At 35.4% G+C, this 117,751-nt stretch overlaps 11 protein-coding genes and 3 non-coding genes across 20 annotated transcripts; 11 read left to right on the plus strand and 3 right to left on the minus strand.

Moving 5' to 3' along the window:
• The first annotated feature begins 3,652 nt into the window (after nt 1-3,652).
• LOC147402340 (endo-1,3;1,4-beta-D-glucanase-like) lies at nt 3,653-8,242 on the plus strand. 2 transcript variants are annotated; one of them, XM_086443952.1, is made up of 7 exons: nt 3,653-3,931; nt 5,594-5,615; nt 6,582-6,705; nt 6,793-6,883; nt 6,992-7,081; nt 7,424-7,524; nt 7,628-8,242. In XM_086443952.1, exons 1-7 carry the CDS (start codon nt 3,784-3,786, stop codon nt 7,766-7,768), a joined length of 717 nt encoding a protein of 238 aa, XP_086300078.1. In that variant the 5' UTR covers nt 3,653-3,783; the 3' UTR covers nt 7,769-8,242. The 2 variants fall into 2 exon arrangements, with proteins under 2 accessions (XP_086300078.1, XP_086300079.1); XM_086443953.1 differs by lacking the exon at nt 6,992-7,081.
• A 1,581-nt stretch (nt 8,243-9,823) lies between these two features.
• Nucleotides 9,824-13,590, plus strand: LOC147402341 (endo-1,3;1,4-beta-D-glucanase-like). 3 transcript variants are annotated; one of them, XM_086443956.1, is made up of 8 exons: nt 9,824-9,976; nt 10,097-10,253; nt 10,974-10,995; nt 12,001-12,127; nt 12,215-12,305; nt 12,385-12,477; nt 13,036-13,136; nt 13,294-13,590. In XM_086443956.1, the coding sequence occupies exons 2-8, from the start codon at nt 10,106-10,108 to the stop codon at nt 13,432-13,434; spliced, it is 723 nt and encodes a 240-aa protein (XP_086300082.1). In that variant the 5' UTR covers nt 9,824-9,976; nt 10,097-10,105; the 3' UTR covers nt 13,435-13,590. The 3 variants fall into 3 exon arrangements, with proteins under 3 accessions (XP_086300082.1, XP_086300084.1, XP_086300083.1); XM_086443958.1 differs by lacking the exon at nt 12,385-12,477; XM_086443957.1 differs by lacking the exon at nt 9,824-9,976 and having other exon boundaries at nt 10,039-10,253.
• A 3,030-nt stretch (nt 13,591-16,620) lies between these two features.
• On the plus strand, nt 16,621-22,918 carry LOC147402342 (endo-1,3;1,4-beta-D-glucanase-like). 2 transcript variants are annotated; one of them, XM_086443954.1, is made up of 8 exons: nt 16,621-16,830; nt 18,033-18,054; nt 19,577-19,700; nt 19,791-19,881; nt 20,025-20,114; nt 21,027-21,127; nt 21,951-22,087; nt 22,489-22,918. In XM_086443954.1, exons 1-8 carry the CDS (start codon nt 16,683-16,685, stop codon nt 22,562-22,564), a joined length of 789 nt encoding a protein of 262 aa, XP_086300080.1. In that variant the 5' UTR covers nt 16,621-16,682; the 3' UTR covers nt 22,565-22,918. The 2 variants fall into 2 exon arrangements, with proteins under 2 accessions (XP_086300080.1, XP_086300081.1); XM_086443955.1 differs by lacking the exon at nt 22,489-22,918 and having other exon boundaries at nt 16,623-16,830; nt 21,951-22,297.
• Nucleotides 22,919-25,020: 2,102 nt separating this feature from the next.
• LOC147402343 (endo-1,3;1,4-beta-D-glucanase-like) lies at nt 25,021-31,547 on the plus strand. The gene is made up of 7 exons (XM_086443959.1): nt 25,021-25,203; nt 26,255-26,276; nt 27,263-27,389; nt 27,497-27,587; nt 27,753-27,842; nt 28,670-28,770; nt 31,245-31,547. Exons 1-7 carry the CDS (start codon nt 25,074-25,076, stop codon nt 31,383-31,385), a joined length of 702 nt encoding a protein of 233 aa, XP_086300085.1. The 5' UTR covers nt 25,021-25,073; the 3' UTR covers nt 31,386-31,547.
• Nucleotides 31,548-34,741: 3,194 nt separating this feature from the next.
• LOC147402344 (endo-1,3;1,4-beta-D-glucanase-like) lies at nt 34,742-39,536 on the plus strand. The gene is made up of 7 exons (XM_086443960.1): nt 34,742-34,952; nt 35,999-36,020; nt 37,016-37,142; nt 37,250-37,340; nt 37,504-37,593; nt 38,405-38,505; nt 39,234-39,536. Exons 1-7 carry the CDS (start codon nt 34,805-34,807, stop codon nt 39,372-39,374), a joined length of 720 nt encoding a protein of 239 aa, XP_086300086.1. The 5' UTR covers nt 34,742-34,804; the 3' UTR covers nt 39,375-39,536.
• A 2,760-nt stretch (nt 39,537-42,296) lies between these two features.
• On the minus strand, nt 42,297-49,357 carry LOC147402345 (elongation factor Tu, mitochondrial-like). Its single transcript, XM_086443961.1, has 12 exons — nt 49,017-49,357; nt 48,049-48,124; nt 47,749-47,841; nt 47,530-47,604; nt 45,745-45,849; nt 45,522-45,612; nt 45,217-45,422; nt 44,705-44,788; nt 44,372-44,437; nt 44,219-44,281; nt 43,718-43,958; nt 42,297-42,783 (listed from the first exon to the last, which is right to left on the minus strand). Exons 1-12 carry the CDS (start codon nt 49,193-49,195, stop codon nt 42,713-42,715), a joined length of 1,350 nt encoding a protein of 449 aa, XP_086300087.1. The 5' UTR covers nt 49,196-49,357; the 3' UTR covers nt 42,297-42,712.
• Nucleotides 49,358-54,433: 5,076 nt separating this feature from the next.
• GS2 (glutamine synthetase 2) lies at nt 54,434-59,691 on the plus strand. Its single transcript, XM_086443965.1, has 14 exons — nt 54,434-54,596; nt 55,766-56,034; nt 56,870-56,909; nt 57,012-57,115; nt 57,212-57,260; nt 57,366-57,472; nt 57,920-58,007; nt 58,137-58,265; nt 58,374-58,448; nt 58,524-58,577; nt 58,663-58,700; nt 58,857-59,016; nt 59,129-59,189; nt 59,283-59,691. Exons 2-14 carry the CDS (start codon nt 55,781-55,783, stop codon nt 59,420-59,422), a joined length of 1,299 nt encoding a protein of 432 aa, XP_086300091.1. The 5' UTR covers nt 54,434-54,596; nt 55,766-55,780; the 3' UTR covers nt 59,423-59,691.
• A 440-nt stretch (nt 59,692-60,131) lies between these two features.
• On the minus strand, nt 60,132-72,153 carry LOC147402347 (branched-chain-amino-acid aminotransferase-like protein 1). 2 transcript variants are annotated; one of them, XM_086443963.1, is made up of 19 exons: nt 71,994-72,153; nt 71,036-71,134; nt 70,204-70,275; nt 68,669-68,761; nt 68,213-68,350; nt 67,120-67,178; nt 66,728-66,830; nt 66,101-66,289; nt 65,844-65,944; nt 65,584-65,638; nt 65,293-65,379; nt 64,586-64,637; nt 63,822-63,907; nt 63,449-63,502; nt 62,883-62,966; nt 61,977-62,048; nt 61,579-61,659; nt 60,984-61,019; nt 60,132-60,403 (listed from the first exon to the last, which is right to left on the minus strand). In XM_086443963.1, the coding sequence occupies exons 1-19, from the start codon at nt 72,078-72,080 to the stop codon at nt 60,275-60,277; spliced, it is 1,677 nt and encodes a 558-aa protein (XP_086300089.1). In that variant the 5' UTR covers nt 72,081-72,153; the 3' UTR covers nt 60,132-60,274. The 2 variants fall into 2 exon arrangements, with proteins under 2 accessions (XP_086300089.1, XP_086300090.1); XM_086443964.1 differs by lacking the exon at nt 70,204-70,275.
• Nucleotides 72,154-74,552: 2,399 nt separating this feature from the next.
• Nucleotides 74,553-78,423, minus strand: HSBP (heat shock factor binding protein). Its single transcript, XM_086443969.1, has 5 exons — nt 78,286-78,423; nt 75,986-76,039; nt 75,416-75,439; nt 75,271-75,313; nt 74,553-74,980 (listed from the first exon to the last, which is right to left on the minus strand). Exons 1-5 carry the CDS (start codon nt 78,286-78,288, stop codon nt 74,835-74,837), a joined length of 270 nt encoding a protein of 89 aa, XP_086300095.1. The 5' UTR covers nt 78,289-78,423; the 3' UTR covers nt 74,553-74,834.
• Nucleotides 78,424-78,529: 106 nt separating this feature from the next.
• Nucleotides 78,530-82,597, plus strand: LOC147402349 (S-adenosyl-L-methionine-dependent methyltransferases superfamily protein). The gene is made up of 10 exons (XM_086443966.1): nt 78,530-78,662; nt 78,777-78,846; nt 79,061-79,198; nt 79,388-79,451; nt 79,571-79,658; nt 79,920-80,004; nt 80,321-80,377; nt 80,859-80,975; nt 81,270-81,340; nt 82,051-82,597. Exons 1-10 carry the CDS (start codon nt 78,559-78,561, stop codon nt 82,394-82,396), a joined length of 1,140 nt encoding a protein of 379 aa, XP_086300092.1. The 5' UTR covers nt 78,530-78,558; the 3' UTR covers nt 82,397-82,597.
• A 1,233-nt stretch (nt 82,598-83,830) lies between these two features.
• Nucleotides 83,831-89,335, plus strand: LOC147402350 (vacuolar protein sorting-associated protein 25). Of its 2 annotated transcripts, none has more exons than XM_086443968.1 (7): nt 83,831-83,881; nt 86,580-86,661; nt 87,986-88,125; nt 88,222-88,275; nt 88,379-88,467; nt 88,549-88,624; nt 89,005-89,335. In XM_086443968.1, the coding sequence occupies exons 2-7, from the start codon at nt 86,603-86,605 to the stop codon at nt 89,124-89,126; spliced, it is 540 nt and encodes a 179-aa protein (XP_086300094.1). In that variant the 5' UTR covers nt 83,831-83,881; nt 86,580-86,602; the 3' UTR covers nt 89,127-89,335. The 2 variants fall into 2 exon arrangements, with proteins under 2 accessions (XP_086300094.1, XP_086300093.1); XM_086443967.1 differs by lacking the exon at nt 83,831-83,881 and adding an exon at nt 84,839-85,109.
• Nucleotides 89,336-90,036: 701 nt separating this feature from the next.
• LOC147402351 (signal recognition particle RNA) lies at nt 90,037-90,344 on the plus strand. Its single transcript, XR_015178969.1, has one exon.
• A 15,328-nt stretch (nt 90,345-105,672) lies between these two features.
• Nucleotides 105,673-105,979, plus strand: LOC147402352 (signal recognition particle RNA). The gene has a single exon (XR_015178967.1).
• A 2,505-nt stretch (nt 105,980-108,484) lies between these two features.
• Nucleotides 108,485-108,791, plus strand: LOC147402353 (signal recognition particle RNA). The gene has a single exon (XR_015178968.1).
• The last annotated feature ends 8,960 nt before the right edge of the window (nt 108,792-117,751 follow it).

Genomic DNA, 117,751 nt, shown 5'->3' on the forward strand with positions numbered 1-117,751 from the left:
GCACGATTTGGTTAAGAGTCCTAGGTGTTTCAAACTCCAACAATAACACGCCATGTAGATACCTCACCTTTATTATAGGATGGGACACCATATTGGATCAAGAGTCTTTATTTAATAGGAAAATCTATGAAAGTTTAAATTGATGAGTGGGGATCTAGTTAGGTGTCATGTTCCTAACCAAGGTCAGGTAGCATCCTATTTTTATGTCACATGGCATTTTTGGGACCCACTGATCATATAGATATGTGGTCCATCCCTTGGTGAACCTAAGTACAAAAAATCATAGTAATTGATTACTTGTATCCACTAGAACTCATCTCTTGAAATTAAATCCAATGATTAGAAATCATTCTTAAGACAACACTATTATCAATAGATGCAGATCACCAATCAAACAAATCTTTTATATGTAGATTTTATAGGGGATGGACCACATATTCATTTGGTTAGTAGGTCATCAAAAATGCCATGTGGCATAAAATGGGGTGCCATCTAACATTGTTTAGGAACGGGACACTTGACTGGATCCCGACTCTAAATTGATCCATAACAAACATTAAATATATATGATGATTCATGACTTTTTTTTTACAAGGGATTAAGTTTTCTAAGTCTTAGCCCCTTTATTTCGTTAAATAAAAAAAAAAGCCGTAGGTTTGACGATTTGCCCCTATTGCACTATTAGATGTTAGTTTATTATTATTTTGTTTTATTATTATATAATGAGGGAAGAGGGTAAAAGTAATTGGACACCAAAATTTGAATTTCAAAAATGTCCTTAACTTGAGATTTAAACTTAATATAATGAGTATCATTTTGATAAAAAATAAGAAAATCACCACCTTAAGTCTTAAGAATCAGATTATTAGTTTTCAAAATTACAAAAAATTCTGTTTTTCTATCAAAACCTTTTAATCCATGTTTTAATTACAGATAAACCCGTTTGATACATGTGTGTTTGTACATGCCACCTTTTAGCTTCTTTTTAATAAAAAATGGGGTTAAGTTTTTTAAATCATACAAAATAATACATTATAATGTCTGATGGAGGATTCTTATAATCCTTTTCAAAAACTTTAAGGAAATTATTAGCCTCAACTCATCGTAGAGGCACACCATCGTTCAGGCACAATGGATTCCATAAAATGCAAATTGTACTAATTCCTAGTAGGCCTATTTTGATTTCTAAGAAATCCATGTTTTTTCTATCATGTTAAGAGTCGTGGTCTAGAATGGTGTCCCTTTCCTATAGCAACATATGATGTCTGTGCGTCATGTATTGGTTGGAGATTGACTATATTAGGCTGCATGTAATGTATAAAACGGCTTAGTTAGGAGTCCGATGTGTTTTAAATGGCTTGATTTTGAAAGTGTCCGGTCAATTGAAGAGTCTCAACCTTGTTTGATGGAAGAAAAATCCAATTTTTTAAAATTTAAATCAAATTAACCTATAAATAATACAAATAGTGATGATTTAGATGTGTCAAGTGTAAGGTGGAGGTTGAATGTGTTAGTTAGCTTAGGAAGCTAGTCCTTTTTTGGCCTCTTTAATCACATGATGGGCTAAAACGGATGGTTATAAATTAGGCAGATTTATCAAAACATGCACAACTTTTCGTTTATTTATCAAAACGGTACACTATTCAAAATATTTTCGAAAATGGTAATTTTACCATTTTTGGAATTATTTTTTTTTACCAAAACAGTAAAAACAGTCAAATGTATTTTTTTTATACCAAAAATACCCTTTTTATTTTTTGACTAAAATTACGAAAATAAAAATGATTTCGGTAAAAAAAAATTGTAAATACATATGATTGTTGGATTACCGAAAGAGAGTGAATTTTTTTAATTGGATTTTCATTTTTTTAAGGTTAAAATTATAAATACATATGTAAAACAAAAAAAAGGGTATTTTCGGTATAAAAAATATATATTTTACTGTTTTTACCGTTTTGATAAAAAAAATTAATTTCGAAAATGGTAAAATTACCGTTTTCGAAAATATTTTGAATAGTGTACCATTTTGGTAAATAATTTCAAAAATTCTACCGTTTTGGTAAATTATTCTATAAATTATCTATGAAACTCACTTTGTTAAGACGTCAGTTAAAAACAGAGCTGCTGTTGCCACACCAGCTTTTACTAATGCCACACCAATTCCTACGTAAATCCCACAAAATTGCAGACAGTTAGTGTGGTGATAAGGTCCCAATAACTTGACTTTGGGACCGTAATTTATCGGATTCTATCACATTATAAATGCTAGTTCCTTTAAATAATTATAAAATTAAATTATTTATCCAAATTAATAGAGCTAATGAGATTTTATTGTTAATTGTAGATAAATAAAGCGTACGTGGAAGTTATCAAATCGCGAAACAATTACGGTTACAATACGCGGGCCGAAAGGAAGTTTCCAGAAAAATCTCGATCGATTTGGGCGTCACGTCACCGCGCCGCGGCTAGCCAAGACCGCGCCGCAGTCATTTCGAGGAATTTGTCTTCGAGATTTTTACAGAAGCTTCGGTGGTTGTAACTAATTGGGTCATTCGAATTGAATTATCCGTCAAATCACCCCGATTACCCGAATAAGAACATTATAAATTTGAGGGTTGATTTCAAAGAAGGGGTCCCCTCTTGGGTCCCTCTTAGGCTCTTCTCTTCTATAATTTTCTTTAGTTTCTTCTTTTAATTCTCTGTAATTTTTTCTTTGGGTGAGATCTTGAGTGTAGTGAGAACATCAAGATGAACCATTCATTGTTTGTGTAATTGTTGGGAGAGCTATAAAAGAAGAATTTCGGATCGATCATCATCTTCATCTTCTTCACCTATTCTCTCTTTTCTCTTTTATTATTTTTCTGCAATTACAATGCTTGCAATGATTGGCTAAATTCTCATTAGAGAAGTTAAGGAAGCCATAGCAAATTAATCCCTCTAGCGTAGATTTAAATTCTTGCTTTGCTTACATGTTTTAATTCTGAAAATTCTATTCTGATTAAGGTAATCCAACTTATAATTCTGATCAAACTTAGATAGCCATTACTTAGATAAGTTCAAGAATGGCTATGCTATGTGAAAAAATCAGAAGATAAGTTGGGCAATCTCAATCATACTAGTGTTTTCATGAATATCCTTTGATTACTCTTAAGAATTTAATTGTTCCACCGTCCGATCCATGAGCAATGACTTGCTCCATGGATTGAGTTATATTCCGAATTTATCTACATTATGGATTAATTGCAAAGGTTTGATTAACTTCTCTAATCTCTCTCTCTTAGATTTTCAATCTTTCTTTTCTGTTTTTAATTTCAATTGCAAGTAATTTTCATTTCATTTGTGCAACAAATCAATTTTGTTTTTAAGAAAAATCTGTTGTTAATTCTGTTTTGGCCTTTTTATCCGAATGAGATTTTGAATCCAAACTGTCCCTGTAGAACGAATTCGACTTACCAAAGTCCATCTCTTAAATCTCTATCTTTGCATCTTTATAGCAAGCTTTACAATCGATCATGTGGGCGTTAGTAAAAGTTAATGTGGCAATAGTAACTCTCTTGAAAAAAAGATGAGCAGACGTTCATGAATTTGGGAGGCCACCAATCTCCACGTGGCAAGTTAAGTACAGCTAATAGATGGTATGTTTTGTCTCCGCTGGAAGCCCAAACTCCATATTTTCCAGAGTCTTTGGAACCCTCCCTGAGCACAAACATCTTGGATTTCTCAAATCTATTTTTCTTGTGTCATCGAAGTGTTCTCTTACTGTTTGATTGGAAGAGAGAAGAGATGTCAGGCCCCCAGTGCTGTGAGAACCCACCAACGCTTAGCTCAAGCTCTGGAGGTGGTTCTATTGAGGAGATTGGAGGTCTCAAGTCCTATGTTACTGGATCCACTGATTCTAAGCTTGGAATTATTCTCGTTTCTGACGTTTTTGGTGACTACCCACTTAAATTTTCTTCTTTTAATCTATGATATTTTGGTTTTAATCTCAACTTTTCCATGTTTTGTAAAGTGGGTCTTGCTTGTTTTGTAATCTGTAATGTTGGGTTTTGAGAAATATTGATTGGGTTCTTTTAAATTTTAATAAATATGTGTTCCCACATTTTGATTGTAATTGAATTTGTCTCCCAAGGAAGGTTTTATGATAATAATGTACTCATCAATCATCATCAGCACTATTAATTACCACCATAACCTTAGATGTATTTTCTCGTATCTAGGGGAAAAGCATCCATGGTTCTGTGGACACCTCCACATGAGCACAGTGTCAAACGCAATGTCGTGGGAAGTATCTTTAGCACTATTCAAAAAATATATTTATTCTAGAATGGGTACAGTTGAGATGAGGATGTTGTTGGGTCTCCTCATCATGCACACCTTTAGTAAATAATATCTTTAGTAAGGCATGTTCCTTTATATATTTTCTGACTACTTCAATCCATGTCATTTTCAGCGCTCTTCCTCTTATTGTTTTAGAACTCTCGACTTCCACCAAACCACTCCTCACTAGTGTTGTTATTGGTCTTCTTTGCATATGTCCGCACCATCTCAACAGACTTTATCTTATTGCATTTATTATATTGGAGCTACAACTAGAATTTTCGAATATACTCATTTATTATTTTATAATCCCCATTTCACCACTCTTACCAAAGCCATCTATCTCTCTACGTACAAACACATGCTAAAAAAAGAATACGGGTAATTTTATTGTTATTTTGAGGCATTTTATAATTTGATAATATTTGGTTCTAATGTTTTCGGGAAATCTAATGACTAAGATTTACTTAGGATTTAGGGGCTTAGCATGTAAACCTTTCATAGCAAAAGGATTACGTTTTCTTTTGGGGAATGGTGGTGGTCTCTAAGCATTGTGTATCTCCATTATGCAACAATCTCAAGTCAGTGACATTGGTCCTCGATTGAGTTGTCTCACAACATCACCACCACCATCTATTTCTATACAAACCACATTTTTATCCATCGTCGCCCTTACTTTCTGTCTTTTTAACTTCCATGGTGAAACAAAGACCAAAAAAGGCACCTTGAAACAAAGTGCTTTGGCACAATCTAAAAATTTTAAAGAAAGGCAGACATTAATGTGGATACGAAAAGATAGAAAGATCATGCCATAACAGAAGATATGGTGAAATAAGATTCATCATGCCGACCCCAATATTTGGGATGAGGTGTAGATGATGATGATGATATTTAACTTGTTTCATTTCTCATATTTTGCGAGGTTTTAATGTATTTATGTGCCTTTTTTATGAGTATTGGTTATGTTTGGGTTGTCTGTGCTTAATATGACATATTGGGTTGTCAAAACTGTAATATAGTTCATTTGTAATTTTGTGAATTTTTATTCTGTAAAAATTATATTCACTTTTTAAAGATGAATATTTGTTTTGATAGAAAATTGGATTGGAAATTGATTTTGATTCAGGGAAAAAATTGTTTTAGGAAACACATTATTATCAATGTTGGCTTTTGGGATACAAGCGTGGGTTATATACACATACATTAGTTAGTAACTTTGTTTTATTATTTTCGTCGCTCTGATCTTGATCCTACACAAATAACCTATCTTTTGTAGGATATGAAGCACCAAATTTGAGGTATGTCAAATTCTCAACTCTGCTCTTAGAACTAATTGGTAGTATTTTCATGGTCAGTAACATGACCATACTACTTGGATTTCTCATACCGTTCCTTTTTTTGTTTGTTGGTTGGTTGGTTGCACTTCAGTCCATTATTAGCAGTCTTTTGTTCACACATCTTCATTGTGAATCTATGTAGAAGGTTCTTAATTTTGAATTTAACGGTGTGAGCATACACAGAATAGCTCATAATGATTGTCGGAAGTTTACTTCCACAATGTGAAAAAAGCCCAAATTTGACGGACCAAGAGGTCCAATTGGCGTCAATTTTTTTTTCTCAACAGGCCGAAACTGTCAAATTAATGAAGGATGAGAGAAATTCGAAAGCTCTAAGTCGTCAAATCTGGGAACATCAAGAATTTCGACGGTCCTAGACCATCAAAATTCAGTTTCTAAAATTCATGGGCCTTGTTCTGTCAAATTTTTATGTCGAATTTTCCAGTTTTCACGTGGTGTTCATTCTTATCTAAGTGTAGATATTTCTCCAAGTTGGTGGTTTAATGCCTAAAAAACATGAACTTGTCCTTTATATTCTTGGCTTTGTGTTTCAATAACTGAAAGTTTTGGGAAGAGGGGGAAAAACTGAAATTGATGATAAGAATTGAATTGAGATCCCTTCTTTATCCAATAGAGTCCCTGCCCTGATTTCTAAAACTTCACACAAATTCAAAAATCCGGTTTAGAAGAATCTATATGTATGTTGGAGGTCTCCTTGTCGTCCTTTTTTGATACATAAATTGTCCTTTTTCAACCGAAAAGGTATTTATCATTCAATCAGGAAACAATGAACTTTACCCAAAGCACAAGTCCCCGCAGAGACACATGAGGAGACATGTGACATTTCCATAAAATGAGGAGTCACCAAAAGAAGTAAATTTGTTATATTGTTGTAAACTAATACCTACCACATTGTTTCTTAAAAAGGAAGTTGGCAGACAAATTTGCTGCTGCTGGATTCTACGTGGTGGTCCCCGACTTTCTTTACGGGGATCCATATGCGTATGAAAATGCCGATATGCTTGGAGTATGGATAAAATCTCATGGACCGGTTGGTTTCTGACCGAAATGATGAACACTAGATTGGATTTATTGTGAGAATTTTATACAATCTGAAGTCTTGGAATTACTCTTGTAGGACAACGCTGCTGAAGATGGCAAACCACTTATTGCTGCTATAAACCGTAAAGGCATAATTGCAATTGGTGCTGCGGGCTTTTGCTGGGGTGGTAAGATTTCTCTCTCTTTGATTTCATCCGGAATAGCTCCATAGTTTGGAATATTTACCGCTCTACTACTAGACCTGACTAAGATATGACATTTTCAATTGTTCCCAGCCAAGGTAGTCGCACAACTAGCCAAGTCCAATGACATCAAGGCTGCGGTGATGCTACATCCTACATATGTCACTGTTGATGATATCAAGGGTATGGATATTTCTCTCTGGATTCCAGCCAATATATAGCTGAATAAACTCCTTCAAGGAGTACCAAGAATTCGGCTTCATTATTAGAAACCATCCCCAAAAATTTTAATGAAGCTTTTACCATTTTTTCCATTTAAATCTCTAGCAATACATCCACAACAGCCAGCACCTGGAATTCCAATGCTTGCACCATCAAAGTTTAGCTTCACATTTACCCTTTTGTCTGTTTTGTTGGCGGCTACAAAGATCTTATTATGTTCTTGCCTTGTTATATTCATTGCTGAGTCGGTTATGAGTTAATGGTTAAGATCTATTGAAAAATGATTAGGCACATATTTTGCAGAGGTCAAGGTCCACCTTGCTATATTGGGCGCTGAGTTCGACAAATATGGTCCACCAGAACTCGTGAAACAGTTTGGAGAAATTTTATCCGCCAAACCCGAGGTGAGAGACTTAAAATTTTGGTGGTTAGTCTTTGTATGTACCCTTGTTACTTGATTAATATTGGTGTATACCTATCATTTAAGGGGGTGCTGGTATCCTACAGGTTGATAGCTATGTGAAGATATTTTCCGGGGTTGCACATGGATGGACTGTGCGATACAATCTTGACGATGAAGCAGCTGTGAAGTCTGCTGAAGAGTCCCATCAGAACATGCTTGATTGGTTCATCAAGTATGTCAAGTAATTGAACATCTCCAAAAAAGTATGCCGAGTCTAATAGTAATTCAGTATAAATTGTACTAGCTTGACATATTATTATTATCATATTAGTGAGCACAATGGGGGGCTGTGGTAATTGATCTTATAATATTTAGAATGGTTTGAAGAAGTTTGGGGTTTTCATGCTTTTCAAGCACTTTACATTTAGGGGAAAAGGAGGAAAGTTTGTGTGAAAAATAAGTGACAAGTAACATGTGGTGTGACACACTTCCATGGGAGTATTTTGTTTCCTTCAAAAATCGTTCTGAATCGATGAATTTGGCAATCTAATAGTGTCGATTGGCAAACATTCGTATTTCTAAAAGGGGTGATTTGATATCTCATGGTTGTCATCAAAAGCTTATCCTAAAGATTTTGGGTGACTAAACGATTCCTATTTGTTCATTCAATTCTATTCGAAGTCGTGTGTTTTGTTATTGAAGTGTTCGTATTTATTTTCGATCCAGGTTCCTTTGTCACTTTGATCACTTATTGCCGCTCTAAAATGTAAAGGCATACTTGCATAATCCGCATATGCTCCACATTTTTTAAAAGAATTGTGCTGGAGTGATATTAAAATTGACATCGTTTCACACATTGTTGACATGGAGGTGCGCACAAAACCATATATGCTTTTCACTCATATCTCGGTTAAAACATATATGGTACCTTACACACATCCATGACAGTAATGTGTGAAATGATGTCAATTTCAATGTCACTGAAAATTTTGGCTTTGAGATCATCCCAAATAATGGATGTATCGTGTCTGCTAATTAAGTCCTCTGAAATATTTACAAACTTTACTACTAGACCTGATTTAGATTTGATACTTTTCTATTCTTGCCAGCCAAGATAGTCGCACAACGAGCAAAGTCCGATGATCGATCAATTTCACCTCATTATTGGAAATCGTCCCCAAAATTTTTACCCAAGCTTGTACCATTTTTTCTATTTGAATCTCTAGTAATATTAAAAAAAAAAAAAAAAGTCTATTTGATTAGGGGTTGCTATTTGTACAAATTAATATAAAAAAATTAAATAGTTCATGAGAGCTTCTATTGGCACTCCAACTTTTATTTATTATACCCCAATTCAAAATAAATGAAATAACTTTATGATTGAGAATAAGTAAAAGTTAAGGTGCAAATAATATCTCTCTTTTTTTCTTATTGATTTTTTTTTTAGGTTTAGGATTTTATATGAACCTAATCCTAATTGTAAATAATTATTGAAATTGTTTGAATAAGTATTATAATGTTGATTAATAACTCGAGCCAAATCTTTTTAATGTTAAGAAATGGTTTAAGAAATTGGAGTGTAATAAGTAAAAGTTGGGTGCCAATAGCAGATCTCTAGTTTATTAATGTGTTTGGTGTAATCTCTTTCGTTTTCGTCCATGGGTTGACGGCTCAAATGTTTAATCCATCGTATTTTGACTTTGACTAAAATATGCTAAAATATTACAGTTTCAGACCATCCCCAAGTAATTGCGTTAGTAGTGATGTAATCGTTATTAAAAAAATAAAAAAAGAGAGAGAGAAATATTTTTCTTACTAACATAGTAAGATTTTAATCCTTACTAACAGTTGCTTTGCTTAAATAGATTACCACAATAGCAATCCAACACCACAAACCCCTAGATTTCACGGAAAATCTCAGATCCCAAAAATAAAAATCTATTTTTTAGGACTTGATCGAAGGTTTTGAAAATTGACAGCTATTGAACTTCCACGTAACTCTTAAATTTAAAATTAAAATACAACGGTGAAAAATAGGTTTTTTCAAAAATATTTTCTTTCAAATTTCATAAAACTTTGTCCTCTACGACGTTAAAGCATTGGATCGCGTTTTTGGATGCCACAAAGTGAGCCGAAGGACCCTTAGTAAGGGTGAAATCCTTACTAACTTTGTAAGTCTAGTTGGACTAAAGAAAATTAATAACGTCATACGTGACATCATTATTTGAGAGGAAAACTTATCTGTTTGTTGTTCATGAATACCTCTCTAGAGTGTTTGTGTTTGATTTGTGCCAGTCTGCCTGATGCACACTTTTGGCCTCTTTATCTCGTTATGGCTTGGAACTTGGAAGTGGTAGGTTAAAGTATACAGAGAAGAACAGTCATCATCAGATATTAGTGGGCCCAATAATGCTCCACGTGGCAATATAAGGGTAACCAACACCCAAGAACAGGTATGTGTGAGTTTTGATAGAAGACACTTGTTTGATATCTTCTCTACCATAAATTAAAATCCTACACTTTCACGTGTTCGTGTGATCAAAGTGTTCTGTTGTTAACTGTTTGATTGGTAGAGAGAAGAGATGTCAGGCCCTCAGTGCTGTGAGAATCCACCAACGCTTAGTTCAAGCTATGGAGGTGGTTGTGTTCAGGAGTTTGGAGGCCTCAAGACCTATATAACTGGCTACCCTGACTCCAAACTTGGAATTCTTCTCGTTTCGGACATTTTTGGTAACTACCCACCACTTTGATTTTCTTCTTTTAATTTCTCTCATAATTTTGTTACAATCTCACCAACATAAATCCTATTTTGCCATTTATTAGGGTGAACAATATCTTTAATTAGTACTTAATGTTACTTTGTAAGTGAGTCGTGATCCAAATAACAACATAGGATGTCAACTTAGACAATAACCACACCATTAAAGAAAGTGCTTTGGTGCAAGTTTAAGGATCTAAAAATATCATCGAAAGACACGAGAAGTGATGGGTATAAAACAAAGATATACAGACCATGCCATAAGTGAAGATATGGTGAGATAAGATAGATTCATCACACCGACCATAACATGGGACAAGGCATAGATGATGATGCTTAGGTTCTCATTTCTCTTATTTTGTGACATTCTAATGTTTTCACGTGCGTTCCTCGAGCAAGAGTTCATCACAATTTTTTATCTTGGGTTGTCAAAACCATAATGTACCTTCATTTGTGATTTTATAAACTTTACGCTGTAAAAATTATATTCACTTTTAAAAGATGAATACTTGTTTATGAGAAAAAAAAATCAAAGTTTGAGGATACGCATTAATATCAATACTAGCTTTTGGGATAAGTGATATAAGCACAGGGGATGTATACATGTATTTGTTAATTATTAGCTTTGTTTTTGTCGTCATTATTTCCGTAACTCTAATCTTGATCTTATACGAAGGACCTATCTTTTGCAGGATATGAAGCACCAAATTTGAGGTATATTGAATTCTCGACTCTGCTCTTAATACTAATTGATTATCATTTATCTATAAAAAACGTACGTATTAGTCTTCAATCAGGGAATAATGAACTTCACCAAGAGCAAAGCATAAGTCCATATACTGACATTCCAACCTCTGTTCCCTTTGATTTGTGTAGGCCATCTGCAAAGAATTTCGATTTATGTGGCGGGTCCTATTATTTAATGTCAATCATATGTAGGATGACTTGTATTTTATTGCACTGAGACATCAGTGAAGGGAAGTTGAGTCAAAATTTCCATTTTCTAGTATGTAATGTTTTCGTAGAATGAGGAGTCACAAAAACAAGTAAATTTCAAGATGTCTTTTTGCTTGCTAGCTTTGCTAATGAAACATCTGTATTCCTAAATTTTTTCCCATATGATGCGATTCTTCTGTTTTTTTTTTACATGAAAAGTGCCCATTGACTAGTGGGCGGGCCAGGACAAAGATCTTCTAAACCTTTGTTATTGGTTCAAATCTTATTGAAAAATGATTTGTTTCAATCCTTTATGAATGATTCAAATACAAGATATTTATAGTTAAGCCTTGTGACCCTCTTATATTCATGGTTCTCCTCTTGATCTCCAACAGATTGGTCTTTGGGAGTAGTTGGTTAACATGGTATGAGAGCGCTAGGTTTGTATAAGTCATGGGTTCGATTCTTTCCACCTTTATGGGGTGAGGAGGACTGTTGAGTGTATATTTTTCTTCACTCTTGGGTGTGTCATACTCCGAGTTAAGCCCCACGATTCTCTTATATTCATAGTTCTTCCCATCTCCAACAAATCGGTCTTTAGGAGTAGTTAGTTGGCTAACGATATCATGTTGTGAGGTGCTTCTCTTGATGTAATCTTAGTTGTGCCATCTAGAGTAGTGTAGGAGCGAAGAAGCGGTTGTTGCAAAGCAGTTTATGGATGGCTTTATATGCATTAAAGTGTATACTTTTGGAAACTAATATTTGCCACATTGTTTCTTAAAGGAAGCTTGCAGACAAAATTGCAGCTGCTGGATTCTACGTGGTAGTCCCTGACTTTCTTTACGGGGATCCATTTTTATATGAAAATGTTGATAGGCCTTTAGCAGTATGGATAAGATCTCATGTCCCGGTTGGTTTCTGACCTAAATGACATACATAGGATTGGATTTATTTGGGGAATTTTATACAATCTGAAGCCTTGGAATCATTCTTGTAGGAAAAAGTCGCCGAAGATGCCAAATCGGTTATTGATGCTCTAAAAAATAATGGCACATGTGCAATTGGTGCCGCTGGCTTTTGTTGGGGTGGTAAGATTTCTTTCTCCTTAATTTCGTCCGGAGAAACTCCACGATTTTTGAAAGATTTGACATGTTTGATTCTTCTCAGCCAAGGTAATCACACAGCTAGCAAAATCCGATGAGTACATCAAGGCTGCAGTGATGCTACATCCTTCATTTGTCACCGTTGATGATATCAAGGGTATATATGAATATTTTTCTAATGTTTTTGCCTCATTTGGTGATGTTAAGGATTTACTAGGCTGAAAATTTATCGGCTCAATCCATTATGGTGTCAATATCAATGTTTGGCAGCAACAAGACTAATATTTCAAGAGAAATTAATGCAAGCAAGGCCCAATAAGATATTGCACCTTTCTCCCCACTGAAAGACAACAAAAATGGCAATCTTTATTTCTTTTTATGTTTTTTTCGCTCTCGTTTTTCTCTCTTATCCGAATTTTTCTTTTTCTATCTATACCAAGAATTGATAAGGTGAGTGGGTCATGGAAGGGAGTAGAGGTGGTGATGAAAAACTTGAAGTTTGAGTGGTAATTGAGGTGAATTTAGAAGATCTATCATCTCAATTTTGCTAATAAACATACTTCCAAGTCCAACAACATAACATTTACTCTTTGGCTGTTTTGTTGGTCACAAAGATTTTTATTATGTTCTTTGCTTCTTAGCACCTGTTGAGTTGGTTATGAGTCAAGAGTTAAAGATCTATTGAAAAATGATTAATTGGGCATACATTTTGCAGAGGTTCAGGTCCACCTTGCTGTATTAAGTGCTGAGATCGATAAGTATTCTCCACCAGAACTTGTGAAACAGTTTGAGGAGATTTTATCTGCCAAACCAGAGGTGAGAGACTCAGAATTTTGATGGTTTTTCTTGGTATCTACTCTCGTAATTTGATTATTGGTGCATACTTAACATCCTTTCTAGGCATTGACATTAGTTCGTATTTAATGTGTTATAATAATTTCATCAATTGTAACATAAGCTCTAAATTTTGTAGGTTGATAGCTATGTGAAGATATTTCCTGGGGTCACACATGGATGGACTGTGCGATACAATCTTGACGATGAAGCAGCTGTGAAGTCTGCTGAAGAGTCCCATGGGAACATGCTGGATTGGTTCACTAAGTATGTCAAGTAATCGAATATCTCCGAAAAAGTATGCCGAGTCTAGTAGTAATTCAATATAAATTGTATTAGCTTGACATAGTATTAATATCATATTAGTGAGCACAATGGGACCTTTAATAATTGATCTTACAATCTTTAAAATGGTTCTAAGATGTTTGGGTTTTCATGCCTTCCAAGCACTTACTGCATTTAGGGGAAAAGGAAGAATGTTTACGTGACTCATATGTGGTGTGGCGCACTTACATGGGAGAATTTTTCTTCCCTCTGAAAATCGGTAGATGAATTTGGCAATCTAATAGAGCTGAATGGTGAAATAATATTCATTGCTCTAAGATGCTAATAGTGTTTAAAGGAAAAATATATATCATCGTCGTGATCATCAAAGTCTTATCTTTCATTTATTCTATTCGGAGTCACGTGTTTTATTATTGAGATTGATAAATTTGGGGGTCCAACTCAGAACCAATTGGCAATGAGTGGAGAGGCCCAGGAGCTTATAAGAAGAGAGACAAGGCAATTTGTGTCCGATGTGGGACTAAACTTAACGAAAATCTTTTGTAGTGAATTTACTTTTATTTCCCTTTGGTTTTGCAATATTTGGTTATGTAATTTAAAAAAAAAAAAAAAAAACCTAAAGGCCATTCCTTCAAATTGTTTTTGTAATCAAACTTTGTTGAACATGCGTAAATGATCTCAATCGTCTTTCTCTAGTTGATAACCTATTGAAGTTACATTGCAATTGCTCGACTCCGTTTAATTCATTATTGGCAAAAATTAGAGAGTTGCTATTGACACCCCCAACTTTTACTTATTACACCTCGATTAAAAATAAAGAAAATAAGTGAATGGTGTGTAATAAGTAAAAGTTGGGTGTCAATAGAAACTTGCTTTTTTCTTTTTTTCTTTTGTTTTGGTTTAAAATTTTATGAGCCTAAACATAATTGCATACAACTATTGAAATTGTTTCAAGGATTGTGTTTTGTTATGAAGAGTGTATTAGCGGCTCTAAAATATTAACTCAATCATTCAAATAATGTTGACAACTTAATTATTAAGTTCAGGAAGAACTGATCTCTTAGAGTTGTGCTGAGTGGAACCTCATATCACACTTCTTAACGCGGAAATGGATAGGAATCATAAATACTTTTGCACTCGTATCTTGATGAAAAACATTTATGATTCCCATACACTTTCATGTCAAAAATGCAATATGAGGTCACTTTAGTATTATTCCTTCTTTTGTCCAAGCACTTTCACGTCAAGAACTATGATATCAGGTCACTTCAGCATTATTCCATCTTTTGTCTAAGCAGGGATTTCAACATCCCCATCATGTATGTTCTGTGCTCAAACACTACATGTTCAAGAAGTGTTGGAGATTGTACCTATGGGTACATACAACATTATGGCCTAAATGCCCTTATCTTTAATCTCCAGTTAAAATCCATGATTTTTGCCTTAAAAAATGGGTCATAGTCGACCTCTTAAGCTAAGTATGTGTCTTCAATCTAAAGATTCTTGCTCTTTTACCTTCTAAACTTAAGAATAAGAATGTATTGACTTGAACAATATATAGTAAAGAGTTGTGATCGAGAACGATGTCCTGTTCTTATAGGAAAATATGGTGTTTACGTGACATGTTTTAATTGGAGATTAAACACATCGGACTACGTACCAAATAGACACCGCTCCTATCTATAGGAGAGGGACATCATACATAATTCTATAAATAATTTGATTTTAAGATAATTGTAATAATCTGACACTCTTTGTATGCTTCTTTCACAGAATTATAGGTCTTTTGCTTCGGGATACACATGGACAAAGATTTATGGTTATGAGAATAGATAGGTCAGAGAACGTATAAAAAAGAGTGTCAGATTATCACGATTCTTTAAAATATTGTGGGAGTAGTGTAACACTTTTTTTTTTCACCCCTCTAGCTATTTTGAACAATTGAGAAAGTTACGAATAGTAAATTCACACCTTTAAATTTTGGAGTTCAATCACTAATTACTTTTGAGAGTCATGTTGGATTGACCTCAAAAATGTATCTCCCATCTCAACTTTCTTGTGGAAGTAGGCATGTACATTCGGGTAGAACTAAACCAAATTGAAAATTTCGGGTATTTTTCAATTTCCATTCGGTTCAGATAAAACCAAAATCCACTTAAATATTTTTAAAACAAAAGTGTTTTGAAGTGGGTTCTAAGACATTTGAACTTGCGATAGGGTAAGCCAACACATCTTACCAACCCGCCAAGTTCGTATTTATGCTAAATCTAATAAAAATATACATATTATTACTTATTTAGTTTTCAAGTCCTTTTTCGATTATGATTCGATCCGATTTTCGGGGGTAGAAATCGGATACCAAAAATTTTCATTTTGGTCCAATTCGATTTCGATCTAGGTTCGGTTCTAGGTTGGGTAATAGGTAATTTGTACATTCCTACGTGGAAGTGTGTTTGCAACCATAGATACTTTTCATCGAGATATGACTGAAAAAACATTTATGGTTCCTGTACAAGTGAGATATGAGGATTATTCTATTTTTAAATATGATTTTTTTTTCGCTTAGATTTAAAAAAAAAAAATCAGATCTATGTAATTCAGAAATTAAATTAGGGTAAATTACAATTTGACCCTTGTAGTTTGGTATATTTCATTTTAACCCTGTAGTATTTTGATAATTGTATTTACCATCCTTATAGTTAACTAAGGGGTTTTCTTATCCCTTGGTCAAATTCTTCTCTACCTAACTGTCAGGTTTTTGTTATAAAGACCATTTTGCTCTTTCTATTCATTTTTAAAATTAAAATTTTCATTTTAATTTTTATTTCAAAACTTATTTTTAATATAAAATAAGAGGGTAAAACAGTAAAATAACATATGAATTTTAATCCATCAGTGAATCTGTGAAAGGGAGGTATTAGGAGGTAAAAATGAAATTATGCCAAACAACAGAGGGTCAAAGTGTAATTTATCCATTAAGTAATGACGTTAGTAGTGACGCCATTACTTTTAGAGTGTTTCATTTGTTCAAGAAAGAATCTTGTCGGGATAAGTGCCTAAGTGGGTCCAAGAACGCTCCACGTGGCAATCAAAGGGAAACCAACACCCAGAGACAGGTATCTGTCAGTTCTAATAAATACACCTATGTACCTTTTTTTCTCTTATAAAACTACACACTCCACCTAAACTCCCGAAACATCTAGCATTTTTCCTCTGTTACTGTTTGATTGGAAGAGAAAAGAGATGTCAGGCCCTCAGTGCTGCGAGAACCCACCTACACTTAGTTCAAGCCCTGGAGGTGGTAATGTTGAGGAGATTGGAGGACTCAAGACCTATGTTGCTGGATCTCCTGATTCCAAGCATGGAGTTCTTCTCATTTCTGACGTTTTTGGTAACTACCCCCTTCGATTTTCTTCTTTTAATCTCTGATATTTTGGTTTCAATCTCAATTTTTCCTTGTTTTATCAAGTGGGTCTTGTTTGTTTTGTAGTCTGTAATGTTGGGTTTTGAGAAATATTGATTGGGTTCTTTTTATAATACTTGCCACATAGAGATTTCTTTCTTATAGATCGGATCTGAATTTGAAAGTTTTATGATAATTATGTACCAATTTCTATTGTAATTGGTCTCCTCATAATACTGATTAGTTCTAGTTCCAGAATGAGCACAATTGAGATGGAATCATCTTGTACACCTTATCCCAATTTCTGGGGTTGGAAACATGAATCCCATTTCACCATTAACTTATTGTGTACAATGTCTTCAGTCAACGCTTGTTCTCTCTCTTTTGGATTGGTGGTTGCCTCGAGCATTGTGTATCTCCATTGGGGGAGAATTAGAAGTTTCCCTTGTAAGGGTTTAAAGGATATTCATCTCAAGCCCATGGCCTTGTTTGAGGTGTCTCGCTACTTGCCACCATCATCCATTTCAAATTTTATACATCTTCTCCCTTATTTTCTATCTTATTTGAACTTCCATGTTAAAATAAAAACCAACAATGGGACCGTGAAACAACATGCTATAGTGCATGTCAAAGGCTCCAAAAATTTCAAAAGGAAGGCAAAGTGTGATGTGGATATGAAAATATATAAAGACTACGTCATAACTGAATATACGATGAAATAAGATTCATCATGACAACCTAGTATTTGAGATAAGCGTAGATGATACTGATTCTTAGGTTGTTCTCATTTCCCATAATTTGCGAGATTCTAATGTTTTCATGTGCTTCTTGATTATACTTGCGGTCTCGACGCTTAATATGACAATTCTTTTATCTTGAGTTATCAAAACTGTAATGTTGTTCATTTTTATTATTTTATGAATTTTATGCCATAAACATTATATTCACCTTTTAAAGATGAATATTTGTTTTAACTTTTTAGTAAAAATTGGATTGGAAATAGAATTTGATTTGGCAAAAAGAAATTGAGGTTTTAGGATAACACATTAATATTAGTGTTGTGCTGGCTTTTGGCATAAATGATATAAGAATGGGTTATGTAGTAATGTATTAGTTATTAGCTTTATCTATGTCATCATCATTTTTGTTGCTCTAATCTTTATCTTACACAAATGACCTGTCTTTTACAGGATATGAAGCACCAAATTTGAGGTATGTCAAATTCTCATCTCTGCTCTTAGAACTAATTGATAGTAGTTTCATGGTCTATATGAAATCTTGACATAGTTATTTTGGGTTTCTCCAATTGATTCTGTTTTTTGTTTGTTGGTTGCAATTCACTCAATGATAGACTATTAGCAGGTTTTTTGTTCTCACATCTTCATTTTGAATCTATATGTCACCACCTAATGTAAAAGGTTTCTAATTTGAATATGATGGTGCAAACATATTCATAGTAGCTCATATTTATTGTCGGGAGTTCACCTCATTTTTATCCAGATGTAAATACTTGTCCGAATTGTATGTTTAGTACCCAAAAAATAAAATGTCTTCTGTGTTCTTAGCTTTGTGTTTTGATAACTGACAATTTTAGGAAAGTTGGAGGGGGGGGGGGGGGATTGAAATTGATCATAAGAATTTCATTGAAATGCCTTCTTTAACTAATGGAGTGTCTGTTCTTACTTTTCTTAAAGTGTGGTGAACTTAATATCTAAACCTTCACATGAGTTTATACATCCGGTTTATGGGAATCTATATATTTTTCAATCAGGAAACCATGAATGTTACCAAGAACAAAGCACAAGTCCTTGCAGAGACTAACATGAGGAGTCCTATAGAATTTCAATCTGTGTTGCATGTTCTATTTTTAAATGCCAGTGATATTTAAAATGACTTGTATTTTAATGCACCAGGACATCATTGAAGGGAAATTTGTTCAAAATTTTCATTTACTTGTCTGTAATACTTCCATAAAACAAGAAGTCACTGAAATAGTTAAATTTGTCAAATAGAAGAAGAGCTCCCTTTGAGGAGGGTGGAAAGATATGGGTAAGACTTCTTTGTTCTGTTTGCAAAGGGGTGGAAATGAGCAACCACAAATAGTAGAGTACAAGTTGTTTCGCACTGACATTTTTTGACATCTTGCAAGGGAGACATCGTACAAGTATATATATATATATTATTAACATTTCCTTACAAAAATTAAGTCTCAAGCTTCTTTCCTTTGATAACGAAGCATCTTTTCTTCCCTTTTTTTTTTTTCAGATCAGTTTACCAAAGCATCTTTATTTCCTAAATTCTTTCACTTACGATCCAATCCAATTCTTTTTTTCCCCCTGAAAAATGAAGAGGAACGAAAATCGTTCATTGTCTAATGGGTGGGATAAAGATCTTCTATCTTTTGGTATAGGTTCAATCCTATTGAAAATAATTTATTTTCGTCAATTTTTTGAATATATCTATAGCAAAACTATGTTTTGAATGAATTGATTAAAATATGTTTATCAATGATAAACTAAATAATTAGAGTGACCAATTTCTTAATGTTTGTTAGCTTCCTCCAAAAGTGCTTCTGCTTCCCTGGTGAATGTCTTGGTAGATATTGAACTAGAAATCATGAAATTTTTTATCTATGATTTTCTTCCTGGTAGCATGAGATATATTTATGAAGTGCTTTATAAGCATTAAAGTGTATACTTTCGAAAACTTATATCTGCCACATTGTTTCTTAAAGGAAGCTTGCTGACAAAATTGCAGCGGCTGGATTCTATGTGGTGGTCCCTGACTTTTTTTACGGGGATCCGTATGTACCCGATGCTGATAAGCCTATAATGGCATGGTTAGAATCTCATGGAGCGGTTAGTTTCTAACCTAAATGATATATGTTGGAGCAGATTTATTATGCTAAATATTGAGCATCTGAAGCCTTGTTGTAACCATTCGTGTAGGACAAAGCTGCTGAAGATGCCAAACCAGTTCTTGCTGCTCTAAAATGTAAAGGCATATCTGCCGTTGGTGCTGCTGGCTTTTGCTGGGGTGGTGAGATTTCTTTCTCCATAATTTCGTCCTTAAAAGCTCAACAGTTTGGAAAATTTTGGCTTTGAGATCTCAAATAATAGATATAAAGTGTTTGCTAAGCCTGCTGAACCTGACTAAGATTTGACATTTTCAATTCTTCTCAGCCAAGGTAGTCGCACAAATAGCAAAGTCCGATGACATCAAGGCTGCGGTAATGCTGCATCCTTCACTCGTCACTGTTGATGATATCAAGGGTATGGATGTTTTTCTCTGGACTCCAATATTTTGGTGTCATTTAGCGATGTTTAAGGGTTTTGAGGATGAAAAATTGTTGGCCTTGATCAATTATGGCATCAATATCCATGTTTGGCAACAAGAAGAATAATATTTCATGAGAAATGCTAGCAACGAAAGCCCAAGTGGTTGTTGCACCTTTATACCCCACTAAAAGACAACAAAATTGACATGCTTTCTTTTTTCTTGTATTTATATATTTTTCTTTCCATTTTCTTCCAGTTATCTCAATCTTTCTTTTTCTATCTATGACCATAAGTGGTGGAAAGGTGAAGTGAAAGTGGTGTTGGGTTGAGAGATTTTTTTTTTTTTTTTTTTTCATTTTACGTTGTGCGTGTGTATGTGAGCGAGTGGTGGGAGGGGGGCAAAAAGGTGGGGTCGCGATGGTGGTGTTGAGGGGGAGATTGCTATTTGCTAGCATTTCTCTTATTTCGTTTATGTTCTCTTCAAATCTGTAAAGTAAAAGAGGCATTTTTCGCTACTCAGTCAATTGGCTGAATTAGCGAAATCCATAATATTTTTTAAATCCCCATTTTGACTTTGGCCTATTTTGTTCACTGGAGACCTTGGGCCCCAGCCCACCCCTAAAGGTGTTAAGCGGCCATAAAACTAGAAGTTTGAGTGGTAAGTGTGGTGAATTTGGAGGATCCATGTTCTTAATTTTGCTAACAAACCTACAATGTGAGGCAGGAAGGAGTGCTTAATGGATATTTTGGTCATTTCAACTTACACCTAACTACTTAAGATTTACTCTTTTGGCTGTTTTGTTGGTCACGGAGATTTTATGTTCTTCGCTTCTTATGGTCACTGCTGAGTCGGATATGAATTAAGAGTTAGACCTATTGAAAACTGATTGGGCACACGTTTTGCAGAGGTCAAGGCCCCCCTTGCTATATTGGGTGCTGAGATCGACAAAATTTCTCCACCAGAGCTCTTGAAACAGTTTGAGGAGATTTTATCCACCAAACCGGAGGTGAGAAACACAGATTTTTTATGGTTAGTCTAGGTATCTACTACTCTTTTAACTTGATTATTGGTGTATACTTATCATCTCTGCTTGATAGAAAAATAAGAAAGTTGGGAATGTGATTCTCTTAATAAATATGTTGGGTGTGTAAGATGCATGGTTTCATAACCCATCCGAGACGTATCGCCCGAGTCGTCTTGGTATCGTCCAGCAACAAGACGATGGACAAGTCAATGTATTGGATGAGATTTAATACCCAAGTTCATTTTTCTCATCGTAGAACAAGACGGCTCAAACGTATCGGAAAACTCGTCTGAGATGACTTGGTCTCGTTCACAGACGAGACGAGACGTCAAGACAAGTTTTAAAACCATACTAAGATGAGTATTAATAAACTGGGCATGCAATATCCTTCCCATTATTATCTCCAGAACTTCACTAAATGGCAATAAAAACTTGCAAATATTTACCTTTAGTCCTATTTGCACAACCAAAGATAGAAACCTGGCTAAGATCCTCTCTCATAATGTATATTATAATATACATTTTGGAGTTTAGAGAATGTTACACGTATTATGTTGGACAATAGTTAATTTGATCTGTAACTTAGAGACAACGATACTCCACACACCTTCCCAACTTAGCTAAGTTGGCACCTACTTGAACAGTGGGTGATTGAATTAGCTTTTCTTTTCGTGTGTCTATGTCATTTTTTCGAGTGTTATATATAATTACATCAATTTCTTTGATAAGAAAATAATTGCAATATAAGCTCTGCTCTAAATTTTTTATATGGATCAACGATTTTAGAACTGTTGGCATTCTACAGGTTGATAGCTATGTGAAGATATTTCCTGGGGTAGCACACGGATGGACTGTAAGATACAGTCCCGACGATGAAGCAGCTGTGAAGTGTGCTGAAGAGGCCCATCAGAACCTATTGGATTGGTTCACCAAGTATGTCAAGTAAGAAAATATATCCAAACAAGTATGACGAGTGTGGTAGGAATTCAGTATAAACTGTATTTGCTTGACATATAATTATTATTATCGTATTAGTGAGCACAATGGGGACTGTAATAATTGACCTTATGTGAAAAATGTGACTGATATGCGGCGTGGAGGTTCTTTATGTGATCAGACTTTATTTGATCAGATTCCTCTTTGGTTCTCAAAGTGGTGATCATAATTTTGCACGATTTTTTTTTTATTATAAATTTTTTTGCCATAGTTTAGTACTGCTGAGATGGGATGGAGGAGTGGTTTGAAATATTCGATCAAAAGCTCGTTTTCTCATTTATGCAAACATCATATCATGATTATGTTGATTGGATGAATTTTGAATTTTTATTTTTTATGTGGATCAGTCTCGTTGGAACAGTAAAAACTCAACTCTTACAAAGTAAGGCAAAAAAGCCAGCTCACTTGCTTAGCCGAGTTTAGAAGTGAAGGAGCAAAGCTAGCTGAATGAACAAGCAACGGAAGAAATGATTTGTTTCACGAGCTGACACTCGCTTGTCGTGGGGTGCATTGTTGCTAGCTTGTTTGAAAATCAATTGGCTTTGTTAGGAACCCTTTATCCAATTCGAGGATCAAAGTCTCCTTGAGTTCTTACTTTTGAATGGCCTTGGGTATCGATCATAGCCACTTAGATCACCGACTAATCCTGCAGGACACAAATGTCACCACTTCTACACGTATTAGGTGTATTAGAATAAATCCCAGGCGTGGTCACTTATTTTGTTATTGAAAGAGTATATTAATTCTCACCATATCAATCTGGGTTCGTTTGGGCCACTTTACTCTTTATTTATTTCCCATTCCATAGACCATGGTTTTGTCAAAGGACTAGTCCTGTGGCAAGTGCAACACATGCACATCACACACACCAGATAAGTGAGGATGCACCCTCACGGGTGGCATCAAATAAAACCTTACTAATACATAAATATATTTATTGCTTTTGTTCAAGAATCGCGTCACCTCAACAATCATAATTTTTATAAATAAAAACATAATAATCTCAATTATTTTATCATAACCTAAAACCTTACTGATCAAGAGTTGCCTAACCAATCATAATTTTATAATTGAATTTTTATAATAATGAAGATTAAAATCCATACGGTTTTATAGACTTCAACAATCATAATTTTATAAAATAAAAGTATGATAATTTAATTTAATTGATAATAATGTTTTTAATATATTTGGTGTAACCATGGTTTTCATCTCGTACATGATTCCAATCACTTTGAGACATCTCAGTTATATTGGATAAGATAAGAGTTATTTGCCAAACTTCTAAATAAAAAGAAGAATAAAAGAGAGGAATAAAGAGGGGATCTGGGCTAGGGCCATGGTGTTTAGACTTGCTTATTATATCAAGAGGACTCGCAGATGACTGGCGAGTTCTCTCGATATGATATGATTTTTAATTGATGGTGCATGCGCATGCACCAGAGTTCTCTCAATTTTGGATAATTTTTAATTGATTGTGTGCACATCACCACCATGCATCGTGTAATTTTTTGAATAAATCCTTAAGTGTTCCCTTAGGGGTATTCAAATTAAAAACCTCTGCTTCATGAGGCATGATCTTAGCCCACCATATCACCATCATTATTATTATTATTATTATTATTATTATTATTGTTATTGTTATTGTTATTGAAGTAAAACACTTTCCTTACTAAGTACAATTTTAAGTATTTTGCTAAAATGGATTGTCACTATGACTTCATGGCGTGAAAGTGGATAAGTCATAAATATGTTTTATCGAGGTGCGAGTGAAAAAGCATCTATGATTTCTATCTACTTTCACATTAAGAAGTATGATATGAGATTCCAACTTGAAGTCACTCCAGCATGACTCTTATCACTTTAGCAATCCAACATCACTACCATCTAGATTTCATGAAAAAATTCATATAAAAAAAATGGACTTCACCTAAGGCTTTAAAACTGGATCGCTACCAAACTTTCGTTGAACTCCTAAATTTAAAATTAAAATTTAATATAAAAAATAATTTTTTTTTGAAAGTCAGTAGAATTTTGTCATCTACAATCCTAAAGCATCGGATCATGTCCTTTTTGATGCCACAAGGTGAGCCCAATGACCCTTAGTAACGGTGGAATCCTTATAACATAGTAAGGCTAGCGGGACTATTTCCGAAAATATACCGTGTGAAGTAAATATTTAAAAAAATAATGATGTTGAAAAGAAAAGCTAGGTATTGATCACAAATACCTCTCTAGCGTATTAGCTAGTGCCAAATGATGTCATCCATTAAAATATTCTTACATCAGGTCGTTAGAAATTACCTATCAAGCACATTTGTTACAGGTGTACATCAAACAGGTATGTTTGACTTACAATGAAGTTATCTATCTATTTTTTTTTTTAGCTTTGAAGTGGCCGCTTCAAAATTTTGGAGGAATCCTTCTCTTTTCCTGACATGTATTTGAGATACTCTTAGGTTTTCAAATTGGTGACAAGCCCTTGACCACAGTCTTCTCTTATAGACTAAAGAAAATGACTTAAAAGCTTGAATTTTTTAATTTTTTAATAATTTCATGATGATGGTCATAATATGATGATGATAGGATGATGACAACAATGATGATGACATTGGGATCATTTTTGCATGTGCAAACGCACACGTATCAAAGGATTTATATATAATTGAAAATATTATTTAAAAGGTTTCTGAAGATTACCTATTACAAATCAAGAGGACTTATCATGGGCTGAAGGAGGTATCTCAAATATTCACATAAACTAAAGGGGCATATCATCGGTTTAGAAAAAAATGAAGGGGGCACACAAGGGTTCTACCAAAATTTTGAAGTTTCAAAGTCACGTTTATTTTCTTCTATAAAGTCCACGCTACGATGACCTCCTTACCATTTCTCGTTCGTGTCTGTTTGATTGGGAGAGAGAAGAGAAGAGATGTCGGGCCCGCAGACACTTAGCTCAAACTCTGGAGGTGGTTATGTTGAGGAGGTGGGAGGCCTCAAGACCTATATTACTGGCTCCCCTGATTCCAAACTTGGAATTCTTCTCGTTTCTGATATTTTTGGTAACTACCCACTTTGTTTTTCTTCTTGTAATCTATGATATTTTTGTTTTAATCTCACGTTTTCCTTGTTTTCTCAAGTGGGTCATGTTTGTTTTGCAGTTTGTAATGCTGAATAGTAATTGGGTACTTTTAAATTTCAATAATGTTTGCACATAGAGATTTCTTATTTGATTTGTTCCCACATATATCAATTATTGGAACTGAATTTGAGTTTCAAGGAATTTTTTATGATAATAAGGTACCGTTTGCTATCATGAGCATCACTATTATTTGTTATTTATTTATTTGTTGGGGAGAGGGGGTGGAGGATTGGTGCCATGGTGGTTGACTTTGAGCATTTTGTATCTCTACTGGGGAAGACTAGAAGTTCCCCTTGTAGGGGTTTAAGGGATTTTTCCATCATCAAGTATTTTGGCAACAATCTCAAGTTATACATTAGTCTTCGATTGAGGTATCTGCAATGTCACCACCACCATCCATTTCGATTCAAGCCACAATTTGGTGTAAGTCAATGGCTTTAAGAATGTCCAAGAAAGGAAAAAAAAGTGATGTGGATAAGAAAAGGTATGCAGACCATGTCATAACTGAAGATATGGTGAAATAAGATTCGCTTAGCTGACCTTAATATTTGGGATAGGGCATATATGATGATGATGCTTACTCTCATTTTTTGAGAGATTCTATTGTTTCCATGTGCTTTCTTGAATGAATATTGCTTGTTTGCATTCTCCATGCTTAATATAACAACTTTTTATCTTTTGTCAAAACCGTAACATAGTTCATTTATGATTTTATAAACCTGTATCTGTATGCATGTCATAAAAATTATATTCACCTTTTAAAGATGATTTTTTTTAAAGACAAAATTGGATTGGAAATTGAATTTGATTGAGCGGAAAAAAAAAAAAAACGGTTTTAGTATCATATTAATATCAGGGATAAGTGATATCAGCATGGGTTATGTATCCATGTATTAGTTATTAGCTTTGTCTTTGTCATCCTCATTTTCATCGCTAATCTTGATCTTACTCAAATGACCTATCCTTGGCAGGATATGAAGCACCAAATTTCAGGTATGTTAAATTCTCAACTCTGCTCTTAGAACTAATCGATAATATTTCCATGGACATGGAATCTTAACACAGTTACCTTGAGTTTCTCCTAGTATTCCTTTTTTGTTTGTTAGTTGCAGTTCACTCCATGTTAGATTATTTGCAGTTTTTTGTTCTCGCATCTTCATTGTGAACTCTATAAGTTACCACCTAATATAAAAGGTTTTTAATTTGACTTTAATGGTGTGAACATATGCAGAATAGCTCATATTGATTGCTGTGAATTCACCTCATTTTTATCTCTAGTACCAAAAAAATAAAATTTTACTTTTTATTCTTAGCTTTTTGTTTTGATAACTGACAGTTTTAGGGGAAAAGGGTGTGGGGACTGAAATTTATCATAAGAGTTGCGTTGAGATACCTTCTTTAAGTGTGATCAATTTCTTTATGTTTGTTCCTGAATTAGAAAGTGTAAATATGTAGTTAATAGCTTCCACCAAAAGAGCTTCTGCTTCCTTGGTGAATGCCTTGGCAGATGATATTCTTTCTTGGACCTGATATTTATTTGTTTTTAGGTAGGTATGTTATTGAACAAGATATTTTTTGACCTGTAAAATTCCAACGGAATCGGGATACCCATTTGTTCTGGTATAAGTAGTCACTATCTGTTTGTCCACCGTGAGATTGGGGTTTCAAAAAACCAGGAGGAGAAGTGTCTCTCAATTTGGGATAGACCAAAACTTACTGAACTTTCCACATGTTTCATGGAGCCATTGTGTATGGAAGTTTAAAAACCTGCTAAACAAGTATTGGTTTATCAAATCAAGCCATTATATTTATACCAACAAAATAAATGGTAATTTAGACAAACTAATAAGAATAAATTAATGTTAGATATCATTCTATAACTTCACATGTTAATATGATTGTGTTGTTTTCATCTATAAATTTTCTTCTTGGTAGCATGTAATTTTGAAAACTAATGTATGGCACATTGTTTCTTAAAGGAAGCTGGCAGACAAAATTGCAACGGCTGGATTCTATGTACTGGTCCCTGACTTTCTTTACGGGGACCCATATGGACCTGATCATGCCAATAAGCCTTTTGCAATATGGCTAAAATCCCATGATGCGGTTGGTTTCTGACATATATGATGTACATTGGATCAGATTTATCAATAGCATTTAATACAATTATGCTAAATATTTATCATCAATAAATCCTTGGACCATTCTTGTAGGACAAAGCTGCTGAAGATGCCAAACCAGTTATTGCTGCTCTAAAAAGTAAAGGCATATCTGCAATCGGTATTGGGGGTTTTAGCTGGGGTGGTGAGTTTTTTGTCCTTATTTTCATTTGGAGAAGCTCCACAGTTTGGAAAAGTTTTTTCTTTGAGATCTTAAATGATGGATATAAAGTGTCTGATAAGCCCCCTGGAGTATTTATTACTTTACTACTCGACCTGACTAAGATTTGACATTTTCGATTCTTCTCAGCCAAGGTACTTGTAAAACTAGCAAAGTCCGATGACATCAAGGCTGCAGTGATGCTACATCCTTCATTTGTCACTGTTGACGATATTAAGGGTATGAATATTTTTCTCTGGACTCCAACATTTTGGTTTTATTCAAGGATGTTTATGGATTCTGATATGTGTGTATATATATATATATATATATATATATAGAATATGGTGTCAATAACCAAGTTTGGCTACAAGAAGAAAATATTTCCTGAGAAATGCTAACAAGCAATGCCCAGTGAGGTGTTGCACCTTTCTCCCCAGACCACAAAAATTTAATTCTTTATTATTTACTTTTATTCTATTTTTGGCTCTTCCTTTTCTTCCTGTTATCTCAGTTTTTTTTTTTCTCTACAACAACTGGTGGAAAGGCAAAGCAAAAGTGGTGTTGGGTTGAGAGAATTTTTGTATGTCGTGTGTGCAAATGAGTGGTGGGAGGGGTCAGAGGTAGTGGCAACGGTGGCGTTAAGAGAAGGGGAGTTGCTAGCATTTCTCTTATTTCATAATCATAAGTTGCTCTCTCTTTAAATATGTAGACTGAAAGATGGATTTTTTTTTTTTTTTTTTTGCTTCTTGGTCAATTGGCTGAACTAACAAAACCCCAAACATTTTCAATGTGCCGTTTTGAATTTGGTCAGTGTTGTTGAATTTAGAAGATCTACTTCTCAATTTTGCCAACAAACTTACCATGTGATGCAAGAAGAATAAGGGGTGTTTAATGGACATTTTGGTCATTTGACCAAATGTCTGACCACTTCACATTCACTCATTTGGTCGTTTTGTTGGTCATGAAGATTTTATTATGCTCTTCATTACTTATCATCACTGCTGAGTCGGTGTTTTAGTAAGAGTTAAGACCTATTGATAAATGATTGGGCATACATTTTGCAGAGGTCAAGGCCCACCTTGCCATATTGGGTTCTGAGATCGACTTAATGTCTCCACCAGCTCTCTTGAAAGAGTTTAAGGAGATTTTATCTGCCAAACCAGAGGTGAACAGTTTTTCTTTTATAGGAAAGCAAAGGAAATCTTGTGATTCTCTTAGTAAATATGTTGGGTGTGTAAGATGTGTATTTGTAAAAGCTAGGCATGCTATATTCTTCCCATTAGTATTTCAAAAAGTTTTTAATATGGATGTTAACAACTTGCAAATACTTTCCTGAAACCTGACTAAGATCCTTCTTATAATATACATTAGGTCCTTACAGGTGATGCATTTTCGAGTCTAGAGAACGTTACGAGTATCGTGTTGGACAATAGTTCGAACTAAAACTGAGATACGTTAATGTCGACTACTAACATTATCCTTTTGGCTGGATAATTGGTTTTTTGATTATTGGGTGATTGATACCAATGTTACGTACCTACTTAGATCGGATCACAAAAAGAATAAAAAGATTGAGATTGAGATTGATCTCGTTCGAGGGAGATCAGACCTCCTAAGCCACCAATTCGAGATGGTGAATCTCCAAATCCCAAAGGATTTTTAATAATAATAATTCTCTACCTATTTTCATTAATCTCACAATGAATTTAAATACAAGAGAAACACTACCCTAACTACCCACTATCCTATTCATTCAGGGAACAATCCCCATAAACATAACTCCTACACAATTTATAACTACCCTTACCTATTACCTAAAACTCCTTAACTAATTGAAACTCTAAAACAATTAAAATAAAATACATCAAAATGCATCAAATCTTTGTACAAAAGAATAATTTCTAGACACATAACATTATGTTACGTACCTACTTAGATCGGATCATAAAAAGAATAAAAAGATTGAGATTAATCTCGTTCGAAGGAGATCGGACCTCCCAAGCCGCCAATTCGAGATGGTGAATCTCCAAATCCCAAAGGATTTTTAATAATAATAATTCTCTACATATTTTCATTAATCTCACAATGAATTTAAATACAAGAGAAATACTACCCTAACTACCCACTATCCTATTCATTAAGGGAACTATCCCATAAACATAACTCCTACACAATTTGTAACTACCCTTACCCATTATCTAAAACTCCTTAACTAATTGAAACTCTAAAACAATTAAAATAAAATACATCAAGATGCATCAAATCTTGGTACAAGAGAATAATTTCTAGACACATAACATTCCATCCTCCTTGAAAACGATCTTGTCCTCAAGGTCGAAACCTCCCGGATCCCAATTGATATTGGAATCAATTACATTCATCTTAACATATAACTCCCAAACTATTTGTCTCTTGGAATCGATGATGTCCTTGCGATAATCGTTTTGGATGTCGTTGCCTTGACATTGCTTGAAAATAATTAATAGCTTGATGACATATGCTTTGAATTCGATAGGGAGGATGAAGTCAATTTTTGAATATTTTTCAAGAATATTGACTTCGCCTTTGTCCTCTTCATTAGATCTTTGAAGTTCTTTGTCTTCAGTATACTTGACGAGGTTGTCATTAGCATTTATCTCACATTTTTGGAAAAATGATTGTGGAGGATCACATCTAAGTTCTCATTTGTAGGGTCATCGACTCCTATAAATGTAGTTTGTCCTCTTCGAATAATTTCTTCATTTTTTTTTTTTTGAAAAATTCTTCGATTATGAGACAATATATTCTCAAACCATCACGCATAAACTCGCAAAACTCCTTGAATTCATCATCCATCGACTCAATTTCCACGTGAGGATCACCGCTTTGATACCAATGTTGCGTACCTACTTAGATCGGATCACAAAAAGAATAAAAAGATTGAGATTGATCTCGTTCGAGGGAGATCGGACCTCTTAAGCCACCAATTTGAGATGGTGAATCTCCAAATCCTAAAGGATTTTTAATAATAATAATTCTCTACATATTTTCATTAATCTTACAATGAATTTAAATACAAGAGAAACACTACCCTAACTACCCACTATCCTATTCATTCAGGGAACTATACCATAAACATGACTCCTACACAATTTGTAACTACCCTTACCTATTACCTAAAACTCCTTAACTAATTGAAACTTTAAAACAATTAAAATAAAATACATCAAGATATATTAAATCTTGGTACAAGAAAATAATTTCTAGACACATAACAGTGATTGACAGAGTTATGGCTTAGATTGCATTTGTATGTCTATAATTTTTAGAGGGCGTGTATTACCACACCAACTTTTGGTATAATAAACCAAATAATGAATTAAATATGGTGTTGGGGTGAAGATAACTAAACATTTTTCAATGATCATGCCTCCTTTCCATTTCTCCCTTCTACAAAGAAACTCCTCAATTTGGGTTTTCTATTTTGGTGAGAAAAGCTCTTCAAGCTTTAACAAACAGTCTATGATCGGGGAAAAATAATTAGAATTTGGGTGTTGGTGGATTGCCGCTTATGTCAATTTGTATGAACATGACTGCAGTATAAGCTCTAAATTTTTTGTTATATGGATCAAAAATTTAAGGGCTGCTGGTGTCCTACAGGTTGATAGCTATGTGAAGATATTTCCAGGAGTTCCACACGGATGGACTGTGGAATACAATCACGATGATGAAGCAGCTGTGAAGTGTGTTGAAGAGGCCCATCAGAAACTATTGGATTGGTTCACCAAGTATGTCAAGTAAAAGAAAAGATCTTTGAAGAATAAAAATGGTTTGCAAGTCTAGTGGTAATTCTGTACAAGTTGTATTGGCTTGACATTATATTATCATCATATTTGTGATTGCAATGGGGATTGTAATAGATCTTAAAATCAATAAAATGGTTTGAAGATGTTTGGGTTTTCATGCTTTATGCTTTCGAAGCACTTGCTGCATTCAGGGGAAAAGGAGGAAAGTTTACAAGAAACACGAGGAATAGTGATAAGTGGCACGGCACACTTACATGGTATAATTTTTCTTCCTTTAGAAAATCGATCCGATTTGATGAATTTGGCAATTTAATATAAGTTGAATGGTGAAATAAGATCGTAAATCTTAAAAGGCCAATAGAGTTGAATGGAAAAAAAAAATAAAAAAAAAGATCCTTGTCTTTAAAAGGGTTGTACTAGATCAGTGGATGATTTCGAAAGCCCAAAGTTGGATTATTGTAAGAATCTATTATCGTCGTCACAATCTTATTTGAAAGATTCAATTTTATCCAGTCATGTGTTTTGTTATTCAAAGTGTTCATATTAATTTTCACTATTCCATTAGGGGTTGTTTTCGGCATTCGTCTACTCCTGACATAAGCCTATTACTTACATAAAATATCTCAATTATTCCCAATTAAGGGCAGAGCGGGGCGGGGCGGGGCGGGGCGGGGGGGGGGGGGGCGCAATTGCCCCACAGAACTTTGAGACAACCCTGTATTTTCAACTAATTACATCCCCATTTGTCTCCACTCCCTCACTTCTCTCCCCATTTGCCCTCACACCCTCACATCCTTCCAAGTTTTGCCCCCACACCCCCCTTCAATTTTTGTTGATGACATTGCCTCTTGACCAAGCCTTCTCATATACTAATTGAAAATGATCTAAATATCATTTTCTTCTAATTTCTAATATAAAAAAACCCTTTGAATTTCTCCCTAAAATCATTCATCTTCATCTTTAAGTTCTTCAACTATACAATTAACCATAGTTTGCCCCAACAACCCCTTCAATTTTTGTTGATGGCATTGCCTCTTGACCGGGCCTTCTCATATACGAATTGAAAATGATCTAAATATCATTTTCTTCAATTTCTAATAAAAAAACCTCTGAATTTCTCTCTAAAATCATTCGAGTTCTTCAACTTTACAACTAACCATAGTTTACCCCCACTACAAGAAAATCTTGGCTCTGCCCCTGGGTGCGCCCTCACGTCACCTCAACAATCATAATTTTTATAAATAAAAACATAATAATTTCAATTATTTTATAATAACTTAAAACCTTAACGATCAAGAGTCGCCTAACCAGTCTATAATAATGATTATTAAAATCCTTACGGTTTTAGAGACACTTCAACAATCATAATTTTATAAAGTAAAAATATGATAGTTTAACTTAATGATAATAATTTTTTTAATATATTTGGTATAACCACGGTTTTGGTCTCTTACATGAATCCAATCACTTTGAGACATCTCAGTTTTGTTGGATTTATTTGCCAAACTTCTACATAAAAAGAAGAAAGAAAAAGAGGAATAAAGAGGGGATCTAGGCCATGGTGTTTAGACTTGCTTATTATATAAAGAGGACTCGCATGACTCTGGTGAGCCCTCTAGATTTTATATGATTTTTAATTATTATTATTATTATTATTATTTTTAAAGTAAAACACTTTCCTTACTTATTACAATTTTAAACCTTTTGCTAGAATGGATTATCACTATGACTTCATGACGAGAAAGTTATAGGATTCATAAATGTGTTTTATTGAGATACGAGTGAAAAAGCATTTATGATTTCTATCTACTTTCATATCAAGAAGTATGATATGAGATTTCTATCTACTTTCATGAAAAAATTCATATAAAAAAAATAATTACAAAAAAAAAAAAAAATGGACTTCACCTAAGGCTTTAAAACTGGATCGCTACCAAACTTTCGTTGAACTCCTAAATTTAAAATTAAAATTTAATATAAAAAATAATTTTTTTTGAAAGTCAGTAGAATTTTGTCATCTACAATCCTAAAGCATCGGATCATGTCCTTTTTGATGCCACAAGGTGAGCCCAATGACCCTTAGTAACGGTGGAATCCTTATAACATAGTAAGGCTAGCGGGACTATTTCCGAAAATATACCGTGTGAAGTAAATATTTAAAAAAATAATGATGTTGAGAAGAAAAGCTAGGTATTGATCACAAATACCTCTCTAGCGTATTAGCTAGTGCCAAATGATGTCATCCGTTAAAATATTCTTACATCAGGTCGTTAGAAATTACCTATCAAGCACATTTGTTACAGGTGTACATTAAACAGGTATGTTTGACTTACAATCAAGTCATCTATCTATTTTTTTTTAGCTTTGGAGGAATCCTTCTCTTTTCTTGACATGTATTTGAGCTACTCTTAGGTTTTCAAATTGGTGACAAGCCCTTGACCACAGTCTTCTCTTATAGATTAAAGAAAATGAATTAAAATCTTGAATTTTTTTTTTTTTAATAATTTCATGATGATGGTCATAATATGTAGGGGTGCACATGGTTCGGATTTTGACAAAATTGAAATCGAACCAAACATGATCGGTTTTAAAAATTTGAAACCGAACCAATCCAATTACCCTATAGAACCGAACCAATCCAATCCAATCTTGGTTCGGATTGGTTCGGATCGATTCTCGGTTCTCATACTTATTGAAGATAGATACCTTATTCTTCAATCCAAGCATTCTATCTCCTCCAATATTCAAACCTTAAAAGCAAGTAGGAATTTTTTTAAACGTGGACTTTGAGATAATAAAAAATTAAAAGGAAGAAGAAGAAAGAAATAAAAAGCCGAAATTTTTATTTTTTAAATAATTATATATATATAATCGGTTCGGTTTTCGGATTGGTTCGGTTCTATTATATCCTAATCCGAAACCGAACCAAATTAATCGAATTTGTTTTTCTTCGATCCGTACCCAAATCGTGGGTGTGTTTAGTCCGAACCAATCCAATCCAAAAACTTCGGATTGGTTCGGATCTTGGATTTACCCAATCCAATGTGCACCCCTAATAATATGATGATGATGGGGATGACGACAACGATAATGACATTGGGATCATTTTTCCTTAGTCCATTCTAAGAGGTGGCATGTGCAAAACGAACACGTATCCAAGGATTTATATATAATTTAAAAGGTTTTTGAAGATTACCCAGTACAAATCAAGAGGACTTATATCTCAAATATTTACATAAAATAAAGGGGCATATCATCGGTTTAGAAAAAATTAAGAGGGCACACAAGGGTTCTACCAAAATTTTGAAGTTTCAAAGCCACGTTTATTTTCTTCCATAAAGTCCACGCTACGATGATCTCCTTACCATTTCTCGTTCGTGTCTGTTTGATTGATTGGGAGAGAGAAGAGAAAAGATGTCGGGACCTCAGTGCTGTGAGAACCCACCAACACTTAGCTCAAGCTCTGGAGGTGGTTATGTTGAGGAGGTGGGAGGCCTCAAGACCTATATTACTGGCTCCCCTGATTCCAAACTTGGAATTCTTCTCGTTTCTGATATTTTTGGTAACTACCCACTTTGTTTTTATTCTTGTAATCTATGATATTTTTGTTTTAATCTCACTTTTTCCTTGTTTTCTCAAGTGGGTCATGTTTGTTTTGCAGTTTGTAATGCTGAATAGTAATTGGGTACTTTTAAATTTCAATAATGTTTGCACATAGAGATTTCTTATTTGATTTGTTCCCACATATATCAATTATTGGAACTGAATTTGAGTTTCAAGGAATTTTTTATGATAATAAGGTACCATTTGCTATCATCAACATCACTATTATTTGTTATTTATTTATTTGTTGGGGAGAGGGGGTGGAGGATTGGTGGTTGACTTTGAGCATTTTGTATCTCTATTGGGGGAGACTAGAAGTTCCCCTTGTAGGGGTTTAAAGGATTTGTCCATCATCAAGGATTTTGGCAAGAATCTCAAGTTAGACATTAGTCTTCGATTGAGGTGTCTCGCAATGTCACCACCACCATCCATTTCGATTCAAGCCACAATTTGGTGTTAAGTCAATGGCTCTAAGAATGTCCAAGAAAGGAAAAAAGTGATGTGGATAAGAAAAGATATGCAGACCATGTCATAACTGAAGATATGGTGAAATAAGATTCGCTTAGCTGACCCTAATAATTGGAGTAGGGCGTATATGATGATATGATGCTTACTCTCATTTTTTTAGAGATTCTAGTGTTTCCATGTGCTTTCTTGAATTAGTATTGCTTGTTTGCATTCTCCATGCTTAATATAACAACTTTTTATCTTTTGTCAAAACCGTAACATAGTTCATTTATGATTTTATAAACCTGTATATATGTCATAAAAATTATATTCACCTTTTAAAGATGATTTTTTTTAAAGACAAAATTGGATTGGAAATTGAATTTGATTGAGCGGAAAAAAAAAAAAACAAAAACAAGGCTTTAGTATCATATTAATATCAGGGATAAGTGATATCTGCATGGGTTATGTATCCATGTATTAGTTATTAGCTTTGTCTTTGTCATCCTCATTTTCATCGCTAATCTTGATCTTACTCAAATGACCTATCCTTGGCAGGATATGAAGCACCAAATTTGAGGTATGTTAAATTCTCAACTCTGCTCTTAGAACTAATCGATAATATTTCCATGGACATGGAATCTTAACACAGTTACCTTGAGTTTCTCCTACTATTCCTTTTTTGTTTGTTAGTTGCAGTTCACTCCATGTTAGATTATTTGCAGTTTTTTGTTCTCACATCTTCATTGTGAACTCTATAAGCTACCACCTAATATAAAAGGTTTTTAATTTGAATTTAACGGTGTGGACATATGCAGAATAGCTCATATTGATTGCCGTGAATTCACCTCATTTTATCTCTAGTTCCAAAAAAATAAAATTTTCCTTTATATTCTTAGCTTTTTGTTTTGATAACTGACAGTTTTAGGGAAAAAGGGTGTGGGGACTGAAATTGATCATAAGAGTTGCGTTGAGATACCTTCTTTAAGTGTGATCAATTTCTTTATGTTTGTTCCTGAATTAGAAAGTGTAAATATGTAGTTAATAGCTTCCACCAAAAGAGCTTCTGCTTCCTTGGTGAATGCCTTGGCAGATGATATTCTTTCTTGGACCTGATATTTATTTGTTTTTAGGTAGGTATGTTATTGAACAAGATATTTTTTGACCTGTAAAATTCCAACGGAATCGGGATACCCATTTGTTCTGGTATAAGTAGTCACTATCTGTTTGTTACCAGGAGGAGAAGTGTCTCTCAATTTGGGATAGACCAAAACTTACTGAACTTTCCACATGTTTCATGGAGCCATTGTGTATGGAAGTTTAAAAACCTGCTAAACAAGTATTGGTTTATCAAATCAAGCCATTATATTTATACCAACAAAATAAATGGTAATTTAGACAAACTAATAAGAATAAATTAATGTTAGATATCATTCTATAACTTCACATGTTAATATGATTGTGTTGTTTTCATCTATAAATTTTCTTCTTGGTAGCATGAAATATCTTTATGGATTCCTTTACATTAAAGTATGTAATTTCGAAAACTAATGTACAGCACATTGTTTCTTAAAGGAAGCTGGCAGACAAAATTGCGGGGGCTGGATTCTATGTACTGGCCCCTGACTTTATTTACGGGGACCCATATGTACCTGATAATGCCGATAGGCCTTTAGCAATATGGCTAAAATCCCATGATGCGGTTCGTTTCTGACATAAATGATATACATTGGATCAGATTTATCAATAGCATTTAATACAATTATGCTAAATATTTATCATCAATAAAGCCTTGGACCATTCTTGTAGGACAAAGCTGCTGAAGATGCCAAACCAGTTATTGCTGCTCTAAAAAGTAAAGGCATATCTGCAATCGGTATTGGGGGTTTTTGCTGGGGTGGTGAGTTTTTTGTCCTTATTTTCATTTGGAGTAGCTCCACAGTTTGGAAAAGTTTTTTTTGAGATCTTAAATGAAGGATATAAAGTGTCTGATAAGCTCCCTCGAGTATTTATTACTTTACTACTCGACCTGACTAAGATTTGACATTTTCGATTCTTCTCAGCCAAGGTACTTGTAAAACTAGCAAAGTCCGATGACATCAAGGCTGCAGTGATGCTACATCCTTCATTTGTCACTGTTGACGATATTAAGGGTATGAGTATTTTTCTCTGGACTCCAACATTTTGGCTTTATTCAAGGATGTTTAAGGATTCTGATATCTATATATAGATTATGGTGTCAATAACCAAGTTTGGCTACAAGAAGAAAATATTTCCTGAGAAATGCTAACAAGCAATGCCCAGTGAGGTGTTGCACCTTTCTCCCCAGACCACAAAAATTTAATTCTTTATTATTTTATTTTATTATTTACTTTTATTCTATTTTTGGCTCTTCCTTTTCTTCCTGTTATCTCAGTTTTTTTTTTTCTCTACAACAACTGGTGGAAAGGCGAAGCGAAAGTGGTGTTGGGTTGAGAGAATTTTTGTATGTCGTGTGTGCAAATGAGTGGTGGGAGGGGTTAGAGGTAGTGGCAATGGTGGCGTTAAGAGAAGGGGAGTTGCTAGCATTTCTCTTTTTTCATAATCATAAGTTGTTCTCTCTTTAATATGTAGGCTGAAAGATGGATTTTTTTTTTTGCTTCTCCCTGGTCAATTGGCTGAACTAACAAAACCCCAAACATTTTCAATGTGCCGTTTTGAATTTGGTCAGTGTTGTGGAATTTAGAAGATCTATCTTCTCAATTTTGCCAACAAACTTACCATGTGATGCAAGAAGAATATGGGGTGTTTAATGGACATTTTGGTCATTTGACCAAACGTCTGACCACTTCACATTCACTCATTTGGTTGTTTTGTTGGTCATGAAGATTTTATTATGCTTTTTACTACTTATCATCACTGCTGAGTCGGTGATTTATTAAGAGTTAAGATCTATTGATAAATGATTGGGCACACATTTTGCAGAGGTCAAGGCCCACCTTGCCATATTGGGTGCTGAGATCGACTTAATGTCTCCACCAGCTCTCGTGAAAGAGTTTAAGGAGATTTTATCTGCCAAACCAGAGGTGAACAGTTTTTCTTTTATAGAGTAGCAAAGAAAATCTTGTGATTCTCTTGATAAATATGTTGGGTGTGTAAGATGTGTATTTGTAAAAGCTAGGCATGCTATATTCTTCCCATTAGTATTACAAAAAGTTTTTAATATGGATGTTAACAACTTGCAAATACTTTCCTGAAACCTGACTAAGATCCTTCTTATAATATACATTAGGTCCTTACAGGTGATGCATTTTAGAGTCTAGAGAACGTTACGAGTATCGTGTTGGACAATAGTTCAAACTATAACTGAGATACGTTAATGTCGACTACTAACATTATCCTTTTGGCTGGATAATTGGTTTTTTGAATATTGGGTGATTGACAGAGTTATGGCTTAGATTGCATTTCTCTGTCTATAATTTTTAGAGGGCGTGTATTACCACACCAACTTTTGGTATAATAAACCAAATAATTAAATTAAATATGGTGTTGGGGTGAAGATAACTAAACATTTTTCAATGATCATGCCTCCTTTCCATTTTTCCCTTCTACAAAGAAACTCCTCAATTTGGATTTTCTATTTTGGTGAGAAAAGCTCTTCAAGCTTTAACAAACAGTCTATGATTGGGGGAAAAAATTAGAATTTGGGTGTTGGTGGATTGCCGCTTATGTCAATTTGTATGAACATGACTGCAGTATAAGCTCTAAATTTTTTTATATGGATCAAAGATTTAAGGCTGCTGGTGTCCTACAGGTTGATAGCTATGTGAAGATATTTCCAGGAGTTGCACACGGATGGACTGTGAGATACAGTCACGATGATGAAGCAGCTGTGAAGTGTGCTGAAGAGGCCCATCAGAACCTATTGGACTGGTTCACCAAGTATGTCAAGTAAAAGACATGATCTTAGAACAATAAAAATGGTTTGCAAGTCTAGTGGTAATTCTGTACAAGTTGTATTGGCTTGACATTGTATTATCTTCATATTTGTGATTGCAATGGGGATTGTAATATATCTTAAAATCAATAAAATGGTTTGAACTTGTTTGGGTTTTCATGCTTTATGCTTTCGAAGCACTTGCTGCGTTCAGGGGAAAAGGAGGAAAGTTTACAAGAAACAAGTGGGATAATGATAAGTGGCACGGCACACTTACATGGTATAATTTTTCTTCCTTTAGAAAATCGATCTGAATTGATGAATTTGGCAATTTAATATAAGTTGAATGGTGAAATAAGATCGTAAATCTTAAGAGGCCAATAGAGTAGAATGGAAAAAATAAGATCCTCGTCTCTAAAAGGGTTGTACTAGATCAGTACAACCCACTGATCCTTGTCTCTAAAAAAAACGTATCTCACCACTGATCTGATGAAGCAGTTATATGTACTGAAAGCTGCCAACAAACGAGGGATGATTATCAAATCCATCCGACATTATCCACAGAAGAAACTGAAGCTAAAAAATAAATAATAAAAAAAAGCCCTAATGAAAACCACCAAAAGTCATGTAAACAATGGTAGCAAGCACCCCCAAAGTTGGTATGCAATCTTGGAGGTCCCATTCTTTTCTTCTTGATTGGTATACAATCTATGTTTCCATGACTCAATAGCCTAAATACCTAATTTCATACATGAACCCCCCCCCCCCCCCCCCCCAAAATCGTTCTTCAACTCCACTGTCACTTCTTTGCCCACTATTTCCTTGAAATATGAGAAAAATAACTGAAGAACAAATTCAGAAAATTTGAACCAAAGATCAGTTTAAGAAAACCCATCAAGTAATTCAAGAAAAATTTTGGGGAAAAAATTAGAGTAATAAAAGAAAAAAAAAAGGCAAAATAATAGCCGAAAACCCATTAACAGATTGAAGAAAAACTAAAGAAATACTCTGAAAATAATTACAAAAGAAGGGAGAAAATTAAATTACCATTTTTCTTTGGAGGAAGAAACGAGAATTTGAAAACTTGTAAGATTGTTAAATTACGAAAATACCATCGTCATTTACCATTATATCTTTTAGTAAGGTTTAAGGGTCCTGGAGTTCAAATAGATTACCCCATAGGCACCACAGCCCTCTAGATTTCATGGGAAAATTTAGATTAAAGAAGTAAAAATAATTTGAAAGGGGGGGGGGGGGGAGGATGGGTTTGATTTCAACAGTAAAAAATAATATATTTTTTTAAAGTTCATAGAATTTTGTCATGTTTTTGGATGTTAGAAGATTAGCTCAATGACGTTTAGTAAGAGTTGAAATCTTACAACATTAGTTAGGATACCCGGACTTTGAAAATGGGGTCCTAAACTGATGAACCAATTCCACAGCAAAGCGTGCAGAAGTGACAATGAATTTGACATTGATTCACACATTGCCGATGTGGAGGTGCACACATAAGCATAGATGCCTTTCACTTGTACCTCGATGGATCCATGTAGACACCCACATCAGCAATGTGTGAATTGATGTCAATTTCGATGGCACTTCAGCATTTTTCTTGGCATTTTCGAAAGAGTTGTGCTGGAGTAACATCGAAATGAAATGTACGTTGTGGGGATCATTTCTAACATGGATGTGTGTCAGAACCACAGATGCTTTTCATCGAGATACAAGTAAGATCTCGATGCAAGCAACTATGATTCTAACACACATCCACATCAGAAATGTCTCCCACAATGTACATTTTAATGTTACTTTAGCATTGTCCTCATCGAAAAATGGAAAGTTATTGTCTAACAGTGAGAAAATTGCATATTTTCTGATCGGAACAGAACCCTCCGAGTCCAGGTTGATTGGGAGAACTCGATTCGACTATGCTGATTCAAATCATTTCAAATCTGTATTTTGCCAAAATTAATTTTTTTATATTTTATTTTATTCATAAATCTGTTTTTAATGAATTTAGTAACTTTGGTGCTAGCAGGATTTGAACCCAAGTCTCTAGTATACTTAACCAACTATGAGCATGTTGTGCCAAAAGTATGAGATAAACCATGTTTTAAAAATATTTTTTCTTTTGGTAAGAATACAATTTTATAAATGAAACAATGTTTTAAAAATATTTATTAAAGAGTCATCCATATACCCAAATTTGGGATTATATATTTTATGGAAAAGGGAAAAAAAAAAAAAAACATCTAAACCCAAACTTAAAGATCGTGCAATTCAAGGGCAAACTGGTGAATTTATCAAAATAAAGATACAATACTCTGTTTAAAAAAACAAATAAAAGTCGATAAATGAAGCTTTTGATAAATATTTTAAAAACACAATTGGTTCAATAATTTTGGCAAGATACATTACTGTTTTAGTCTTTTTCCCTATATAAAAATATTTAATTTTTTTTAAAATCAATTATATTTATGTAAAACTAAAGATTTATTTTATTTTATTTTATTGCATTTCTTTGGGATTCTCTTTCACTACAGACTAGAGCTATAATTTGAATAGTGGATGTAAAGAATATGCCACATGGCATTATTAGTTGGATATTAAGGACATTTACCAAGTTCAAATATTTTGAGTCCCACAATCCAGATCAAAAGCATGAACATAATTCAGCTTAAAGATGGTTCACATAAAACATCAACTTTAGAGATTCACCAATCCCAAGTGAAGCACAATCATTTATTATTAGATTATCAAACTACTGATCCAATTCAAAGTAAAATAAAATGTTCCAATTTATAGTCATGATTAAGAAGACTGCATGTATTATTAACAGCTACTTGATACCCACATCTATGAACTAAGTCGATATAAATTATCATACTAAGAGCAAGACAACACCACAAAAGAAAGCAATCCCTTTACAAATTACCATCATACTCTCAACAACTTAATTTTTTCTTAGTAAAAGCAATAAATTCTTACAGAATCTGGCACGGATATCACAAGATAACTTTGACGTCATTGAACAAGAAGATTATTTATGCAGAGAATACAGGTAAGAGTAAGGTTTGAGAAACAAGCAAAACTAAGTCATGAATTCTGCACTCTGCAAAAAAAAAAAAAAAAATTTGCAGAAACGATCTACTTCAATGGTAATCCAAAATTTCATGCCTCCAGTTGTTTCATACCTATAAATCCTCTAAACAAACATCAAATTAATTGTGGAACACAAGTTACCACATGGCAGGTTTCTTCAAGAAGTCGCAATCTGGTCCTTTGTTTTTCATCCTTTTTTTTTCGCAAATGAGTGAAAAGAGGAAAAACATAATGACCACTGCTGGAACAACAACTCAGCTGATCGCTTTTGAAACTACTCCTGCACCAACTGTCCTTCCTCCCTCCCGCAAGGCAAATCTTTGTCCTGTTAAAATCATTAATGTAAAAATAAACGACTTACATGCTGTAAAACTGAAGTTGTCTGAAACATCAAGAAGTATACAAATAGATAGCCCTTTTCATATAAATTTTAATGGAAGTCTTAAATAAGTTAATTAGGTATGAGCTTGTATGCCAGAGCTAAGCAATTTAACTAAGGTGGTTTGGCATAAGAAGCTTAAAAAATTCTAAGTACAATATTGACAATGAATATAAAAAGAAATAGACCAATAAAATATATATAGACACGATTTAAATAGGGGAAAATGCCAAATTAAAATATTTACTTGTACAATTAACAATTTCGTTATAATATAAATCTAACATTCAGCAGAACTTGAAAACAATCAACAACAGTACGAAATAACACTATGCAAAGTTGCTAAGTGTATCTGGAAATTGTACAATCTCGTGCAACACATATAAGTTACTCCCGCATATGTGTGTGTGCGAGTGAGAGAGAGTCTCCAATGGAGCAAAAAAAGAATAAGACTTTGGTGAACCTCTCGGGTGTAGGTCAATGCCTATAATGTAAAAATCCATAGTGATCCTCTCAGTGTAGGTCAATGTCTATAATAATAAAAAGAACATATTATTATGGGATATACGACACACATGATGTGTGGTGTCTAGAAAAGGACCACTTTACGCTGCAATACTGGAATATTATGCTTTTCTACAATGCTACCAAGCTACTTTATAATACATGATAAGAGTTTTGTGCTGTCCTAATGTCCATGTATCCCCAAGTATCTGCATAGCACAAATCAAAAAGTTCCAAGTGTCCACCCTAACGCAACATGAAGTAATGGGGGTGCTAATATTCTGCTTCACATCTAATTAAAATAAACTAGCAAACATTACTACAAACAGGAATTGTTTTGTACATTCTCCAAAAATAATATTGACAAATCAAATACCTGCTTCAAGCGGAACAGGTGACATCAGCTCAAAAACCGCAGTAACATTATCACCAGGCATTACCATCTTAACATTTTCAGGCAATTCCACCTTCCCAGTGATATCAGCAGTTCTCATGTAAAACTGAGGCATGTAATTTGAGAAAAAAGCAGTATGTCGGCCACCTTCATCCTTTGTAAGGACGTATATTTCTGCCTCAAACCTTTTGTATGTTCTCACGTTACCAGGCTTTGAGACTACCTGCAATCATTACATTAATGTCCAAAACAGAAGAAGAAAAACCATTACAGTATTGAAAACAAACAAAAATTCAATCTTATCCTAAACATAATAGGATGTTCTTTTGTGGCTTAGTGTCATAATTAAGTATTTTCTATTACAAAAACCAAAGGGGATAAGATCATCAGTTTTGAATTCATAGAAACTTATTAAGTCTGCAAAACAGAATTTTATAATCCAGTTATTTTCTGCTTGTGTGAGGTTTGCTTGGTGTCACTCACTTGTCCTCGTTGTACGTCATCACGTTTTAAACCACGTAGAAGAAGGCCCACATTGTCTCCAGCCTACGAAAGGGTAGAGACTCATCAAAATTTTACACATGGCTTTCCAGAAATATTGGTAGCTTGGAATGTAGAATGAAACCAGTCACTTACCTGTCCACGATCCAAGATTTTCTTGAACATTTCTACACCAGTCACAGTAGTCTTCAAAGGAGGACCCTACAGAAAACAGACCGACATCAGGGCCAAAAATTAGGTTGACCAGCATTCCAATATCATCACGCAAGGACCTGTGAAAGATCCAAAGCATTGAAAAGTCAATGCAACCATACACCCAATGTAACTGATGACTTGTTAAATTTGGGACCAGCTACATGAGTTACAATTTCAGGGGACCAAATTGACATGTCAGAGAATTCATGAAAAGGAACTGTCCAAGTATGCTTCACATAATTAAATTCACCCAAACATGAATCTTAAATATACCGGCATTAATCCTAAAATCTCAACATCTTCTCCAACTTTTATAGTCCCTTGCTCCACACGGCCAGTGACAACAGTTCCACGACCCTGAAAACACAGGCGGAAACATCAAAAGTGGTGTAGCAAACATCTATAGTTCTATTATGAAAACTAAGGTGGTGGGCATGTCAAGCAAAATAACCATTCAATGGTTTTTCAGTGAAGAAAACGATCAAATTAAATGATTTTCATAGAAGAACGACTGCATAAATGTTTGTTGTAGTGAGATATCAGCATTATTTCAGTAATGTCTTTCCAATAATAACTTGCAACAAAATATTAAAACTCTTAACTAGGTATTAGTGATTAAGTAATTACATCATGGGATCTTCAAGTCACTAATTTGAGGAAGCTGAGTATCCCAAAAGCATAGCAGCAATACTAAATTAATAATACTAAGAATGAAAAAGGGAGTAGGACATTTGTTGTTCAACAGACTGCCTAACAGAGATGGTGTTAAATTCATTTGCAAATACCTGAATTGAGAAAACATCTTCAATTGGCATTAAGAAAGGCTTGTCAAGTTGGCGTACAGGTTCCGGTATGTATTCATCAACAGCATCCATTAACTTTAGAATAGCCTTTTTCCCTATTTCTTCATTTGTCCCCTGTAAAGCGGACAGTGCTGAACCCCGAATAATTGGAATTTCATCTCCCGGGAACTTGTAGAAGTTAAGCAGCTCTGCCAGAAAGATATGTCCACGTGAACCACTTCTACTAAAATCAGAATATAACCTACTAAAATAAGCATAAAAATGTTTAACTCCAACTGTCAGCATACCACGAAGCTCCATTTCCACAAGTTCCAATAACTCTGGGTCATCAACAGCATCAACCTTATTTAGAAAGCACACCAATGATGGCACACCAACCTGAATCATGTGAAGAACATGAATAGAAGATTGCCCTTAAAGATCCATGGAAACTTATAAGATCAACTCAAGAACATGGAAAACATGAAACATTCATGCTTTTACAAGCCGTGCAACAATTGGGTTACCCACCTGACGTGCAAGCAAAATATGTTCCTTTGTCTGTGGCATGGGCCCATCTGGGGCTGAAACTACGAGAATTCCCCCATCCATTTGGGCAGCTCCAGTGATCATGTTCTGAAATTTAATCAATTTCATCACGTAAAGCCACAAGTCAACAAATGAATATTACCACCGAGAAATAATGATAGCTTGAACATTGATATATGAGACTCAACTTGATTTAAACATTTCAATGATACTAGTTCAATCAACTAATAAACTTGGTAGGAAAAACCATTGTTTTCGAATGTGGAGGCATGAGGGAATGCACTTCAATAGCCTCAGTGCAAGTATGAGATTCAATGTGTGAGCAAAACCTTCATAAGTTGATAAGCACACTTTTTATATGATCATCATCATCATCAAAGCCCATCCAAAGATTTGGGGCTGGCTTAATGAATCATGTTCATTCAATTAAAAATGTGTTTCTATCCGCTTTCAATCCCTCAATCTATGTTCTATTAGGTCTTCTTCTTGCTCTTTTTGAACCGCCAACTTGCATATTCCTTCTAACTTGGGCTATAATCGGCCTTTGCTGATTACACCCAAACCATCTCAATCGATGTTCTCTCAGTTTATCACTTATTGAAACCACTATATTTTCTCGAATGCATTCATTTCTAAATTTATCTTTCTTGTTCTCTCCACTCATACAGTCATACATCTCAACATCCTTATTTCTATTACGCTTAAGCACACCTTTTACATGAATAAAAATATATATCATCATCATCATCATCCTCAAATCCTTATATGCTGGCTCTCGTATGCCTGTGTCAACATGTAGCAGAACTCTAGTAATCTCCATTTTTTTTTTGATAAATTACTCTAGTAATCTCCATTTCCACACTTCATACGGCTGTTTTTGTAATTTGATGCCTTATGGCTTATACTATCATTAGTATAAATATAGAATTAATTCCCACAATGATTGAAACAATTCCATTTGCAAACTGATCGAAATAGACACTCAAACCAAAGTTAAAAAGACTTAAAATCTTTCCTATCAAATTACCAGGTAGTAGAATTCACCTATGCTACAAGAACATAATGAACACTCAAAACAGGGACTTAGATAAGACAATTGGGATATCAAGTCAATGAAATTTTTAGACAACATCACAGTGACAAAGTCGGGGATCAAGAATAATACATCAAGTGAAAACTTTTGAATAAAGGGCAAGAGTCAATAAAATTGGGAAAACACTGGAAAAATTTTTTAAAAAGATAAAATCATTAATTACTAAGAATATAAAAATATGTTACATATATTACATAATAAATATAATATAACCCAAAAATTGTCAAAGTTTGAGATTTATTTGAAACATTTTCAAAAGACTGTCGATATTGGCACTTGGGACACAATGACGTCCTAACTGAAAACAAACTCTGAATATGTATTACTTTCCCCTTTTCTAGCTTATTTGAATGGCACTTCATAAGGTTAATGGGTGAATTTTGAAGAAAGAATCATTCAAAAAATATTGGCTATACAAAGTATCGTCCCGAAATCTTTTTGAAGTTTCCAGTGGTACATATACATGAATCTTCTGTAAAGAGAGATGATTTGTATTGATAATGTTCTCTTGTATTTTATACAAAACAATTCCCGATAGACCTCTGTCCCTCCTCCCTCGCTCATTTTCTGTAACAGTTCTTTTCCATTTAGATTCATCTTGGCATATGTCAAAAATCATATATTATCATTATATTTTGAATTAAGTAGCAAGATGGAAATAATTTCTAACTCACTTTAACATAGTCCGCATGTCCTGGGCAATCAACATGCGCATAGTGCCGCTTAGCAGTCTCATATTCCACATGGGCCTGAAAAATCAAGTAAATAAACTAAATTAAGTTCAAATGAATTCTCACTAGATATATTTCAAGAACATCAAAGACACCTCACTACATTAAACAGTTTCATAGCATGATGATTTAGAAAATTAAATAACTAAATGATAGCCTAACCGTTGCGATAGTAATTCCTCTCTTTTTCTCCTCGGGTGCTTTGTCAATCTCATCGAATGCAACAGCCTTAGCTTTACCTTCTTCTGCTAGTACCTGAGAAGAGTAAAATAGCAGAACTCTCAACACAATTGAACCATAAATATAAATACGATAATAAAACTAAGCTTCATAGTATGCATCTCATTAAAACCTAGGATTCAAAACAAACTCATTCAAGAAACCCCAAAACAAACAAGAATGGAACATATAAAAGAGAATTTTGACAATAAAATCTGTTTAGAAAACGTATCAACAACAGACCTTCGTGATTGCAGCAGTTAGTGTAGTTTTCCCATGATCAACATGTCCAATAGTCCCCACATTTACGTGAGGTTTCCTGTTGTAAAAATAATTTTAAGAAAATAAGAATAAAAACACGGTCCAATTTACATTCCTTTTAACTAAATTAGATAAATAAATACCAATCCAAATATGTTCTGTATAGAGAATCAAAGTTTCACAAGATGAAGTTCTACTGCAAAGTAGGTCCAGCAAACAAATAAAATTTGTTCCATACGAGGAATCATGATGTTCACGAGAATTTACAAGAGACCCAAGCAAAAAAGAATACTCCATGTCATTCCGATAGTTTGTCTTCTGTTTACCTATGTATATCATTTCCCTTACCATCCCAAATGTTGGTTAGCCTTATGAATCATATAAATTATTCATATTTGGATAAGAGATTCAACTCCACACAACAACAAATCAAATAAAAAACACTGATTTCTGGTTGTAAATGTTGTGAAACCCAATAAAGATTTCATTTTCTTAAATTTCTCCATGCGAAGAAAAGATTAAGCTTTGTTTGCTCCCTACTTAGACACTTAAACTGAAATAACACCAAATGGGTCATAAAAAAAAAACTCGAAAAAGGTGGGCGCTAACAGTCATCTCGAACAAACATGAATTACCTCAGAAATATACAGAATTTATGGGGCACAACTTACCCATCCCTTAACAATGCTTTGGATTCATGATCAGAAACTAGCATCAAATGCGTACATAACTTTTTAGGGATTAAAAATCTCAATTAATGCAGAATTTTCGTACCAATCAAGTTAAATGTCAGTAATTAAACAAAAGATACAGAACTTTGTAAAAATTGAAGAAAAAATAATGGATTGACCAATTAAGTACAAATTATGAGATGGAAACTCAAAGCAGACAAAGTAGAATCGACGTATAATATAACTATAAAAGATTTACTAGAGTGGTTCGTATTCTACGTTCGTGTAAACGTGGCCATCGATCTCCACCAATGCCCGACATCCAAGACAGTCTCATTTCCAAAGAGTGATTCGGAGATGGAGAAAGAGCTCGAAATCGTTCCTCGACAGCATGAGTAGACAGGATAGGAGGAAAGAAGACGCCTGGAATTAGGGTTTCTTAAAACAACGGAAGCCATTGAAATGAAGAGAAAAATTTCAAGAGATGCCCAAACAACAAAACCCCTGGCACGAGAAGAACCCCTGTAAGTTACTCGAATTAAGGGTTTTACGAGACTCAGTCTGTGACTCTCTGTGTTACGTGTGTCAACATTTACATTTGTTAGAGCAACTCCAACGCAAATAATCATATTGGCAAAGGCATTTTATTTCGGAGAGTCATTTGTACCATTCAAGAGGTATGCACTCCAATCATATTAGATAAAATGACTCTCTCAATAAATATTTTAATTCTATCAAAAATTCAGTTACATTAAAATGTTATCCCAATACCATTGTTTTCTTTACCACCAACAGATATATAGAAAGTAGGGGTGCAATTTAATTCGGTTCAAATCAATCCGTGAATTTCGGATTGGGGTGGTTCGATTTTAATTAAATGTGGTTCAATTTCGGATTAAAAAAAATAAGAACCGATAAGTTCGATTCGATTTTCGGTTCAGAGTTGATAAACAACCGAACCAACCCGAAAGTTGATACTATATATAAAAACAAAATGTAAATTTTTTTTTTTTAAATACAAACCCTCTTCATCTCTCTTGTCTCCCTCTTCGTCTCTCGTTTCTGCGACTACGGTTGTAACTACAACTTGCGCTGCCACCAACTACAATTGTCTCTCTCTCGCTGCGGTTGCGACCTCCGATTTGCAACCTGCGGCCAGTGATATAATACCTGTGACAGGTTTGAGTTTGGGTTTTTTTTTTTTTTTTCCTTCTTTATATTGTGTTGATCTTTAGTGATTATAGGGTTTGAATCGAAGAATAGGAGATCAATTTTGTGTAGAATTCGAATGTTCTCTCTCTTTTGACAACCCATTGAACCAAACCGAATTAAAATCGATTTGGGTCGGTTCGGTTCTAGATCAATTCGGTTCAATTCTGATTCTCATATAATAGAACCGATATTGGTCAGTTCGATTATGATTTTGCTCTAAACTGAACCAACCCGAATCAAGTTGCACCCCTAATAGAAAGAGAGTCTCCCTCTTTTCTTTTGCCTCTTTCCCTTTAAAAGATTTTAAAGTAAAGAACCTGATGGTGCGTTGAGTGACTTTAGAGGCTTCTACCTCTCCAAAGTGGTAGTTGTGTGAGGATGCAGAGTCTAAGCCTGAGTGCATTGGAATTACTCTACCTACATATGTTTCACCTTCACACACACACACACCACACACACACACACACCACACACAACACACACACACACACACACACACAACACACACACACACATATATATATATATATATATATATGGGTTCCGTTATTTGGCCAACAGTTTGACAAACATTTTAGCAAACACTTTTTCAAAACATGGGTTAGAGGTCTTGGAATGGGCTGATTTTTGGTGAGGATGATCTCTACGGTGAGGAGATCATCCTCACCAAAAACCAGCTCATTCCAAAACTTCTAGCCCCAGTTTTCAAGTTGAAAAATCGTGAACCGTCCATTTTTTGTAAACCATTTTTGATGGGGTTAGAAGTTTTGGAATGGGCTGATTTTTGGTGATGATGATCTCCTCACCGTAGAGATCATCCTCACCAAAAATCAGCCCATTCCAAGACCTCTAACCCATGTTTTGAAAAATGTGTTTGCCAAACTGTTGGCCAAATAATGCTACCCTATATATATATATATATATATATATATATTGACAAATGAGAATTTCGTCCAAATAATTAGCAATGAATTAGACTAGAATTAAAAAAAAAAAAAAAAATAATAATAAAGATAACTTTTTTTTAACTAGATCCAAGGTTTTGAAAAGAGTTTGACTAGTCTTATTAAGTTAGAAAGGTTTTTATTGACAAAAAAAAAAAAAATAGTAAGGTTTTACCCTTAGACTCACTTGTGGCATCCAAAAACACGATATGCTGTTTTAGCATTGCAATGGACAAAATTCTATGAACCTTGAGAAAAAAAATCCAAAAAATGTTATTTTGCATCAATTAATTTCAATTTTAAGTTTGAGAGTTATGTAGAAGTTCAATAGCCATCCATTTTCAAAACCTTCGATCAAACTCAAAAGAAATTATTTTTTTGATTTCACTTTTGTAAATGTAATCTCACAAAATCCCAAATTTAAAATTAAAATTAACTTCTTATTTTCTTAAAAAAAAAAATGCCGAACTGAATTCATTAACACTGCATTGATGTGGAAGTGGATAGAGAATCATGGGTTTTTGTCTTTGTATCTCAAGGAAAAAAAAACCATGATTCCCTACCTACTACCTCGTCGGCACAGTGTAGAACAGAGGAATCCAGACCTTGTAGGCCCGACTAGCAGGGGCGAGGCCTCTAGGCAACTGGCCTCTTAGAATACCATTTCATACTTTCATTTAACCAACAAAAAATTCTCCGATTTTTGTCTTTGTATCTCAAGGAAAATTCTAGAGCATCTCGAACCCACGTTTTTTATTTTTTTTTATATATCCAAATTGAAAAAGAGATGCTTATCTTTGAACCAGTTCCAATTCTTTGGAGACATGAACAGTAATAATAAAGACTGGTTGGAGTTAGGTTTGGACGTCCCCAACTCCATATTCAGAGTTTTTAAAGACTGATTGGAGATGCTCTAACTCACGGTGTTATTACCCCAAAATCATTTGAATTATTTTCTATATCCCCTAAACAAAACTTAACATAAATTTGTATTATACTCTTGCTTGAGGAGGATTTTAGTTTTGAGTCGTGGTCGAGTAACATTAAAATTGACATCAATTCTCACATTACTGATGTGGAGGTGCAGACACATTAGATGCTTTTCACTTGTATTTCGAAGAAAGCATTTATGATTTTGTAAATAAATCCACATCAACAATGCGAGAATCAATGTCAATTTTAATGTTAGTTCAACATTTTTCTTTAGTTTTTGGGGTGGGATAATCATGATTCACGAGTGAATAACATTAGGGAGTAGAAAAATTATTTCGGAGCGGTGGGAACTTATTTTACCTTACAGGGTGGAAAATCACATCAGGTTAGAATTTGAATTCCCAAAAATTTTACTTAATCAAACATCTAAAAGTTATATATTTTTTTTCAATTAAAAACATTTTCCCTCGATATAGTGCATGTTTGATGCAAAATTCAAAAGTTTAACTTCATCTATTCATGATCATATTCTACTAGGTGCAATCAAATGATCGGATCCATTTTTCCATGACCTTTTTCTTTTTCAAGAAATTTGTATCCCCCTAGAAAGAAACTTCATATAATCAAATAGACCCTAAATGGGTAGTTTGCCCACAGATCATTTCTGTGACAAAAAAAACATCTATGATTCCTACACACTTCCACGTCAGAAAAGTGAGGTATGAGGTACAATCTTCAGGTCACTTCAGCATTATTCCGAAATTAATTATACCCAAATTGATTCGAAAAAGGAGTTATTGTCTGATGGTGAGCTGACCCAATTAGTAAACCACAGTGAATCCTCGAGATAGTGAAAGTGGATATGAACACAATTTCAATAATTAAAAAATAAGGTGATTACAATATGGATTGAAGGAAGTAATAAAATTGTTCATCCATTTTTAAATATTTGGGATAAGAGTTCTATGATGGTGGGTTTAAATCCAATAAAAATTAAACACAAGCACTCATTATGGTCTTAAGAGAACACTAATAAAAAGTGCAAAAGTTGTAAGAATTTCCCTCAACCGATGGATCTATGATCAAACGGTCCAAATTGGGTGATTGAACTTGTGTACCTCTCCAACTCCCTTATCCAGTGGTCCAAGAAGTGAAGGAAATATAAAGGTTATGTCACCAACAACTGTTCTTTAACAATGATGGCAGATGGAGAAAGAAGTTCAAAAATTAAAACAAAGGAACCCAAGGATGTGTCTTATTGTTCAGCAGCAATTTAAAAACATGAATCTCATGTGTTCTCTTATTTTCTAAGAAAAATAAAATATATTTATATAATTATTATTGTCACACCAACTTTTACTTAAAGAGGAATGTTTATGTCCAAGAATTCATACTCATGCGGATGTTGGTATTATCTACCAAATTCATTTTTTAATAAAATCCCTCGTCATTTTGTCTTTTGGTATAAAAAAAATGATGTATTGATTTTTTACATAATAAATATTAAGGATATTTTAAATTTTTTTTATTTAGATATCTTTTTAAAGTAAATACTTTGACAATCAATGCCAACATAATAAAAATATTTATTATTATGTAAAATGCTGGAATAACACAAACAGAGACACAAAGGTGACAAAAAATGATGTGGTGGTGCACACATAACCGTAGATACTTTTTACTCGTATCTCGTGGAAAAGCATTTACGATAATGTGCACGACACCACGTGTTTTTGTCACTCTTGTGTCTCTCTTTGTGTCACCCCAACACGACTTGACTAACATACTCTAGTCTTTTTTATTAAAAGACAAAATATGAATAAACAAATAATATAATCTTAGAGTATCTCCAACACAACACCTTCTTTCCATACTCATAAATGAGTCTTTTAGGTATTATGGGTAGCAATTATGCGTATTCATGTGATATACACTCTATCCGTGTTATCAATTAGTACTATCATTAAATTATTTAATAATTTTTAATTCCATTCATATTAAAAACTTTTTGAAATTAACTTATTTTCAACATAACTATTTGAATTTTTTTCTATCCAAAAAGGATGGGTAACCAAGTGAGAGTATCTATTTTTTGGGATTGAAATGTGGAGACCTTAATAATGGTGAGGATTGGGTCTTAGGTTGGAGCCACTTCTTTTGTAATTTGACTTCAATAAAAGGTTAGAAGGGTAATCTTGTCATTTAAAAATATAAATCTTAGGTCAAAGGTGATTTGTAATAAAATAAAAAAAAAGTACTGTTTGGCAAGAATTATTTTAATGTTGAGGGAGAATATTTAAAGAGGACTTGTATTTTGGTTGTTTTTGTGCAAGTTTTATAATGGTACATATATAGCAAGTTTTATAATGGTACATATATAATATTGTAGTTGATGAAAGAGGAATTAAATAGGTTTCTTTACTTTTCCTAAGTAGCTCTTTGTTCAGGAATTGAGAGAGAGAGAGATTTTTAATGAGTTGTTATGATGCAAGTCTTTGGATGGAGAAGAAATGGAAAGGTTTGTTGGCTTTTCCCTAGCAGATAGGGTTGTGGTATGTGTGGAGGAAAATAGTTTATTGGCCTTTTTGAGGGCACCAAGAGTTTTGTGGACTCCCCTTTAAAAAACATTAAAACCTTAAAGATATCTCACTCTCCCTCTATCTTTCTATATCTCTACCTAATATTAGCCCCTTAGTCCTCTCTACAAAATCACTTCAAAGCAACAACTGTAACAAGCACTAACAGTACCCACTTCTCCAGCCACTTTCCGGTAAGTCTTTTGGCTATTTTTTTCTATGTATAATGCTCGGAGGGAAGGATGTGTGACACACTGGTAGTCAGAATCTGACACATGATACAGTAAAACTCCTTGTTTTGTACTTCATTGTCAGTTTATAGCATTTTGGGTCATTTTTTAGATGCATTTTATGGTAAAAATCCCCTTAATGTGATTTTGGCACCTAAAGGTCTTGTTGGGCATTTCTTAATTTGTTGGGGTATCTTAGTCATAAGAACAGAGTAATTTTTTTCTTTTGGTTTTGTTTTAAAAGTTTCATTGTTATATACCTTGCTAATAATCTATAAGCCACGCTTATGGACACACATCAAGCAAAAATTTCTTGGTGAGTGGAAGTCTCATGGGTTTAGTGTTATTAGATCATAAATATGATCTGATGATGATCATGATGATGATATATAGTATAGAGTTAGTCTTGGGATACTCTCTATTTGTAGCCTCACTTGTGGTGGGCTGTATGAATAAAATTTTAGATGATCCAACTTTCATAAATTTTCAATCCATTCTAACAAAATTGACTAGAATTTGAAAATTTTCAATTGTTCATTTAAATCATTAATTTTAGTCACATTTTTTTATTTTAAATATAGTTAATGATGTTAGATTTGACTTATTTTTTATGACAATGATCATCATGTTTAGAATGACTCAATGATCGGTGGCGTAGATTCATCTAAAATATTATCCATGTGGGCTCCACAAGTGGGAGTATCAATGCTAACGTCCAAGACATCATAGGGAGGCATGTTATCCAGCTCCATAATTCTCAATTTTTCTTAAATGTCCTTAAAATGTATATATTATTTTGTCTTTAGTTCAAAAAGTAAGGGTATCATTATCATGTGCAATGGTATTTTTGAAAATATAAAAAACCCTCTCAAGAAGTAATTTACCAAATGTCAATGTACAACGATTATAATATTTTTACTTTTTGTCGCTAAAAGACAAAAATAATAAATCCTTTTAGAGTGCATTTGTGAAAAATCAATAGGGCGTGAAGCTTGTTAACGTCCTCATGAGGTCTTGGATGTTTGCATTTCCTTGTATATATATGGTTAATTTCCTAGTTGGGACTTATAGAATAATCTATTTAAGGTAATACTATTTATATAACTAAAAGTCGATAACACTTGGTTTTTCAGTGTGGGTTGGTGAAGATGGCACAAATATTGGCACCTTCGATGCAATGGCGGATGAGAATTACAAAGAACACAACAAATGCAAGTCCCATTACAACAAAGATGTGGAACTCCCTTGTTCTGAATCCAAAAAGAAAAGGGTCTCCTAAAACCAATACCAAATTTAGAGTGCTTGCAATAAAGTCTGAAAATGGCACTGTCAATAGGTTGAAAGATCTTCTAGATTTGGACGTCACACCCTACACCGATAAGATCATCGCCGAGTATATCTGGTTTGATCTATCTTCCCCCCATCCCATTTGGTTCTCATAATGAGTTTGGTTGGGAGAGTTGTTTACTGTTGTAACAGTTACAATGGCAGTTATATATTATAATGTTGGTATATTGACCCCTCGAAAAATGACTGTTTTGCCCCTCTTAAATATCATACGGAATTTTATCGGAAAAGTTCTCAAAAAACGCTTGGTGTTGCCACTGAAGCCTTTATTTATTTATTTTATATATACTGAGATCAGTATCTCATCAGAGAAAATAAGCTTTGAATCCAGGACTATGGTATCGATACTCACAAACTTTACCGACTTAGTGTACGAGGAAGTTTGTCCAAACCATCTCTACATTCGACTTGGTGTTGTCAACAAGTTATGAGTATTGGCAACAACGATTTTTTTTTTTTTTAAGAATTTATATTTCTCATATTTGCTTTCACCATCTCCATCCACATTCTTTGGGCCTTCCTTTGTTCTTTCAGCACCTTCAACTTGAATATTTCTTCTAACTGGAGTTGTAATTAGCTTTCGTTAAACATCGCCAAACCATCTTAGTCAACTTTTTTTTTTAGTTTATCACCTATTGGAGCTACTCCCATATTTTCCTGAATGCAATCGTTTCTAATTTTATCTATCCTAGTCTTTCCCGAATGCTTCTTGACTGCCCAACATTCATCTTCATAAACGGGTATATTAGTCAGACAATTAAGATCGTCTGGATGATGCAATTTATGCACTATAACTGATCTACTAAGTATCTGATAAACCACATTGTCATCTAAGTTGGTTTAGTTTTCTAAATCTTTGTTAACTGTTCTATTATTGCGATTTGAATCAGGATTGGAGGATCTGGGATTGATCTTCGTAGCAAATCGAGAGTATGATGATATTTTTATTTCTATTTTTTGAACTCTCAATGATACAAAATATACTCTTTTTATATGTTTCCATTTTATCATGATTTTCTTTGTTTATGTTAGACAATCTCGAAACCCATTGAACACCCTTCAGAGCTTCCCAAGTGGAATTACGATGGATCGAGTACTGGGCAAGCCCCAGGAGAAGATAGTGAAGTAATTTTATAGTAAGATCGTGGAAAGAAAATGAAAACAAATCTACTTTTGATTATATCGATTAAAATACATTTATTTATTTATTGCACTTCATCTTAATTTTCCAGTCCTCAAGCAATTTTCAAGGACCCTTTCCGAGGTGGTAAAAATATCTTGGTGAGTGTAAGCTACCATGAAATTAGAGTTGATGGTAAACCTGTTTGTTTTATTGCGAGGGTTGGTTGTAATATTGATTTTTTTTTTCCCGTTTCTCTTATTAAGGTAATTTGCGATACATACACACCAGCAGGAGAGCCCATCCCAACAAACAAACGCCACAGGGCTGCTCAGATCTTCAGTAATAAAAAGGTCATTGATGAAGTCCCATGGTAAGTTCCTTCCAATATCACATGCATACATATATGTGCATGCACATTTCTAGAGATATGTGTGTTTAATTAACTATGGTTGGTTTGGTCTTGGAAAAACTCTGAAAAAACGAAGAAAAAAACTAAGTACAGTTGGTGCTAATTAAACTAGTCGTAAATTTGGCCTAACGGGGGATGAATTTAATCCTTTATAATATTATCTTCCTCGGAAGATATCATCATCCAAACCTTATCCTAAAAATAAAAATCAGGAGTCGGTTGAATGAATCTATTCCTCCATTCAATTATGTATAAAGCCATATCTTTTGTTAATCCAATTGTGTTCATATCTTCCTTGGAGCATATTCTCTCTCTCTCTCTCTCTCTCTCTCTCTCTTTTAAATATTTATTCTTAAATTTCAGTTCATAAAATAGATTTGCTAATATTTCCCGATTGTTTGAAATTAGGTATGGGATAGAGCAAGAGTACACCTTACTCCAAACAGATGTGAAGTGGCCTCTAGGTTGGCCTGTTGGAGGATATCCTGGTCCCCAAGTAACACTTTCTCACTCAATTTACACCCAAAGCTTCAGCATTTCTTAAATCGATATTTTTTATCGATAAAAAAGGGGCAATATTTGATATGAAATAAAAATGTCTGATTTTCTTAATTTTAATTTTTAGGGTCCATACTACTGTGCTGCTGGAGCAGACAAGTCGTTTGGGCGTGATATATCAGATGCTCACTACAAGGCTTGCTTATATGCTGGTATCAACATTAGTGGCACTAATGGGGAGGTTATGCCTGGCCAGGTTTTCTTCTCTCCCATTGGTTTCTTACTTTGCTTATATTTATAATATGTATGTAGATCATAGTTATTATTGCTCAGCGTCAGTGAACTATGTATTTGCAAAATGTAGTGGGAATATCAAGTGGGTCCGAGTGTGGGCATCGAAGCTGGAGACCATATATGGTGTTCTAGATACATTCTTGAGGTAATTCGCTTTTATCTAGATTTCGAAGAAAATAAATTAAAATATATTTATGCTTGTGTTTATGTTTTCTTTCAGAGAATTACTGAACAAGCTGGTGTTGTTCTGTCTCTTGATCCAAAACCAATAGAGGTAGTTTACGGCCACATTTCCTTTCATTGCTTATTGATCCACTTGAATAAATAAATAAAAATTGTATTTGTTTCGTGGTTGATAGGGTGACTGGAATGGTGCGGGATGTCACACTAATTACAGGTATTTTGAACAATAATCTAAGAAACTGAAACCTTGCTGTATGGGTTTAGATGGATTTCGAACTTGCACCTCATATGTTATACATCTCTAAGAAATTATGAGTCAATTAGTGTATAGTTATTAACAATTGATTACTGATGATTACTGAGGTCACAGTACGAAGAGCATGAGAGAAGATGGAGGATTTGAAGTGATAAAGAAGGCCATTCTGAATCTTTCACTACGCCACAAGGATCACATCAGTGCCTATGGAGAAGGAAATGAGCGAAGATTGACAGGGAAGCACGAAACTGCCAGCATTAATGCCTTTTCTTGGGTATGCTTGGAATTATGAACACCCAGTTTTTAGTAGACTTTATTTTTATTTTTATTTTTTTAAAAGAAGAAAAATAGAATATCTTACAAGATTCCATGATTTCAACCTGAAGGGAGTGGCTAACCGTGGTTGCTCGGTTCGTGTGGGGCGTGAAACCGAGAAACAAGGCAAAGGTGTGTGTCTAGATTAATTGTTAAGTTGATTCAAACCTGATCCATTTGACTTGGAGATGTTGGTAATCGTGTTTTGGTGTTTTTTTCTTTTAGGTTACTTGGAAGATCGTCGTCCAGCTTCGAACATGGACCCATATATTGTAACCGCTTTGCTAGCAGAAACTACATTACTATGGGAACCAACGCTCGAGGCCGAAGCTCTTGCTGCACAGAAGTTGGCATTGAAGGTCTGAAAATTTGTTGGAGGGACTTGAAACTTTGGAAGCATAATCACTTGGGATCACCCAAACTTAATCAAATGAAACCCCTCTTGTCTCCTTTCTTAATTTCTTTCTCTCTGTTTCTTATGTGCTCTCTAGAGATCCCCTTCACATGAAGGTCCAAGTGAGTGCGTGGTGACTAAGCTTGAAAAATAACTCGAAAGAGGCTATCTTGGGCATCATAATGGCCTCATGAACATGTTTTTCCAAATATGAGCATTTAAATGGTTGTTGCAACATCAGTGTGCTAGTCATTCTTGCCTTTTTCTGCACTTACAGTACATTTCGAGGGCACATATAAAAACACCCTTTGAGTAGAGTCCACTTCAAAATTTTGGAGGAACCCTTCTTGTAACATGACACAGCTTTTTGTGTTTATGTCACACCCCTACTTTTTGTTAATATTTGGGATACCTATCTGGAGATGCCACATGTGATTTAAAGGAGAGGGTTCTACCAAAATTTTGAAGCAGAATGGAAACTGTATACATGCGATGTGGTGGGAGCCATTGTAGATTGGTCCGACTTAGATGTGATCACACCCCTAAGATCTATGCAATTTGATGATCAAGTTCATAACCATCCAATTGTTGCATCTCTATTTGCAAATGCTGCATTGGACGAATCCTTCTATTTTTTCGAAGTGGTTCAGCTTTTAAAATATCGCTAATAAAACATCACAGGAAAAAAAAAAGGATGAATCCTCAATTTTTATTTTTGATAGGTAGCTGCCAATTTCTGCTTCAAATTTATTGCTGAATAATCTTCATGTAAATAGGAATAATCCAACATAGAAAGATTTGAACACCTCTAATGATGGAATATTCAAGTCTTGGAATATGTGGGTATAGGCTCCCCTTGTTCTGCAGTCAGGTTCTTGTAAGCATTTTGAAGCCTCTGAGTCACAGGACCAACTTTTCCATCACCAATCACACGTCCATCGATCATGACAACCTAGTAAAAGGAACACTACTCGTTTAAAAATCATTAATCACAAAATAGGAAAAAAAAAAAAAAGGGGGGGGGGGGTCTTGTTAATGTTAAAGTGCAATAAATACACTTTGGAAATTGGAATCTGAGGGTATTTTGATAAAAAAATAATTTTTTTAAGGGCCTTTTTGGTACAAAATCCAATATCTAAAGTGTATTTTTTGCACTTTAACATGTGCCCTTAACAAAATACCAAAAAAAAAAACAAAAAAATGGGGTCTTAATGTAGAGTAACATCATGATGTCAAAAAGTGTTGATTTCATGATAAAATGCCCTAGGAATGAGTTTTGAAGTGGGAGTGGCAAAATATAGTTGAAACCTGGTGAAGCACTAAGGTGCTTTAACGGAATTACAAAGCTGAAATTTCAAACTAAAGTTCTTCAAAAATAAGATTATAAACATTGGGCATGAGCATCATATGACAAGCTAGTCCTTTTAAAAATTGGTCATCATTTCAGCCATCATTAAAAAAAATAAAACTCATCAGACAAAAAAAAATCAAGGAAGAAGACTGAAATAATTGTTCAAGTAAAAGGAACTCACCGGGGTGAGCTCTCCCATTGTTCCCGTTGTCCATACCTGACAGCCAAATATTCTAGATTACTCGATGATGCAGCAAGTACAATCTTAGAACTTAACATAACTCTATGATAAGCAAGAAATTGCACAGGTGGGTTTTTCTGAGATATTCTAGTGCCGCACCAACTTTTGCTAATGCCACTCCAATTCATATGTAAATCACCAAAGGATTAGCACACATCTTGGGATGGCATTAGCAAAAGTTGGCGTGGCAATAGAAGATTTTTTTTTTTTCCTTTAAAAAAAAAAAAAAAAAAAAAAAAACCATGCATACAGAAGGAGCAAATATATATGGGAGAAAAGGCATTACCCATCAAGTTGATTGTGTGGACAATCAAATGGGGTAATGGTAAAATGGAAGGAATATAAAAGAAAATAAAAATATGAACATAATCTATCACACTAATCGATCAAAGATAGAAACTGTATGTTGTTTGCGATCCTGTATCCACTTTGATGTTTAAAACTACAGGAATAAATACATTGTTTTTCAAATATTGAAGCACTTTCATAAATTTCCATAAAAACTTCAGTTATAATTAGAGAGTAAACAATTGACCTCATCTGCTGTGTGGAACTCCGATAGACTTATATTTCGCTCATGTAAGATGAAGTTTTCTTTTACAACAAGTTCCATGACCTGCAACCCACAAGGAACAGATTTATCAACTCATTACCAATAAATTAACGAAGTTACATCACCAACATTAAAAGACATGGACTATTACGCTTTTTTCACAAATGAAACATTAACGGATTTGAAAAAAAAAATGTTTAGAACTTCATATTTTACTAGCTAAATGAACTTCATGTAATTATGTCTAATAGAACTAGAATTTGCTCCCCTTGGATCCTGCAACTTATAAGCGATTTGAATTACCTTCATATTTTGTTTATTTCTACAAAGCATACTTTCAAGACCCCAACATACTACAAATAGAGATTTTTGCAGCTTACAGTTGCTCGAGTTATGCCTGGAAGACAGTAATCAGCATGAGGTGTCACCACACAGCCTTTTTTCACTAAGAACTGCATTATGAAACACAAATATTTTTGAATCTGGAGAGCAAAATTCAAAGCACATGCATGCAACTTCAATATATATGCTGCCTTCACAATAAAGGAAATCTAAGGCACCCATTGGAGACCTTAGGATTAGGGCATACAATGGGTCGGATTTTATCCGAAATCTGAGTGATCCAAATCCGAATCCGAATTAGCAGGTTTGGACCCTTGGAGGAGACCCAAATAAAAAAATGAGTTGATGTCCCTTGATCCGAGTTGAGATCAGATCCATCCCTATATCTGCCTAGATCCGAATGATATATTGCTTTGAAAATTATAATTTTTATGTTTTGGGTCGGATCCGGATATCGTGAAAGCAAAATGGTTCAGATATGGTTTTAGCTAATGGGATCCGAGTCAGATACGAATCTGGATCCGAATAAAAATTCAAATCTGGATATGGATATAATCAAATCCAACCCAAATCTGACCCATTTTAAGCCCTACTTGGGATGAGTAGGTGGTAAAACCCTCGTTGTGCATGGTGGCGGATAAGTTTCCTACACCAGGTATCATCTCAATCAAATGATCTAAGTTCAAAACCATCATTTCTACATACATTTTTCAGTATTGTTTTGCCCACAAAAATGCAACCATTTGGATGGTTGAGCTCATTTAACAGGCTAAGATTCCTTTAGTTGGAGATCTTCTAATAGTGAGTCTGACCCCTCTTACAGGTGCACCTAGCGTACCACTATGCCATTGGTTAGACCATTATGGTGTCTATCCAACAGAAGCCTTAGATTTCATCATTTCATAACATATCAATGGAAATTGCATCAAAGGTATAGGCCTTACGATGTTTGTAGCGTTTGTTTCGGACACATAACCATCTTTGTCTAGCATAATTGCATCATCTGCATTTGCCAAATTCCCTTCTACCTGCACCACTCCAAGCAGCTCAAACAAATACCAAAAAGAATATACTGATATGGGACAATGAGAGGTTAGTACCACAGTACTATACTTTTAACACCGTGTCAAGTAGCACACATGCTCATGAACGCATGGTCTACTTGATGGTTCACAAAGGGGCGTCTCTGACAAAATATCTATTGGAATGGTCTGATGACGATCCAATAAAATTACCATTTTTGGATGTTGAACATGTAACAATATGGGGAGTAATCTATGAAACTTTCCATTTATTTGGATTCCACTATCATCCTACTGGGTTGATCACGCTAGATCTGCTAGGTTAGATCCCATGGGTTGGATGGTGTAAAATGTCAACCCTTCATGCATGTTGGCATGTGTCCAGTTGGACCATAATTAAAATTTAATGGTGGCTTTTCGGTCATTCTCCGATTGATATATGCTTCAAGAGAAGATAAATTGTTGCAGAATTGAGAATAGGGCAAAACCTTTGCAAGTATGTTGTTAAGAAGATTGTTGTGGTGAATCTTTGAATCCAGATTCTGGAAAAAAAAAAACAACAAATTAATTGAACTGAGTAAGAACGCCAACAGAGTAACAGTGAAAGAAGATAACTATCAGATCATTCACATTCTTTTGCAGGTCAGAAGGTTGGGTGAGCTTTCGAAAGTTATCTATAGATTAGATGTTTATGATCATCCAGTAAGTATAGCTGATTTTGATCTAGAAGATAACAGTGGGCATAATTGAACAATGTGTAAGAACATCCACTGAACAGTAGTAGTAGAAGAAGACAAGACATTTCTTCTCGCCTTCCAATTGAATACAAATGATTGAAAAAGTAGTAGCTACAAATCTTACATTTGGTGAATTCCGACGTGTGGTAGCAGTCACCAAAGTTATTCCATGTGTATTGTCATAAACAGGCGGTTTCCACTCAGCAAGAACTGCATTTCCCCAAAGAAACATATGAAAGACCATACCAAGAACCGAACTGAGGTACTAGTACCAAGGACCGGTCAAGTCATCAAACTCTACCAGTGGGGGGTTGGTATGTCCGGGTGCTGCAAATTACGTGTGCAACTTGGTCCAGTTCAAACCAAGAACCAAACCAAACCCAACCCATGGCTTTGGGCTGGTTTGGAACAAGTTGTCGTTCGGTTCTGGGTTAAGAAAATGGAGAACTGATCAATCCAGTTTGGTTCTCGGTTCAAGGCTTGTATAGAACTGAATCAAACTGAGAATCGAACTCTAAATGACTTACTGCTTTTTAAGTGTTTGGGCATAGATTAATTACTTTTTTTATGGATAGATTAGACTTTCTTTTTATAAATAGATTAATGACTTATCATATGAAATTTCATGTTCATTATTTATTTATTTTTCATTAAAAATATGTTGTTTCCAAGCAGGTTTATAGGATATTGGCAACCGTTAGAACCAAACCAAACTTTTGGTTTGGTTCAGTTCTATGAGCAATTTGGTTCGGTTCTGGTTCTTATTTAGTGGAACCGACCTATGTTGGTTTGCTTCTGATTAGTTCCCAAATCAAACCAAGTTGCACTCTTACTGCAAATCTAATGCTAGGAAGCCAAAGATAGCTAGAGATGAAGAACATTTGTTACCGATTAAGGTACATCCATAAAGATTGAATGCTGGGCTCATTCCGGAAGTGACCTGAGGGAGACAAGATTGTTACAAATTGGTAACATCAAAAGGTTAAAGAATGTCAAATCAATCAGAGATTCATGTTTCTATAGTGCAAACTATCCAACTGTCCCATATCATGTTTTTTGAGACAATAGGGGTAAAGTATTTTCCATTTATCTCACTGAATGATATGGGATGTGTAGTGTCATAATAGAATTAACTTGATTATAAAAAAAATTCAAATAGTTAATGTGGTATAAAAGCTAGTATTGTATCACTAAGAATTCCCTTTTAAGTTTATCTAAGCATGAACTGAATGGAAAAAAAAATGCTTGATTAGTAAGTCATTAACTTTAGAAGTCTTAGATTGTCATTGATTTCTATTTACTAGTTTGCAAGTTGAGCTGTTTAATGTCACAAGGAGAAAAAAATAAGTTTTAACTTCAAAATCATGATTTCGGATTAGTTGTAATTTTTTTACACTGTTTACCATCCAAAAGAATATATCATGAACAAAAAGCATACAAAATCACATGTGGCTACAATTCTGTGCAACATGCAAATGCACCCTAAATGCATAGTTTTGAGTTTCAGTGTTCAATCCTATCTATAAAGGAAAAAAAAAAGAAGCTAAAGAAAATCGCCATATAAACAATTGTTCAAAGGTTCCACGAGAAGTAACCTTTTTACCGCGTGTTAAAGTGAGTCGAATGTGCGCATTATCAAACATGCCATTTAAAATGAGAGTCTTGAAAATGGCTCCCTTAACCTGCAATTCATTGCACCAAGAAAATCATATATTGTATAGGGTAAGATGCCAGTCTCCAAAAAACTGCAGTCCACCTCACCAAAAAAAAATATTTGTAAAAGAAAGAACCAAAGCCACAAACTCAATTGCCTTCGCAATTTAGAATTAGGAAATAAACACAACATTTTCAAACCACCAATTAGTGTATCATTTTCAGATGTGCACCTCTTTGCGAGTTGGAACATTAACGAAAGCCAGAGCTTTTGCTGAGTCAAACAACCTGATAAAACAAGAGACCAAGTCTTAAGTAGTCATTGAATGGATACCAAGTTATTAAGAAGTACATAATACGAAATTTGGGTTATTGTTGAGTTGATTTTTGACTCAAGAGACCTAAGTCTCCTCAAACAGTTCGTCCTAAGCTCGTCAAAAGTCAACTGTCCTCATTAAACAATCTGAGACGGTTCTTGTTAAGTTTTACCAACCGATCCAAATGTTCATCAAGCTTAAATATCTTCCCGTTGTAAACCCGAAGTCCCTCCCACACTGCATCACCGCCTTGAACGACTGAGTCAAATGCTGAAACCTTTAAACAATCACAATGGTAAGAGTACGGAAACACAACAATTATGTACAAACATTGGAAATATGTACACAAAAAGGTATATAAAATGAGACAGCAATTTTATTCACAAAAACCTTCCGCAAAAGATAATTCTTACAAAATTCAACTGATGGATACCTTTGCACTATCACGGGGTACAATCTCATCACCAACCCAAACAAGTATCTTCTCATTTGCAGGAACGGGTAGACTGGGAGGTGGTAAAGGGGATCCCATCATGGATGATGTCCGCCTAGTGTTGCGCCTAAGCATATAGTAGAAAGGAAGACTTTGCTCCAACAAGTCATATAATGACGGCGAAAGAGGCTGTAAAAAACAAAATTTGTAAAAACACAATCTAAGCCCATGGTACTCTCTCTCTCTCATACACAAACAAGCTGAGTAATAGAACCAAATAATGGAGGAATTTAGTTAGAAAAATCAAGAATAAAAATATAAAGGTGATGTAAATTTACAAAAGTATGAAAAATGCAAACCTTATCTACCAAAAAAAAAAAAACCCTTGGAAAATAATTATTTTTGTAATTGCTTAGTCATTATATTTGTTATCTTCTAACAAAATATTTGATTAGGTTACATTAATCCAATTCTTGTAGCTTTTTATATATATATAGGGAGATGATATATCAATTCAAATTCTCATGTCTTTGTTTTAGAAGAATAATAATTAGTTATATAGGAGACAAAACAGATCAAAACAGAAAACGATAAAATATATTATAATCTATACCAAAAAACACATACCGAGGGATACTCTCTTGTTGATATGAAACATGATGACTTATGTACATTTTCATACCACCATGGAGCCCAAATCCCATCAACTGGTTTTGGACCAGCTTCCCATCTGAAAAAATTTGGATCAAGAATTCATTATCCACATAATCTCCAAATACATATCATTCAAGCAATTCGTATGCAGGAGTTAGAGATAAAAAATCACTCTGGCTAATCAAACTTCTACAGAAATTGTGTAGTTATTCCCTCTCTAGAAACTACATGAAAGAAAAATAAAGCCTTGGAGATTGAAACTCCAATGTGTGTGTGTGTGTGGGAAACAAAGTGAAAAGACCTAAAGGACAACATGAGAATTTAAAGACTACTATTGGCTATTGAATGGAATCACTTTTGCATACTTAAGCATTGCTGTCTGAAAAGGAATGCCCAAGTCTCCACATAGGTCAGACAACGCAGCCTGCACATACAAGGAGAAAATGTAGTTACATTAGAAGAGAAAAAAAAAATTGTAATGACCTTTTTTTTTCCGGAACGGTAAGCCTGTTTTTTAATGAGATCAGTAACTCGGTGATGGAGGGAATTGAACCCAGGTCTATGGTATCATCACCCATAAAATTTACCGACTAAGCTAGCATTCAACCCAAACAAAGTACTTGAAAGATATTAAATATTCATTTTTTATTTATAAAAATTAACAATTTTTTTACTCAATGCTGACAAGAATCTCAAACCTCACATAAATTCAATATGATCAAGGAATACTGTAAGCCTAAACCCTGCACCTAAGAAATATAGATCTCTAAGAGATGACAGGTCTAGCCAAAGACAAATAATAAGGTTGTATCTGTGCATAAACAGAACCCAAGAAGTTTAGAATGTGCAAGGAAGACATAAATTTAAAAATTATGAAGTCTTGTTAAGGGAGAAAAACCGTGCCAGCCAAATTGGTTACTTAGAAACAAATTGAGTAGCTCAAGTTAGGAACAACGGACCGAGTGAACTCAATTTAAGATGCATCCATCCATTAATGATGATGATATGCAGCAAGTATTTAGATCTTAGAAACTCAAACCAACCTCAGAAGCTTATAAAAGAAAAACTAATTTTGTTCTCTATATAGTATGCTGAATACTCATTTACTGTGCCAAATAAAATTCTGCACATTATTTAATAAGTACATCAAATAGATAAATTGCACCTATTACTAAGGAAATTACTTTGGAAAGATGCATTACTGTAAAAAGTACTCTCCTTTTCCTCCCTCACTCCTTCCAATTAGAATGAACCACAAAAATTTCCCAGATTAAATGTCTATGAAAGAAAACTTGGACAATATATCAGCACTAAATGTGGAATATAACCACCACCATTGGAAATAAGGAAATGACCTATGCCACGAATGCAGTACACTTTTATCCACGCTTTTAGTAGAAGGCCTAGAAGAATTCCTGTTGAAGCATGTTTTTAGTTCAGTTAAGGGAGAACTTTAACCTTGGGATCTTGTTGAAGGTCCGCCGCATCTATGATAGGTGGGGGCCTCCCAAGTTCGCAGAGTTCACTGTATATAGACACCAAGCCTGCTAAACCTAGCTCAAGAAAGGATGGTGGCACAACTTTGTCAAAGGACGGCTGAGAACACAAGAAAAAAAAATGGAGGGTCAACAAATAGTTAGTACATGAGGAATAGGTGTAACCACAATATTCCAAGTTAACAAAAATAAAATTGTTTACAACTATCAAATATACACTCTCCCAAATCCCCTCCCAACCAAAATTTTGTATGAGGTTTAATATTTACCATTTTAGCGGCAAAAAACATCAATAGTAAAATCAAACAGTTGAACTGAGCCATACACCACAAAGCAACCAAGTAAATAGAGCCTATGTTTATCTTTAATAGAGTATTTATGAGACTTGAGACAAAGGAAAATTCTACGATCATCTTACCAAAATATCAAGGGGATTCCGTATTAATATGAAGTGCTTTCCTCTCTTCATCAAATCATTTGTCAATCCAGGTACCCGTTGTTTGGCCATATGCTGTAGACCAAATTAAAGAAAAAAAAATAAAAAATAAAAACCCAACAGACGCACATTGGAAAAAGAGCATAGCATCACCAGATGTAAATATTTTATGTATACATATTTATGCAAAAAAATGGGAAACATATCCGCACATATACGACCATGCCAGTGGTTTGTTCTGTCTTCTTACCAATTAGCTCAGATAATAGACCTTTTCCACTTATCAAGTCAAGAGATGCAAAAGTTAGATAAATTCTTTTTTTTGAAAAGTATAATATATTGAACAAAGGAAGGGGGGATACAAGAAACACGGAGGCCGAGAAAGCCTCACTAATAGCAACAAAGAAAAGAAAGATACACCATCAGTGATAACATAAAGAGTTAGATAAATTCTTCGTTGGAACTAAACGAGTTGGTCCAAAACTTGGCCTATAGGACTTGAATGACACAGTGGATAGTAGAGCTAGAATAAATGGAGTTATTATTTTTATTTTTTTTCAAATCTTGAATAAATACTCAAAAGAAAAGTTGACAAGAATATGAAAGTGGTGTTGGATGCATGATGGGAGTCTGGGACATGGGAGTGATGTGTGGGGAATCTTCAGGGAAGATAAAGGTGAGTTGTCAAAGGTCTTCTCTAGAACAGTAGAGGAGATTGAGTCTTAACTCAGCTTATGTACTACTTTGCACTGTCTCCAATTTTCTTATCGCGTTTCTAAAGCCTCCAATCTCTAAGGTCATCGTGATGCACGTGCTACTTTGCACTTCTCACCACATCTTTGACTTCGTATCAGCACACCACTTTGTCCACTCATACTCTAATGAGTGCCAATTGAATGATTCATTTTCTGCCAAAAGGCTATGTAAACAGATAGTCTGTACATTTAAACAATTCTGTAACTTTGTATTTCTCTTCTTACTTTCTAATAAAAAATTCTATTACCTAAGGATAAAAATTGAATAACTAAAACTTTTCAATTCATCATTGTATCTTGACACGTTCGATCCATACATTTTTTATGAGCAACTTTTGAAAAAGATTTTTTTTTTCATCCTAATTGAAGTTTTAAAGATACATACATTAGATATCAATATGAATTAGCACTCCTCGTTCTTCATCTAGCTACACCGCATATGATGGATTAGCTCTCCTTGCACATGGTACAATGGATCATCTCGCTGTGTTTATTGGCCAAATCATTTTACTTAGGCTCATTTACAGAATGATGGCTTGGTTTTTTATGTAACAGAGACTAATATATGCTTTTGGGATTACAGTGCAAGTTATGTTTCCTAATTCTTGTCTTACAATATACAAAAATAAAATGTACATCCCCTTTTCCTTGACTAAACTTTGATTTTTCAAAACAATATGATCAATAATGTATAACAAAAGAAAATATTTCTCACTAAAATTGAGTATACATTCATCTATGTCTTGGTAGCTGGTTACATACCTTGCAGAACCGATATTTCTTTTTTCCTGGACCAAAAATCACCTCTTTTACAACTTTGTTTCCGTTGGAATCCTATTCATTTCAAGCATTTATAGATATATATCAACTACATCAGGAAAAGAAAAGGACATACATGATAGAATTACAGGGCATCATGTGAACTAGAGAGAAAATAGGTGAAATAAACAAATCATGTTATTTCAAAGTGAAAGAGAGATTAGAAATTAAAGGAAAAAAAAGGAAGATATTGTAGCATATGCTGAGATTTTAGCCCTGTGGACATGGAATCAAACTCCTATCTAAACCCCATGTCACTACTTCAGAAAAAAGTCGTTGAAAGTTGGCTACTTTTCAAGAGATAAAATTCCTATTCTCCATTATTACAGTTTGTCAGATCACTTCCACAAGGGATGAAATTCCAATATGGATTAGTCAGTTTTACATGGTATTCAATGACTCTTATAGTTTGGGATTGCCTACTTAGTATCTTCGGAATAATGATGATGGGGAACCATTGAAATTTCATGGATTCAATATCATGTTACCTTGAAGGTTCTTGTTTATTGTTTCTTTGAATCATATTTTAGGCTAAACAAAGCACTCTAAAGTGATGGTCTTTTTTTTTTTGGGTGAAAGATTATCAATTCAAAGAAAAGTTAAGGTTAACCCTAATAAATTTTTTTTTGGTGTTTGGAATACTTGTCGCACGAACTCTAGTTCTTTTGGCCATTCTCAAATTTAGAAAGATAAAGAATATCACAATTAATTTATGATTCTATGCAAATGAAATCTAGGGTATTAAAAACAAAAAAAAAACAGTATTTTGATGTACCATTTTGGATAGAAGCTCTTTGCGGTATGGCCTTTCTACACCTGTTACTTTAAGGAAATTTGCATAGAGAGGTTCATCAAGCACTTCCATATCATCCCTCTAAGAAAAGCCAAAAGAAAGAAAGACCAAAAAGACATCAGGCCTTCAACAACCAAAAGATATTTCTCACTCACAAGAATTATCCACTCCAGTTCATTTCCCAGTGAAAGGAAGAGCAATAATTTCATAAAAAGGAGCGCTTGATAAGCGAATCAAAATGAAACTTCCACACAAATTTTGCAAAATGGAAAGCTGTTCACCACAACTATTAAAGTTCACCAGCTAAACACACACGCACACACACACACCCCTTAGTGTTCATGAAGCTACAAGACAGACAATAACTGAAACAGAACAAATATCAGGAAGCAATTCATCTAAAAGAAGCAATTCCCAAATCACATACCCAATGTTCATGATCAAAATAAAAGACAATTACATATTTAATCCTCATTTTATTAGTAGTATAAAATGAATAAAAAAAGATGAAATTAGAGAGAATACATCCATCCCAACTCAAGAAAAATCCAAACTCTAACACCAAGTAAAACCAACCAATTTCAGAAAGCACCCATTTCATATCTAGCAACATCCAACAAAATCCATTAAAAAAATCCATTTTTTCGATAATTTACAGAAACCCCAGTAAATATCATACATTATTAGTAGAAATAAAGAGAGTACATCCATCCCAACTCAAGAAAAATCCAAACTCAAACACTAAGTAAAACCAACTAATTTCAGAAGGAACCCATTTCATGTCTATTAACATGCAACAAGAATTCATCAAAAATAAACCCATTTCCTCAATAGTTCCAGAAAAATCTCAGTAAATATCATCCATTATTAGCAGAAAAAAGGAGCAATTTAATTAATTAATTAATTTTTTTTTTTAAGTTGAGAAATTTGAAGTGGGCACCTGAGCAAATGAGTACATTAGGCTGGTACTGAGAGATCTTGGAGCAGACCATGAATGGATTACTTCAACCTCCTGCGTTTCTTCCATGATCGAAGATTGATATTCAGCTTGAGGACTTTCAGACTTCTTACTTTATCTAAGCTAAATAGAATTGCACACCCGGGCACACCTTTCGAGATTATCAACTATAGTAAGAAATGCTATCATGATCCCGAAACACTGAGAATTCAGTGATCCACATTGCACAAATGCCACGTGGCATTGTATCGTTGGATTTTGTCATTACGATGTTGGCTCAGGTCCATGTTTTGTGCCCATAATAAAACTTGCTCAAATGGACTGATGGAAGGCACCAATCAGATAGATTCTAGCTAGGGCTGTCAACGGATAGGTATCCGATCGGATAATGCTATATCCGAATTCGAATCCGAAAATATTTAATGATATCCGAATTCGAATTCGAATCCGATCGGATATCACTGACCAATATTCGAATTCGAATTCGAAAAGCATATCGAATATTCGAATATCCGATAATATCCGATAAAAATCCTGCGAAATTTAGATTCAATCTCTACAATCTCTTCAGTCTGTAACAAAAACCCTTTTTGAAATCCAAAACATCATCGAGTCGCATACAAACCCTTATTGAGAGAGAGAGAGAGAGGGAGATGAAGTATGTACCTGGAATCATAGACATTCGGTAAACGGAGAAGATGGTGGTCATGGAGTTCGTCGGGCGGAGAAGATGGTGGTCATGGAGTTCGGACAGTGAAAAAAAAATGGGTTTGGCTTTAAGAGAGAGAGAGAGAGAGAGAGAGAGAGAGAGGAAGGAACTATCAGCTGGACGTGCTAACCGGCCGGAGAAGACAATGGTGATGGAGATCGTCCGGTCGAAACCACGAAAACCAAAACGGAGGTCTGGTTCTTGCTTTTAAGTTTAGAGAAGATAGGGTGAAAAGTAAAACTTCGTTGTATAACACGAATACATAAGACTATATATATATAGAGATGAGTTTTGTTATATAACATATATATATATATATATATAACATACGTATTCAAATCGGAGCGGATATTATCGAATCAGATTTCGTAACATCCGAATTCGTATCCGAAACTCAGTCGATATTATAATAACATCCGAATCCGAATCCGATAATATCCGATTTTTCGAATTCGAATTCGAATTCGGATTTGGATTTCGACTATCCATTGACACCCTTAATTCTAAGCCAGCAATGGGTATGGGCCCATAAAAAAAATGAAAAAGGTGTGCCACGTGGCATTAGGACACGCGTTCATTGGGCGTTCAATGATCTCAAGGTGATCGAAGAAATAGTTGATTTGGACAATAAGGTACGATTCAGTGTTTCGCGAGCTAGCCAATCACTTGGTTTCACGAATTCCATCACTGTGGGTCCCACAACAGAAGGTATTTCGACATTTTTAAACACCACGATCATTCTAAGATGACCAAATTGGTTGGTGGGCCACGTGAGAATGGCACCAATATGCAGAGTCCAGGCCCTATTCAATGGCCCACATCATGGATAAGACAGTCAACAAAATTGACCACTTGAGACAATTATTTTGATAAAGAACTCTATGCCAATATGTTAAGATCATGTAAAATACCCCTACAGTTTGAGCAATTCAAATTTTAAATTAGAAAAATTACTTAAAGCACCCTGACAGAGGGACTTTTTTTCTAAATAGTCCTTGAGCAGGTCATCTCATGTTTATAATGTCTTTGAAATATCCAAATTGCTCTTCTCTCAATTTCTTCACTTAAAAAATGATAGTTTAAGTGAAGGAGATGAGAAAATGATAATTTAAGTATTTCAAAAACATTATAAGCGTGAGATGAGATTCAAGGACTATTAAGATCTTTTGTTTTTATTCCTATTTTTTTATTTATAGTTATGGACTATTAAGAGACCACCCAACAATTGTCATCTAGGGACCCCATTTAGAGAAAAGTCCCTCCACCAGGGTCCTTTAAGTAATTTTTCCTTTAAAATTTTGTTTTCTTGCTAATCGAGCTGTTCAGATTAGCATGGACCCCATACCCATCAACATATTTACATGGCCTCTACTATGACTATTTTAGGAGAAAATATCTGGCAGGATTCAGCCACTTCAAGATATGTGAAGCATTCAATTTTTTTGAAGTCAAAATAAAAAAAAATTTAGGAGAGCAATTTAGACAAAATCCATTAAGAATTGATCAGCTAAATCACCACCCATGAGAATTGAGATTTCCATGGAAGATCATCGGGAAGGACCATTAGAAGACGTAATTCTGAACAGATTTGAAAGGAGAAACAATATTCATTTAGCCAACTCTAAATCTTTGGGATAATACTTCTACAACAGTGTTAATTGCACATTTTGAAAATCTCACACACGTGTATCAATTCTTAAGCCAATTGATGGCTCAAGAACAGCTGCCCAATCTCATTTACTAGCTAAATCCTGACTTAATATGCTTCCAAATTAGGTTACTTAGACTTCTGAATTTGGAATTGGAAGTTAATGAGGTTTTTATCAGCCATATATCTTGGAACAGGGTTCGTGGAGTATGATTAATCTCAGATCTCAGATACATTACTTCAACATCCATCACCCGCATAATATAAACATGAGGCTAAACATCCTGAAAAAGAAAAACATCAAGTATGAAACTAGAACATAATCACACAAATCCCTGTGAAAATCATATTATCTCAATATAGTAAATATTGCTTTAGTTTTTAGGTCCGTAAATCGCAATAAAATAAGGAAGCAAGCAGCAGACAATGATCGCCTCCACTGCAACTCGATGCACTCTGATGTAACTTATGGCGAACCATCTGCGGGCTTGCTCTCTCCAGGCTTTGGCTTGGAAGGGGACAAAGGGGAAGGAGAGCCCTCGGCCCCCATCTCAGTTCTGAGTTCGTTGATGCTTTGTTCCAACTCATCTATCCGGCTGCCCATCTCGTCGAGTGTATTGCTGTTAAGGAAACAGAACTTTACTGCATTCACATTGATCTCAAATGCATGTGCATAATTTCATCTCAAGTATTCTAAATATTGGAAATAAGGAGTAAGATTCAATCCACACAATGCATATTCGACCCAACACCATGTGGGTCTCAACTCTCATGTAGGTATCTTTGACAAACTTGACCCCAAGTGGATTATCCTAACCATTTGATATATATCATCCTTGTGGACTGACATTGGAATTATGATTTTCATATAGACTTGGCAATAAACATAAGAAAAAGGATATTCTTTGAAACAATGGATTCAGACATTGTTTGGAACCTAGATTGCTGCAAACAAATATTTTCCAGAAAAGAGATTATTCACAGAAAATATGCTTTCTTGGTAAACAAATGAGAGTTAATTAAAAGTATGTCCAAGGAGAAACTCACCATCTGCTGAAGAAGATTTTGAACCTGGAAAAGCAGTGAGAAGCCCAGTCAGAGATCGAACATTATCATTTGAATAATCTCAAAAACTAATTTGAGACCATATGCAGACTAAAAAGACTCCAAACCAAATCACTGTCTTCTGCTTTTGTATTTGTGCATCAGTTGTATCCTTTTTCTTTCCTTTCCTTTTCTTTTCTTTTTCGATAGATAATTGAGTGAAGGAAGGTATTAAACCCAGGTTCATGGTCTTTTCCTAACTACTTTTTTCCATCTATTAAATAACCCATAAAGATCTACAGAGGACACGGCAGTGCAGTGACACATGCAGGAGTTGCACACAACGGCCCCACATTGAGGATCCTCATAACCACAAAAATTGTGCAAAAGGAGGTAAGAAATCTGATCTTGTTGATTATTGGCCCAGGGTCTACCTCAGACATGGACCATCTATAATGCATGCATTCTATTGGTAGACAACCCTTGTGGCCAAATAGGTGTACCTAAATTTCCTCAAAAGGACAATGACTTGAAAAAACAGAATATGGTTCGGAAAAATGGAAATGAACTCACAAAAACTGTCATATCGGCCGTGCTTTTCTGTGGATCTTCTGAATCTTGTCCATCCTGCCAGCGGAACTAGTCAGATCCTACCATACAACATGTTCTTAAAGAATATCTACCGATGTCATTGTCACAATATGGAACAATTCTTTGCCAAAAGATTACAAGAAGGAAGAGCTCAAACAAGCTCAATATTAATACTAACAAAGTTAAGCTGCTGGTTAGTCAAACTTATTAGATCCTCTAGAGGCACTGAAGGTCATGGCATTGCATGAAATTTAATAAAGTATGTGTTCTATACACAAGTAAAACCCTTAACAAGCTAAGCACAAATAGCACCAACAAGTGATTTTCAAACGGTTAATCTTCTTTACAAACATTTTGAAACACCAGCTATCTCGTTTTCTACTTTTTAGGAAGGACTATCTGTCGAACACATAAATAATCCATCCCTCTCTCTTGCTATGGATAATGGTCTATCATGGCAAAATGCTTAAACAGTTGTTCACTCCAAACCCCTCTCTTTTTGATCTGTAAAGAACTCATAAACAAAAGACACACTTTCCACTCTCTTTATCTATCTTTTCTAGTTTTAAGGCAAGGATTTCTCCTACACCTATATATGAATGCTCATCAAGATTATGCAATAGAGTCTATACTTATCATGCTCTTCCTTTTCAACTTTGCAATAGTCTATATTACTTTCTTCCTTTAATATTTTTGGTATATTAATTTTTTTTATAATGGTTTTATATATATATTTTGTATATTATTCCTTTTTAATTGGTTTTTTATACTATTCTTATGAATTAAACATCACCTAACACTATTGACTACATTGCTATTAAGAAAAATGGCCGTTCCAACATTTTTTGACTGCATTGTTATTAGTTTAAATGGCCTTACCAACAGTTATTTGGTTGTCGAAGCCTGCCCTTTTTCTTTTCTATTTTCCCCTCACTTTAAACAATTTACAAATATAATTATGAATATCTTTAATTGCTTAGAACAATTTTTGTTTTTTAAATAGATTTAAGCTTATTTCAAATAAATGAGTAAACACAAGAAGTACAACAACTACCTTTGCACCTTCTTAGGAATTTTTTTTTTTACTTATTTTGATTTTTTAAACATTAACAGTTTTCTTTTACTACGTCCATGTGCAACAAAATGGACCTCTTCTCTTTTTTCGAGATCATCCCAATGATATCCATTAGTAAATATTTCAAACTACAATCTTAGAAAATCATAACCATAAATGAAATACAGCAGTCATTGAGTCATTATATTACCACACCATAAAAATATGAAAAACCCCATAAGTGAATGGATGGTATTTACATCCCTAATTATTTTTTGCACTCATTTATTAGTTTAAATAAAAGGTTATTATCGTTTGTAAAAACAATGCAAGTAATGCTATTACTTGAGGAACACATTCATCACACATTTTTTTTATAAGTTAAAATTTTATTGAAAAGAGGACAATGCGTCCCCAAGAAATAAGAACAGATTACAAACTCCTCTTACTAATAGTGTCCCATCTAAACAAGAAATCTTCGAAAAACAAGCCCTTAAACTCCATCAAATGTTTACACACCAAGAAAACAACAAACCCATGATGCTAAAGATTAACTCTTGAGTCGAGCTCTCCTTGTATATTCCCCTTCCCTTAGTTAAAGAAAACAAACCAAATGCTCAATTAAGATAAATATATGCAATCTACCAGGTATTTGGAGCTCGAAACATGATAAACAAGGTCACCATTTGATTCTATGTAGTGCTAAATTTTCCATCAAGACGTTTATTTTTAAATAATTTCTTAACACTACATTCCAATTCATTTTCACCTCAATTTGCACTGAAGCACTGGATTTGAGTTTGCAAGATCATTATCATATCTGCAATTCTATCCCAGATCAATGTTTCCTCGAAACTGTTTAGGGGATCTGATTCTTGCTAACTAAATTAACTTACGAGTACAGACGTTCATCAAACAAAACCCTGAAAATAAATCTCGAAATGTAGGATAAAGCTTCAATCAATCCCTAACTGAAATTCGTATTTGAGCCCAAAAAATCGTTCCTTTTCATGTAGAAAAACCCTAATAAGTATTTGATCCCTTAACATCTTTACATTCCTAAAACAAAACCCTAGAACAGCAACCATGCCAACAACATCATATGACAGTTTTTCGTACTAAAGATCAAAATAGAATAAAAAAAGTATGTCACAGAGATGATTCGTTGAAAATTAAAACAAATAAATTAGGGTTTCAAGAGAGAAATGTTAAGAAGAAATCGAAGTACCATTTTGGGAATTTGGGGTTAAACTTAGCCTGGAAATCTCGGACCTTCGACGCGCTTCGGTCTAAGGCTCGAGTGAGAAATGTGGGAACCCTATAAAACTTCAAATCCGGTTCGAACCGGCCCAAGAATGGGGTCCAGTTTTATATCGGTCTTTCTCTGGACCGAACGAGTCAAAATCGAATCGGCCGAGTTTCGAAACCATACTTGACGAAAATCTCGATTCTTCAACATAACCAAACACCAAGAAGAAACCCTAAAAATCTCAAAAAATTGATGGAGAAGGACGAAGTTATTGATCCTTCAACCCCTCCATGGCTCCACCTGATCTCAGCTTTTCTCTCTATGGAGCCCACCAATTTCTTAATCTCCTTAGCTAGGTAAATATCTCTCCAAAATTTTATCTTTTCCCCCAAAATATCATTTTTATTTTTTATTTTTTTAAATTCTCAATTTTTAATTTTTAAAATTTAATGCAATTTTTGTACAAATAGAGAATGTGGTGGAGGGAGGATCACAAAGGGAGTACAGAGTTTCATATGGGAGCACTGCATAAGCAAAGCTGTAAGTTGGAGTTCTATTATATGAGAGTAACCATCTCTTTAGAAACTCATGTAATTCAAAGTTTAAACATTTCTATGCATAATTCATCGAAGTTAGAACTGATTATACTAATTTATAAGCATTAATAAAGTGTTTTAAAATAAAAAGTTTGATATAATATTTATGACCCATAATCATCTTCGACGTTGGGGCAATTAAATTTATATGTATGTAGGTAGGAAAAAACAATGCACCGAGTGATTTATACGTGAAGAATTTTCTAAAGAAGGTTATCGTCGATGTTGAATCAAGTTGTGATGAAGTGTTGGATGGATTATATGAACAGTTGGCTTATTACATGACCTCATTAAAGGTAACAAATGAAAAATATTTAGCAAATTGTTTCGGTTTTGACGAATTTTGGTTAGGTTTATTATACATTGATGTGAAATTGTATTTTGGGGTAAGGCTTTGATGATGGTGAAATAACTTATTACTATTGAATTCTTTTATGCAAATTAATCTTAATGGGATTAGTGGTGTTTTGATTTTTTTTGCATAGGATGATAGTTCAACAAAGGGCAACACAACGATCTGTAAAACAATTTCGTTCCTCTTTCCTGATGGTAAGCAAACTAAGCATTATTGATGAATTATTTATGTGGTTGGTATATTATTTCTTCTTGGCTTCAACTTAGACCTCTTTAAGTTATTCGCCTTAGCCATTGTTTGTGTTCTCTTTTAGGTTGCGATGAACTCCCGAGTTTTCGGGGATCAAGGAAAGTGGTAGTTCCGTTGCATTGTTCACTCAACATGCTTGAAGGAGATACTGGGTATGCTATACTATTTCATTTTTTATTCCCTTTTGAACAAATTTTATTGCATGGGTACACAGTTTTGGAATTTTTTATTTAGTAAGCTATCGAGTTCAAAACTTCGGTTTGACCTTTTTATGTGTTGCACTTGTGCATCATTTATTCGAAGTTTAAGTCAATATGGTGCTGGTTTAGTTAGGGTAACTGTTATCTTGATTTCTTTGGGACATACAAAGCATCAAACTTAGCTCTTTATGGATTGGTTTATACTTTGTACAGGTGTTCGATTTGGCCCTCAAGCCTTTTCTTGTCAGAATTCATACTTTCTTATCCGGAAATATTTTCTAATAAATCTTGTTTTGAGGTAAAGCTGTTCAACTGCTATTTTGTAAGAAAAATCTGGAATCTATCATGACTAGTAGTAGTCTATATAAGCTTTGAGTTGTGTACTTCTTGTAGTGGACAACCACCATGAAACTAACTGTTTGTTGTTATTCAGCTTATGTTGTTTGTCCGTTTATCATTTTTTATCTGTTACGACTATTTATTATAGTTTTGTTATTGTCAATGTTTTATTTGATTAGTTTTCTTTTGTTTTTTATTGTGACCATTTTCTTTTTCTTTTAGTCATTTGTGTTGAATATATGGTAATTGTTTGTGGTGGGTTTGCGGGAAAACAGGTTGGCTCGGGCGTTGGTTTAGTTGGTATTTCTCTTTCACATGTGAAAGCCTCCAAGGTATGTAATTTAGTATCCTTATGTATGAATAAGTAAATTAACCAAAAGTTGTGTTAATTCTACAAATGACTCACTTCCAAATCGAAAAATTAAGCTCAGAACATCTCTTTTTTACCCCTAAAACGCATTAGAGCAACAATGTGATAGCACATCAATTGGTTTATCCAAAATTCCTAACCATCAAAATTATATTTTTTTTTTGTAACCATTTACGATAGCTATGTTCACTGTTCAAAAGTTGTTGAATGGATTGAAAGGTTAGGATACAAATCTAGTGTCTTCATTGGGCCATGTGCAATCATCTGAGAATCTGAATTGAAGACTGTATATATAATGGCCCTCAGCTGTCACATTGTTTTAAATGATTCGTGGCTTTATTATGGGTTATTTTCTACCTGAATAGATTGATAATCATTAACATCTATTGGGATTTGAAACGTTCCTAAGGTGGATTTCATGATCTAGAAACCTTTTGATCCAGGTGATACTAAGTGATGGTGACATGTCAACTTTGGCAAACATGAAGCTTAATTTGGAGCTGAACCAATTGAGTACAGAAGCTGAGACGTCACAGGACACCATCCCATGTCCCAATTCGGTTAGTCTTGTTGAGGATTTTTTTTTTTAATGCTAACTGGAGGGTGCTTTTTCGTGTCTAATGCTGAAGATAACTTCTCAACTAACTTCGGGCTTCTATTTGATGTAAAAATATCAAATTACATGTGAACTGAAAGTTGTTTCACTTATTCCAACACCACAGATCCCTCATATATGGTGTTTGAAGGTTATGGCATGACATGCAATTAAGACGACGAGAAAAAAAATATTAAAGATTAAACTTAGAAGTTGGAAACATGACTAGCATTTGATATTGATTAGTTTTACGTTTCAGATAGAATGCAAATATCTGCCATGGGAATCTGCATCAGAAAGTGAGCTCCAAGAAATCAGGCCCGACATAATGTGAGTCTCTCTCTCTCTCTCTCTCATGATGGGTTACTACTGAAAATATTAAGATACTTTGATTTCAGACCCAACCTACAACAATCCGTGCCCCTAAAACATACCCTGATCGTAAGTGTCTTTTATATTGTTAGGATTGCTAGCGATTAGATAGTTTTTAGATTGAATCCTACGTGGATTCCTTTATTCGAATTGTGAGAATCAACTAGTATCACAGAAACCTTGTATAAGGTGGATAGAAATGTAGATATCACTTTGCACGGGTTATGGAGGAAGCTTTCAACTTTTTGCCCCCCCAAAAGCGCTTTCATAGTCATTATTGTTTTGACATACCCAGCTTCTGGATTCCCGCTAAAAACAGAAGCCTAAGTTGCCTGAACCCACCAATGCTTCTAACTTTTTGTGGGAATCTGGACGTAAACATAAAATGTGACCTTCCTTGGCGGAAAATGTCTACTATTTTACTTATGGCCTTAATACCCCCAAAATGCTTTTAGGTTTTAAGTTAATGAACATAATTTTTAAAGACCAAAATGTCCATAAAACATGTTTTTCAACAAATGCCCCACAGCTTCTAGACCCCAAAAAGCACTTCCCTGGACATTGTCACCAAACCACTGATTTTGTATCGTGCTTCTTGTAAGAGTGATTCTATGGAGGTACTTGTGTATGAAAATTATTATGACATGCCCTCACTTGCCTTTTCACAGATTGGGTGCAGATGTAATTTACGATCCACTATGCTTGCCGCATCTCATTCGAGTACTTGTCATTCTTCTGAACCGAAATAAAGTCGATAAGCAAAAAGGCAATTGCAGGGGTCTACATATTAAAAATGGATTTAGCATCAACCGTAAGGAAGGCCCAATAGCTTACTTAGCTACAGTGATCCGCAACAAAGAGACATTTAAGTATTTTCTCAGACTGGCATTCCAAGCTCATCTCTGTGTCGTGGATGTAACAGAAACTCAGAAGCCATTGGATTTTCTTCCCTACATGCAATCTTATGATCGGTCAAGCATAAAATTGTTTAGTCTCACATTTTTGTGCGGTTGAAATTCTGGAAGGATTGTTGGGCATCTGAGCCATAAAATGTAAAATCTGAAAGCATGTTTTATTATTAAGGAATGGTTTTGTAGTGTGTGAGTTTATCTTATTGTTGAGTAATTCTTTGGTGGACTTGTGCCTACAAAAATGTGTTTGGCTCAATAACTTTTGTTGACTATATTGAGAGTAAATTTTATTTGACACGGCCAATTATTGGGGTTAAGCAACACAAACCAAGTTGATTACAATTAATCGTAAATTGGTAATTCAAATTTTGGTTTTGAGGGGAATGTTCTCAAATCTTGGCAAGTAATCTTTCTTTCTCTCTCTCTAGTTGCAAATCCCATTTTTTTTCTCATGGTGTTACCTGATGAGAGAAAGCTCTTATGTGTTGTTGGTAATGTTTGGATTGAGAGAAGAAAAGAGGAACTCATTAGAGGTATGTTTGGATTGAGAGAAGAAAAGAGAAAATATGTAATTTTCTCTCCATTTCTCTTAGTTGGATTGTTAAGTGGGGAGAGAAGAGAAGAGACTTGGAGGGAGGAAGTGGGAAAAAATGTCAAATTTGATTCTCTCCAAAAATGAACAGACGAGGAGGGAAGAGAAAAGAAAGAAGTTTTACATTCTAACTTTGTCGTTCATTATTTTCAAAAAATTTAAAGATAAAAATAATATAGACAGGTACCCCAATAAACAAACAACTTTATGATATGTTTGGTAATACTTCTGAAGTTTGAAGTTTATTTTTTAAAATCTGAAATCTTATTCTAAAAAACAATTATTTATTTATCATTTTTAAAAGTTTTTTGTTACAAATAGAATTTTAAAATATAATAGTCATTTTTGACAATATTATCTTTTTATAATTTTAATAAATTGTTAATTGAAAAATATAACATGTTATACATAAAAAAACCATCCACACATTTAATTTCGATTTCTAATCAATCAAACATCTCAATAGTATTGTTTTCAATTTGAATTCATTGAAAAATTATATTCCAATAAATTAATACTCAAAAAATAAATAATTATTTATATAGGATTTGAATAAAAATATAAGGTTTTGAAACACGAAACACGAAAAAATGAAAGAAATCTTGACGACACAGTTGTAAAGGAAGGAGAGGTAAAAAATAAATGAGGGGTAGAAAAATTAAAAATAAGAATTTTAGGGTTTGTATTAAAAAGATAAATGATAGAAATTAAGATTTTGAGGAGGGTATTTTAAGAATAAAAAAAAAAAAAAAAAATTTCAGAAATTTCATCCAATATCCTTCCATTATTGGTTCAAAACTTTTGAATTTTAATTGTAAAATCTAAAATTCGAATCAAAACAAACGAAATAAAATTTCTAAAGTTTGAAATATAAAAGTGTCCTACTTCCATTCAGACTTGAGAAGTGTTATCACACACACTTAATCTGATTCAGAAATCCCTAGAGATGTTGAACGAAGGAGACGAAGAGATGTGGTACAAAGGGGACGACCTGAGGTATCCTATCTCTCTCTCTCTCTCTTTCTTCGGTGTTCGTCAGATTATAACTGCTAATCCTGCAAATGTTGAACACATCCTCAAAACGCAATTCTCTCTCTACCCAAAAGGCGAATTCTCCAATAATACTCTCTCCGATTTTCTCGGCTCTGGAATTTTTACACAGATGGGAACAATTGGAAGTTTCAGAGACAAATATCTAGCCATGAATTTAACACGAAATCTCTGCGCAAATTCGTCGAAAATGTTGTCGAAACAGAGCTCTCTGATCGTCTCCTTCCCATTCTCTCAACAGCTTCCACCCAAAAATCTGTTCTTGATTTACAAGATATCCTTCAACGATTCGCATTCGATAATATTTGCAAAATCGCGTTTCGGTTCGATCCTTGCTACCTTTCTCCATCTCTACTTCCAACCGAATTCGCCGTCGCATTCGAAGATGCTTTGCAGACAATCAGTAAGAGATTCATCTCTCTGTTTCCAGCAATTTTGAAGATAAAAAAGAATCTTGATATTGGGTGACTTAAAAATTCGATTTTGAAAGTTCGACAATTCGCCCAAAACATTGTGTTTGCCAAAAAATCAGAACTTGAATCGAAATCGACATTAGAAACCCATGAACTTCTATCAAGCATCTTAAATTCTGGACATTTAGATGAAAACTTTGCTACAGATATGGTGATCAGCTTTAGCTTAGCTGGTAGAGACACCAAATCAGCACCTTTAACTTGGTTTTTTTGGTTAGAAAAATTAAAATTTAGTAATTCATCCAGTAAAGAAAAAAAAGAATTTTGATCAAGATCTAAGTTACGATGGTGTTGGATTGCCAATATGGTAATCCATGTGAGCCGAACGACCCTTAGTAAGATTTGAAATCTTACTATATAGTCAGGCTAGTCTGACTCTTTTAATATTATACGTGGCGGGACTTTGCACATTACCGTCATAACGGATAACACCTCATAGGGATTGCTCCGTTAAACCAAAGAAGAGTTTTTGGGTACTGTGAGAAGGTTTTTGTAATCTCTGCAACTGTTACCCCTCCCATAACAAAAGACCCTAATCTTTCCATAAGAAACCCTACTATTCTCAATCTTGTGTGTTTTCTGTATAAAACCTAATCTCTGTAACACCTCCCAATATCAACCATGTCAACTTCGTGCGACGACCTTCACACGTACGGGAAAAGTTGAATATCATCACGCTTTTCAGGCAGTACGATTAGCTGGTAATTTTACCTAATTGGTCTTTTTTTCTCTCCTAATTTTCTATCTTTTGGGAGATTTTTCGATCTATTTCAGATTTATTTTCAAGGGTTTGATTCAATTTTTGTAGTATCTATGTTGCTATGTCCATTTTGGGGTTGTGTAATTTTTTTGATCATATGGAGTTCGTATGTGTTTATTCATGGTGGATTGAATGAATTATAAAGAATCCTTTCTCCTCTATAAATGTTGGAATGTTCGTTTTTTTATGTTTCCCACAGTTTTTGTCGAAATCGTATTATGGGTTTGTGATTTTGGAATCATGGAAGTTGTTTTATGAGGTATTTTTATTTTTATTTTTCCATCTAGTTTATGAGCCTTTTGGCATGGTTTAGATGTTTCCATCTCTTTCCCATGGTTTTAACAGTCATTAAATGATGAGCATTACAATTGCAATGCCCATAAATCCATTCCATTTTCTGGAAAATAAAAGTTTTCCATTTTTGGTTTGTTTTACTGTCCATAATGGATGTTATTCACACAAATGATGGCCTTTAAGATGTTAGATAATATTTTCGGCCCGATTGTCCTTTATAAGGTGTATAATCGATTCCGAGTCTCATAATAGTTTATTGGCCTTAATAAAGACTTACGGTAACTAGTAACATAAATAATAATCTGAAAATGAGAATGGATTTTTTCATTAAAATCCGAAATAGTAAATTCTTTTTTGCAAAATGAAAAAGAAAATGCTCTTTGCATTTTTGCTAAATGTCATTTTATTTGGATTGTTTTTAGTTTGAGATTCTGGTTCAACAAAGTGAAGAAAATCTTAGATGATGCCTTGTCAAATGTTCCTGAGTTGATACAATTGAAGTTTTTCTGTGTATGCTATGTAAATGGGTAGGTTTGAACATCAGAGTTGAAATTGCATTGCGTACTACCCTTTTGTTGGTTTCATGAAGAATGTTTGTTAGCCCAGGAATTTTTCCTATTTTTCTCCTTCGTTGTTAAATCCTTTCATGTGGTTGAATTTTTAAATCCCGGATTTAAATCTATCCATAAGTTGATTACTTATTGTGGTATTGCAGTTCAACAACTATGTTTTACTTTGAATCTTTCCTCCCTAGGTTCCAACATATAGAAACCGAACTTTCTGCTAATATTCTTGTAGACTTTAGATTTTTCTTACTTCGAATATAATTTGAAGAATTGAACTCATTAAAACCAAGTTGGCCCGCAACATTTCTCATAAAATGGTCATATATATAACTAGAAACATTTTTACAAAAACATTACCAAACATGCCATTCACATAAATCTGATGATTAAAATGGATTTTTGATTAGATTTAACTTTATTTGTTTGGTGATACTACTTTCCGAATGATTTCTTTAAGCATGATTTTTGGCATAATCATTTTGGAATGATTTTTTGTTTTTTGTTTTTTTGTTCTTAAATTAAGTTGTGAAATAAGAAGGTCTTGTATGCAGGTGAAAGTAGCGGAAAAAGAGAGATGCAGAAACTGGGAGATTTCAAGCTGCCTCACTTCTTTAACTATCCACCCTATTTTACGTAACTTCCTGATCAGTTTATTTTTTATTTTTTTATGGGAAAATTACTTAATAGTTCCTGTGTTGGGGACGTATTTCTAAATGCACCATGAGTTTTGAGGCAGTATCTTAACAACCTAATTACTAAAACTTTCTTTCTTAATGCCCCCTCCTCGGCCCTTGTCCTGATAAAACGACGAACTCAAATCGTTGAAATTGACTATTCAAATCATTGATCACAAAAATTTGAATTGTTGATCTCAATTATTCATGTTCAAATTTGAGATTGACGATTTATAAAGGTCAATCTCGACGGTTGTAGAAGGTCGATCTAAATGACTTCAATTGTTGATCTTGATAATTGGGATCATCGATCTCACCAATTGAAAAAGGGGGTTGGGGGGAGGAGAGGGGGGATTACGGCAGAAAAAGTCTACCGCTGTCAAGTCACTGTGGTTAGGGTTGTTTAGAAAGAAATCCCCTCATCTGTGTTCATTAAATAATTTTCCTTATTTTAAAACTAATCCATGCTCTCTTTCTATTGATGGATTTTATATTTTGTGGCATAGCTTTTGCTGGAAGGATTTTAACATTCTATGGATTGATAATTATTACTGTGTAATTGTTTGAATCGTAAAGTTGGCATTTAAGATTTAATCTCCCTCACACACACGCATGCACGCATGCATTTATTTATACTATTAATAAGTGAAGTTACAACCTTATGTACACGATATCTTGACATCATTCTGGATATACCACATGAGATGGTGAAAGGGAAATCAGGAGGGTAACACCTATCAAAAACCAAAAAAATTTAGGAGGGTAACATTGTCGTCCCTCCGTCATATTACAAGAGGCAAGGAAGTCTCCATGACGTTTAAATTTATGCTAAATATTTCTTGGTCCCATATCAGCTAAATCTAGAATGAGCATGTTGATGTCCCTAATGCATTTTCTCAGAGTCCAAGAGTAAGACCACAAGGAAAAAAGAAGACAGATAACTAATGGCATTGGCTGAGTTCAAATAAATTGCGATGTATTTAACCCTATGTAATTTTGTGAGCTAGAGGCCCCTTGTATCCCATTCATGATTCTGACATGATGAACTATCATCAACCTTTAGTATACAAAATGGAGTATCCAACTTGAACCATTCACAAAATCTAGCTTAGGAATGAAATGGTTCGAAGGGAATCAACCGATGAAGATTACCTCTGTTGGGCCAAAGTATTTTTTCTTTCCCTTGGAAAGATATGAATGTATTGTACAGAAAACTCTTTATTTGGCTACAAAAAACTCATGGTTCTTGCTAACAAGGATTTTCGTCATGGTCCACTCTTTAGTTTGCAGCCTGTAAGGGACACGCGGGAGAAGCAGGTGCAACTTTGGAAGGAACTGATAGTTGATTATTGTAGAACTCAGAAGATATTTTTGATTGGATTGGAAGAGGAGTTCCCTCTTTTTACTAATCCAGTGATTGAAAGTAAGTCACCCCAACAACCCCTCCCCCCTCCTTGGGGCATCATATATCTTGCTTATTTCACATTATACACATTAATATTTTAATAGTTATATCCAGGATCTCTGAGTCATGAAGCTAGAGAGACATTCCTGTCAGCCTTGGTCTCAGAAGGTTAGATGTTGTGTGCTGACTTCAGAACTCTTTCTAACATGGTTGGTTGCTAAAATGATTGAGTTTATAACGGTCTCTTAAGTTTCACATTTTTTTTTCACAGGGCGTGCAGAATGGTTAGATAAAGGACACAAGAAATGTCTCATTCTCTGGCTTCGAATACAAGATTGGGCTGATTGTATTTTACGCTTTGTGAGTTCAGTGTAATTTTAATTCAAAACGACATGCCCATCGAAATTGTTTGTGTCTGATTTTTCTTGGGTATGTGATTAGGTGAAAGATAATGGATTGGAAGATGGTGTAATGACAGTGGAGGAAATACGTTTGGGTGTTGAATCCCGGGGAACAGGTAAGCTCAATTTCTCTGTGCTTATTTTCAACTATAAAATACAAGGTATCCAACGCTCTCTAGGAGCATCGATGAACTTTTCCCCTGATATTGATTAAAGGTTTGATTTTTGGTTTTTAATCAAAATGACCTTTCTGATATATTCAATTTAAATGTAAACATTTGTGTAATCCAAGTTTTAGTGTCGAACCCCTTCTACTCCACCTTCTCTCATTGTGCTCTTGGTTCAGACCCTAAACAGGTCAGATTGAATGAGTTCCTATAAACCTGACAAATTTATGAACATTGATTCCCCCACAAAGTGGGTTCTTCACAGTCCTATACGTTCTATTGTTAAATTCCTCTGCTTTGAGAAACTGACTTCTACTATTTGTCACCAGAACTTCACGGGATGGACCGCACGGTGCTGATGCGAGCTCTGAAATTACTAGAACACAAGGGGAAGGTTGCAATCTTCAAAGGGACCTCCACTGACGATGAAGGGGTGAAATTCTCCACATAGTTTCTTCATAGTCATGCAATTCATATGTTGTGGCGTGATCGTAAGCTGAAATCTTTCGAGGGGACTGCATAATTTCGTGAATGTGTGAATTTTTCCACCTCATGTTGTGTGTCAGTATTGAATCTTAATTAAGCTAGACCACCACTGCCAGTTCTTCTGTAGTATTTATGACATTTCATGTGAAGTTTAACACATGATTTCTTGATGAATTGTACTATGTACCCTAAAATAAAAATAAAATAAAATGCAATAGCAACGATCTATCGTTCAACCACGACACATTTACTTAAATAATAAATATTTTAATTAAACAAACCAAAATTCCGATTGACTTGACTGTGTTTTAGTGATTCTGTCAAGATTTAAAAAAATATCGGCAGAGTCATCTTTGCTTATTTCATGAGATGGTGGTGAAGCCTAAGACGTAGTGTAAATCAAACAAGATTTCGATGAATTCAGACATAAAAGCGAACCTAGATCTTATGGGACAATTTTTTTAAAATTAAAATTTGTATTTTCTTTACGGATCAAATGTATGGGAAGCAATGAATCTTGACCATTCACATGGTAGATGTGATGCAGCTTATTGGATGAACCATACCCCAAAACTGGACCAATTTGAAAATCCTGTCTGATGCATCGTTAATAGAAAAAATGGGATGGAAATAAAAGTTCAGTCCCTTGATCACACAATCAACCAATCACATAACTCTTTGATGGGTTGAAGGCAAAAAGATCTAAGTGCTAACTTAACAAATCATAAAAGGTATGAAGTCCAACAACACAGCAAAACTTCTCTTGTACATCAAGGTTTTTAATTTCTCCTTTCAAAACAGTATATTTAGTCCCACATCGGCGAAAAGCAAAAGTTATTAGATCTTTATAATGTGCGTTCCTGGTAATTCACATTGCCGAGCGAGGTTGCGTTCGCTTGTAACCCGAGTGGGGGGCATTAAGGTGGTTGAACGTTGGTTGGTCCCTGAATGGTTAGGATTGGTTTGAGGCAATTTCTGACTCGCCCGTTCTAAGTTGTGAGTTGAGTTAGTTGATTCTTGCGAAGGCTTGAGTCAAATGGCTCTTAGAGTGGAGGACACCGCGTGAGGCTGGTTTCACAGAGCAGCGAGCACTTCCCGCTCATGACAGTGGAAGGATAACGAGATGGTGCCTCTACAGTCCATCAAAGCCTGATGGGGCCTGGCTACTTGGACAACCACCTTTTTATTTGTTTTTTCTTGATGAATCACCACCGTTTGATCTTTTGGTATCCATCCAATCGTTATGAAATCATGATGGCCTCACATCAGTGGCTATTATTCATCCATAGATTCCACACATTGGAGATCATAGCTGATTAGCTGGGACGCACTGATTGATGCGTAGGTGTTTCACCTTTCTCGAATAAATAATTGCTCCGATGAAATCTTCTTTCATAGATTGACTGTTGATACATGATCTAAGACAAATTCTTTTCTATTCGTTATAATTATTACTACCAAATTAAATGATCAGATGAAATAGTTAAGAGTCATGCTGGAGTAAATGTAGAGATAGAATCTGGTGATGCCTCGATCGACTCTTCTCTATTGAACTGAAGGTGTGGTTCCTGCTAATAATTCTCCGATACTCAAGTTATAGTTACAAAGAAAATAATAGTCTAGAAATAGAAAGTTCGAATCCATTTTCCTTTATTGATTCTTTTATTTATACATCCTTCCTTCAAATCAAGGTTTCTCTTTTAATCATAATTTGATTACGGTGAATCCCTTGATTCTAAGGATCTTAAACAGAATATGAATTCCTGAGATTTCTTTCAAGATCTTGAGAGATCTCTTTTAAGATTTTAGGTTTCAATACGACATATCCCAAAATTATGCAAATCTTCGAATCAGGTCTACCCTACCAAGTAGACCAGATTTCCATTCGTGCTACTCTGCCCTATCCGCCAAGTTAGACATTACTACCTTGGTCTACCCTACTGCTAGACAGGATTGGATTTACTAGCTCACTCAAGGTACTATTTAATCGACTTGGACACGTGTATGGGCTAGATAACGTATCATTATTCTCATTTACAAGTAATATTGAAATGTACATCTTGGGGGACATTTATGGCGTGGATGTGCATTAGAACCATAAATGTGCATAACCATAAATCTTAGATCATTTACCTTTGGATGCGCATAACCATAAATCTTTTTCTTGTGTTTCTTATTCAATGGTAAGGATAAGTTCTTCTTTTGGAACATTATAAACAACAATGTTTAGGACATTTTAAAGATTAGGATTTTCTTTTTCTAGATTTTGAGAGATTGGGTGTCTTGTGTTTGGAATTAAAACCTTAGGTGCTTTTTTCTTGTATTGCTCTCCTCTTGTTTTCTTAGTGAAGAAGTTTGGATCTGCCTATTGACATAAGCATTGTTGTAAAATTACATGAATTTTGATGTTCTTTGGTTTGTTTTCTATTTTCTTCATAATCGTATTAAATAGATATCTCCAAATTCACAACAAAATCAACAGATAAGCATCTTAAAATAGGCATATGTATACATTGAACTCCATCTTAAAGCAAACATAGATGTTATGGGTCGAATTTCTTTTTTTATTTTAATTAAATTTTGGATTTTCTTTACAACTTGGAGTTGGGAATCTATTCATCTTCCATGAAGGAGCTGAGGTGATTAACTATTAGAAGTGTGATCTCACATTTTTGGATCAACCATATGGGAAGCAATGAATCTTGACCATTCAAATGGTAGATGTAATGCAGCTTATTGAATGAACCATATCCCAAAATTGAACCAATTTGAAAAATCCTGACAGTCCGATGCATCGTTAATCACAAAATGTGATCGATATAAAAATTCACACCCTTGATCACACAATCAATCAACCAATCACAAAACTCTTGGATGGATTAAAGGCAAAAAAGATCATGCAGCTAACTTAACAATCCTAACCTCTATATTCTATTGGTTTCTCCTGAAACTGAAACCACCCAAATCAATTATTCAATCTCATGATGTGATCTGCACCTGATGGTCAGAGATATTCGAAACATATTATTAGATCTGTGGTTCACTGTAGGCACCAAAATTTTGAGGAGGCCTTTACAAATTTTATAAATAAAAATTCATAAATTTATTAATGGGCCTCCTATCCAAATTGAGTCCATTAATTGGAAATGTGCCTCCTACAAGCTTGGGTTTGGACTTTCGCAGATAAAGCCCATGATCCAGTAAATACAAGTGATCCACACATTGAAATATTAGGCCTTATACCCAAATAAATAAATTTGGCCCAATAATGATCCATAGAATCCTTAAAATAGGATTTGGACAAATTTAGCCTTTTAAACAAATCAATTAAACCTCTTTAGTTGGGGTATAATTGGAAAGTAAATTACCTTAAGTCTATAAATACAAGAGCCTCTCTCATTGAGAGGGGATCGGGATCACTTTCTCTCAGAAGACAGAAGCTCTCCCTCTAGAGAAGAAGAAGCTCTCAAGCCCTCCTCCAGAGACAAAGCAAGGTTCTTCAGAGATCCGGACTCCGACTAAAGAGAAGATCAAGCATAAAGCCCTTCTCCGGAAGCCAAGAAAACCTTCTCAACCGATAAAGCGCGAAGCCCGGAGAGAAGAAGATCTACAGAAGCCTCTACAGAAGATCAAGCACAAAACAAAGCCACCGCCCAAGCAACCTTCTCAGCCGATAAAGCGCGAAGCACGGAGAGAAGAAAAGCTACATACAATCACATCTTTGTATTTGACTGTTAATCAGAGGAAACACTGAGATCTGTATCCACTTTTCATCAAAAATCAATAAAATCATTTGCGATCTTATTTCACGAATCTCGAGGTAGATCCGTTGAAATTTATTGTCGACAAATTTCTGGCACGCCCGGTGGGACGATCTCAACCTCTCATCTTTCAGTCAACTGCAAGAACATCACCTAAAGCATCGATGGCATCTCGCAACGTTAACGCTGTCGCATCTGCCACTACTGAGAAAGGTAAGAAAACCCTTTCTTCCAATCTTGAATCTGATCCAGTTACTAGTCGCGATCATCATGTGACACGAACAAAGACAAAAACTGGTGGAATCAAGCTAATGGAGCCTCTCCAGCATCACTCCAAGAAACGTGCCACGAAAATGGCACTTACCATGAAAGAATCATGGGCGGACATGGTAGAAGACGACTTGTCAGATTCTGGATCTGATTCGAAGTCAAGCGAGGGATCATCTAGATCTTTATCGATCACTTCTCCGTCACAAACTCACACATCCATCAGAGCAGTAATGACAGCTGGCGCACTAACGATGGAAGAACAAGTTGCTCAGATGGCAGACACCATCAACAAGTTAACAAAAGCAATGGAAGAAAAAGATATCAAATTGCAACTCTCGCCAGCCGTTTGGAACAGAAAGACAAAGAGAATGAGTCGAGTGCTGGACCCTCACATCCTCCAGGATTCACCCCTGAAGCATACATGGCTCCGCACGAAGAGGAACAACGAGCAGACTATTCTGGTTCACGAAAAGCTACTCGAGATCCACCACAAGGCTCTGTTGCTTCGCTTTCCGTTCAACAACTGCAAGCAATGATTACTGACACCATTCGTGCTCAGTATGGGGGCATGCCACAGTCCTCATTGGTTTACTCCAAACCTTACACTCAACATCGAACAAATGCGTCTTCCAGCGGGATATCAACCACCAAAATTCCAACAGTTCGAAGGAAAAGGCAATCCAAAGCAACATATTGCCCACTTCATCGAAACTTGCAACAACGCCGGTACATTCGGAGACTTCATGGTGAAACAATTGTTCGCTCCCTCCGCGGCAATGCGTTTGATTGGTACACTGACTTGGAACCCAACTCAATAGACAGTTGGGATCAACTTGAAAGAGTGTTTCTCGGCCGCTTCTACAGCACTAGAAGAACAGTAAGTATGGTGGAGCTGCTGCCGTCAACAAAGGAAGGATGAACCAGTCATTGAGTACATAGAACGATGGAGAAATCTTTTCCTCAACTGTATGGATCGACTCTCCCAATCTTCTGCGATCGAGATGTGTGTTCAAGGGATGCACTGGCAACTCCTTTACATCTTAAAGGAATCAAGCCACATACTTTCGAAGAGCTAGCTACTCGAGCCCACGACATGGAGCAGAGTATAGCTGTGCATCAGACTCCACGACCAAGCGAGCCTCGAAGGCAAGAAAAGAAGGATGGCAAGTCCTTCAAAACCAAAGAAGTCTTGTCTACCACTACCAGCAAACCTGTTAAGATCACAGGTAAAAGAAGAGAAGATCAGCCACGAGCTGATTCAACACAAGAAAAAGGAAAAGCTTGGAAAACTCTCAAAGAGCTTGAGGCAAAAGAGTACCCTTTTCCTGATGCTGATGTCTTGGGCATGTTCGAAGAGCTACTGAAGTTAAAGCTCATCGAACTTCCAATATCCAAACGACCTGAAGAAGCAGGTCGCAACAATGATCCGAGGTATTGTCGTTATCATAGGGTGATTAGTCACCCAATTGAAAAATGTTTCGTCTTCAAGGAGAAAATCATGGATTTGGCACGTCAAGGGAAAATTGAACTTGACTGTGCCGAAAATGTTGCTACTTCCAACATGACCTCTGTCACTTTTGGATCTTTTGATCCAATACTCTTGACAAGTCAGTATGCTACGCAGATTCCATCTCCTCAAATCACCAAATTTTACTTCAAACCATCACAACTCATATCCGTACATTCCGATGTTGAAAAGGCCCATCCCACGCTGGGGGCAAGGCCATATCAAAGAAAAATCATCACATTTCCTACCTCACTTCAACAAGGACCACAATCTCATTCGGCTTCAAATCAAAGTCGAGTATCTCACAGTCTACTTCAGTTGACGACGAAGGGTGGACGGTTGTCACTTGTCGAAAAAGACGTCCTACATACATGCCAACTCTTTCTACTCCAAAGCCAAAGAGAAATAGAAGAAAGTCAAAACTAAGTACAGGGTCAAAGAAACGAAAGAAAGCAACAAAGAAGAAGGCTTTCCGAGTTCCACCTGCAGATCCCGAAGACATCCTTCAGCAACCTCCTCGTGTGCCAGTCACACTTCTAGAATTCTTACCCAAGAAGCTTTAAAGGAAGTCTGCACGGTTTCATGTCATCAAGTAGAAGCATAAGTGCTAGAAGATGATGTCGGTGATAGGTCCGAAGAACATCCTACTGCTTCCAGTAATGGAGATCAAAGACTTGAGAAAGACAATAGCACTTCGGAAATAGAAGATTCGCAAGTCGACTTGGATTTGTCCAGTGAATTCCAAAAAGTTCAGCTTACTTCAAAGCAAAGCTCGACCAATTCAAAACAGGAAGTTCAACCTGACGTAAATCCACAACAAGACAGTATGTGTATGGCCACAATCACCTTTACTGACGAGGATCTCCAATTAGGGTCTCGACCTCATAATAGGCCTCTTTATGTTACAGGTTATGTGAGGGAAACTAAAATTCAAAGAATCCTCCTGGATTGTGGTTCTGCGGTCAACATCATGCCAATTCGTACTATGAAACAAGTTGGCATCTCATCGGATCAACTTGCTCGCAGTAAGTTGATGATTCAAGGTTTCAACTTAGGAGGTCAAAGAGCTATTGGCATGATAAGAGTCAAGCTTTCTATCGCAGAGTTGGAGTCCACAGCGCTCTTCCACGTGATTGATTGTAAAACATCATATCACTTGCTTCTCGGCCGACCATGGTTACATGAAACTGGAGTAGTACCATCCACATTACATCAATGCTTCAAGTATTACCAAGATGGTGTGCAGAAACGTGTAATAGCCGAAGATCAACCGTTTGACAAGGCAGAAACGTATTTTGCAGATGCAAAATTCTATTTTGAAGGGATGTCATTCAAGAAGCACTTCCAGTTTCGGTACCTCCTTCGAGTAAGCAAAAACCTGACAAAGGAAAGTATGCTATGAATGACGCCGATAAGATTTCTCCCGGTCCTCCGCTTCAAAAAGAACGAAGTAAGAAGCAAGAACCAGAAACTCGACAGATGAAAGTGGGCCAATCAATGGTGGACGCGTCATCCACAGTTGTATCGCCAACCCCAATGCTTCGTTACGTGCCACAATCGAGACGAAAGCCGGGACAATCACCTTTCGAAGAGATTTCTTCAAAGACTAAACTTCCTGTCTCTAAAATCGAATTGGAGACGTTGAAAGAAGAGTTGACATTCCCGGTTACACCTCTCCAAAAATCTTACATAGTAAGGACACCCGTGGAAAACGTTGTCCCAACTACATCAATTGTGAAGAACCATAAAGACAACCTCGCAAAAGTAGAGTCCAAAAGTTGGTTCGGTCCTAAAACTTCAAAGTTATTCGAAATTGCTGGTTACGGAAAAGGTGAACCCGTACGATTGGGTGAACTACTACCAACTGATCAAATTCATGGTTTAACTTCAACACAAGTCAAACTCGTTCGAGCTGGAGAAAAGGTTTCATTCACACGAGCGGGGCTAGGGTATACGTCAGAAGCTCCAATCAAAATTTCTAAGATGAAGACGGCTGCTTCGCAACATACTACAGTAGAAATCATTGATGAGTCTGAAGAAAAACCAGTTCCACGAACATCGGTCTTTGATCGAATTGGTGGCCACATCTCGACCACGTCGGTATTTGACCGATTAGGTGCTTTAGATGATCATCATGATGTACAGATTCATAAACCTCGTGCGTCTGCTATATCTAGACTTGGTCAGAATGTTGGGGTAAAAATACGAAAAGAATCGCGACGTCGACCTAAGCCAATGAATAAACATGTGGAGCATAAAGATAGTAGTGGCTTGCATAGCACTATTCCATCTCGCATGAAACGACAAACGACTTTAGAAGTCTCGATATCAGATGCATTGGTTGTGAAACGACGCACCATCATCCTCACAAACCAAACGAGCACAACAGAACTTCAACTGTTGAAACAGACAATTCTGAAGATGTCGTTTCGGTAAATCATATTACCATCGAGGAATTCCCTGAAGAAGATTCTACGTCGTCAGATGAAGAACTCGAAAATGCTCCACCTGTCTTTGAAGAAGGCGGGCAAGCCACTGTAGATGACTTAAAAGAAATAAATCTAGGGACAATTGAAGAGCCGCGACCTACGTTCGTTAGCACTCTTCTAAACCAGCATGAAGAAGTCGAGTACCTCAAGTTGCTACAAGAGTACCGAGATGTATTTGCTTGGACTTACAAAGAAATGCCAGGACTTGACCCGAAGATCGCTGTTCATCAGCTCTCAGTTAAACACGGAGTTCGTCCAATAAAACAGGCACAACGTCGTTTTCGGCCAGAGTTGATACCACAGATTGAGACAGAGGTCAACAAGTTGATAGAAGCTAGCTTCATCCGAGAAGTAAAGTATCCAACCTGGATTTCTAACATAGTTCCGGTAAGAAAGAAGAATGGACAAATTCGAGTATGTGTCGATTTTCGCGACTTGAATAATGCATGTCCAAAAGACGATTTTCCGCTCCCAATCATAGAACTTATGGTTGATGCAACCACAGGACATGAAGCTTTGTCTTTCATGGATGGATCTTCTGGTTACAATCAAATTCGAATGTCGCCAAAAGACGAAGAGCTTACAGCCTTCCGTACCCCAAAAGGTATATATTGTTATAAAGTTATGCCTTTTGGACTTAAAAATGCTGGTGCCACTTACCAGCGAGCTATGCAGAAAATCTTTGATGACATGCTACATGACAAAGTCGAATGTTACGTTGACGACCTAGTAGTAAAGTCCAAGAAAAGAGAAGATCATTTACAACATCTACGTGATACCTTCGACAGATTACGACGGTACCAGCTCAAGATGAATCCATTAAAATGTGCTTTTGGAGTTACCTCGGGCAAATTTTTGGGATTCGTGGTTCGGCATCGTGGTATTGAAATCGACCGAAATAAAATTGAAGCCATTCAAAAATGCCGGCACCAAAGAACATTCATGAACTCAAAAGTTTACAAGGTCGACTTGCCTACATTCGTAGGTTCATCTCAAACTTAGCTGGGCGTTGTCATCCCTTCAGTCGATTGATGAAGAAAGATACATCATTTGAATGGGATGAAGCTTGTGAGAATGCTCTGAAAAGCATCAAGGAGTATCTTCTCAAGCCTCCTGTTCTTTCTGCACCAATTCCTGAAAAGCCACTGATTCTCTATATTAGTGCACAAGAAATGTCACTAGGAGCATTGTTGGCTCAAGAAAATGATGAAGGAAAAGAAGGTGCACTCTACTACTTGAGTCGAACTCTTGTTGGAGCAGAAGTAAACTATTCACCCATCGAGAAAACATGTTTAGCGCTCATCTTTGCCACAAAGAAACTCCGGCACTACATGTTGTCGCACACAATCCGACTCACTGCGCGAGCTGATCCACTCAAGTACATCATGACAAGGCCAGTCTTGTCGGGAAGACTAGCTAAATGGGCCCTTCTCTTATCAGAATTTGAAATTATTTACATCCCTCAAAAGGCTGTAAAAGGGCAGGCGTTAGCCGATTTCTTGCTGATCATCCTATTCCAGCTGAATGGGAATTGTCTCACGACTTGCCTGACGAAGAAGTATTCTCTATTGATGTGCTTCCAGCTTGGAGAATGTTCTTTGATGGCGCAGCTAGAAGAGATGGAGCGGGGGCAGGTGTAATTTTTATCACCCCACAAAATGAAGTATTGCCATTCTCGTTTGCCTTGACGAAGCTATGTTCAAACAATGTTGCAGAATACCAATCTCTGATCATTGGTTTAGAACTCGGGCTAGAGATGAAGTTACACCAACTCTACGTGTATGGGGACTCACAACTTGTCATTAACCAACTCTCAACAGAGTATGACGTTCGAAAGCATGAGTTAGTGCCTTATCACCACTATGCTTTACAATTGGTAAGACAATTCGAAGACGTCATCATTAAGCATATACCAAGAGCTGAAAACAAGCAGGCTGACGCTTTAGCTAGTCTTGCTGCAAGTTTGGCTATGCCGGAAGGAGAAACAATGAGTATCCCTATCTGCCATCGGTGGGTATTACCTCCTTTGATAGATGAAAATTGTGAGTCTCACGAAGCAAACGTTGTTGAAATAGCTGAAGTCAAAGATTGGAGACAGCCACTTATCGACTATCTACAGCATGGGAAGCTGCCAGACGACCTAAAAAACAAAATCGAAATACGTCGTAGGGCACCTCGATTTTTATATTTTAATGATAAGTTATATCGTCGTTCTTTTGACGATATCTTAATGAGATGTCTCGGAGATGATGAAATCCGAGATGCTTTAGAAGAAGCACATTCTGGAGTGTGCGGTTCACATCAGTCAGGACCAAAACTCCATCACAGTCTGAAGAGGATGGGATTTTACTGGCCTACTATGGTGAAAGATTCTCTAAACCATGCAAAGAGGTGTAAAGCTTGCCAATTTCATGGAGATTACATTCGTCAACCACCGGAGCCATTGCATCCTACAATCGCATCTTGGCCCTTTGACGGGTGGGGACTTGATGTCGTTGGACCACTCCCAAAATCTTCAAGGCAACATCTCTATATCCTCGCCGCAACAGATTACTTTTCTAAGTGGGCAGAAGCAGTTCCCCTTCGAGAGGTCAAGAAAGAAACGGTAGTCGACTTCATCAAAAGTAATATCGTCTTCCGTTATGGCATTCCACGATATATCATGACAGATAATGGTAAATCTTTTAGCAATACGCTGATGGATCAATTCTGCATGAAGTTTAACATTAAGCAGAGATGTTCTACAATGTACAACGCTGCAGCAAATGGACTCGCCGAAGCCTTCAACAAAACTCTCTGCAAGCTTCTTGAGAAGGTTGTCTCAAAATCGAAAAAAGATTGGCATGAACGAATTGGAGAAGCATTATGGGCATACAGAACCTCATACCGCACCTCCACACAGGCCACACCTTACTCATTGGTTTATGGAGTTGAAGCTGTTCTCCCATTGGAACGACAGATACCTTCCTTAAGGATTGCGATTCAAGAAGGTTTAACCTGCGATGAGAATGCTAAGTTACGTCTGGCTGAACTTGAAGCATTGGACGAAAAAAGATTGGAAGCACAACAACGGCTAGAATGTTACCAAGCCCGTCTGTCACGGCATCTAAGGCCCCATCTCGTACAAAAAGTCGACCACGTTCTTTTCAAGTTGCGATTAGTTCTCGGTACAACGACCAATCATCCTCTCACACCGTTCTGGAAAGAAGTTGATCCAAAATGGGATGGGCCTCATGTAGTGAAAGAAGTATACACTAATAGTGCATATCTTCTTGTAACACCAGAAGGATTACGTTTGGCCCAATTAACGGTAAATTCCTCAAAAGATACTATGCTTGAAAGAATATGCTCCCCAGCACGAGCCTAAACTGTTTGACAATGCTCCCCAGCACGAGCCTAAACTGTTTGACAATGCTCCCCAGCAGGAGTCTAAACTGTTTGACAATGCTCCCCAACAAGAGCCTAAACTGTTTGACAATGCTCCCCAGCACGAGCCTAAACTGTTTGATAATGCTCCTCGGCACGAGCCTAAACTGTTTAGCAATACTTATTATCGTTCGAGCTTAAACTACATGATACTCCTGACCCGCATGAGTTAAAACTGTGAACGGTCAAAAAAAAAAAAAAAAAATTGAGCTCGCTAGATTGAAAATCCAGAGGGCGGTCTAGGCAAAACTTAGAGCATCCATCTGAACTACGTTATGGTTTGATCCCATTTTTGGGTACGTAGGCAGCCTGTAAAGTTACTTCAGGTTCAACCACATCAATAAAAAAAAATCATCATGCTCAATAATGCTCTAGCGCTAGAGTTTCGCCAACTGACTGGACAAATAGTTCGTCGCATGGATCTTCTACATGCATAAAGCTTGCGTACCATGATTCTTTTAGCCAGTTGACGTTTGTCAGCCAGTTGACGTCATCCACTTCTAAGCATTACTGATAAATAGTTGCTTTAGAAAGTTAGTCAACTAACTGGACAAATAGTTCGTCGCATGGATCTTCTACATGCATAAAGCTTGTGTACCGTGATTCTTTTAGCCAGTTGACGTTTGTCAACCAGTTGACGTCATCCACTTCTAAGCATTACTGATAAACAGTTGCTTTAGAAAGTTAGTCAACTAACTGGACAAATAGTTCGTCGCATGGATCTTCTATGTGCATAAAGCTTGCGTACCATGATTCTTTTAGCCAATTGACGTTTGTCAGCCAGTTGATGTCATCCACTTCTAAGCATTATTGATAAACATTTGCTTTAGAAAGTTAGTCAACTAGTTGGACAAATAGTTCGTCGCATGGATCTTCTACGTGCATAAAACTTGCGTACCGCGATTCTTTTAGCCAGTTGACGTTTGTCAGCCAGTTGACGTCATCCACTTCTAAGCATTACTGATAAACAGTTGCTTTAGAAAGTTAGTCAATTAGTTGGACAAATAGTTCGTCGCATGGATCTTCTACGTGCATAAAACTTGCGTACCGCGATTCTTTTTAGCCAGTTGACGTCATCCACTTCTAAGCATTACTGATAAACAGTTGCTTTAGAAAGTTAGTCAACTAGCTGGACAAATAATTCGTCGCATGGATCTTCTATGTGCAGAAAGCTTGCGTACTGCGATTCTTTTAGCCAGTTGACGTTTGTCAGCCAGTTGACGTCATCCACTCCTAAGCGTTACTGATAAACAGTTGCTTTAGAGGTTAGTCAACTAGCTGGACAAATAGTTCGTCGCATGGATCTTCTACGTGCATAAAACTTGCGTACCGTGATTCTTTTAACCAGTTGACGTTTGTCAGCCAGTTGACGTCATCCACTCTTAAACATTGCTGATAAACAGTTGTTTTAGAGGTTAGCCAACTAGCTAGACAAATAGTTCGTCGCATGGATCTTCTATGATCATAAAGCTTGCGTACCACGGTTGTTTTAGCCAGTTGACGTTTGTCAATCAATTGACGTCATCCACTCTTAAACATTACTGATAAACAGTTGTTTTAGAGGTTGGCCAACTAACTGGACAAATGACTCGTCGCATGGTTATTTTGTGTGAGCAAATCTTATGTCAAGTCATTCTTCTAGCCAATTGACGTTTGTCAACTAGTTGACGTTGTCCACTCTTAAGCACTACTGATGATCAGCTGCTTTAGAGATTGGCCAACTAGTTGGACAAATAGCTCGTCGCATGGTTCTTCTGCTTGAACAAATCCGGCGTCAAGTGATTTTTCTAGCCAATTGACGTTTGTCAGCTAGTTGACGTTGTCACCTCCTAAGCACTACTGATGAACAGCTGCGCTAGAGATTGGCCAACTAGCTGGACAAGTTTTTCGTCGCATGGTTCTTCGACGTGTACAAATCTTGGGAGGATAACGAAAATTGAAGTTGTTAGTTGCCAAGATTAAAGTTACTGCAAAAAAAAAAAAGTGTATGTTAGAGCAACGTCATAAAAAGAATCCAATGAAGTAAGATAAACAAAATATCAAATTTTCAAGCACCATGAACCGGATCAAAAAACAATGATCTATGCATGAGGCCGTGAAGAAAATCCAAATCAGAACCACAATAGTACCTTGTGGACCTTATTGAAAAGACTTTGTTGAAGTTAAAATAACCCCTTTGTTTAATAGAAAGGGCAAACACATTGATTTAGTTCAATACTGTGAGATTAAAGCAAACTATGCGCTCCATTGCAGAAATGATCTTGCATCCAACATATGGGAATCATCTTCAGGAGGCCGAGACTCCAAAGATTGTAAGATCTGATTCAGGGTACTATGATGAAGATGATTAAAGCAAAATATTGATGAAATTGAAGCCATCAACAACCACCGTTCTGTGGTTATCATAACGTTCTTGGCTGCTGAGGTTGCTGCTTGTTTTTGATCAACACAATCATTAGATGCCTCTAAGAATTTTCTCAAGACGTCGCCATGAGCCAATCTCCCGTTGTTGTGGTCACTAGGTTCTTTCAACAGTACATCAACTATTCTCCATTTTTCATCTGCTCGGCAAACCCACCTAAACCTGTTGACATTAACAAAGAGTAGAGAGATTTATCCTTCTTGAGAAGTCATAACCACCAATATTTCAGAGAATTTGCTCTCCAATAGTGATCTTCAATCACTATTATATAGGGTGTGGCGTTTCTTTAAAGATCAAACTCTCTGTGTTTGAGTTTGGGATGAAGACAAACTCCTATCTACTTTGGAAAGGTGTTTAAGGATTTCCTGCAAGCAGATGGTTGTAAAGATAAAAAAAAAAAAATTTTGAAATAAATAAATAATGAGAAGGAGTTGGAAAAGGATAAGGTTTGATGAAGAAGAGTTGAAGAAAGAGAAGTGATTGCTGGAGATGCCGTGCACCTTAGTTGCAGGTATTATCATGTCGAATCTACCTCATCTCTGCCATGACTGCTGTTGTTGCCTTTATACTCTTGAGTACTTTGACGATTCTCTTTGGCACATAAGCTTGGATCGGCTAATGTTGCACCCAACAATGGTAGCCCAGTGTTTTGGCGCATCTAAACCATCCACAAACCAAGATAACATTCCGCCAGATCTTATTTATATCACTAATCCCCAAGCAAAGGAGTTTCCCTAACAAACTCAACTTCTTGGATCCGTAGAGAGATCATAATAATCTATGGGATTTTAGCTAGAGAAACCTCCAAATTGAAAGAGAATCCTAACTAATCGATGAAAGAGGAGTGGGATTCTACGTGGCTGAACACAACAGAGACGTGAAGAAGAAGAAGTACAGAGGCGTGAAAAAAAAATCAGTAAAAAAAAAAGAGATAGTAAGCTAGGCTTACTAACTTAGTAAGATTCAAATCTTACTTAAGCAATTTTGCTCACCTTATGGCCCAATACATCTAAAGCCCAAATCATTGCCCACATTGAAAGTGGTTGAGGTGGCCCAATACATCTAAAGCCCAAATTGAAAGTAGTGGAGGTGAGAAGTACGTGCCTGTTTGTGATAGCTGGAACGGTTTAAAAAAAAAAAAAAAAAAAAAGTCAATACAGAAACATTTTAATGGGTTTTGTTCTTTAAAAAATAAGAACTCAAGGGCTTTGATTGCATACTTCTGATGTACGTGGCATACCCAACCTTAGAGGATTAAGTAATTGGGTACAATAACATTTTAATGGGCTTAAGCGAATCTAAGTCCAATTCTTATATGACACGTACCTACTACCAAAGCAATTTTCTAAGCCAAATTTGTGATGGGCCCTAACCTTCTACGTGTAGGGTCCGAACTCCAAACTATTTGTTTCAATGAGACTCCGTCATCATTCCTTACCAAATATATCCCATGAAAAAAAAAAGATTGAGCTTCTCAATTGTCCAAACCGAACTACAAATTCTTAAGCACATACGGTAGTTCTAAAGCATAATTTCAAGGACACATGGTTGGGGATGCTCTCCAAATTTTAGCTATCAACATAGTCAAGGATGTACCATCTTCAACTACGTTTTCAATAAACAACCTTGAGGGGGCATTTGTAGGCACCAAAATTTTGAGGAGGCCTTTACAAATTTTATAAATAAAAATTCATAAATTATTAATGGGCCTCCTATCCAAATTGAGTCCATTAATTGGAAATGTGCCTCCTACAAGCTTGGGTTTTGGACTTTCGCAGATAAAGCCCATGATCCAGTAAATACAAGTGATCCACACATTGAAATATTGGGCCTTATACCCAAATAAATAAATTTGGCCCAATAATGATCCATAGAATCCTTAAAATAGGATTTGGACAAATTTAGCCTTTTAAACAAATCAATTAAACCTCTTTAAGTTGGGGTATAATTGGAAAGTTAAATTACCTTTAAGTCTATAAATACAAGAGCCTCTCTCATTGAGAAGGGGATCGGGATCACTTTCTCTCAGAAGACAGAAGCTCTCCCTCTAGAGAAGAAGAAGCTCTCAAGTCCTCCTCCAGAGACAAAGCAAGGTTCTTCAGAGATCCGGACTCCGACTAAAGAGAAGATCAAGCATAAAGCCCTTCTCCGGAAGCCAAGAAAACCTTCTCAACCGATAAAGCGCGAAGCCCGGAGAGAAGAAGATCTACAGAAGCCTCCACAGAAGATCAAGCACAAAACAAAGCCACCGCCCAAGCAACCTTCTCAGCCGATAAAGCGCGAAGCTCGGAGAGAAGAAAAGCTACATACATCATCATCACTATCTTTGTATTTGACTGTTAATCAGAGGAAACACTGAGATCTGTATCCACTTTTCATCAAAAAATCAATAAAATCATTTGCGATCTTATTTCACGAATCTCGAGGTAGATCCGTTGAAATTTATTGTCGACACACTCAATTTGATGATATGTGTATTATTTGATCATAAAGGTATGAAGTCCAACAACACAGCGAAATTTCTCTTTGTACACAAGGTTTTTAAGTTCTCCTCAAAAGCAGAACATTTAGTCCCACATCGGCCAAAAGCAAAACTTCTTAGATCTTTATAATATGCGTTCTGGATATTTCGCATTGCCGAGCGAGGTAGCATTCGCTTGTAACCCAAGTGGGGGCATTAAGGTGGCTGGACATTGGTTGGATCCTGAATGGTCAGGACTGGTTTGAGGCAAATTCTGACTCGCCCGTTCCAAGTTGTGAGTTGAACTAGTTGATTCTTGCGAAGGCTTGAATCAAACGGTTCTTAGAGCGGAGGACACCGCGTGAGGCTGGTTTCACAGAGCAGCGAGCACTTCCCGCTCATGACAGTGGAAGGATAACGAGGTGGTGCCTCTACAGTCCATCAAAGCCTGATGGGTCCTGGTTACTTGGACAACCACCTTTTTACTTGATGAATCACCACCGTTAGATCTTTTGGTACATCCAATTGTTATGATTTCATGATGGCCCCACATCATTGGCTATTATTCATCCATAGATTCTACACATTGGAGATCATAGCTGATCAGCTAGGACGACGTTGATTGATGCGTAGGTGCTCCACCTTTCTCGAATAAATAATTGCTCCGATGTAATCTTCTCTCATAGATTGACTGTTGATACATGATCTAAGACATAAATTCTTTTCTATTCGTTATAATTTTTATTACCAAAGCATATGATCAGATAAAATGGTTAAGAGTCATGCTGGAGTAATGTAGAGGTAGAACCTGGTGATGCCTCGATCGACTCTTCTTTACTGAATTGAAGTAGCTCCTTTGCCCTTCCTGTAAGCACCAATGTGGTTCCTTCTAATAATCCTTCAACGCTTAAGTTAGAGTTGCATAGAAAACAATAGTCTAGAAGTAGAAAGTTTGAACCCATTTTCCATCATTGATTCCTCTATTTATAGATCCATCCTTCAAATCAGGGTTTCCCTTTTAATCGAAATTTGATTACGATGAATCCCCTGATTCTAAGGATCTAAAACAGAATATGACTCTCTGAGATCTCTTATAAGATTTTAGGTCTCAATATGACATTCCGAAATTATGCATCTTTAGACCAGGCTTGCCCTACCAAGCAGATGAGGTTTCCATTCATGCTGCCTTACCCTGCCCTATTTGCCAAGTTAGACGCTGCTACCTTGATCTACCCTGCTGCTGGATAAGACTCGATTTACTGGTTTACTCAGGGTACCACTTAATCGGCTTGGACACATGTACGATCTAGAGAACATACAATTATTATTCTTTACAAGTAACATTGAAATGTACATCTTAGGGGACATTTCTGACGTTGATGTGTATCAGAACATCTCGATGAAAAGCATCTATGATTCTGACACACATCCACGTCAAAAATGCCCCCCCCCCCTCCTAATGTACAACATTATCCAATAATTAAAGTTAAGTTCAAAAAATGAATTTGCTCTTTAGAATCAATAAATCTCATAAATGATAGTTACAAATCGAGTTGAGGATAAGATAAGATTTTTACGTGTGGTGGCGCACATTATCAAAGCAGGACCCATGAAACAAGTTTAGGTGGTCTTGATTTTAGTACATTTGCTCGCACAACCTCAACTTGATAAATTATGCACATAGTTTTCTAAAATGGGTATTGTAAGAGGATCTATCTTTGATTTTGGGTAGTGAAAATTACACTTCATCCATGAAGTTACTGATTTAAAACCCTTGGAAGTGTTAGTAAATCATCGAACCATGATAATATGATGCTCTCCTCTAACAAACACCCCCATCACAGAACCGTAGATCATTTACCTCTGGATGCATGGAACCACAAATCTTTTTCTTATGTTTCTTATTTGATGGTAAGGATAAGTTTTTCTTTTGGAACAATATAAACATCAATGTTTGTGATATTTTAAAGATTAGGGTTTTCTTCTTCTAGATTTTGAGAGAGTGAGTGCACAAGAGTTTTAGGGTTTGGGTTTGGAATTAAAATCTCGGGTGGTTATTTCTTGTATTGCTCTCCTTTTGTTTTCGTCATGAAGAAGTTTGGATCCGCCTATCGACGTAGGCATTGTTGCAAAACTATGTAAATCTTGGTGTTCTTTAATTTGTTTTTTTTTATTTATTTTCTTCGTAATCGTATTGAACAGGTATCTCCAAATTCATAACAAAATCAACAGATAAGTAAACTCCATCTTAAATATATGCAGATTCATGCTTTAAAAAGAAGTTTTATAAGATTGATCAAAGGATAAATATGCATATATATATACATTAAGCTCCATTTTAAAGTGAACATAGATTTTATGGGTCAAATTTCTCTTTTTGTTTTAATTAAATTTTGGATTTTCTTTACAAATTAAAAGTGATCTCACATTTTTGGATCAACCATATGGGAAACAACGAATCTTGACCATTCAAATGGTAGATGTAATGCAGCTTATTTTGGATGAATCATATCCCAAAATTGGACCAATTTGAAAAATCCTAACCTTCCGATGCATAGTTAATCACAAAATGCGATGGATATAAAAGTTCTCACTCTTGATCACACAATCAATCAATCAATCACAAAACTCTTAGATGGATTGAAGGCAAAACTGATCAGGGAGCTAACTTAACAAATCCTAGCCTTCCATTATATTGGCTTCTCCTTGAAACTGAAACCACACAAAATCAATTATTCAATCTCATGATGTGATCTGCATCAGATGGTCAGAGATATTCGAGACATATTATTAGATCTGTGGTCACTCAATTTGATGATATGTGTGTATTATTGATCATAAAGGTATGAAGTCCAACAACACAGCGAAATTTCTCTTTGTACATCAAGGTTTTTAAGTTCTTCTCAAAAGCAGAACATTTAGTCCCACATCGGCCAAAAGCATAACTTCTTAGATCTTTATACTATGCGTTCCTGGTATCTCAAATTGCCGAGCGAGGTTGCGTTCGCTTGTAACCCAAGTGGGGGCGTTAAGGTGGCTGGACATTGGTTGGATCCTGAATGGTCAGGACTGGTTTGAGGCAATTTCTGACTCGCCCGTTCCAAGTTGTGAGTTGAGCTAGTTGATTCTTGCGAAGGCGTGAGTCAAATGGTTCTTAGAGCGGAGGATACTGCGTAAGGCTGGTTTCACAGAGCAGCGAACACTTCCCGCTCATGACAGTGGAAGGATAACGAGATGGTGCCTCTACGGTCCATCAAAGCCTGATGGGTCCTGGCTACTTGGACAGCCACCTTTTTCATATTTTTTTGAATCACGCCCGTTAGATCATAATGATTTACAATTGACGGCCCCACATCATGGCTATTATCCACCCTTAGATTCTACACATTGGGAGATCATAGCCAATCAACTAGGATGACGTTGATTGATGCATAGGTGGTCCACCTTTCTGGAATAAATAATTGCTCCGATGGAATCTTTTATCATAGATTGACCGTTGATACATGATCCAAGCCATAAATTCTTTTCTGTTTGTTATAATTTTTATTATCAAATGATCGGATCAAATAAAATAGTTAAAAAAGATGAAATTTCTCTTAGGAATCAGTAAATCTCGTAAATGATTTTATGTGTGGTGGGGCACATTATCAAAGCAGGACCCATGAAACAAGTTTAGGTGTTCTTGATTTTAGTACATTTGCTCTCACAACCTAAATTTGTTAAATTATGCACATAGTTTTCTAAAATGGGTATCCTAAGAGGATTTATCTTTGATTTTGGGTAGTGAAAATTGCCCTTCATCTATGAAATTTCTTATTTAAAACCCTTGGAAGTATTGGTAAATCATCGAACCGTGGTAATATGATGCTCCCCTCTCTGACAAACACCCACATCATAGAACTATAGATCATTTGCCTTGGGATACACAAGAAAAAGATTTATGATTCTAAATATCCAGAGGTAAATGATTTACGATTCTGTGATGGGGTTGTCATATTATCACGACTTTAAATCATCAATGCTCCCACAATATTCTATCTTAATTTAAATTTCAACAATTTCATTAACAACTTGATTTATTAGAATAATTATTGAAGTAAAGAAAATGGTAATATAATTATTTTTAATAAATATTTGAGTTTTTCTATTTTTATATCATGTTTGAGTATTCTTTCATAGAAAATGACTAAGAATTATGATTTTTTGACGCCCCCTTTTGTCACACACCCCATATGTGGCATGTGTTAGAACCATAGATTATTTTCACTGCGATACACAACTGTATGTATTCATGGAGATATATAGTTGTGTACCTCAAGGGAAAAAATCTATAATTTTGTCCCATGTCATGTCAGGTGGTGTGTAGGAGGGGGCGTCAGAAAATCACGACTCAACAACTTAAAATGATGATGTTTAGTAAGAATAATGATTTTCTGACACACGCCCCCTGATGTGGCATGTGTTAGAACCATAGATTCTTTTTCTCGGGATACAGAATTGCAAATATGTAGGGGGATGTATAATTGTGTATACCGAGGGAAAAAAATCTATGGTTCTAACCAATGCCACGACAGGGGGCCCTCAGCATCAAGACATGTCCGTATCAATTTATATTAATAATAATGCATTTACTTTTGTAAATTACGAGAAATCAAACAATCTATCTTATTTTGACCTTTGTACCTAATCAATTGTGGAATTACTTTGCCCATGGTACAACAAATTTGAACTAATAAGATAATTGAAATTGATTTTGCAAACCTCTAAGGATCATAATCCATGGAGATGTAGAAACTTAATGTCGATGTTCACACATGGCCATTGGGCCCAATCCGAAGTTCTTTGTATCGCAGTCTTTGAAGCTAAATCATATATTGGGAAAGAACGAATCTTGACCATTAAAATGATAGATGTGATGAAACTTATTATTCCAAAATTGGAACAATTGGGCTATTCTACCTGTTAGATGTATAGTTAATCGACGAAATGTTATGTATGCAAAAGTTCGCACCGTGGTTCACACACAAAATCAATCAATCACATAACTCTTGGATAGAATAAAAAGCAAAACAGATCACAAAGATAACCAAACTATCCTTTGCTTCTCCTTGAAGCTCTAAAACCACCTAATAATTGAAGTTTTCAACCATTACACATTTACTTAAATAAAAAATATTTTAATTAAACAAAACAAAATTACGATTGACTTGACTGTGTTTCAGTGATTCTGTCGAGATTTAAAAAAATATCGTCTGAGTCATCTTGTATATTTCATGAGATGGTGGTGATGTCTTGGGTGAAGTGCAAGTCGAACCAGATTTCGATGAGTTCAAACATAAAAGCTAACATAGATGTTATGGGACAACAGACATATAGGGGGCGGTTCATGGGACATATGTAAAAACAATGGTTTTTCAAAATGTGGGTTAGAGATTTTGGATTGAGCTGATTTTTTGTAAGGATGGTCACTATGATGAGAAGATCATCCTCACAAAAAATCAGTTCAATTTGAAAATTTTAAATCCATCAAAAGTGATTTACAAATTTTGACAAAAATTAACAAAAAATCGACGGTCCACATTTTAAGTCACTTTTTAATGGGGGTTAGATGTTTCAGATTGGACAGTTTTTTTTTTTTTAGATGATCTTCCCATCATAGAGATCCTCACAAAAAATCAGCTCAATCTAAAACTTCTAACCCATCTTTTGAAAATTTATTAATGTTACATCGTTTTTACATATATGGGGGAGGTTCAAGGGACATGTAAAAACATATGTAAAAATAATGGTTTTTCAAAATATGGGTTAGAGGTTTTGGATTGAGCTGATTTTTTGCGAGGATCGTCACTATGATGAAAAGATTATCCTGACAGAAAATCAGTTCAATCTGAAACTTCTAAATCTATCAAAAGTGATTTACAAATTATTGACAAAAATTAGCAAAAAATCGACGATCCATATTCGAAATCAGTTTTAATGGGGGTTAGAAGTTTCAGATTTGACTGATTTTTTTTTTTTTCCCGAATGATCTTCCTATCATAGAGATCATCCTCACAAAAAATCAGCTCAATCCGAAACTTCTAACCCATATTTTGAAAATTTGTTAATATTACATTGTTTTTTCATATGTCCCTTGATCATATATATATATATATATGGGAACGGTTCGGCAGCCCTTGATCATACATATATATATATATATGGGTTGGGTTCCTGCAACACACATTGGGACACACATATAGACAACGTGTTTGTCTTATATGGGAAAAAATGTTTGGAATGAGCTGATTTTTTGTGAGGATGATCTCTGTGATGAAGGGATCATCCTGGCAAAAAATCATCCCATTCCAAAACTTGTAACCCCATCAAAATTGATTTACAAAAATTGGACGGTCTACAATTTTTCAACAAAAATTGGACGGTCTAGAAATTTCATAATGAGCTGATTTTTGGCAAAGATGATCTCCTCACCACAGAGATCATCCTCACAAAAAATCAGCCCATTCCAAACATTTTTGCTCATATAAGACAAAACACGTTGTCTATATGTGTGTTGAAATGGTTGTCGTTTGAACCTGACCCATATATATGGGGTCGGTTCGACGTCCGTCTCAAAAAACGTCTGAGAAACTGATGTTTCTCGACCGTCAGATTTCAGTCAATCAATGGCGCACATTCTTCCGCACGTCAAGTCATTTATTAAAAACGAAAATTTTAAAATTTGCAAGCACATCCCTCTATTTTTACAAATTGCAAACGAACTCTCCTTCTCCCTTTCTACTCGACAGAACGAGAGAAATCAGTCGTTCTCTCTCTCTTTGTCTCCATCTCCATCGAAATCTTGAGAGCTCGCTCACTGCTCGCTCACACACACACACACACTCTCTCTCTCTCTCTCTCTCTCTCTCCATAATACATTCACTATTGAATGATGTAAAAACAGATTTGCAAGCTTGTTTAAATTTTATTTCTGTGCTGGAAACTAAACAAACAAATTAAAAGGCATAAAATCCAAACTATATACCCATGGCTTTTTCTTTGCTGTCATTTGGCATAAAGTTCAAATGATTCATTAAAAATGTAGTATGGTAAAAACTGGTTATCTAACCATATGGTCAAGCTTCTCAAGAACAAAACAAAGTGTGGTCATCAGAAACATAAACAGTACATAGATACAAATACCAAAAAGGGCCGGGGATGAGATCAAAGGTACGCAGGCTGGCAAGAAGCTGCTTCCTTGAGATAGGCTAGAGCATCGCATAGTGGGAAAGTTATATACAGTACAGAAACTATAACTACAAAAGATAAGCGGGATGGATGGGTCAGGGTCACATCTGCTGCTCCCTATTCTCACTGAACCTCCTCCCTCCTCCAGAATGAGGAGGTTTTCTCAAGTACTTGGCATTGAAAGATTCAGCCATCCCAGGGTACTTTTCCTTTACAAAGTTCTCCATACATTTGGTTGGTTTTCTATCGAGACTCGATCGATCGCGAGAGAGAGAGATAGAGATATATATATATATATATATATATATATATTATATATATATATATATATATATATATATATATATATATATATATATAGAGAGAGAGAGAGAGAGAGAGAGAGAGAGAGAGAAAGAGAGAGAAAGAGAGAGAGAGTGTGTGACCGAGCAGTGAGCGAGCTCTCAAGATTTCGATGGAGATGGAGACAAAGAGAGAGAGAACGACTGATTTCTCTCGTTCTGTCGAGTAGAAAGGGAGAAGGAGAGTTCGTTTGCAATTTGTAAAAATAGAGGGATGTGCTTGCAAATTTTAAAAATTTCGTTTTTAATAAATGACTTGACGTGCGGAAGAATGTGCGCCGTTGATTGACTGAAATCTGATGGTCGAGAAACATCAGTTTCTCAGACGTTTTTTGAGACGGACGTCGAACGCCGCCCCTATATATATATATATATATATATATATATATATATATATATATATATATAATATATATATATATATATATATATAGACAACGTGTTTTGTCTTATATGGGCAAAAATGTTTGGAATGGGCTGATTTTTTGTGAGGATGATCTCTGTGGTGAGGAGATCATCCTTGCCAAAAATCAGCTCATTATGAAACTTCTAGACCGTCCAATTTTTGTTGAAAAATTATAGACCGTCGAATTTTTGTAAATCAATTTTTATGGGGTTACAAGTTTTGGAATGGGATGATTTTTTGCCAGGATGATCCCCTCATCACAGAGATCATCCTCACAAAAAATCAGCCCATTCCAAACATTTTTGCCCATATAAGACAAAACGCGTTGTCTATATGTGTGTTGAAATGATTGTCGTTTGAACCTGACCCTATATATATATATGGGAAATGTTCAGCAACAAACATTTTGGCAAAATATTTTTCAAAACATGGGTTAGAAGTTTTGGAATGGGCTGATTTTTAGTGAGGATGATCTCTACGATAACAGGAGGATCAGGATCCGTAGACATATAAATTTACTCATAAAGCTACAATATTTTTGTCTTATATGGGAAAAAAGGTTTGGAATGAGCTGATTTTTTGTGAGGATGATCTCTGTGATGAGGGGATCACCCTTGCAAAAAACCAGCCCATTCCAAAACTTCTAACCCCATCAAATGTGATTTATAAAAAATGGACGGTCCAAAATTCTTCAACTTGCAAAAATGGGGCTAGAAGTTTTAGAATGGGCTGGTTTTTGGCAATGATGATCTCCTCACCATAGAGATCATCCTCATAAAAAAATCAACCCATTCCGAACCTTTTTTTTGCCCATATAAGACAAAACACGTTGTAGTTTTATGTGCATACGGATCCTGATCCATATATATATATATATATATATATAAATTAAAATTTGAATTTTCTTTGCAGATTAGCCATATGGGAAGCAATGAATCTTGACCATTGTAATGGTAGATGTGGTGCAGCTTATTGGATGAACCATAGCCCAAAGTTGGACCAATTTGGAAATCCTGACCGTTCGATGCATTGTTAATCACAAAATGCGATGGATATAAAAGTTGGCACCCTTGATCCCACAATCAATCAACCAATCACAAAACTCTTGGATGGATTGAAGGCAAAAAAGATCATAGATGTAACTTAAGAATCCTAACCTTGTATTGTATTGGCTTCTCCTTGAAACTGAAATCACCCAAATCAATTATTCAATCTCACGGTGTGATCTGCATTATCAAATCAAATGGTCAAAGATGTTTGAAACATATTATTAGGTCTGTGGTTCACTCAATTAGATGATATGTGTATTATTATTGATCATAAATGGTATGAAGTCCAACAACACAGCGAAATTTCTCTTATACATCAAGGTTTTTAAACTCTCCTCTGAAAAACAGTACATTTAGTCCCACATCGGCCTAAAGTAAAACTTCTTAGATCTTTATAATATGCGTTCTTGACACAGTAGATCGCCGAGCGATGTGACGTTCGCTTGTAACCCTTGTGGGGGCAATAAGGTGGTTGGGCGTTGGTTTGACCCTGAGTGGTTTGGGACTGGATTAGGGTCATTCGTGACACGTCCTTTCCAAGCCGTGAGTTGAGTTAGTTGACTTGAAGCTTAGGCGGCTTGAGTTAGGTAGTTCCTAAAACGGAGGAAATCAGCTGTAACTGGTTTCACACCTCTCATGTCGGGTGTCAAGCTATTTTCACATTGTTATTATTATGATTATCATCAATTTGATAGTAAACCCACCGCCATCTAGAGATTCTACTCATGGCTATTATCCCGCCATCTAGAGATTCTACACAATGGAAGATGGATTGATTCATTGGTGGGCCACATTATGAAACAAAAGTGCCACTAATTTGACCTACTCTGAGAATGGGCTGAATTTCTCTTTGTTCCCAAAGAAATTAAGAGACTATTTCGAAGATACTCTGAGAATGGGCTGAATTTCTCTTTGTTCCCAAAGAAATTAAGAGACTATTTCGAAGATGGAAGTTGCAAGAGTTCTGAATATTAAAAACTGGCAACAATTCCGGAATTGAACTTTAGAAATTGGCCATTAGTGGGATACCCAACATGACCAGTTTAGGTTTTTAGTTTACATTTGCTCTCTCTCTCTCTCTCACACACACACACACACAACCTCAATTCGATCAAACTATAGTTTTCGAATATGGATCTCATATGAGGATTGTATCTTTGGTTGTGGTTAGTGAAAATTACACTTCATCAATGAAATAGTTCGTCAACCAGCACAGCTCTCAAGTCTCATCTATGTTCCCACAATATTCATTCTTAATTAAATTCCCTTAATAACTTGATCTATTAGGATGATTATTGAAGAGGAAAGAAAGCTTATTTTAAATAAGTAATTGATTCTTTAAAATTATGTTATCTTGTTTTGAGTATTTATTCATAGAAAATAACTTAAAACACGATGCCATTACTTAAAAGAGTATGCCCCATACCAATTCATATTAATAAAAAGTAAAAAAAAAATAAATTTAATTTTGTAGACTATGAAAATCTGACCTGTCCGTGCGTAATCGAGAAAACTTTGCCCATGGTACAACAAATTTGAACTAGTAGGACCATTGAATTTGAGTTCTTAACATCCAAGAATCAAAATCAATGGAGATCTAGAAAGTTCATGTCTATGTTCACATATGGCCTGTGGACCCAATCTGAATTTTGACATTTGATATCGGAATCTTTTGAGCTGAATAATTTGTTCACTTATGGTTCAGGAATATTTGTGCTTCATTTGGTTGTCAAAAAAGAATTTAGAATGTCAAGAATAACATGACTTTCATGCCTCCTGCGAATATTTGCCATGAGTGCTGAAAAAACAATCTTTCGCTAGTATTTAACATAGGGTGCGGCTCGGAAATCACTTTTAATGGGGTTAGAAGTTTTGGAATAGGCTGATTTTTTGTGAAGATGATCTCTACGGTGAAGAGATCATCCTCACAAAACATCAGCTCATTTTGAAACTTCTAACGCTAGTCTACAAGTTGAAGAATCGTGGACCGTCCAATTTTTGTAAATTACTTTTCATGGGCTTAGAAGTTTTGGAATAGGCTGATTTTTGGTGAGGATGATCACCTCATCATAGAGATCATCCTCACAAAAAATCAGCTCATTCCAAAGCTTCTAACCCATATTTTGAAAAATGTTTGGCACCAAACTTGGCAAACTTTAGGGCTGCTGAACCGTCCCCTTTAACATAATCACCTCTATATTTATATATCCCACCAATCCACCTGAAGTGAACATGAATCCCATCTCGAAGAATAAGAATGAATGAGAACATATGCAGATGATTATGATTATGACAGACACAAGAGAATGCCCATCCATTTCACGTCAACACCATATGCAGGCAAGATGCAAGAGAGATGGGTTGATAAAATGAATTTGAGTCGTGCTGGAGTGACCTCAAGACTGTACCTCATATCACACATCTTGACGTGAAAGTGTGTAGGAACCATAGATGCTTTTTTTATCGAGATACGAGTCAAAAAGCATCTATGGTTCCTGCATGCTTTCACTTCAAGATGTGCAATATGAGGTACAATCTTGAGGACACTTCAGCATTAGTCAGTGAATTTATATTCTAAAAAAGCATCTATGGTTCCTACACACTTTCACGTCAAGATGCGTGATATGAGGTACAATCTTGAGGTCACTCCAGCATTAGTCAATGAATTTATATTCTACCTTCCAAGAAATTAACTCACAACTTCAGTTGAACAAGCACACACTATTGTCACACATAATGTAAGCAATAAATCACATACTAGTAAGAAGATCTTCTATTTCATCAGACAAGTGAAAACAACCAATGATCAGTGATTACGAGTTCTCGACTTCTCAAGAAATATTTATCCTGCTAATGACCAAATGCCAAGATAGTAAATTCTAGGATGACCAAAGGCTTCACTGCAAAGTGCATTTCACATTGGCTTCTTCCATTAAAAAATGCATAATTTGTTTTGAAAAATCTGTTATTTATGTGTGACTTTTATCCTAGCTGTGGGATGTGTTTTAATCTAACAGTAAGGATAAGTTCCTCTTTTGGAAAGATTAGGGTTTTCTTCTTCTAGATTTTGAGAGAGTGGGTGCGCAAGGGTTTCAGGGCTTGGGTTTGGAATTAAAACCATGGGTGGTTTTTTCTTGTATTGTTCTCCTTTTGTTTTCTTAGCGAAGAAGTTTGGATCCACTCATGGACATAGGCATCGTTGCTGAACTACGTCAATCTTGGTGTTCTTTG

This window comes from Akebia trifoliata, chromosome 5, assembly GCF_017979445.1.
Source record: "Akebia trifoliata isolate Shusen 1 chromosome 5, ASM1797944v1, whole genome shotgun sequence".
NCBI lineage: Eukaryota > Viridiplantae > Streptophyta > Magnoliopsida > Ranunculales > Lardizabalaceae > Akebia > Akebia trifoliata.

Bases quoted from the DNA above. Each gene is read 5' to 3' on its own strand.
- GS2 (XM_086443965.1), top strand. From the start codon at position 55,781: ATGGCACAAATATTGGCACCTTCGATGCAATGGCGGATGAGAATTACA. The intron at 58,701-58,856 runs GTATTTTGAACA...CTGAGGTCACAG, and splicing joins GGATGTCACACTAATTACAG to TACGAAGAGCATGAGAGAAG. The intron at 59,017-59,128 runs GTATGCTTGGAA...TTCAACCTGAAG, and splicing joins GCATTAATGCCTTTTCTTGG to GGAGTGGCTAACCGTGGTTG.
- LOC147402344 (XM_086443960.1), top strand. From the start codon at position 34,805: ATGTCGGGACCTCAGTGCTGTGAGAACCCACCAACACTTAGCTCAAGC. The intron at 36,021-37,015 runs GTATGTTAAATT...TGTTTCTTAAAG, and splicing joins TATGAAGCACCAAATTTGAG to GAAGCTGGCAGACAAAATTG. The intron at 38,506-39,233 runs GTGAACAGTTTT...GGTGTCCTACAG, and splicing joins TTTTATCTGCCAAACCAGAG to GTTGATAGCTATGTGAAGAT.
- LOC147402342 (XM_086443954.1), top strand. From the start codon at position 16,683: ATGTCAGGCCCTCAGTGCTGCGAGAACCCACCTACACTTAGTTCAAGC. The intron at 21,128-21,950 runs GTGAGAAACACA...GGCATTCTACAG, and splicing joins TTTTATCCACCAAACCGGAG to GTTGATAGCTATGTGAAGAT. The intron at 22,088-22,488 runs GTAAGAAAATAT...TATGTGGATCAG, and splicing joins TGGTTCACCAAGTATGTCAA to TCTCGTTGGAACAGTAAAAA.
- LOC147402341 (XM_086443956.1), top strand. From the start codon at position 10,106: ATGTCAGGCCCTCAGTGCTGTGAGAATCCACCAACGCTTAGTTCAAGC. The intron at 12,306-12,384 runs GTAAGATTTCTT...GATTCTTCTCAG, and splicing joins CGCTGGCTTTTGTTGGGGTG to CCAAGGTAATCACACAGCTA. The intron at 13,137-13,293 runs GTGAGAGACTCA...TAAATTTTGTAG, and splicing joins TTTTATCTGCCAAACCAGAG to GTTGATAGCTATGTGAAGAT.
- LOC147402347 (XM_086443963.1), bottom strand. From the start codon at position 72,080: ATGGAAGAAACGCAGGAGGTTGAAGTAATCCATTCATGGTCTGCTCCA. The intron at 67,179-68,212 runs GTTAAAGTTCTC...TTGTATGTGCAG, and splicing joins ACCTTCAACAAGATCCCAAG to GCTGCGTTGTCTGACCTATG. The intron at 64,638-65,292 runs GTTACTTCTCGT...TGTCTCCCTCAG, and splicing joins CTTTAACACGCGGTAAAAAG to GTCACTTCCGGAATGAGCCC.
- LOC147402350 (XM_086443968.1), top strand. From the start codon at position 86,603: ATGCAGAAACTGGGAGATTTCAAGCTGCCTCACTTCTTTAACTATCCA. The intron at 88,276-88,378 runs GTTAGATGTTGT...TTTTTTTCACAG, and splicing joins GTCAGCCTTGGTCTCAGAAG to GGCGTGCAGAATGGTTAGAT. The intron at 88,468-88,548 runs GTGAGTTCAGTG...GTATGTGATTAG, and splicing joins CTGATTGTATTTTACGCTTT to GTGAAAGATAATGGATTGGA.
- LOC147402345 (XM_086443961.1), bottom strand. From the start codon at position 49,195: ATGGCTTCCGTTGTTTTAAGAAACCCTAATTCCAGGCGTCTTCTTTCC. The intron at 47,605-47,748 runs GTTAGGCTATCA...TTGATTTTTCAG, and splicing joins GAGGAATTACTATCGCAACG to GCCCATGTGGAATATGAGAC. The intron at 45,613-45,744 runs GTGGGTAACCCA...CACATGATTCAG, and splicing joins ATATTTTGCTTGCACGTCAG to GTTGGTGTGCCATCATTGGT.
- LOC147402343 (XM_086443959.1), top strand. From the start codon at position 25,074: ATGTCGGGCCCGCAGACACTTAGCTCAAACTCTGGAGGTGGTTATGTT. The intron at 27,390-27,496 runs GTTGGTTTCTGA...CCATTCTTGTAG, and splicing joins GGCTAAAATCCCATGATGCG to GACAAAGCTGCTGAAGATGC. The intron at 28,771-31,244 runs GTGAACAGTTTT...GGTGTCCTACAG, and splicing joins TTTTATCTGCCAAACCAGAG to GTTGATAGCTATGTGAAGAT.
- LOC147402340 (XM_086443952.1), top strand. From the start codon at position 3,784: ATGTCAGGCCCCCAGTGCTGTGAGAACCCACCAACGCTTAGCTCAAGC. The intron at 6,884-6,991 runs GTAAGATTTCTC...AATTGTTCCCAG, and splicing joins TGCGGGCTTTTGCTGGGGTG to CCAAGGTAGTCGCACAACTA. The intron at 7,525-7,627 runs GTGAGAGACTTA...GGTATCCTACAG, and splicing joins TTTTATCCGCCAAACCCGAG to GTTGATAGCTATGTGAAGAT.
- HSBP (XM_086443969.1), bottom strand. The intron at 75,440-75,985 runs GTGAGTTCATTT...CTGCTTTTCCAG, and splicing joins CGGCCGATATGACAGTTTTT to GTTCAAAATCTTCTTCAGCA. The intron at 75,314-75,415 runs GTGAGTTTCTCC...ATTTGTTTGCAG, and splicing joins AAAATCTTCTTCAGCAGATG to CAATCTAGGTTCCAAACAAT.
- LOC147402349 (XM_086443966.1), top strand. From the start codon at position 78,559: ATGGAGAAGGACGAAGTTATTGATCCTTCAACCCCTCCATGGCTCCAC. The intron at 78,847-79,060 runs GTAAGTTGGAGT...ATATGTATGTAG, and splicing joins AGCACTGCATAAGCAAAGCT to GTAGGAAAAAACAATGCACC. The intron at 80,378-80,858 runs GTATGTAATTTA...CTTTTGATCCAG, and splicing joins CACATGTGAAAGCCTCCAAG to GTGATACTAAGTGATGGTGA.